Genomic DNA, 143,082 nt, shown 5'->3' on the forward strand with positions numbered 1-143,082 from the left:
GTTCATGAGTTCCATCGCACGTGCCTCAGCAAGTGATTGGAGCAGAGCCACTTCTGCCCTTTGTGCCGCTTCCCCATGCCAAATGAGGACGCATGAGTTGCTCATATGTTGTGTTTGCGTAGGTTTTAGTGATTCATGTTAGATTTGATGCATTGCGGTCTAATTGATTGATCCTACTTCGCCTATTAGCCTTTGGTTGAGTTTTGATGATGTAAAGATGTATTAATTCTCAACATTATCTGTACTGTATCTATTCTGCTTTTCAATAGTGTCGAATTTTGATTATCTCCGACAGAATTGTTTATGGTGTCCTATATTTATATTCTTTCTGTCCTCTTATTAACTTATAGTTCGTTAAAGTTATTACATTGAGCCATATATATATATATACACACACACATATATGTATTAAATTTATACCAAATAATTGTTTAATATAACAGTTTTACGGATCAAAATAAACTTCAATTCCAAATACCTCACTTTTGACATGGTAATGCGCATTACTATAGAATGAGAAATCCTAATGGTCACCAACGGCTTCCAGCTGTGAAAAACATCTTCTCATCAACCTGATTGTCATACACCTTCCCCCCTCTCAAATAACCTTCATTGTTTGAAGCATCGTAGAACCACCAGCCAATGTAGTCGAGGTGGAAATGGTTATGCGCACGTTGGTGAGGGGAAGGAGGTGTGGGTGTCTGTGAAGCCCAACCTCACGTTGAATATATGGGCCAGCCTCTTGGCCCGACCCGGCACTAAATAGAAGGCCCGATGGTCCAATCCCATTGTCCAAACAGGGCAAGCCCTGCTCGAACACAAAGGAAGGAGGATGAGTCCTCCTCCTCCTCCTCCTCCAACTTTGCCGGAGGCTAAGAAAGCCTAGCCTCTATTCCTATTTAAAGGCCCCAACCCCAGTTCTTCCTCACTAGAAAATTGCCATAGCCTACCGCGCTTTTCGCTCTCTTCCCCTATTGGAAAACCGTGAATCAGGCTCACTGTGCTCGCTGAAGATTGCAGCCGAGCCCTCGTCGGAACCAAGGTAAGGCCTTTGGATCTTTTTCCCTTCCCTTCTTTGATCATAAGCCTCACCACCGGCCGAGATTTCACCAGAATAATCCAAGGATAAGAGGCATTGTTTATCCTCTGTTTTCGTATCCAAAAGCTATTAGAACTCCGAAGCCTATCCTACCGAGTCTATCTTACCGTTACCCAGAATTTGAACGCCTCTCCCTCCCCGAATCCTAATTCTTTTAGGACGTTGCTGAACCAACGATAAATAGGACACCGTTCTTCCTCAACCCTCAGAACATTGATCCCCACTGCCATACGCTCTCTCTGTCTCTCTCTCACGCACACCCATGGCCATGGAGTGGTCGAACGGCAACACAACGTTGAACCTGAGGGCCTTCTCCTTCTTCTCCCAAGGTGGAGGCCAAGCTATAGGAGAGCGCATGGTGGAAGTACGGATCCAAGTCTCGAGGTCCCGCGTCCACCATGGGAGCCAAATCTTGCCAGTCCAGAACCGAGTGGATGTCTTTGGGTTCCTCTTCCCCCTCCCTCGCCTCTTCTCCCACCAGCTCCGGCAGGCCCAAGTGGGGTACATGCTCTCCTTCGTCAGCCATCCCTATCACCACGACGTCGAGTTCTGGAGTCGCCAGATATCTTCGTTCGCCTTGCATGCCGCCAGAGCCGCAGTTCTTGAAGGCCGTAGTGGGTTCTTGATGGACGTCGGCATTAGAATCCGCATGGTCGATCGGTTTCCGTGGTCGATCTTCTACCGGGGCGCCGAGTTGGTGGACGAATCCTTGATTCTTTCTTCCGACGGGGGCTTTGGAGAGGCTGATGAGCCGGCGAACGAGATCTTGATGATTCCTTCGGAGGAGAGTGCAGGCGGCCGAGGGGAGTTCGGCGGCGTTCCAGCATCGAAGTCTTCGATCAACGCGCTGGAGACGAGAAGCTTTCAAGAACATGAGTCGGCATCGGCATGCGTCATTTGCCTGGAGGATTGGGAGGCTGGGGTGGAGGTCACGGCGATGCCATGCTCCCACGAGTTCCATCGGACGTGCCTCGGCAAATGGTTGGAGAAGAGCCACCTCTGCCCTTTGTGCCGCTTTCCCATGCCGACTGTGGGCTCACAAGTTCCTCATCGAGTCACTGGAGTTGGACAATAGACACATATGTTGTTCGTGATTCAAGTTTGATTTGGTGCGTTGTGGGTGTAATTGATGCATCCTACTTTGTATATTGAGTTTTGATGCTGTAAAGATGTATTATTTCTTTCATTTAATTGATTGGAAATCAACATTATCTATATTGTATCAATTCCGCTCTTCAATAGTGTTGAATTTTGATAATCTTGGACAAGTTTGTTTATGATGCCCAATATTTATACTCTCTATTCTACAAACGAGTCCCACAGTAAGGTCTAATGTCGATGCTGGCCTCCCGCTCATGAGATAGCATGAGGGAGGTTGTACGTGAAAATTAGAAATCTTCCAGGCGAGCAAGATTGGGGGATTGCCAAGAAGTGGAGGAGACTCCGAATGGACAGGGTCGGCCCAACCTTTAGACGACTAAGACGGTTGCTTAAGGTTCCGGCCCAAAGAAGGCCCACCGCAGAGAAAGTCTTAAAGACAAAATAGAAAGAAGAAAAAAAAGGCTCCCCTTAGTGAGTTCGCCTTAGGCCGGCCTACTGCAGGGAATGTCTCAAAGATAAAAGAGAAAGAAAAAAAATCTCTCTTAGTGAGTTCGCCTTAAGCCCCCAAATGCATTGAGCCGCTCTTGCGAATGAGATTACTAGAGGCTTTCGAACAATATTCTGGGCAAAGGAGATGAAAGGATAGTCGGATAGGGGAGAAGAATCTGGACGGAGCTTATTGGAAGGAAAGCTTACAAAGTAAACATAACGTAAAATACATTTGCAAATCATTCAATAAGTAGTTTTACTAATTATTATATCTAGCCAAGTTTCATATGAAGTAAATAATAAAAATTATTCAGCTACATGGTTCCATTGTTTATTTGGTATTAGAGATGTGCTAACTACTCATTTGATTGGTCACCGTTTTCAAACTATCTGAGACTAGGCACATCCTGTGGCTTCGAAAAATGCAACAGTTAACGGCCTAGGAAGAAACCCCAAAACATCAATATAAATAAAAAAATTATAGATAGAGATTAGCCCAAAACATCAATATAAATAAAAAATTATAGATAGAGATTAGCAAATAAATAATATGGGAATGACGATAAAAATCATGAATTCTTATGTCCGCCATCTTGCACAGCTCAAATAAATTTAAATATACATATAAATATACATCATCAATCATGAAATACCTATTTTATTCGAAAGTGATATATCATATATCATTAAATAGAATTTTTTATTTAATGGTGATTTTATATATCTTATCTTCTATTTCTCGTTAATCCAAGTTCGACAACGGTTAACATTCTGAATTTTTTGGACTAGTCACGGCAAATATGCTCATGGCGGTTCATCTCTTTAAGTGCGCATGGAAAGTTAGGCACTCTTTGTTTGGATGCACTCATAGTAATTTCTTAATTGGCAAAGATTATTTAATCTTTTGGCCTGAATCTCTGCCTCTTCCTGTCGGAAAGTTGGCATTTTGCACACGACAACGTGATATATATCTGAATATATACTCGTAGCTCATAGGTATAATAACAAGTTAACATGCAAATAACTTTACATATACATTATCACTGTCCTTGACATAGATGGTCGATTCCGACGAAGCTTTATTAGGAAAATCGTGGTGAAGAATTTCGGTATAGGTGTAAGGATCCATACGGGTGTGTGTTTAATCCTACGTCGATTATTTGCTAAATAAATTTTGGGTACTTATATAGGATCAAAAAATCTAACTAATACTTTCCAACTAGCTATTTTAGATATTGTCTTGAGTCGTGACAAATAGCATAAGAATGGATCCGATCCATAACCTATATAGAGTAGGGCACATTGCAGCATGGATCAATTGAGGCTAGCCACGGATGGAATGTAATGCTTATGATTAGATTTAAATGAATTTGAATTTTTAGTGTGCCGGATTAAAAAAAAATTAAATAATAATTTTTGGCTAGCTATTTTGTCACCGGCTAATTTAATTATGAGTGGAGACTGCCCTCGCTCTTTCTTAATGGGGATTTAGATTATGGAATTCATCTCTCATTTCAGGTTTTTGGTGAGCCCGGCCTCTATTTCCACGGTGGACCAAGCAATTCCCCGGCATCCCGAGTATCAAGAGACATCTGGGATTCTCAAGATGTCCGTTATATAATTTAAACCTATGAAGCCTCGTTGTTCTCAGCGAACGCTACGACTCTGTGCCCCGCTGTCCACAACTCCACCCCCATTATCCCTAAAATAAGAAGAGAATAACGCCTCGTATTTGTGTAAGAAGAGGAGGAGGAGGAGGAGGAGGAGGAAGAGGCCTGGGGCTAGAAAGAAGGGGATGTCTCCGTTGTTCCTCCCTCCAGGTGTTGGGTTTCCCATCCTTCGTCGGAGCCCCATCCGGAACCCAGCCCGAAAAAGATGGGGACTCATCAGAATCCCCTTCCTCCCTCGTTGCAATCTCCATCTGGAGAAAACAACATCTCGAACAAAAACAAAGCAAACGACAGGATCCAAAAGAAGAACACCAAATCTAAAGTACCTGGATATATCGATCCGCATTCTCCTCCTCCCCATTTGCCGGGCTCTCAGAAATGATACACCGAGCATTGGTGTTGGTGAAAGAAAGACGTTAAAAAATTGCACCGTTAAGCCGGAAGCGGAGGAAGAAAAGAAGGGAGAGTAGAATGTTCAAAGATATCCAACGCATCAAGGCGTGGGAGTCCACCGTCCGGAGGACGCACCAGAAGCATCAGCCGTCGGCGAGGCGGCGCAGCCTCGTCCTCCCCCCCGTGTCGGCCTCCCCCACCGCCGCCGACGTCGACGACGCCGATGATCTCGATGACCCCACCCTCCACCACGCCGAGCGCCTCCTCCCCAACGGGGACTTCTACACCGGCCAGTGGCACAACAACCTCCCCCACGGCACCGGCAAGTACCTATGGACGGACGGCTGCATGTACGAAGGCGAATGGCGCCACGGCAAGACCATGGGGAAAGGCAAGTTCAGCTGGCCCTCCGGCGCCACCTACGAAGGCGAGTTCAAGTCCGGCTTCATGGATGGCTTCGGCACCTACACCGGCTCCCTTGGGGACACCTACCGCGGCTCCTGGTCCATGAATCTCAAGCACGGCCAGGGCAAGAAGTCCTACGCCAACGGCGACTACTACGACGGCGAGTGGCGCTCCGGCCTCCAGGACGGCCACGGTCGCTATACTTGGAAGAATGGCAACGAGTACGTCGGCGAGTGGCGCGCCGGCGTCATCCACGGCCGCGGCACCCTCGTCTGGGTCAACGGCAACCGCTACGACGGCGGGTGGGAGGACGGCTTCCCGAAAGGCAACGGAAGCTTCCGCTGGGCCGACGGCAGCCTCTACGTTGGGTACTGGAGTGAGGAGAACGACGGCATCCAGCAGAAGGGCGTTTACTATCCGCCGCGCGCCGCCACTTCGCCGACGGCTCGGGATCCTCATGCTGCGTTTGCGGCCGACCTCGGCGATTGCAAGGTTTGCCCGGGCGAGACGGTGTCGATTCTCCCGTCGCAGAAGACGCCGAACTGGTTGGGAATGGAGGAGAATTTCCTACAGAAGCAGGCCGTATGGAGGCAGTCCAAGTCGAACGACGGCCGGCCGAGAAGGCGGGCGTCGGCCGACACGGCCGGGACCGGTGAGACGCCCAAGAGGACTAATGGGCACAACAATAGCATCATCGGCGCTGCCGGCAGTTGGGAGGCGGATGGGGATTATAATTGTGATGCAGAGGAAGGTAGTGTGGCCAGGGGGAGAGGGGCGTCCAGCGACGGGGCTAATGACTTGATGGGAGGGCTTAGCCTGGAGGAAACGGAGTCGACGGGAACGGGGAGGTGGTTGCCAATAAAGTGGCCGCCACCGGAGGTGAAGAAGCAGGGGGAGACTATCTCCAAGGGGCCCAAGAATTATGACCTCATGCTCAATCTCCAGCTTGGGATCAGGTATCCTGCTTTCTCTGCTGTAATCTCTGGCTTCTATGGAGGTTTTGGTTGTGGCCCCAGCAAATGATGCATGGAAAGAGAAATATAAATGCTGTGCCAACTAATTACCTCCTATTGATCTCTAGTTTTGTTTATATTGTGAAATTATCTTTTTGCAAAATGGTGGCTTACGCCACCAATTGTTTCATTAGGTATAAAATGATTGCATGGAAAAACAGGGTAGGGCCCCCTCAACACACCACAATGATGGATGACTTCATGGTTGCAGGCCTCATTCAGCCCTAAACCCACAAATAAGACACAGAAAATGAGACAGCTAAACAATATAGAACAAGGCAGTCCTAGATAACACTTCTTCGTTTCATTGTGAATTTTTGAAAAATATGATATATCTTTACCATTTTCATATTTTTGTCATCCTTTCCTTTAGTCTGCATCTAGTTTTAGGTTATGTCTTTTTATAGACAACAACTGATTTTTTAGTTTGTGTGATCTGGGAAGAATGGATCTGACAGTTGTTCAAGTTATGAATCCACAAAACTGGAAAACAAAAATCATGTATCAAGAGTTGGATTATGGCTTTATAGACCCACTGTTTTACAACCATGGTAAAGTCTATGGTACTCGGATTCCATAGACTCCTATGTCCATGTCCATGCAACAACAGATCCATGCATCCGGCATCTACACTTGGATTCCTTTTTTTTTTTTTTGAGAAAAACATTGGGACAGATCACCACACATTTTATAAGAGTAACGCTTGGAGTCTTATGTAAATGTGGATTGGTCTTCCATGTGATATTCTTCATGCACATAATGATTTTAAAAATATAAAAAGAATATAAACTTGCAATGTAGTGGGTAGTGGGAAGGTTCAGTAAGCATGCCATGCATTACTATACCTATCTGTCATGTTTAGTATTTGCAAAAATAATAGATTTTCTTCCCTTCAATTTCTTCTCTTTAACTGAGAACTCCTCTGCATAATCTATGTTAAGAGTCCTTTCTTTTGGTGTTGAGCTGATTATGTGGTGTCATTCAGCAATGGTTTAGTTATCAAGAACTATTTGAAATATTAGCTATGTGAATGTTTATGCTCTTCTAAGTCTGATCATCTTAGCTAGTATTTTACTTTGTCTTGGCATTTTAGACATGCAGTAGGAAGGCCAGCTCAACCTACATCACTTGATCTGAAAGCATCAGCCTTTGACCCAAAGGAAAAGGTATGGACAAGGTTTCCTCCTGAAGGAACAAAACAGACTCCTCCGCACCAGTCTTGTGATTTTAAGTGGAAGGATTACTGCCCATTGGTTTTCAGGTTTGCCCAAGAATATGTTTGCTCAACTTGTATCCAATATCCAGCTTATTTCATGCAGGCTTGATAACCCCATTTTCTGCATTGGATCTTCAGGACGCTGCGCAAACTTTTTAAGGTTGATCCGGGTGATTATATGATCTCTATCTGCGGAAATGATGCCCTTCGGGAACTATCATCTCCTGGGAAAAGTGGAAGCTTCTTTTACCTAACCAATGATGATAAGTACATGATAAAGACCATGAAGAAATCTGTAGTAAAAGTGAGATTTTGCCCCTATATGTCACTCTGAATCGAAGAAAGACTACCATTTCCTGATCTGTCTCGATGCATCCTGTTTTATGATACAGGTGCTTCTGAGGATGCTCCCAGCCTACTATAATCATGTCCGGGCTTTTGAAAGTACTCTAGTTACCAAGTTTTTTGGCTTGCACTGTGTCAAATTAACTGGGGCTACCCAAAGGAAGGTTAGATCATCGTGTTGAAGTCAAAGATTAGTAAGGGTAAGTCTCATAGTAAATTATGTTTCATAGCCTTTAACTTCTTTGGTAAAAATGAATCAGGTACGCTTTGTAATTATGGGAAATCTCTTCTGCACTGAGTATGCAATTCATAGGCGCTTCGATCTCAAAGGGTCTTCCCATGGCCGTACAACTGATAAGCCTGAGGAAGAAATTGATGCAAACACTACTTTGAAAGACCTTGACCTTAATTTTATATTCTGACTGCAAAAATCTTGGTTTCAGGATTTCCACAGGTAATTATGCTGTTCCATTTCTATATGTTCCAGTCTTGGAACGACAAATACTTTGCCTTATTTAACAATTTTTTTAAACTCAGTCAGTTTGGAATTGCATTCTCATTTAATGCATACTTCTTTCGCAGGCAAGTAGATAGAGACCTCGAGCTTCTCGAGCAGGAAAGGATTATGGATTATAGTCTTTTGGTGGGTGTTCCTTTTAGAGAAGTATCCAAAGACATGCTCCCTACTGAAGGTCAATTTGAAATGAAGCAATCCTTTCAAATTTCCTTGTGATTTTTCAGCTCTGTGGCTCAGGAGTTCCATTTATTTCGGTTCCAGGTAGTGGTGATAATGACAACACAAGTGAAGCAACTCCCCGCCTTTCAAGAGCAGACATGGATCAGTTTCTTTGTGATCCAACCAGCTATGACGCAAAAAAATGTTGACTTTGTTAACTTTGTTCTTTATGCATGGATTCGATTCTTAGTGAAAGTATTCAGAATTCATAGAGTGATAAACCATTCACAGACTTCACTCATTCAAAAATTTGTTGAAGGTCACAGGATAGTATCACATGGAGTCTGAACAGATAGATGGAGGTCATGTGGACAGATGCATCAGAAGTGCTTCTAATCTACTTGATCTAACTATAAGCAACTAACCTCGACTTGATCTAATTTTATGTGGACAAATGCAACGTGTACTTGTGTCACAATACACTCAATAAAGTTTAATTCAGTACAGTTATGTTACTTGTTTTTGTTGATTTTCTTGGTCAAAGTGACCATCTTCAACTTATTCATTGTTGCTTTTTGTAGGATATTTTCATTGGTACATTTAACTATGATTAGCTCATATACATCTTGCTTAACTAAACACTCGGTATAGATGATAGTCTGTTACCATGGGTCCTCACGGTTTATGAACTTGAGAGGTTTCATCATGACAAGTTAAATCTTTCTTTGAGAACCTCTTAAGGCTCTTATTGCTCCTTCTTTGAAGATGCTAGTTGGAGCTGTGCTCGGTTTAGTCATACAGATCATATTTAGCTTGATGAAGCTTGTGGTAGAATAATAACATGTGACCATGGCCCCGGTGATTAATTACTGTACATAGTTAGCCCGTGCCATGAATCTCAAGTTGTGGTTTATAGATGTAGTTCCGTGTTATAAGAAGTAAATCAAAAATCAAATGGGGTTTGAATATGGGATTAGGGTTCTGAGGGTTGTTTCCTGATTAATTTGTTTTTGATGATCTGGTGTGAATTTTTGATTTCTATTTGTTATTATAGGTTGATACACATGATTTGATATGGTTCTTTATTGTTGAAGGCTAAACCCATTTGGTTCAGATGCCAGTCATGGGATGAGGATTTTGAGGGATTGTCTACTAATTTCTTCATGTTCTTCTGTCTATCGGATTATTTTGTCATAGATATATATTTTTTCTGTAGACTATAAAAGAAGTGCGATGTGAGAATCTTCTTTTACTTGGGTGAGGCTGACGTGGGCACACTATCGGAACCATACGTGTATGAGGAAATTGAATAGTTAAAGCTTAAATAAATAGTATTACTGTTTCAACTAAATGATGGGTGGGACGAAAGGCTTCGATTTTTAGGAGAATGATGGGGCATAGTAAGTAGAGTTATTTGGTGAATACACATGCTGTATCTGGTTTGCTGTGGATCGAACATTCATGGTGCCGTTTGAATGTTATGTTTCATTCTTAGTGCTCCTTGGTTAGTATGAACTTGAAGCTGTTTAGCAGATTATTAGCTATTGTTTGCAAAGGACTAAATTTTCATGTTTGGAAAACCTTTAATGATTCTATTGTTTAATTACCTATAAGCTGGCTTTAGCTCCACATTTTTATGCCAAAAGGCTTTCTTGTATATTTATGCCACATTTTTATATTCTAAGCTTCTGCCAGCTCAAAGCCTGGTATGAACATGGCCCAGCTTGATGGTTTTCTATCCAAGGCCCATTACCAACCCCTTCTAGGATTTAATACTCACTACATCAATTGATTACCATAATAATGGATAATTTATGTATGTGACTAGATTTTGTGGTAATTTATCACATAAGCGACAAGTAATCTTCTAATTTACTTTGAAGAGCATGGTTAAAATTTTCACCTGTAACTCTAAAACCAAAACTGAGATTTCAGTCTTGACCAAAATCAATCCAAAATGAAGCCAGTTTTGGAATTTTTACTGAAAATAACTGAGGGTCAAATCGATTGTGTATGTGAATTCATGCTTGATTTCATATCATTTTGTCATTTCTGTCAATGCTGAAAATGGTACTCTAAATTAAACTTAGGATTCTGCAGATTGTTATGACTTGAAAGCATTGAATACTAGACGAAGACTTTTGACAAAGATTTGGCTATCCTAAAATGCAAGTCTCATAGATATTTACATGCTAATTTGTCATCAAAAAATGGAACAATATATTAATCTAAATATGATTTTAACATTTTTTTTGAAAAGAGTAATTTTTATTGTTTTAGTGCAAACCACTTAATTATACATCTAAATATCCAAAATAATATAATATTTCTAAAATAATGTCTAATCTTTCTTAGTTAATTTTTATTGGTATTTTATGATTTTTCTTAATTCGGATTCTTTTAATAATTTCCAAATTGCCTAAACTGGAGCTGAAACCATTTGAGGCTACTGAATATGAAACCTACTTGGCCTTGGTGTTTGGCCAAAACTGAGAACTGAGACCGAGTTTTACTTTCTTGAAGACATACCGAATGACTGATTTGATTTTCTTTGTTCTATCATTCTAGTCTGCTCTTTGTCTGATTTATATCACGTTGAATCTCAATTTAAAATCTTCTTTCAGTAAGGTATATTGGACAGTAGAATACTGAAGTTCCAAATAAAATGACTCTCACTTTGTTTCTTTTGAAATATTGTATGTGGACAATGCAGGTGGGCTACAATCAAACTTGGTGTAAACATGCCTGCTAGGGTTGAACGGATAGTGAGGACTGATGTTGAATCCCTGCTGATCGGGGAGCCCACAAGGGAATTTTATGATGTGATATTGTTCTTTGGCATCATGTATATCCTTCTCACTAATTGAATGAAGGTCCCACCATCTAGTAGAACTTGGATAGAATTCTGGAGCCCTTTCCATTTTAATTCAAAACATTCCACAAAGTTCTTTAGTTCCTTCTGCTTCTATTGATATTATAACTTTTCTTACAATCAATAGAGCGAGCCACTTTCTTCTTTCCCCATGTATTGGTGCTTGTGTACATGGCATGCGCAAGATGGCACATCATTACAATATTTCCCACCAATTCACTATTTTAGATGCATGTGCTCATCATGAGCAAAATTCTTCCTTGATCCGAAGCTCATCCCTTCTTGCACCTGAGCACAAACTTTTCCACGGTTCCGCACAAAACAAAGGTCACCAATGTGGTTGAATACCAACATTAATAAACAAAGGTCACCAATGTTCTTACAGCACTCTTGCAAGCTCCCCTATGGACAAGTCAGCTTTACCACTTCTTGCACTCAGAGTTCTTTAGAAATTAAGCATAAGAGAAGAAAACACTAAAGAGCACAAGAGAGAGAAGAAAGCTTCTAACAAAATTCTATTTCTTGGGAACTGGGTACATACAAAATGAGGGGCCCATGATACCAACTACTTACCTGCCCTGAAAGTTTAAATTATTTTGATATATAGATTGAATTATATGCAAGATTCTTTTCAAATACACTATAACCATATGACATAGAAGAAAGTTTATGCCAATGAATGACATGAAAAAAGAGAACCTGCAGAGATCCAGGATACAAGATAATAAAGGAGCATCAAGCTCATTAGCCAGACACAAGGATGACCAGCAATATTTATTTGAACTTTTTCAGATACTCGATAAAACAAAGATCTGGAATAAAGGATTTTGTTTAGATTCTTTAGAAAGAGTAAAATGCTGTCAGAAGTTGCCAAATGTTGACCTTCTTATTTAAATAGTGAAAGAAAAATTTAATAATGTAAATGCTCAAGAGGTATACATACCTAAGGTTACTGGACACTGCCATATAGACACCATAGGCAACACTAGTTGATAATATAGGGACATCCTCTGCTTCACCAGCAAAATTCTTATCCAATGCCTTTCTTGCATTAATCAAGGCATTCGTTGTACCAACACCAATCTGCAAAAAGACTGAATTCAGCTGATAGCTGAAAATTTTGCTTATAATTATTTTGGTTACTTGTTGATATGCTTAATGAATTAACCAAAATGATAATAAATGAATACAGGATTTACTGATTGGCTTGCTGTGCAGCCATTTCAACTGTTATATTCTGTACAAACCTCCCAAGCCTTGGGAATACACATGCATCAATTAATTCATATAGATATCCAGAATGCTCATGAATAAAAGCATAAATACAATGATGAGGAAATAATTAATCTCTTAGCAGTGGATAATTTAATTATATCATTTAATGTTTTCTTTATTTATACATTAATAAACTGAGTCTTTTAAAAAAAGATAACTTCCAGAAGAAATTGTCCAAATAAACAAATCCATGAAGATATTATGCCAGTAAAACAAGAAGTTGCAATACTAACATAATTAAGGGGAAAATTAGAACATAGACACTGCCAGGGAATCAGTAGAATCAATTTTCCAATCCATACCATGAAGCTTGGTCATTAACCCAGGGGAAAGCAAAACATGAATGATACATACAGTAGTGAAATGCAATTCCCAAAAGCAAAATATGCTTTTAGGTTTGATTGTGTAAAGTTGATCATTAACCAGGCAACCCAGGCTTCTTTACTCCAAAAAAAAATTAACATCTAAAAGTTCTACGGGAGTGGATAGTGGTTGGAAGAAAAGCAGGTAATCACAAAGTTAAAAGCAAGCTGACACAATTGCGAAGGGATGGACTTGACTGAAGGGCAGGGCCACTATCAAACACAATTGCGAAGGGCAATCAGGCATGGCTTAATACCATGCAGCAAGAATTACAAAACATTTCTATTTCTCAACCTTCTAGAACATATAAGAATCTTGAAGATAGACATTGCAACAATGCATCTATGGGTATGATTGAAATACCACAGAAGAATATGACCTCCGAAAAATTAGAAGTATCATAAGCTACCCCCACTTTGCCAAGAAGAAAATGAAGATGTGAATGATATCATGGTAAAAGTTTTAAGAAAATGCTGGAATTTGTCACAGAAACCCCCTAATTGGTGAAAGAATCTAGCCTACTAGAGATGCACCAGTCCCAACAGCAAATAGCTTTGACCCATTTCTCTGCACATAAAAAAGGAAAAAGAAGGAAAATTACCATATGAATATGAAGTAGTAACTAAATTAGTTATTTAGTTTTTTACAGATAGCTGATCACAACAGATCAATGGAGCATTTTTGTAGATTTACCACTATTGCACCAACTCTCTATGTTGAATCTATCGGTTCCTCATTTCATGGAAGTCATCGTCATCCCCTCCCCGATCGGCAATAGCAGTCCTTATTCCATCACAACGAATAACAAACTCTGTTTTTCCTTCTTATTTGAACACAGTTCAGTAACTTATTTAATTCATGTACTGTGGACGAAACGGCGCAACGGGAAAAACAATTCTCTTATTGAAACGTTTGATTCTCTCTCTGAAACGTTTCAAAGTCTCCTTCGTTCTCCTCGGAAACACCTTCTCCTTTCGAATCTTTATACTCTGCAATAATGAGTATGATGTTCCAGCCAAAGTAACCTGGAAAAAAAAAGTTCCAGCATTATCGATAAGAGTTACACAATTATCTCAAATAATTTTTTGGACTCATAGAATAGTAGCATTCACCTGAAAAGCATTATCAGGGCAGCTGTAAAAGAATTTGACAATAGGTCCAGCACTGAATACTAGAGGTGGTTGAAGAGAAACAGTTGGTGCAGGAAGCCAGACAAGCATAAAATCAGCAACTATGGCCATCGCCTAAAACAAAAGGTTGATTAGCATGCAAATAAACCATGTAGTAAGAAGCAGGGAATGGTTCAGCTAATGAAAAACAAATTATCTAAGAAAAACCTTTTTTCTATCAGGCCAACTAGCCTTTTAGTTTTCATGGCAGGCCCTTTACCAAAAGCTTGTTTACCCAGAAAATGGGAACCAATTGGCATCAAGGTCAAAGCAAGTCATGAAAAATAATCAAACTTTAACTAGCCTTATAGTTTTCATGGCAGGCCCCTTTATTACAGAAAGTTGCTTAGTCATACATAAGGACATACATACATACACACATACATATATACGCACATACATACATATGGAAGTGGGGACACAGTGCACTCCGGAAAAACTAGAGAGCAAGTTCCTAAATATTTTTTTCATTAATTTTTTTTTTTGAAAGAAGTAACCATCCTAAATTGTTGCACTACTTCACTTAATGGTAAGATTTTTTTTTCCTTTATAAAGTTATTCATGCTGATATCTTAATTAAAATATAATGATGGTTCATATAACCAAGGATTAGAAACTGATGTGCTGGTCCATGCCATATTGCACAAGCAGTAGCAATGTTGGATGAGCATGTGGCAAACCCAACCCCCCTGCAAGCAAAGGGGTTCCAGTACTCATGCATGTTGCACATAATGCTTGTTTGAGTGGTTATTCACTGGGGCACATTCCTTAAAATCTTATCTACAATGACAAAAGAAATAAAAAGCGCCATCTTTATGGTCGTTTTCTGCTGAAGTTAAAATTTGGTAGATTGTTAAGGGGGTTGAAACATCAAAAGCATGAGGGGGTCAAGATTTTGAAGTGGGCATCGCTCTTTCAGTATAGGATTACAAATACTATGTGTTAATTCATACAACATTATGAGTAATGCTGCCATCTTGTAAAATTCCTTAAGTCTTAAAATCATGCATCAATCTCTGAGCACCCTAGATGCACTTTTTGCTTGATAGGTTTATCATTAAGACCCATTAACACTTCCTTGAAATTTTCCCTGCATAGTTCCAATTTACCATTCAACTTAAAACCACATATTACTAGTTAGCACTAGAACCAAGATATGTTGTACCGGCCCGTACCGGCCGGTACGAACCAGTCCGGGCAAGGACCGGTACTGGATCAGCGTGAGATCCGGTACCGGAAGCTTTTCATTGAAAAACCAGCCGGTACGACTGCCGTACCGGTATGGAATCGGCACGGACCGGTCCGGGCCACCACCATTACGCCGACCGGTACCGGTATGGCGAACCTTGACTAGAACATTTGATCATTTGAAACAAGTGTGAGACCTTCGGAATAGGCTAGAAAGCTACTAGTTTCTCCATTACTATTGTCAGTGTTTCGCACTGTTTTATCGTAAATATCCTTAATAATTTCAGTTCATATTTTAAGTCCTCTTTTCATCTTTAATGCCACTAAACTACCTCTCTTGATGCTCTATGTATGATTTCATCATTTGCCACCAAACTTCAATTCTCTCTTCTATTTAATCTTTTTGTTAGTTCCAAAGCAAGCCAAAGAAAATGTATTACTTTCTTAGAACACATCCATATTGGTTCCTCCATATTGTGATTGATGTTCTTGGTCCTTGTCCCCTGCTCCCCAACCCCTCTCTCTTTCTCATAACTTCACAGTGCATGTCATAAATTTATTTTTATGATAGTTAGTTCAATTGTTGCATCACTTAGACATGTGCATCTCTATACATTTTCTCTAATGATATAGTGTGCAAACCTTAATTTCTATATATAATGAGTAAGCCTGGCTGCCAATAGCCAAGTACATATGTTTTCTCTCATAACTTCCTGAACTCTATTCATTCAGCCCAAAAGTTCACCTTAATCCAAACATCTGGTTCAAATATTTTGTTGAATAATGGTATTCATACCAAATGCCTGATTATGTGTTTGCTGAATAGTTTCTAACTTACAAAAGCAATGGTCCCATCCTTCTTTAATCTTACCATCTCTCATTAAAATTATATTATCCTCTCTCTCTCTCTCTCTGCATGTGTGCATGCACACGTCTGTGTGTTGTGCTTCTGATTTAGCTTATTGATAACTCTGTGCTTACCTTCTTCAAAGCCCAGCCTATCATATAAACTATCATAAGACGTAGACCATATTTCTTTTTTCAAAGGTAACCATTAGATTTATATTTGGCATCATAAATTTCTCCTTATGCGCCTTAACGATGGATATAGTAATAATATGTTTTAAAAAATGCACATTGTCATACTTCCCATTTTGCCAACCTATTTTATGTAAAGTGTTGTTCCAGCTTGCTTGCACAATAAACAGGGCATTTGGTTTTCATGTTTGTTTCATAAAAGCGGCTAGGCAAAAGCTATTACTTGAGGCCTCCTAGTCTCAATGCCATTCGAGCAATTTAGTTTCTTGTTTAAGTAAGACAACTTGCATTAAGATCGCATAGCCTCGTGTTCTAATAGATTGGAACTACACAAGTTCTGAAGTCAAGTTCATTTTTATTATTAGTGAGAAAAAGGTGATTCTAGATGATAGTGTAAGCTCAATTATTTAGAATCAATGACTGCCATAGTCTAATGGAAAGTTTTATTTATTATTCTCGACATGATGATTTTATATTGATGTATATAATCAGAAAAGCAATTTCTCAGTATATGACAGATCGAGAAGAATAAAGAAAGAGAAGAAAGTGAAACTTTTTTTGTGCAACCCCACGGTAAGATACAGGAAATGCTTCTAGCAAAACTCATACCACATCTGCGAAAACGAAATCCAGTTCCTTGACAAAATTCTCTCTGCGACGTTCCCACTCAGCAGCAGTCTGGAAAATGTAAGCCCAACAGATCAGCATTATCATGTCAGTCATAAATTCTTCCAGAAAACAAATTAATGAAAATTATATGAGATGAAATGAATGCAAGGAAACTCAAAAGGCATTCATTTCAGCAAATAAATGAATTGTAATTTGCTAGGAAACTCAAAAGGCATTATCACGTACAACCTGTTCTCCAAGTCCAGGTCTATATCAGGCAAAACTGTAATTTGAAGTTATTTCCCAACCTGGAACTAACCCATACACAGTTTTTTTTGCCATCCATGCGATTAGATATCTAGATCAAGAAGTTGTTCGGAATCCTACCGTTACCCGGAGAAGCAGCCAGCTGGAAATCCGAAGCCTATTAGAACTCGAATACCCAGTATTTGAATGTCCCTCCCCAAGTCCTAATTTTTTTAACGTCTCTCAATCCTCAGAACATTGATCCCCACTGCCATACTCTCTCTCTCTGTCTCTCTCTCAAGCACACCCATGGCCATGGCGTGGTCGAACGGCAACACAGCGTTGAACCTGAGGGCGTTCTTCTCCCAAGGTGGAGGCCAAGCCATAGGAGAGCGCATGGTGGAAGTACGGATCCAAGTCTCGAGGTCCCGCGTCCACCAGGGGAGCCAAATCTTGCCAGTCCAGAACCGAGTGGATGTCTTTGGGTTCCTCTTCCCCCTCCCTCGCCTCTTCTGCCACCAGCTCCGGCAGGCCCAAGTGGGGTACATGCTCTCCTTCGTCAGCCATCCCTATCACCACGACGTCGAGTTCTGGAGTCGCCAGATATCTTCGTTCGCCTTGCATGCCGCCAGAGCCGCAGTTCTTGAAGGCCGTAGTGGGTTCTTGATGGACGTCGGCATTAGTATCCGCATGGTCGCTCGGTTTCCGTGGTCGATCTTCTACCGGGGCGCCGAGTTGGTGGACGAATCCTTGATTCTTTCTTCCGACGGGGGCTTTGGAGAGGCTGATGAGCCGGCGAACGAGATCTTGATGATTCCTTCGGAGGAGAGTGCAGACAGCCGAGGGGAGTTCGGCGGCGTTCCAGCGTCGAAGTCTTCGATCAACGCGCTGGAGACGAGAAGCTTTCAAGAAGATCAGTCGGCATCGGCATGCGTCATTTGCCTGGAGGATTTGGAGGCTGGGGTGGAGGTCACGGCGATGCCATGCTCCCACGAGTTCCATCGGACGTGCCTCAGCAAATGGTTGGAGAAGAGCCACCTCTGCCCTTTGTGCCGCTTTCCCATGCCGACTGTGGGCTCACAAGTTCCTCATCGAGTGACTGGAGTTGGACAATAGACACATATGTTGTTCGTGATTCAAGTTTGATTTGGTGCGTTGTGGGTGTAATTGATGCATCCTACTTTGTATATTGAGTTTTGATGCTGTAAAGATGTATTATTTCTTTCATTTAATTGATTGGAAATCAACATTATCTATATTGTATCAATTCTGCTCTTCAATAGTGTTGAATCTTGATAATCTTGGACAAGTTTGTTTATGATGCCCAATATTTATACTCTCTGTTCTACAAACGAGTCCCACAGTAAGGTCTAATGTCGATGCTGGCCTCCCGCTCATGAGATAGCATGAGGGAGGTTGTACGTGAAAATTAGAAATCTTCCACGCGAGCAAGATTGGGGGATTGCCAAGGAGCGGAGGAGACTCCGAATGGACAGGGCCGGCCCAACCTTTAGACGGCTAAGACGGTTGCTTAAGGCAAATACATTTGCAAATCATTCAATAAGTAGTTTTACAAATTATTATATCTAGCCAAGTTTCATATGAAGTAAATAATAAAAATTATTCAGCTACATGGTTCCATTGTTTATTTGGTATTAGAGATGTGCTAACTACTCATTTGATTGGTCACCGTTTTCAGACTATCTGAGACTAAGCACATCCTGTGGCTTCGAAAAATACAACAGTTAACGGCCTAGGAAGAAACCCCAAAACATCAATATAAATACAAAAATTATAGATAGAGATTAGCCCCGAAACATCAATATAGATAAAAAAAATTGTAGATAGAGATTAGCAAATAAATAATATCGAAATGAGGATAAAAAACATGAATTCTTATGTCCGCCATCTCGCACAGCTCAAATAAATTGATATATACATATAAATATGCATCATCAATCATGAAATACCTGTTTTATTCGAAAGTGATATATCCTATATCATTAAATAGAATTTTTTATTCAATAGTGATTTTATATATGTTATCTTCTATTTCTCGTTAATCCAAGTTCGACAACGGTTAACATTCTGAATTTTTTGGACTAGTCACGGCAAATATGCTCATGGCGGTTCATCTCTTTAAGTGCGCATGGAAAGTTAGGCACTCTTTGTTTGGATGCACTCACAGTAATTTCTTAATTGGCAAAGATTATTTAATCTTTTGGCCTGAATCTCTGCCTCTTCCTGCCGGGGAGTGGGCATTTTGCACACGACAACGTGATATATATATGAATCTATACTCGTAGCTCATAGGTATAATAACAAGTTAACATGCAAATAACTTTACATATACATTATCACTGTCCTTGACATAGATGGTCGATTCCGACGAAGCTTTATTAGGAAAATCGTGGTGAAGAATTTCGGTATCGGTGTAAGGATCCATACGGGTGTGTGTTTAATCCTACGTCGATTATTTGCTAAATAGATTTTGGGTACTTATATAGGATCAAAAAATCTAACTAATACTTTCCAACTAGCTATTTTGGATATTGTCTTGAGTCGTAACAAATAGCATAAGAATGGATCCGATCCATAACCTATATAGAGTAGGGCACATTGCAGCATGGATCAATTGAGGCTAGCCACGGATGGATTATAATGCTTATGGTTAGATTTGAATGGATTTGAATTTTTAGTGTGCCGGATTAAAAAAAAATTAAATAATAATTTTTGGCTAGCTATTTTGTCACCGGCTAATTTAATTATGAGTGGAGACTGCCCTCGCTCTTTCTTAATGGGAATTTAGATTATGGAATTCATCTCTCATTTCAGGTTTTTGGTGAGCCCGGCCTCTATTTCCACGGTGGACCAAGCAATTCCCCGGCATCCCGAGTATCAAGAGACATCTGGGATTCTCAAGATGTCCGTTATATAATTTAAACCTATGAAGCCTCGTTGTTCTCAGCGAACGCTACGACTCTGTGCCCCGCTGTCCACAACTCCACCCCCATTATCCCTAAAATAAGAAGAGAATAACGCCTCGTATTTGTGTAAGAAGAGGAGGAGGAGGAGGAGGAGGAAGAGGCCTGGGGCTAGAAAGAAGGGGATGTCTCCGTTGTTCCTCCCTCCAGGTGTTGGGTTTCCCATCCTTCGTCGGAGCCCCATCCGGAACCCAGCCCGAAAAAGATGGGGACTCATCAGAATCCCCTTCCTCCCTCGTTGCAATCTCCATCTGGAGAAAACAACATCTCGAACAAAAACAAAGCAAACGACAGGATCCAAAAGAAGAACACCAAATCTAAAGTACCTGGATATATCGATCCGCATTCTCCTCCTCCCCATTTGCCGGGCTCTCAGAAATGATACGCCGAGCATTGGTGTTGGTGAAAGAAAGACGTGGGAAGAAAAGAAGGGAGAGTAGAATGTTCAAAGATATCCAACGCATCAAGGCGTGGGAGTCCACCGTCCGGAGGACGCACCAGAAGCATCAGCCGTCGGCGCGGCGGCGCAGCCTCGTCCTCCCCCCCGTGTCGGCCTCCCCCACCGCCGCCGACGTCGACGACGCCGATGATCTCGATGACGCCACCCTCCACCACGCCGAGCGCCTCCTCCCCAACGGGGACTTCTACACCGGCCAGTGGCACAACAACCTCCCCCACGGCACCGGCAAGTACCTATGGACCGACGGCTGCATGTACGAAGGCGAATGGCGCCACGGCAAGACCATGGGGAAAGGCAAGTTCAGCTGGCCCTCCGGCGCCACCTACGAAGGCGAGTTCAAGTCCGGCTTCATGGATGGCTTCGGCACCTACACCGGCTCCCTTGGGGACACCTACCGCGGCTCCTGGTCCATGAATCTCAAGCACGGCCAGGGCAAGAAGTCCTACGCCAACGGCGACTACTACGACGGCGAGTGGCGCTCCGGCCTCCAGGACGGCCACGGTCGCTATACTTGGAAGAATGGCAACGAGTACGTCGGCGAGTGGCGCGCCGGCGTCATCCACGGCCGCGGCACCCTCGTCTGGGTCAACGGCAACCGCTACGACGGCGGGTGGGAGGACGGCTTCCCGAAAGGCAACGGAAGCTTCCGCTGGGCCGACGGCAGCCTCTACGTTGGGTACTGGAGTGAGGAGAACGACGGCATCCAGCAGAAGGGCGTTTACTACCCGTCGCCCGCCGCCACTTCGCCGACGGCTCGGGATCCTCATGCTGCGTTTGCGGCCGACCTCGGCGATTGCAAGGTTTGCCCGGGCGAGACGGTGTCGATTCTCCCGTCGCAGAAGACGCCGAACTGGTTGGGAATGGAGGAGAATTTCCTACAGAAGCAGGCCGTATGGAGGCAGTCCAAGTCGAACGACGGCCGGCCGAGAAGGCGGGCGTCGGCCGACACGGCCGGGACCGGTGAGACGCCCAAGAGGACTAATGGGCACAACAATAGCATCATCGGCGCTGCCGGCAGTTGGGAGGCGGATGGGGATTACAATTGTGATGCAGAGGAAGGTAGTGTGGCCAGGGGGAGAGGGGCGTCCAGCGACGGGGCTAATGACTTCATGGGAGGGCTTAGCCTGGAGGAAACGGAGTCGACGGGAACGGGGAGGTGGTTGCCAATAAAGTGGCCGCCACCGGAGGTGAAGAAGCAGGGGGAGACTATCTCCAAGGGGCCCAAGAATTATGACCTCATGCTCAATCTCCAGCTTGGGATCAGGTATCCTGCTTTCTCTGCTGTAATCTCTGGCTTCTATGGAGGTTTTGGTTGTGGCCCCAGCAAATGATGCATGGAAAGAGAAATATAAATGCTCTGCTAACTAATTAACTCCTATTGATCTCTAGTTTTGTTTATATTGGGAAATTATCTTTTTGCAAAATGGTGGCTTACGCCACCAATTGTTTCATTAGGTATAAAATGATTGCATGGAAAAACAGGGTAGGGCCCCCTCAACACACCACAATGATGGATGACTTCATGGTTGCAGGCCTCATTCAGCCCTAAACCCACAAATAAGACACAGAAAATGAGACAGCTAAACAATATAGAACAAGACAGTCCTAGATAACACTTCTTCGTTTCATTGTGAATTTTTGAAAAATATGATATATCTTTACCATTTTCATATTTTTGTCATCCTTTCCTTTAGTCTGCATCTAGTTTTAGGTTATGTCTTTTTATAGACAACGACTGATTTTTTAGTTTGTGTGATCTGGGAAGAATGGATCTGACGGTTGTTCAAGTTATGAATCCACAAAACTGGAAAACAAAAATCATGTATCAAGAGTTGGATTATGGCTTTATAGACCCACTGTTTTACAACCATGGTAAAGTCTATGGTACTCGGATTCCATAGACTCCTATGTCCATGTCCATGCAACAACAGATCCATGCATCCGGCATCTACACTTGGATTCCTTTTTTTTTTTTTTGAGAAAAACATTGGGACAGATCACCACACATTTTATAAGAGTAACGCTTGGAGTCTTATGTAAATGTGGATTGGTCTTCCATGTGATATTCTTCATGCACATAATGATTTTAAAAATATAAAAAGAATATAAACTTGCAATGTTAGTGGGTAGTGGGAAGGTTCAGTAAGCATGCCATGCATTACTATACCTATCTGTCATGTTTAGTATTTGCAAAAATAATAGATTTTCTTCCCTTCAATTTCTTCTCTTTAACTGAGAACTCCTCTGCATAATCTATGTTAAGAGTCCTTTCTTTTGGTGAGGATTTGGAGGTTGGGGTGGAGGTCACGGCGATGCCATGCTCCCACGAGTTCCATCGGACGTGCCTCGGCAAATGGTTGGAGAAGAGCCACCTCTGCCCTTTGTGCCGCTTTCCCATGCCGACTGTGGGCTCACGAGTTCCTCATCGAGCGACTGGAGTTGGACAATAGACACATATGTTGTTCATGATTCATGTTTGATTTGGTGCGTTATGGGTGTAATTGATGCATCCTGCTTTGTATATTGAGTTTTGATACTGTAAAGATGTATTATTTTTCTCATTTAATTGATTGGAAATCAACATTATCTATACTGTGTCTATTCTGCTCTTCAATAGTGTTGAATTTTGATAATCTTGGATAGGTTTGTTTATGATGCCCAATATTTATACTCTTTCTGTTCTATTATTTACTTATAATTCATTGAAGTGATTAATATATATTAAATTCATGCCAAATTAGACGGCTCTGTCGCCCCTGCTGGGAGTGTTATTTTGAAAATCAAGTGATAATTTCCATGGAAGAGATGCCTATCTTGCAAGAGATATATAGGTTCATCCCAGGCTCCTCCGTAGCTTTATAAATAGCGGCAAAGTCCTTGGTCATGTTCCTTTTCTTATAAATCTTTGAAGAAAAAAAGTAAAAGGTTAAATTTACTAGAACTTTAGAAAGAAACCGAGAGCGTTCATCCTTGCTAAGATATCATATATCTAACACTTATCCCGAGTTTCTAGGAAAATTACTATTTATCCATTGAAAAAGGTAAAAAAAAGCTATTGTTATTGTACATTGAATTAATTAATTATTTTAACCTGTTCCTCAAATTGCTTATGAGTATGTCTTGGCAATGGATCTCGCATGAAGAGTTACGTGGGTCTTAATGTGTAAACTACCTGGAAGATGCTTTTGTATACATTTTTTTTTGATTCTTGATCCCTGTCAGTCCTTCTTCTAGTTCTGCAAATGCTAAAACTGACTGCTCGGATGATTCTATAAGTTCTTTTACAATAAACTAACTTGTATCTCGACAAATGCTTGATTTCCTAGTGTACTTGCTTCAATTGTTTGTTGAATGATCCACTGTTCAAAATCAAACAGTGATTTATGAAAAAAAATTAGAGCTAATATATAGTTGATTCCACACCTCTTAGTTTGAATGCCCAAATTTCTGCATGTCCTTTTCTTGGGTCTACTAATTCCAATAAAAATTTCCAATTCCTTCTTTTCAAGCATCAGCCAAACACTCTTTATGACAAACTTCAGTTTAGAGAGATTAAGACATTATTGGTTGTTATGATTCTTAAAGTCTTTAGATGGCTAACATCTCCAGCAAGGGAGTTGCCTCCTACCATGCATATCTCTCCAGTCCATGTTCGCACTACTTCGAGAGTGTTGTCACGATAAGGAAAAAAGACTGTTAGCTGTTAGTAGTTATGTGCTTGTTGATTGTCAAGAGTATAGTCATTGTCATACATGTCCAAATATACATAAGTCAAGAAACGAGCATCATAACATGAACTGAAGGTATTAATCGGTACTTCATAATTTTCCATCCTTTTCATTTCTTTAGTCCATTGCCTTTTCAGGTTACCAACCGGGAAACAACTAATGTACTCACGCTTAACAAACAATATTCAATTTTCATGCATTGGTATTGTGGAAAAAGAATAATGGTTATAATTAATCAACCATGACATTATGAAATTTTATGAAACAAACCTAGATGTTTTCGTCACTAATTGGATTGAGATCAGGTGGGTTTGGCGGACAAAGTTGACACAATTGTAGGTGCACTTTCTGGGGGAATGAAGAGGAAATTATCCCTTGGTATTGCTCTTATTGGAAATAGCAAGGTGCAGTAAAGATAAAATAATTGCTTTCCATATTGTTCTTCATGTTACTTCATAAATGTAAAATTTGTTCTCAATTCACAGGTTATCATCCTTGATGAACCAACCAGTGGTATGGATCCATACTCAATGCATTCAACATGGCAGTTGATAAAGAAGATCAAGAAGGGAAGGATAATATTATTGACAACACATTCCATGGATGAAGCCAACGTTCTAGGTGATCGAATAGCTATCATGGCAAATGGTCATTTGAGATGCTGTGGAAGGTCTCACCTGTTCAAACTTTTGATGTTTAATCAGCATATATATTTATATAATTGCAATAAGATATGCTCTTCATCTAATATTCTAATTATTATATAATTGATTTTTTTTTGGCCTTTCGGTAAATAAATTCATGGAATATTGACTTATGGGGAAGTTTTTTTATATATGTTTTTATTCTCAAATAGACATCTGACAGTTGCATCTAGGTTCAATTTCATCATGATTCCTTTTGTTTTGATAGTTGAAAAGCCTCAAAAGATTGCTGATCCACGTTATATGGAACTTACTATATCTCTGCCAGATATTTGTAATTTTGTATCTGTCAATGGGTACTCAAATTCTTACTGAAAGATTATGTAGTAAGTTACTGTCAACAACTTTATCAAGAACTACTAAGCTTTTCCTTTAAAGAAGATAGCATTGAGGTATTATATTCAACCAGTTTGGTAGATACCTAGAATCTTGGAAAAAAATTAAAATGGAGATGGTCAGAAGCAGATGGTTTTGCTGGAGATTTTGTGCAAGGCTAAGGAAGAAGAACTAATGGATGGCTTTGATGAGGATGTTCTTGGTTGTACCCTGAGTTATTACAATATAGTGCATCCTAATTATCTACATCCGCTGTCTATTCATTCACCTCTTTATGCTTGAGATCAAAGAGAGATTAATGGATTTAGAATAGTTAGGCTAAAGAAAAAGTGAACTCACTAAGACATACTTAATGTACTCTGTAATAGATATTCTGTTATTTTTCTGGTTTGCCTGCACAAAGTTACTAGCATGACTGCACACTTAGTATGCTGGGACCTTGTTTCTTGGGGTTTAGACTGAGGTTCCTCTTCTTCCATTCATTTATACTGAGAGCCTGATCCTATTGTAGGCAAAGCATCTTCACATTGTTGTGGACCACCACGATCTAAGTAGTCTTTGAGTTACTCCTGTTTGTTATGTCGATGATGTGTCATCCTATGCAGTATGCACCAATGTTTGCTTCCTCCATTGTATATGACCAGACCATCATAGTAATACACATCCCAAAGTCTTATTCTTAACCCAATTTACTTTAACTTATCCATTGGACTCTAATTTTAACTTTAGTATCTGAACTACATCTTCTCCTTAGCATCCTTATCATATTTTACTTACCATGTATTGTCCACTTCTTTATTTCTCAACATTGTGATCCATTCAGCATGAAAGGTCTAATTCCCTCAACTATCCCATAGTTTTGCCTTCCCACCATATAGAACCTATATTGAGTTATCCAGTGATACTGATTTCGATGGTGTATCTTTATCTTGGTTGCATCCTTCCAACTTACTCTTATCCGTGTGTTGAATGTAGTTAATGTCTTTATTTTGTAATTTGGTGGGTGTACCACCTTATGTGAACAAGGATCTAGGTCAAATCTTACTTTCAAGAGGTAATGCAAGCAATAACATTCAGAAATTTTAATACATAGCAATTACCAAGCTCCTTATATTCTACACAACATTTTTTTGGGTTTGTGCCTTTAACTACCTTCTTAGCTGTATAATTTCTTTTTCTTGGCAGCTCCCTTTACTTAAAGCATAAATACGGGGTTGGTTACACCCTTACAATGGTGAAGGTTTGTTTCTTAGCTTATCTTTCAGTTTTTTAATATAAATTTAACTCTTGTTTACTATCTAATATTCATAATATTCTATTTAGGCTGCACATGGTGTCTCTGTGGCTGCGGACATTGTTCATCGTCATGTTCCAACTGCTACATGCTTATCTGATGTACTTCTCTTTCACTGATCCGTTTTTGGTCTTTAGCAGATATCTCTTGCCGATCTTCTTCTTGCTTTTACGAAATAACTATGGACATTAGGAGCATCTTGATTGAAACTGTTGTTTCCAACTTTCCATGATTCATAGAGTATCAATGATTTATTTCTTTTATTTGGATTGCTCTTGTTGTGGCTATATATTTATTTTAGAATGTAAAAAATTTGTTCCTAGTATGCTTTAGAATTATCCATGTTTCACTGTATGTGTTGTGAACAGAAATACGGATCACTATGTACATGCTCTTATGAAACTAAAATATCAATTAAATGACAGCATCCATGCAGTACTACAACTTTCTCTAATTTGAATGGTTCATGCATTATCTTTTGCCTAGTTGATGACTTGAAACAACTGCATATTCTTTATCATAATGCTGCAGTTGTTTTGCATGGTTTATTGCCACTTGAAGTGTAACAGAATGTTGTATGTTTTTCGGACATGCTCTGGAGCTTTAGAGGATATTCAAAATCCAAATATTGAGTCTGAAGCTGCACTGATACTTTAAAATACTTAATTAAGTAATTCAATTCTCTTTTTCAAGGAGAGTTGGTCAGAAATAGTGACAGTGGACACCGTAGGGAACCTCAAAATGCCACTGCTGATATCCGGAATCAACTGCAGCAAAAATATGAAATATGAATTTCGATTGTGTTCTGTTGTTTGCAAAGTAATGTTTGAGGATCACTCTTCATGAAAATAAAACTCACAACCAGGGTATGCCGTACCGGCCCGTACCGGCCACGGGCCGATACGAACCGGTCCGGACAGGGACCGGTACCGGATCAGCGTGGGATCCGGTACTGGGAGCTTGTCATTGAAAAACTGGCCGGTACAACTGCCGTACCGGTACATGACCGGTACGGACCGATACGGGACCGGTACGTACCGGTCCGAGCCGGTACCGGTACGCCAACCGGTACCGGTATGCCAACCTTGTTCATAATAAATATCTAAGTGACACTCCTTTATAAACGTTTTGACAAGTGGTTTTTTCTAATCAACTGTGAACACTATTTGCGAACTGCTTAAAATAACTTTAACACGCCAAATAGTTGTGACTGATATTTGCAAGCTCACCTTTAACACTCATGATTGAAGGGCCCAAACATTGTTATCAAGATTGGGATTGAGTGATAAACCCTAAAGGGGGCTAGATTGGATGGGATCATAACTCCTAAGAGTTTTTCGATTTCTTTCAGATTTTTTTTTTAAATATAAGGAAATATGAGATCTGAGTCAACTGTAAATAGATGAATGGTGAACAGAAACCCTTACATTTCAAAAAGTCTAGTTTCGACTAATATAGGCGCATAGCATGTCTTATGGAACAATACTTTGTTTGGTTATTCAAGAAATTTATATATTATCAATCAATTTAACAATAGTTTTACATAGAATGTTTTAGAAAAACAAGGACGAGACTTTAATGTGTGGCTGTAAAAATACAAAAAAAATCTTTTTTTTTATCAACTCTATGAGCTTCAATAATAGACTTTCTAATTTTATCACCCAAGACTTATTGTTGGCAAATAGTTTGAGAGCCCCAAAGTTATGGTAATTACTGAAAACTGATCCATTCTTGATTTTAATTAGCATAATCAAGTTAGATCCTCTGATCCAAAGAGGATCATATAGTACGTCATATGGATCTAAATCTTGTGTTCCTACATTGATCCTGATCCAAGGATGGGATCGGATCATCTAGGGGCATTTTGGTCCAGATCGTAAGATCTGGATCATGAATTGTAAGATTTTAACAACAATGGGACCAAATAGAAAAGGATTCTTCAAACAAATTCTTCTCGTTGAGGCATCACATGAAAAGACTGAAACCCTGTTATACCACTTGATGCATTCATTTTCTTAATAATAATAACTTGATGAAAACAAGAAAACCTCTCTGGTTGCAGTTATTCATCTTGATGAAGCACCATTGGTCATGACAACCTTTTACCTTTAGCATCCTCTGCATAAAGGCATTGGTCCTGCATATCCTCTATTATGTGTTTGATAGGCTCTTAAACAATAATAACTAATGTTGAAGCTGGTTCCTGTCAGTCCTTCTGAAGTTGCTTGAAGTCTTAAGTTATTGTGGCTTGAAGAATTGATAGAGGGAACTTGTTAACCTGATCAAGCTTTTGAGCAATCTCCCTGTCCAGTTTGCTTCAAACTCAGCCCTCCTTTGCAACTCTGGTTTGATAGTTGGCTTGTTAAGAAAAACTCCTATAACCATGGCATACAAATTGAAGTCTATGATTTAAACTTTTCATTTTGATTGCATGTGACGGTTATGCACTAAGGACACTTGATGTCAAGATGACCACACCCAAAGCCCTTATCAATTGTATTTTGAGCAGAAACAGATGAAACAGAAAATGAGAAAGAGGTAAAAGATGGGATATTTACTTTAGACAGTTTGAAACCTTCAAAAACATTTAGAGTTTAGGTCAATTTTATTAAATCGGTCAATTGAATATATGTTCTTTAGGCACTATAAATACATTGACTCCATGGATAATTGTCCTACAAGAATAAGGAAAATCAATATAGAAAAGATACTCACAATTTCCAAAGCCACCGAGGACGAGAAAAATAGGAAGCATGAGGTAGCCAATTCCCATTGGATCTGGACTCCTTATACTAAAATAAATTCCCTAATTCGATTTAAGTCTTCTAACAATATGATAATTTAAAAAACCTAAAGAAAGGAACCAAAGAAGGAAAAGATGAGGAGCAAAGGGACTAGTTAGAGGGATGAAAGAGACCAAAGCTGGCCAAGATGTTTCTTTGAAACAAAATAACTCCAAATTCTTCACAGAATCACAGTTCATCTTTCTAGATAGACCATTGACTCAAGACTTTCAAACATGATTTCAAAAAGCATTCTTAATCAATCTGCAGTTCTGCTACATCCAAAGTTTTTCAAATAACAACCAAATAAAAGGAAAGGAGAGATACATGAGTTATGACTCCTCTCATTTAATACTAGGAGATCAAAGAATCTCTTTTGCTGGACTATGTCTCAGTCATTAAGTATATCAAATGCTCCAATAATATTCCATGATGCTTGCAGCAGTTGAACTAGGTGCTCAAAAGAGCTCCAATATCGTATGTCATGTGAGATGTATTTGGGCACCATATATAGTTTGCAAAATGTAATTAAATAAGGCCTATCACTAAAGGAGGTTTTTAATTATATTTCCATTACTTCAACAGTTGTGCTAATTGATACTAATAAAGGGATTATTTTTAGGTCAGTATGTAGCAAGGCGCCATTCTTTGTTTTCCTCACAAACCTTTCTCTCTTCTGTTTCATTTTCTTCTGATTTCAGTTATTGAGGTTTCATTTATTGTACCTGCAATGATCAAGAAGAATAACCTGTAAGGCATGATGAATGATTTGAAGTTGAAGACAAGATTATCTGCATCTTTTTTTTGGGTTAGAGAAAAGCACACACTTCGCTGACCTAGGTGTAGATAAAGACATGAAATACAAGGAAAAAGATAACCAAGGTTTTACATTTATGGCCAATTTATTTACTTGACATGAAATTAATTCCACGAGTACTAAAGCAACTTTGCTGTCCTTGCATCTAAATCATGTTTATTTCAATGATCTATGTGGGGAATATGGTTTTAGATAGTTTTTAATCTTTTTAATAATCTGCCTTTCATTGCAGGCTTGTTGTTCATTTTATCTTGTAAAGCCTGGATAACCACTTTTACTAAAGTTAACCTACTATTTTCTTGCTCCTATTTTTCTGTTGTTCATTCAATTATTCTTTATTGCTGAAACTTTTTGCATTTCATTTTCTGCTTCTTTAGGTAGGTACAGAAATTTCCTTCAGACTTCCTCTTACATCATCTTCTTCCTTTGAGAACATGTTTCGAGAAATTGACAGTTGCATAAGACGACCACATCTAAGCTCTGAAAAATGTCACTCCAGTTACAGTGAGGGAAATTTTGGCATTGAGAGTTATGGTATCTCTGTCACAACCTTGGAAGAGGTGTTCTTGAGAGTTTCAGGGCAGAACTTTGATGAAAATGATAAAAGTGTATATTATGCATCTCATACTGGATCTGATACAGTGGTTTCTGAAGCTTCCCACGGTACACTGATAAAACCAACAAACTCAAAACTACCTTTTAGGTTCAAATGTTCTTCATATGGATTTGTTATACTCTGGGAAGCACCTGCAGATTAATATTTTCCACAGTTTGTAGTTTCATAGCATTTGTTACAGTTAAGTTTTGTAGCTGTGGTTTGGTTACGAGGTCTACATTTTGGGAACATTGCAAGGCTCTTTTCATAAAAAGGGCAATATCTGCTCGGAGAGATCGAAGGACAATTGTTTTCCAGCTGTATTTTTGCTGTTTGGTTTGCTGTTTTTGAAACTTAAGTCACATCCTGATCAGTATTCTATGACTTTGACAACAACATAGTTCAATCCTTTGCTACGAGGAGGTGGTGGAGGACCTATTCCGTTCATGAGTTCCATCGCACGTGCCTCAGCAAGTGATTGGAGCAGAGCCACTTCTGCCCTTTGTGCCGCTTCCCCATGCCAAATGAGGACGCATGAGTTGCTCATATGTTGTGTTTGCGTAGGTTCTAGTGATTCATGTTAGATTTGATGCATTGCGGTCTAATTGATTGATCCTACTTCGCCTATTAGCCTTTGGTTGAGTTTTGATGATGTAAAGATGTATTAATTCTCAACATTATCTGTATTGTATCTATTCTGCTTTTCAATAGTGTCGAATTTTGATTATCTCCGACAGAATTGTTTATGGTGTCCTATATTTATATTCTTTCTGTCCTCTTATTAACTTATAGTTCGTTAAAGTTATTACATTGAGCCATATATATATATATACACACACACATATATGTATTAAATTTATACCAAATAATTGTTTAATATAACAGTTTTACGGATCAAAATAAACTTCAATTCCAAATACCTCACTTTTGACATGGTAATGCGCATTACTATAGAATGAGAAATCCTAATGGTCACCAACGGCTTCCAGCTGTGAAAAACATCTTCTCATCAACCTGATTGTCATACACCTTCCCCCCTCTCAAATAACCTTCATTGTTTGAAGCATCGTAGAACCACCAGCCAATGTAGTCGAGGTGGAAATGGTTATGCGCACGTTGGTGAGGGGAAGGAGGTGTGGGTGTCTGTGAAGCCCAACCTCACGTTGAATATATGGGCCAGCCTCTTGGCCCGACCCGGCACTAAATAGAAGGCCCGATGGTCCAATCCCATTGTCCAAACAGGGCAAGCCCTGCTCGAACACAAAGGAAGGAGGATGAGTCCTCCTCCTCCTCCTCCTCCAACTTTGCCGGAGGCTAAGAAAGCCTAGCCTCTATTCCTATTTAAAGGCCCCAACCCCAGTTCTTCCTCACTAGAAAATTGCCATAGCCTACCGCGCTTTTCGCTCTCTTCCCCTATTGGAAAACCGTGAATCAGGCTCACTGTGCTCGCTGAAGATTGCAGCCGAGCCCTCGTCGGAACCAAGGTAAGGCCTTTGGATCTTTTTCCCTTCCCTTCTTTGATCATAAGCCTCACCACCGGCCGAGATTTCACCAGAATAATCCAAGGATAAGAGGCATTGTTTATCCTCTGTTTTCGTATCCAAAAACACTTTTTTATTTTCTTTTTTCTGGCCTTCTCTACTACCGGTGCTTGTCGCCGAAGATGCGGGCCTGTCTCCAGTGCTACTCTCAGTCGTCACTAGAGCTTCACTGCTAGGGATCATGAAAATAAGCATGAAAGGGTCGAAACCCTTGTATTTTTGACTGTTGCTTTTTCTTACTTCTCTTTTTCCATCGCTGATTTCCCCTGTCTTCGTCTTCCAAATTTTATCTCTCTTTCTCTCTCCTCTCTCTACTTTTCTTTCTCTTTCTAGATTTTTTTTTCTGCTAGCAGATGACCCTAAGGGATTATACGTTGGTCCTCTCGACTTATAATCTAAAAAACTAGTTTTAACGCCGAAACACAAGTGATTAAGATAGTGGTATATGTTATCCGTCACTTTGTGCATATTGTATCTATTATCTGACTCATGCTACTGGTTACATGGCTATAGCCTAATATTGGATCTACTATCAATTTATTAGAAATAAATTTTGATTTCTTACCGATCAATATCATGCTATTTGATTTTATTTTATTTTTTTGCTTGCTTAGACCCCACTTTAATGTATTATGTTGTATATTGGGCTAGAGTAGCTCATCATTGTTTTCTTATATTTTTAGATCCTGAATCATGATCGCTCGAAACTTGAAGGAGAGCGCTAAATTGCTTGAAGATGCTTGAGTCATCTAGACTTTAAATTTTTTGGATATTTTATTTTGTTTGAACAATAATAATTCGTTGGAACATCATGCCTCTTGGTACTTTGGGAAATTTGCTTGTGAGAATGATTTGATTGAATCTTTATTAAATTGATTTTATGAGGATCGAAAAATTAATATTATTGCTCTTTGATCGATAGCCTTGAATGCTTATGATCCGTCTTGCAGATATGCGGCATCTGTTATGCACCGGATTCGAGGCGTGACGCTATCATAGTAGGCAACGCTTTAGGGAGTTCAACTAGATCTTTCGTATAAAAACTTTTTGTTTTATTAATCACATGTTCTAACTTTTTTAAATGATGTTCATCGATCTAGTGCATAAGACTCCTACAATCGAATGATCTAGGGAGGGTTTGATATATACAGTCTTACCTCCACGTATGAAGAGACTTTTTTGTACTTCAAACCCATGATCTCCAAGCCATAATGGAGCTTCCCCGCCATCATCCGAAGATTCATCCCCTTGATTATTTTCCAGGTAGAAAATATTATTTAATGCATCTTTTCTAAATAATTTTGCAGAATAATGTCAAGCAGATCATGTTTTTGCATATAATTCTTGATGCCATTGCTTCTTCCTCTTGCATACTCATTGATACGTTGACAATTCCATACCTGGACGACTAACAATCATTGAGAAATAGTACTCCTGTCCCTGTAAAGCATGTGAAATCCTTTAGACTAAAACCTGTTTTGGTGAACATGCAGCTCCTCTGAAAAATGCTACAGACTAGGCTTCTAGACCTCCAAATGTTTGGGCAGACAAGCCACCTGCAATAATAAGTGTATCTTGTGATTCTACGAGAAAACAATCGCAGTACCATCTGCATCAGATCCGAGTCTTTTTTGATAGGAAGAAGTCCTATTAGCATGGCAGCCTCCCAGAAAGTTTGATAGTGATGGGAATTTGATACGTCCTCAAACTAAGAGCTAGAACAAGCCCTATTATCATAAAGGCTTTTTTACATAGACTCAACCAAGATTCCTTTAGCAATGTTTGGTAGTGATCAAGAGACTACTAGCTTCATGGAGCGCTGCTCCAAGATGCGATCAATGAGGACACTAGATGGATGGATTATATAGGGGCCCCATAACGATTTGTTCATAATTTCACTAGTGATCAAGAGACTGCAGACTTCATGGTGGACTGCTCCAAGATGTTATCAATGAGGACATTAGATGGATGGATGACATAGTGGCACCACGACAACTACCTGTTGATGGTTTTATTAGCTATCAAGATACTCCTGACTCCAAAGATTAATATTATTATGAATGAGGACACCAGACAGATGGATGATACAATAGGACCAAAACATCTATTTTTGTTTCATCAGTAATCAAGAGACTCCAGACTCCATGGATCAGTATTATCCTGGACTAGTCCGAGGTTCTATCAATAAGGACTCTAGATCATCAATGATCAAGAGACTCCTCACTTCATAGATTAATATTATATCGAACTGCTCCAATATGGTATTAATGAGAACACCAGAGAGCTTGATGATATCCATTTCTCTTGTAATTAGAAATACTTTATGTCATAATAGATGTATCTAACTTGTTCTTAAGCACTGAACACTCTCAATGAAAGATTACCGATGATGTATAGCCTTATTCTTGACATGTTTCTTCATCTAAGATATGAGCTATGTCACTTTGTTCATATGATTACTCAATAATCTCTGTGACTAGGTTTGAACCTGCAATTTTTTGGTATCAAACATGGCAAGTTGGTAGATTGTTAGCAGTGGAAATGCCAACTCTGCACTTGATGGTTCAGAAAAGCATTTTCAAAAATTATTCAGAACATATTGAAAACAAAGACAAAAAGCTTTTAGGTTTTCAAAATAATTTTTTTCTATTAAAAAGTTAAAAGATATCAAATTTCAAATATAAAAGTGCACTTCATATTTTTAATTTCCTTAAGCCATAGAAATAATACTCGAGAGGACACCTTTTTCTTTTTCCTCCTTTTTTTCTGTCAGTAATGAGGGGCTAATCCCCTCCAATATCAGCTAGAATTAGGGGGCTTTGTTACCGATAATGTATAACCTTATTCTTGACATGTTTTTTCATCTAAGATATAAGCTATGTCACTTTGTTCATATGATTACTCAATAATCTCTGCGAACTGGTTCGAACCTGCATTTTTTTGGTACCAAACATGGCAAGTTGGTAGATTGTTAGCAGCTGAAATGCCAACTTCGCCCTTGATGGTTCAGGAAAGCATTTTCAAAAATTATTTGGAACATATTGAAAACAAAGACAATAAGCTTTTAGGTTTTCAAAACAATTTTTTTTATTAAAAATTTGAAAGATATCAAATTTCAAATATAAAAGTGCACTTCATATTTTTAATTTCTTTAAGCCATGGAAATAATACTTGAAAGGGCACCTTTTCCTTTTTCCTCCTTTTTTCTGTCAGTAATGAGGGGCTAAGCCTCTTCAATATCAGCTAGAATTAGGGGGCTTTGTTCTGTCAGTTTTTCATAATCATTAGATGACTCAGAAAAATTGGATGGTCAAGCACATAAAAGACTACTCATGGAAGATCTGACCCGAACCACTGAAATTTACCATTAGGCAGCTAATCTAGTCTCAATATTGGGTTCTCATATACAAACAATTCAGCTCATTGAGATTGACATGATGAGGAAGTCATTTTATTGTACCCTGTAGTAGTAAGTCTTGCTTCTTGTAACATAAATACATTTTAAAAAAAATTGTAACTTGTTTTTCCTGAAAAAGACAATTGAAACCCCCAAACAAACCTGATTTAACTTGCAATTCACGTGACTGATGCTATTCTAATGAAATACATTATTTGTAGGCTGTCAACAAATATTAAATTATGAGATTCAATTTACCACCTCAAAACTTTAAACTTTTTCTCATGCAGGAGGCTAATGTAACTTGGATCATAGGAAGTTGCATGATGACATTTACTAATCATGTTCCTTATTCTATGTTGTATCAGCAATTTTTTTAAAAAAATTTCAATTATAACTTTGCATGTGTAATACAATATTATCACCAAACATGTTAGATATTGGAATATGTTTTCTCAGTTTAAACATTGAGATATTTGAATATATTGGATTCACAACATTGAGCAACATGATACGACGAATTCTCCTGCACCATCCAACGATTTCGATTTCCATTAGTGTTTCAAGGATGTTAAAAAATATCTTGGGTTGCTTGATTAATCAGCAAAGTGGGTCATGCCCAAATAGAACTGCCTAATCTATGAATCCAGAAAGAAATTAAATTCAATCATGCAGGATTATTCATGCACTTAATTTTTGTCCTTTTTAGAGTTGATAGAGGTTGTATACCAGTTTCTGTATATTTGTTTTAGTTACTAATTTAAGCACAATAAGACACCTGTATAGTTCATAACCATAACTTCAAATTCAAAAGTAGTCAACACAATCTTCATTGATTATTTTTCTAGAGGAAACGTAATATTGAAACATGTACATGCAACATTTCTTCAGGAAGCCACCATTGGTTTCTCCACATAGTAGGAAAAGACAAAAAAAGAAACAACTTGTAGTTGCAATTTAGCCAGTTTAAATAAAACAAATTTCATAGTTGATGACAATTTCTTCGATCGAAAAGGTTTAACAGTGCACTTGAACGAACTCTAAAATTACAAAATCTTGTGAAATTGCAATTTTTTAATATGAGTTATGGTTTTTTACAGTATTTTTTTCTTTTTGGTAAGATGTTTTTATTGGCAGGTGCTTGGTTGTCTAATGAAAATTCCTAAACCTATAAATCATGAAATTTTAAGCGCAATTTTAGAGTTAGGATTGATCTCTCCTTTACACTTTTCTATATTAGAGCTTTGCCCTCTTAACAACCCACCTTATAAAATTTTGCAACTAACAACAGGTGCAAAACAAGGAGAAGGATAGAATTATGAAGTTTGAAGACCCCCCAAACACGGCATAAAGTGCAAGTAAGTTGACTAACTTGTATACAATTGAAGACTTGATCTAGATTTGGTGCTTATAAAATAAACATAGTATGAAGTTCTGCAAACCATAAAAAAATTGTGTTGCGATGAATCACCAAAATCAACCATCTGGTTCAAAAATAATATCAACACTTTCCACTGTTGCAAAGACAAGGGAAAACAATATGAAAAATAATTTATAAATTAATATTGGCAGCCACAAATGGCCTTTCATATTGATCATCAAGAGTGGTGGACTTCATAGAACAACATGGCTAAGGCACCCACCTCTGATTGAACTTTCGCCACATGGTTATGCAGAAAGAAAACAGACTAGCAGTATTCACTATGTGCTATGAACTACTCCCGGATCTTTTGGATTCCTATCCAGCGGGCATAGTCAACCCACCTGCTCAATAGAAGATGAGTATCAATCTAAAGATATATAGAAACTTCAAGCAAATTATAGTTATAAAATTTCCAAAATAACCCTAAAGAAATCTCACATTAGAGATCCCAAAAATGTGTTTCCTGTACGAACTGCAAAGCACGATGCACTTAAAATGAGTTTGTGGCTGTGTAGCAGTGGCTCCAGGATTCGCTGTTCTATTACACCCGCCAGTATCTGGTACCTATTGAGTACAGGAAATGACTGATTCATCAATAAAATTAACAAGAAATGACTGATTCATGCCTTTTTTTGTTCACTCCTGATTCACTAGCTACAGCTAGAAGAAAGGTGCTAGACAACATATGAATTTAAAGTTAAGGAATCATAAACCAGATAATGGTTCATGTGAAAGCTGTTCAAATAAAATCAATCTTAAATGCTCTTAGAATTCTTATTTAATTTTCCAAAAGTGCATGTGAATGCATATTCCTATACTACCATACAGACAAACAAGGTGATGAATTTGGGTAGTTATTAGGGGGATGAGTTGATCATTGAAATAGAAACTACATTCTATGAGAGATAATTTAGTGATATATTATACAATATTTGTATTTATATAAAATAAGGTCAATCTTACATATGTTTTCATTCCACAGAAAAAAAAAAACAACAACCATTCCAATAAACCCTACACCATGTTAAAGGATGCTTTTTCATAGCTTTATCATCTATTTCTAATATGTGCCCTTTGAGGCTTTGACATCAGGTCAATTTTATAGATCAACATATAATTCCTTGAGAGGGCGGTGCTTGGTGTATGATAAGGTTGTACCATTGTGACCTAAGTATTATGAATTCAAAATATGAAAATACCCTCTCTGCATGTGGGGTACGGCTGCATATATCTAACCCTCCTTAGACCTCGTAGTGGCGAGAGTCTCATGCATTGGGATGCCTTTTTCAACATATAATTCTTTAAAGTTTAAGAGTTTCAATAATCATATAGCAACTTGATATCATTATTTTATTTATTAATCTCAAAAATTTTGAATTGCTTTTCATTTAGCTCTTTGGCTTATTTTTACCTTTGAGACCAAACTAGCTTATGAAATCAAAAGCCATCATCCCCCCCGCCCCGTCTAGACTATTTTTCCTAATTTCTTCCAGAGGAGGCAGGGGTTAAACCAAAAAAAGATGCATTATATGAGAGAAAAGGCAATCACAAGCATTGGACATATCTAGACTCTTTCCAGCAAGGTTACAAATATTATTGGGATCATGGGGCATTCCACTTTCTCGAATGTAGGGAAAGGGTACTTCCCGAGTGTCGGAAAGGGATGAGGCGAGTAATGGACCATACGAGATGGGGCACGCATCTTCCTAAGTGTCTAGATGCAAGAAATCTCAGATTTTTTCTATTTTGAATGTTGGGATGGGTTAAGTTGAGAAAATGACCGGGACAAAACAAAACACTCATCCTCCAAAGTGTCGGGACGTGGGATGTCCCATTCTACGGAATAATCGGGATACCCCCACCTCACAATATTTAAAATCTTGCTTCCAAGCCTATAAAATATTGGACGATTGGTCCTTTGTAGCTTCACTTAAACTCTACCTTAAAGGAAGAGAGAGGTCGGAGAGAGGGCTCGAAAGCCCTCATATCATCAGCAAAGGGTTCCTCTATTTCATTTCGAAACATGGGATGCCCTATAAATTTTTTTTTGTCATTTTCGAACTGAAGTCGGCAAATGGTTTGCCGACTTCAATTCAAAATTGAAAGAAAAAAAAAGGTACATCACAAAATGGCAGGGTACAAACCAGTACCATACTGCCTGCTAATCATGCTATATATGATGTTGTGATTTGAGGTACTTCGGGCAAATGAATGCTCCTTCATTATATTTAGCTTAATGGGCTCTGTCATCTAGCTCTAAGGTCTTAAGTTCACTGGATAGTCTCTTATTGGTTCTGCAGCCTTGGTTCTCTCTCCCTTTTGATATCCTTCTCACTAATTGAACGAAAGTCCCACCATCTAGTAGAACTTGGATAGAATTCTAGCGCCTTTTCCATTTTAATTCAAAATATCCTATAGAGTCCTTTAGTTCCTTCTGCTTCTATTGATATTATAACTTTTCATACAATCAATGGAGCGAGCCGTTTTCTCCTTTCCCCGTGTATTGGTGCTAGTGTACATGGCATAAGCAAGATGGCACATCATTACAATATTTCCCACCAATTCACTTATTTTAGATGCATGAGCAAAATTCTTCCTTGATCCGGAGCTCATCCCTTCTTGCACCAGAACACAAACTTTTCCATGGTTCCACCCAAAACAAAGGTCACCAATGTGGTTGAATACCAACATTAATAAACAAAAGTTACCAATGTTCTTACAGCACTCTTGCAAGCTCCTCTATGGACAAGTCAGCTTTAACACTTCTTGCACTTAAAGAGTTCTTTAGAAATTAAGCATAAGAGAAGAAAACACTAAAGAGCACAAGAGAAAGCAGAAAGCTTCTAACAAAATTCTATTTCTTGGGAACTGGGTATACAAAATGAGGGGCCCATGATACCAACTACTTACCTGCCCTGAAAGTTTAAATTATTTTGAAATATAGATTAAATTATATGCAAGATTCTTTTCAAATGCACTATAACTATATGACATGGAAGAAAGTTTATGCCAATGAATGACATGAAAAAAGAGAACCTGCAGAGATCCAGGATACAAGATACTAAAGGAGCATCAAGCTCATTAGCCAGACACAAGGATGAACAGCAATATTTATTTGAACTTTTTCAGATACTCAATAAAAAAAAGGTATGGAATAAAGGATTTTGTTTAGAAAGAGAAAATAGCTGTCAGAAGTTGCCAAATGTTGACCTTGTTATATAAATAGTGGAAGAACAATTTAATAATGTAAATGCCCAAGAGGTATACATACCTAAGGTTACTGGACACTGCCATATAGACACCATAGGCAACACTAGTTGATAATATAGGGACATCCTCTGCTTCACCAGCAAAATTCTTATCCAATGTCTTTCTTGCATTAATCAAGGCATTCGTTGTACCAACACCAATCTGCAAAAAGACTGAATTCAGCTGACGGCTGAAAATTTTGCTTATAATTATTTTGGTTACTTGTTGATATGCTTAATGAATTAACCAAAATGATAATATATGAATACAGGATTTACTGATTGGCTTGCTGAGCAGCCATTTCAACTGTTATATTCTGAACAAACCTCCCAAGCCTTGGGAATACACATGCATCGATTACTTCATATAGATATCCAGAATGCTCATGAGTAAAAACATAAATACAATGCTGAGGAAATAATTAATCTCTTAGCAGTGGATAATTTAATTATATCATTTAACGTTTTCTTTATTTATACATTAACTAAACTGAGTCTTTTAAAAAAAGACAACTTCCAGAAGAAATTGTCCAAATAAACAAATCCATGAAGATATTATTCCAGTAAAACAAGAAGTTGCAATACTAACATAATTAAGGGTGAAAATGAGAACATAGACACTGCCAGGGAATCAGTAGAATCAATTTCCCAATCCATACCATGATGCTTAATCATTGACCCATGGGAAACCAAAACAAGAATGATACATACAGTAGGGAAATGCAATTCCCAAAAGCAAAATATGCTTTTAGGTTTGATTGTGCAATGTTGATCATTAACCAGGCAACCCAGGCTTCTTTACTCCAAAAAAAATTAACATCTACAAATTCTACGGGAGTGGATAGTAGTTGGAAGAAAAGCAGCTAATCAAAAGTTAAAACCAAGCTGACAGAAACTCTTGGCACCTTTTAGACATCATCGGCATGGACTTGACTGAAGGGCAGGGCCACTACCAAACACACTTATGAAGGGCAATCAGGCATGGCTTAATACCATGCAGCAAGAATTACAAAACATTTCTATTTCTCAACCTTCTAGAACATAAAAGAATCTCGAAGATAGACATTGCAACAATGCATCTATGGGTATGATTGAAATACCACAGAAGAATATGACCTCCGAAAAATTAGAAGTATCATAAGCTACCCCCACTTTGCCAAAAAGAAAATGAAGATGTGAATGATATCATGGTAAAAGTTTTAAGAAAATACTGGAATTTGTCACAGAAACCCCCTAATTGGTGAAAGAATCTAGCCTACCAGAGATGCACCAGTCCCAACGGCAAATAGCTTTGACCCATTTCTCTGCACATAAAAAAGGAAAAAGAAGGAAATTACCATATGAATATGAATTAATAACTCAATTAGTTATTTAGTTTTTCGCAGATAGTTGATCACAACAGATCAATGAAGCATTTTTGTAGATTTACCACTATTGCACCAACTCTCTGCAATAATGAGTATGATGTTCCAGCCAAAGCAACCTGGAAAAAAAAAAGTTCCAACATTATCGATAAGAGTTACACAATTATCTCAAATAATTTCTTGGACTCGTAGCATTCACCTGAAAAGCATTATCAGGGCAGCTGTAAAAGAATTTGGCAATAGGTCCAGCACTGAATGCCAGAGGTGGTCGAAGAGAAACAGTTGGTGCAGGAAGCCAGACAAGCATAAAATCAGCAACTATGGCCATCGCCTAAAACAAAAGGTTGTGTAGCATGCAAATAAACGATGTAGTAAGAAGCAGGGAATGGTTCAGCTAATGAAAAACAAATTATCTAAGAAAAACATTTTTTCTATCAGGCCAACTAGCCTTTTAAGTTTTCATGGCAGGCTCCTTTCTTACCAAAAGTTTGTTTACCCAGAAAATGGGAACCAATTGGCATCAAGGTCAAAGCAAGTCATGAAAAATAATCAAACTTTAACAAGCTTTATAGTTTTCATGGCAGGCCCCTTTATTACCGAAAGTTGCTTAGTCATACATAAGGATATACATACATACACACACACACATACATACATACATACATACATACATACATACATATGGAAGTGGGGACACAGTGCACTCCGGAAAAACTAGAGAAAAAGTTCCTAAATATTTTTTTCATTAAAAATTTATTTTTGAAAGAAGTGACCATCCTAAATTGTTACACTACTACTCTTAATGGTAAGATTTTTTTTTTCTTTATAAAGTTATTCATGCTGATATCTTAATTAAAATATAATAATGGTTCATATAACCAAGGATTAGGAACTGATGTGCTGGTCCATGCCATATTGCACAAGCAGTACCAATGTTGGATGAGCATGTGGCAGAGCCCAACCCCCCTGCAAGCAAAGGGGTTCCAGTACTCATGCATGTTGCACATAATGCTTGTTTGAATGGTTATTCACTGGGCCACATTCCTTAAAATCTAATCTACAATGACAAAAGAAATAAAAAGCGCCATCTTTATGGTCGTTTTCTGCTGAAGTTAAAATTTGGTAGATTGTTAAGGGGGTTGAAACATCAAAAGCATGAGGGGGTCAAGATTTTGAAGTGGGTATCGCTCTTTCAGTATAGGATTACAAATACTATGTATTAATTCATCCAACATTATGAGTAATATTGCCATCTTGTAAAATTCCTTGAGTCTTAAAATCATGTATCAATCTCTGATCACCCTAGATGCACCTTTGCTTGATAGGTTTATCATTAAGACCCATTAACACTTGATTTTCCCTGCATAGTTCCAATTTACCATTCAACTTAAACCACATATCACTAGTTACCACTAGAACATTTCTATACAACATTAAGATCATTTGAAACAAGCGTGAGACCTTTGGAACAGCCTGGAAAGCTACTAGTTTCTCCATTACTATTGTCAGTGTTTGGCACTGTTTTATCGTAAATATCCTTAATAATTTCAGTTCATATTTTAAGTCCTCTTTTCATCTTTAATGCCACTAAACTACCTCTCTTGATGCTCTATGTATGGTTTCATCATTTGCCACTAAACTTCAATTCTCTCTTCTATTTAATCTTTTTGTTAGTTCGAAAGCAAGCCAAAGAAAATGTATTACTTTCTTAGCACACATCCGTATTGGTTCCTCCATATTGTGATTGCTGTTCTTGGTCCTTGTCCCCTGCTCCCCAACCCCTCTCTCTTTCTCATAACTTCACAGTGCACTTCATAAATTTATTTTTATGATAGTTAGTTCAATTGTTGCGTCACTTAGAAATGTGCATCTCTATACATTTTCTCTAATGATATAGTGCAAACCTTAATTTCTATATATAATGAGTGAGCCAGGCTGCCAATTAGCCAAGTACATATGTTTTCTCTCATAACTTCCTGAACTCTATTCATTCAGCCCAAAAGTTCACCTTAATCCAAACAACTGGTTCAAATATTTTGTTGAATAATGGTATCCATGCCAAATGCCTGATTGTGTGTTTGCTGAATAGTTTCTAACTCACAAAAGCAATGGTCCAATCCTTCTTTAATCTTACCATCTCTCATTAAAATTATATTATCCTCTCTCTCTCTCTCTGTGCATGTGTGCATGCACACGTCTGTGTGTTGTGCTTCTGATTTAGCTTATCGATAACTCTGTGCTTACCTTCTTCAAAGCCCAGCCTATCATATAAACTATCATAAGACGTAGACCATATTTCTTTTTTCAAAGGTAACCATTAGATTTATATTTGGCGTCATAAATTTCTCCATATGTGCCTTAACGATAGATCTAGTAATAATATGTTTTAAAAAACGCACATTGTCATGCTTCCCATTTTGCCAACCTATTTTATGTAAAGTGTTGTTCCAGCTTGCTTGCACAATAAACAGGGCATTTGATTTTCATGTTTGTTTCATAAAAGCGGCTAGGCAAAAGCTATTACTTGAGGCTTCCTAGTCTCAATGCCATTCGAGCAATTTAGCTTCTTGTTTAAGTAAGACAACTTGCATTAAGATCGCATAGCCTCGTGTTCTAATAGATTGGAACTATACAAGTTCTGAAGTCAAGTCCATTTTTATTATTAGTGAGAAAAAGGTGATTCTAGAAGATAGTGTAAGCTCAATTATTTAGAATCATTTACTACCATAGTCTAATGGAAAGTTTTATTTATTATTCTTGACATGATGATTTTATATTGATGTATATAATCAGAAAAGCAATTTCTCAGCATATGACAGATCAAGAAGAATAAAGAAAGAGAAGAAAGTGAAACTTTTCTTGTGCAACCCCACGATAAGATACAGGAAATGCTTCTAGCAAAACTCATACCACATCTGCGAAAACAAAATCCAGTTCCTTGACAAAATTCTCTCTGCGACGTTCCCACTCAGCAGCAGTCTGAAAAATGAAAGCCCAACAGATCAGCATTGGCAGTCATAAATTCTTTCAGAAAACAAATCACTGAAAATTATATAAGATGAAATGAATGCAAGGAAACTCAAAAGGTATCATTTCAGCAAATAAAGAACACTTCATCCTGATAGATTTCACAACAAAAAAAAAGAAAAGAAAATGTTTGAGTTAAAATTTGAACAATCTGGGTTCTTATTATAAAGCTTCAAAACTAAGTCAAATAGTAAGATTGCTCAAATTGCAACTAAACCAGGAAAAAAAAAGCCAATTTGTTCTATAATTTTGACCAAATTAAAATTGGATGCCATTTCAAAGATATAATGTTCTCCAAGTTCAGGTCTATATCAAACAAAATTGTAATTTGAAGTTATTTCCCAACCTGGAACTAACCCATACACAGTTTTTTTGCCTCCTTAGACTAAGAAATTCTTGATAATATAAAAAATATTATAATTAGCAACACATAAATATAGAAAAGTAAAGGTCGTGATTTGAGTATGCAAGACAAATTGTTTCTTATCCTTAAAAAAAAGGATACTCAATGCCAGGGTCGCCAAAACCATCCCGAACCGGACAGTTCCGGCCGTTCTGAGCCGTCCTGACGGTTGACCAGCACGGTTCCAGCAACGGAAACGAAATTTGTTGCTAGAGAGGGAGAAGGAGAAGGAAAGAGAGAAAAAGAGAGAATGAGCGGTAGAGGGAGGAAGAGAGAGTGGAAGGAAGAGAGAAGGAGGTGGAGGCCGACAGGCGGAGGGCCGACGGAGGCCGGCGAGCCATGCGGAGGACGATCCTCTGGGCTCCACAGCCGGAAAACAGGGCAGGTCCCCTGTTTCGAACAAATCAGGTCCGGCCCTTTTTTTACTTTGTAATTTTTAAATGAAGTAGGCAAATCAGGGGACCCACCCTGTTTTCCAACCGTGGAGGTTTCCTCCGCTCCTGCCTAGGTTGTCGGCCTTCGACAGCCCTCCACCGGCCTCCGCCACCTTCTGCCGGCCTCCCTCCCTCTCTTCCCCTTCTCTCTCTTTTTTCCTCTCTCCTCCACCTCCTCTACTGTGTCGGAACTAGCTCAGCACGACATGGCGCGAGCCCGTTCCAACTCGTCTCGCCGGACACCCGATACGGTGCCCGGTACTGGTTCCGCCGATATTGTTCAACGTATCGAGGGTTAATGGCAAAGAATATGGAGGGTCAAGCTTTGTTGTGGGGGGTGGGCGAGAGCATGGTTTTACCGATGCAAACATGTTTGTTACTGTTAGTCTTCCCTTAAGTTATTGCTTAGCTTCGATTGGCATTAAGATCTTGCAACATAGTTGAATTTAAAAAGAAACTGTAGGCTATGTACTGAACTGAACCAAAACTTAAAACTGCAAGACAGCTTTAATCCACAAAAACAAAGTTATACTTTGGTTGTCCACAAATATCAGGGGTTACATATATTATTATCATTCTACCAATTCAAAATGATATGATTAAATTATTAAATTGGATTTTTAAATAGCTTGTGGAGTAATCTCTAAGTAGGATATCTAATCAGCTTCTAAAACTGTAAACACTACCTTGCCAGCTTTTTTTTGGTAGAACCTCACCAGCATTTCATCTCCTAATTTGAATTATTTTAAGTTTCCAATGCATCAACTTTTTCAAACAATTAGGGAGAATAAATGTGACATAAGCACCTATCTGTTGATAGCCAGAAATTTAGGAAAAGAACGTGGCATCTATCAGTCATTAATGGTTTTCAATGTTCACGTACCCACATCAGCTTTCTTGAACATGTCAATTTACCGAGACTTTATGTACTCAAAATTCATAATGAAAAAAATATAGCAGTCTCAAACCCACTTTCTTCCCTTATTAGCATTTTGGTTTATAGATGTGGCCTGATCTGCAATGACAATGCATCAAGAATTTCCAACGCCAGCAACATCAAACCATGCAAGGTAAACAAATGATGTTCATAAAAAAGTATATAAGAAATCAGTATGAAGCCATGGTTTGAAATACCACACTATGAGGGTGTACCAGTCATGTATGTGTACAGTACATACCACTAGTATTTACTCATACCAACTCATGGTCTGCCAATGCAAGGTGGAATCACACCGTATGTACCATAGTGTGGGGCTCAATATAGGGCATTACATACAATAGTATTATTGGTTTTTCAAATCTTGCATAAATCAAAATATAAAGTACCAATGTCACTCCTAGTCTTTGGAAAATGAACAACAATCACTATTAAGTAGACCTGCTCAAAACCCGAGCCCCGACCATTTTAGACAGGTATGGATCTAATTTTTAAGCCTAAAGGGCCCTGCCGGCCCTGAAATTTAAGCTCACCGAGTAAACAGGCCTCGACTTGAGCCCAATATTTATATAATATATTAATCTATAATATATAATATAATATAACATAAAATATATATTATATAATATAAAATATCTTTTATCTTCTTCCACATCTCATCCTTTCCATCTCTCTCCCCCCACCTCCTCCTCCCCCTCCCACAATCCCGGCCGCCCCTCGTCCCCCCACCCCCGATTGCCCCCCATCCCACCTCCCCACCAGTTCGGTCTCCCCTTGTCCCGCTACCACCTCCTCTTCCCACCGCCCTGGCCGCCCCTCATCCCACCTCCCCCTTCCCTCGGCCTCCTCCTCCTCCTCCTCTTCCCACTAGTCCAACCACCCCCTACCTCCCTCCCCTCCCCAAGAGCTTTTTTTAAGAGAGAGATTCTTTGGCAAAGCCCGTGACTTGGTCCGAACCCAAAGCCCGATAAGTAGCGGACTCGAGCCTGGGAAGTAAGCCTGAACGCTAAGCCAGACCAGAACCTAGCCTGAAAAAATTAACGGATACCATAGGTTGAGCCTGGCTCGGCCCGCCCATTAAGCTAGTCTACAATCAAATTGTAGAATAAAAATATTTGATGCTTTCAAAATTCGACATTAATATTAGAAGAGTCATAGCATATATGAGGTGCTTTAAAAATTCAACATAAATCAATAGTTTAAAATTAACACAAAGGAGTAAGGAATAAGTTGTCTTCACGAACCTACTTCTTACTGTAAAGCATTGTTCTCCCATGTATTTCATGAAAGAAAATACTTCGAAGTTTTAATATTGTGTGTGGAAACACCAAAGTCGATCTTTTGAGTGGATTTAGGAACATAACTGTTTTGAATATTATGATTAGGGAATCAGTCTCTCTTCAAGCCACATTTTATACTCAATGCAAACTTTTTTCTTTTAGTATCTTATTAACCACAAAAGAAGTTCCTGATGTAACATCTATTGTTAGCAGGATTTTAAGCCATGGCTGGGCATTTATCTATATTACCAGCATGACTACATGGTTTGTATTTTATCGTAACTCATTCTGAACTCTTTTATCATTCTACGAACAAGGTAAAATGATGATTAAAAAAATATGCATATTGTAAGATATTTTGCATGGCTCGTATGTGATTGGCAGCGGGTTGACAAAGAAAATGGACAAGAAGACTACAAGACTGTCTAGGATAGCTATTTCAGTCACATTTCCAAAGGTGCCGGACCCTCATTGCCATTATCTTCTCACATGTAAGCCCTTATTATTATTTTTAAACAACAATTTGCAACCAGAGTGTTGCTTGAATTGGAGGAAATCAAGTTTTGATACATTTTTCATATCATAATGAACTTATATAAATGCAAGGGCTGAACTAGTGATGCTTATTACTTTGTGTGCTTACGCAAATGACAAGCTTAAGCAACTAAAACATATCTAGGACAATAAATCCCAATACACACATCATATTCAAAATATATGATTATTGTGCAAATAAATATTAGAATTTAGAAAGACTGTCACCAAAGCAGCAGCAAAAGAATCGCTTGCAATTGCTACGATTACACAGATTTCCCTCAATCATTAGGTCAAATAAAACCATAAACCAAAACAAAATAATCACTCTTCTACATAGAGCACAGATGCATCATTTCTGTTATTGCAGTAGAACACAAGAGACAACACAAAGATGCTGCAATATGCTTCAATCGAGCACTGACACCAAGGTGCATTGACCTACAAAAATATCTCAAAATGCCTTTCTTCCAGACTTCCATTCAGGTAAAGTTCAAAGGAAAATAAGCTACAGCTATCAAGAACTAAACCAAGCCAAAATTGGCAAAAGATATAAGTAAAATCATGGAAAATATCCAATTAATGTAACCACAACATAAGAAATCGAGTCAAAAACTAGCAAAAAAGGTGTGGGGGGGGACCTTGGTAAAGATGCCGACGCCGCACTCCATGACGACCTTGGCCAAGAAGAGGTCGTCAGCCAGAAGCCTTTCCTTGAACCCCCCAAACTGGAGAAGCCACCGGAAGAACGGAGACTTCTCAAGCTCGGCGAAGCGGTGCACGATCGCCCCGGGAATCCTCCCGGCCTCGACGGCTGCCGCAAGGTCTTTGGGGAGGCTGTCCAGCGTCCGGCCGAGCTCCGTCAGGGCCAGGAGAGCCTCCGTCCGGTTCTTCCGGCCGGAGTCCCCATCTTCCCCTCCACCACGGCCGCCTCCGCCGCCGCCGCCGCCGCCGCCGTTCCCGATCCCGCCGTCGCCGGATCCGGCGACGAGGGGACGCCGGGCGGGGCAGGGAGGAAATATCCGGAGGTGGGGAGGGCGGACGGAGGCGAGGAATCGAACGGCGGAGAATGGGCGGCGGCCGCCAGACGAAGGGCTGGAGATGGACGGGAACCGGAGGTTAGAGAAGGATGCGGCGGCGGAGGCAGCAGCCGCCATTGGTGGGAGGCGGGTGATTTGGTTTCGAAGTCTGCTTGGCGGACTTCTCAATTTATATATATATATATATATATATATATATATATATATATATATGTATGTATGTATATTCTGGTGATAATTACAAGGAGGAGGGGGAAGAGTTGACGATGGATTCAAAGGCGGGCTCAAAGGTGATTATATAAAAAAATTTGATTAAGTTAAATCAAAAAATCGATTAAATAATTAATTAAATTTAAATTAAAAAATTAGATAGCGGACGATTGTCGCCCAAGATAGTAATCCTAATATTAATATTCGATTCGAATAAAATCTTTCGAATCATCCTACACGCCTGAAAGGCTCAAACCTCTTGTTCATTCATTTTATCTATCTTTTCTCTTTATCCTTTTCAAGCAAGCAGGTTTCGAATATTCCGTCAATTTTCTAGTTTCCATTCAGCGTAGCCGTAAGATATCTTGAAGGCGCCATAAATCATGCCTTTATTGCTAATTTTTATCATTAAATTTTGCCCAAATTTGGTTAATATCTAAAAAAGTATTCGATTTATATTCATATTGAAATAAAAAAAAATATAGATATGTTTAATATATGATTCATATCTATATTCATTTATAGTAAATATGGATATGCTTAATATTCTATTCTTATTCGTTTAAAATATATTTGAATATTAATTTTAATATTTGTTTAATATCTATATCTATATTATTAAAAAATATAAATATAAATATAAATTTATCATTATTGGTTGATTCGGAGAAAATTACGGATTTGGCCGGGTACGATGGGTTGCCAGCAAACAGGAAAAAAATGAATGCAGCATCTTGGATGAAATGTAGGATGACAGGCGTTGCATTCAGGTTGGATTTTCCCGAGCCTAGCTTCAGGAGATTTGTCAAATCTGCATTTATTACCCTCGTACCTAATCGAATTTAGTTTGGATATTTATAGTCATTATTTTAGTATTTTCCTTTGCTCAGATTTGTGCATCATAAAATGAGTTTATAACGAGATATCTATTAACTTTCATGTCAATGTAATAAATAAATAAAGAAAACTATTAGTTCAATGATTTAAAAGTATGCAGTTTTAATGTTTATCTTAATTGAGACCATGTATTCCTGCCTCATAGGGAAGAAGTATGATTCTTTGATTCTAATTATCATGAAAAGACACTTGATAAGTGCGACTAGTGGGTGAACATGAAAAATTTAAAAATGATCCAAAATATATAATTAGTATGGCTAGTATCCAAGTATATAGAAAAATAAATGCTTAAATCATGACAAAGAGTCAACTGCAATCTTAATTTTCTTTAAGAAAATAATGAAAGGGAGCTTGAGTAGACACCATACTAGATGTTTTTTTTTAACAAGCCACAGCTTGAAGAAAAAAAGTCTAGTAATTAGAAAGACATAAGCAAAGACAAATAAACATACATTTCAAAGTTTTATTATAAAAATCTACAATATAGTAATAGATAAACATCATGCTAAATTCTCTCTAAATTAAAAAATGATAATTATTATTAATTAGAATATAGCATTGCAACACACTTCATTTTGAGATATAAAAAGTAATGATTAAATAGTTTCAATTTCTGTGAAGAAGTGAAATAAAATATTCGGCTACATTATATTATCATTTCCAATGATAAGTATATATAGGTTGTACAAGCCATGCAGTTGCAAAGCATTCTGTTCGATACTTACGCTACAAAATTATGTAGTTTCTAAGATAGAAAAATGTTATGATCATATTGGTTACATCCATATAACAAACGATGGATATTGTGTTCTAATGTTGTAGTTACGACCGAGAGATATGTTGTTCTTAATTAATACTTGATGAACGTCCAGATAATGACCAAGACGCCTCCCTCAAGTTGGAGCCTGGAGATCACAAATCAACTAGATAATTAAATATTGGAACTGCTCTTGGCGAATAAATGTGCAATCTGCTGATTGGATCGAAAATGAGCAGTCTTGATGAGATGATGTTAGATCTTCTCATGGATAAAATGGCAATCAAGTTCGATGTGCTTGGTGGGCTCATAAAAGACAGAATTGCATGCAACATGTAAAGCCGATTTGATGGCACAAAAAAAGAGTGGTTGTATGTCGAGGGACTTGCAAATCATCAACCAAGTAATTTAACTATTGAATTTCACATGCAGCAGATGTCATAGCTCAATATTCTACTTTAGCAGATGAGCAAGAAACAGTATCTTGTTTCTTGGATTCTATGATGTAGGATTGGTGCCAAGGAAATATCCTATAATTGATCTTTGAGAAGTTGGACAACGAACCCAATCTAAGTCTGAATAAGCAAAAGGAAATAATGAGCTAGAAGAAGAGAAGAAATGACCTGCTTTTGGTGATGATTTGATGTAGCCAACCACTAAAGTGCAGCTTCCTAGTGAGACTAACATGAGGCATGCATTAATTGGTTGAGAATATTGGCAAGATGAAGAATGTCAGAATGTCTGGTCTTATGGTGGAAAGATAAAGTAAGCAGCCTACAAGTCCTCGGTAACAAGAAGGATCATCAAAAACAGTGTTATCATCTAGAAGTAGTATGAGATTGGGCTCCATAGGTGAATCACATGGATGGCAACTAAGAGCACCCACATTAGCTAAAATTTCCAATGCATATTTGCATTGGGAGAGATAAATACCTTGAGCAAATCGGGCAACTTCGATCCCAAGAAAATATTTTAAAGGTCCTAAGTCCTTTATATGAAATTTAGAATCAATGAGCCTTTTAACAAAAATAATGACAAGGGAATCATCACCGATTATGATACTATTGTCCACATATACAAGAACATCAGCAAAGAGGGTATTCATTGTAGAAGTGAAGAGTAAGTAGTCAACCATGGATTGGAAAAAACCAGGAGTGAGAAGCACAGATGAGAATTTGGCACCAGTTGCGAGAGGCCTACTTGAGCCCATAAAATGACTTATGAAGGCGGTAAACTCGTGAATCATCTTGTTTGGCAAATCTAAAAAAAATTCTCATATAAACTTCCTCATCTAGATCCCCATGAAGGAAAGCATTATTAACGTTCAACACATGTAAAGCCAGCCTTTAACTGAAGCAATCATTAGTAAGCAACAAACTAGGATAAATTTGGCAACAGGTGCGAAAGTCTCAATATTATCAAGGCCCTCAGTTTGTGTGAAATCCTTTGCAACAAAGCTAGCTTTGTATCTCTCAATATTGCCAACAGAGCGATATTTGATCTTGTAGATCTATTTGCAGCCAATGGTTTTTTTGCCAGGGTTAAATTAGTCATTGTTCATGTATTATTGGCCTCTAGAGCTTAGATTTATGCTACCATGGCTTCCCTCCATTTGGATTGTTTATTGGCTTGGGTGAAACAAGTTGGCTCGGTCTCACTAGATATAGAGGTAAGGAAAGCTTTGTGTTTGCTGGAAAAGTGGTCATAAGTAAAGTGATAGGAGATAAGGTGATGGGTGATGGAAGTAAATAAGGTGAAAGACTATTACTTGGCTAAAACCGCATCATAATAAAAATCGTTGAGATCAACAAGCATTTTCTTGGGCCTATCAGAGCGACATAATGGAGGTCGAGAAGATGTGGGAGCTGAGTTATCTAAAGAGATAGTATTGAGGTTAGTGGTTGCTGATATGAGTGCAGGGTTAGATGGTGAACATACAGAACCTATGTTCAGTTTTGGTATATTGGAGGTAGAAGGTATAACATACGTTTGTATAGTCCTATCATCATGAGGTTCCTCTTGTGCTGCATTAGGGGTTGAGAAATTAGGAATAGGACGGGGAAGTACATGTGAAGAGGAAAATGGTGGGGCTGGAAGAGAAAGAAAAAAAATAAAATTTATGAAAGATAACATCCATGTTGGTAAAGTAAGTTTAGTGCTCTCAAGATCATAAAGATGATAACCCTTTGGGCCATTAGGATTTTCTAAAAAAAATGTACTTCTTGGCTCTTGGAGCAAATTTATTGGTGACTAAACGACCAATAGAAGCAAAACAAAGGCATCCAAATATCCGGATATGTTCATAGGAAGGTGGACAATTATGAAGTAGTTCAAAGGGGTACGGCCTTGAAGAAGGTATAAGCAAGCAATAAAATAAATAAGCAACATCAAGAATGTAGTCACCCTAAAGGAGAGAGAGAGACATACTTGAAAGCGAAGACCATGCACAACATCAAGTAAATACCGATGTTTGCATTCAACGACCCTATTTTGCTGTGGTATCGTTATGCAATAATGGTTAAGAAAAAAATGAGTGCCATTAGTTGACACAGTGGAATAACTATACCAATGATCATAGTGTAGCAATTCAAAAGGATCTATTAGAGAACGGCGAACAAGTTTGTTTAGCTTTTGGACAATTATGACAAATAATATTATCATTATTGGAAGAAAAGGAAAGAGCGGTGCACTTTATGTAGCCGCTCATGAGAGGTTTATCTAAGATGCCAATGCCATAAATCAAACGATGTAGATGCTAGAAAGGATGCATGTGCATAGTCGCTATCAAGGACATATAAACCACCACGTTCACGGCCCTGGTCAATCACCTTCCCAGTCAAGTGGTCCTAAAAAAATACAATGGTTAGAGAAAAAAAGACAGAACAATGCAACTTATGTATAAGCTTGTGAACGAATAAAAAATTATAGTGAAAGCTAAGAACACAAAAACCATCTTTTAGGGTAAAATGAGCGGTGAAATGTGCTGTTTTGGTGCATTAAGCCGGTACAATATTGCCATTAGGGAGGGTGATATGTGAGGTGGTGGAAGATATTTCAATGGAGGGCAAGAGGTGGGGGTTGGAGACCATATGATCAGTTGCAACTGTATCGATAATCCAAGAGGACGATCATGTAGAGGAAATAAAACATAAAGAGTTACTTGCAAAATTGGCCTAGAGTGGAGATGGTTTGTTAACCTCATTAAGAAGACACAGAAGCTGTTGGTATTGTACTAGAGTTAATGTTTGAGAATAAATATGGTTCGTTGAGTGCTGACGATCAATAGACTTAGGCTTCTGCTAGACATTTGGGCTTGTAGTTGGGTGGGAAGCTGTAGAGTCGGTAGCATACGTCCTTGGAGTGACTAAGGATATTACAATGTGTGCAACACTCCCTACTATGTCCCTTCTGAATATTTGACTGAGAGCTACCAGCACTTGCAGCAGAAGAAGGATCGGGGTGGGCCAAACCCATTGGTGTAGAAATGGCTGGAAAAGTAGCAGTATCAGTAGGTGATCATGTCACTTGAATGACATATTGGGTTTCATCTTGTAGCATAAGAGAATAGGAACGGTCTAAAGAAAGAAGAGGGTCCATGAGAAGTATTTGGTTGTGGATATTGGCATATGTGTCATTCAAGCCCATCAAAATTGCATCAATTGTTGTTGATTCAGGTGATTGGAAATCCACTTGGAAGAATTGCATTGACATATAGGAAGGGGGTTTAGGTGGCCAACTTGTCCCAATAACTTCTGAGTAAGTTGTAGTATTTTGAGACAACCAGAATTTTGTTGATGGATGGCAATAGCACATTCGAGCATGAAGATATGAGGGCCATTGCTAGGTAAGTACCTAGCATGCAGTTCCTTCCGGACATCAGCTGCGGAGTCAGCATAAAGTACTGATGCAACAAGATTCTTGTGAACTATGTTGAGAAGCGATAAAAGGACCATATTATTGGCATGTTCAGCATGCAATAGAGGATCGACAAACACAAACTTGGAAAGAGAACCATCAACAAAGCCTGTTTTATTCTTGGCTTTTGGCCATCTCCATTGTATGACACTAAGTCGGAAAATTATCAACATTGAGGAGATTGCCGACCAAAATTGTTCCTCGGTTGTTAAAGGAGTGTAGGAAAAATGGAACGTCGGCTTGGTCGGTAGGAGATTTGTTGTAAGAGAGGTTGGCCATATTGAAATAAAGCCAAACCTAAAAAAGATGGCACCTTTTTTTTGGCATGGGCAACAATGTCAAGCCCTATCAAGTTGTTGTATGACTCAAAAGGTAGGCCCGTTAACGAGCCGAGCTGAGCCTATATTGGGCTCAGAGCTCGGCTCGTTTCACAAAAGCTTGAGCTCGGGTCAGTACCGAGCTCTATATTGGGCTCGAGCTCGAGCTTGCTTGCCAAGCAAAAGCTCGGGCTCGAGCTCGTAAAGCTTATTTCAATTACGGCTCGGGCTCGATAACAGGATCCAATATTATCTTTGTGCACGAGCAACTCAGCATCATATATGGCTTTCCAAAAGATTATATATGCATGTATCTGCATCCCTAGCAGCATGAATGAATCCATTCAGAATTAATTTCTTCAGAAAACAATTGAAATCATTTATTGTTTATTGTCTAAATGCAAAGATAGATATATTTTCACACAAATCACTACAAGGACGCAAAGCACAAGTCACCAAGTTTCGATATAATGAAGTGTTTTGCACAAACCCCAGGAATCATCCCACTCATAACACCTCAATACCCATAGAAAATAAGAAAAATCTAGCACCACAAGGCTATATCCTCAGTTTTTGGATTTCGAGTGCTTCACAAGCCAATCTATTACAGATCAATGTTGGTTGAGTTCTTGCATGAGATCATGAAACACCAAACTTCTATGTCAGTGATAGACTTTAGGCCCCTGCAATGCAGAAAATGTTGATTAACAAACACAGCAGCTTGTATTGATCAATTTGTTTTATATCATCCTTAGGAAAAACCATATTATTGGGTTAGTAAATTTTAGTTACTTACATCTCCTCAGTCAAACCTTACTTAGACAGAGCTTCAGGCTTATCAATTTTATTTCCAAGGACCAGCAATGGAATCCCGCTCAGTGATGGCTTGCTTAGAAGGTCATGAAGTTCACTCTTTGAGATTGGCGAGTAATCGTGATCCCAAATATTCTCTGGTGCTCTTCTCTCCTATTACCCCTTTCAAGAGGCGGTGTGGCAGTCGTCGCCCCCGCCGGAAAGGAAGGGGAGAGCGAAAGCTAGGGCAGAAGGAGAAGGAGGTGGGGACTGGGGAAGAAGAAGCTAGGGCAGCACCGCAGCAAGTCGAGGGAGGACTGAGGAGGACGGTTGGAGAGGAGGGCGTTGGGCCAACCGTCGGATGCAGGGTTTGGGAGTGATCTCAGCCGTCGGATCCCGAACTCATTTGGTTTTGCTAGGTCATGGGCTCTGCTTAGGCTCGTGAGCTATTCAAGCTCGAACTTGGGCTTCAGCTCGAATTTAAACGGGCCTCATTTTGGGCTCGGACTCGGACTCGTTGACTAACGAGCCAAGCCCAAGCCGAGCCCGAGCAGCTCGGCTCGTTAACAGGCCTATCAAGAGGGGACGGGACAACGTGTCTTAGTGTTAGTGCTGTGTTGATGAAGGGCTCCAGTTGTGCCTTGAAACAGGAGAGAACCGCATGGTAATACAGATAAGGAAAGTGCAGGAGATCATGTCATCTTGTTTGGGGTTGGTTCGTGATCATGCAGAAGATCGGAAAGTGCAGAAGATGGGGACGCTTCTATGATCAAGTGATCTCGAGTGAGCACACAAAAGAAGAGAGTGATATCATGGAGGGCGCTAGCGTCCGCAGATCTTGGTGCTCGATTTCAAGATGGATAGTGATGATGGAGCCGCCGTGATGCTAGGAGAAGTAACTACCATCGTGACTTGCAGCAAAAAAGGAATGGAAAAAAGTGGAGAAAGCCAAGCGAGGAGGAAGGCGGAAGTGGGCGTAAGCAAGGAGATGCTGTGGTTGGAGGTAGTGGGTGATAGGGGGAAAAGTGGATCACCCAATGCATAGGGTTAAAACATCCAAATCCGACAGTAAGCCTAGCCTCGGCAAACGTGATCTCGGTAAGCATGGTCTCCGCGGGCGTAATCTTGGTCTCGGCTAAGCAAAGTTTGATTGACCTCGAGGCCAAGGAAGACCTAGTCAGAAGCTGAGACCAACTCCAACTCTAGCGAAAGTCAAGTCGGTCTCTAAATCGGAGCGTCTGCCTAAAGGAGTCACCAAATCCTCCATATCCGGGATCAAATCCCGTAGTCTCCGCCACAACAGCTGTCAAATTTGAATCTTTGCAATCTCAACTGATTGCCAGCTAGCCTGAAATTCCATGCTATCTAAGGTAATTTATTTAACCCAAGATTTGTGCAATCACATCCGATTATGAATAACCGCCACACCCCCTCCTATAAAGAGGGGAGAACTCTGGGGAGAGAGGGACTTCTCTCCCTCGACAAAAAGATTTCTCTATTAAAATATCTACAAATCCTCTCTGACTTAAGCATCGGAGGGTCTTTGCCGGATCCTCCGGCCTGGACTTTTTGCAGGTCTGCCGAAGACAGCCGTCCGCTACCGCTTGTGGTAGAAGCTCCTTCTTCTGGTTTGTGATCACCTCCGGTCCGATTTCCAGCAACAATAGTGGGGAGGGGTGAGGAGGTCATGGGTGTGACCGAGGGAGAAGAATTGATGCACGGGGATAGAAGCATTTGGCAAGAAAGGGGGTGAGAGGTGGGATGGCATGGGCATAAGGGACAATGATAGAGGAGAAAGAAGGTAGGAGGTTGGTTGGGTGGGCAGTGGGGAGGGGTGAGGAGGTTATAGGTGTGAGCAAGGAAGAATGATAGAGGAGAAGGATTGACGCACGAGGATGGAAGTGTTTGGCAAGAAAGAAAGTGAGAAGTGGGATGGCATTGATGTGAGCAAGAGAGAATGATAGAGGAGAAAGAAGGTGGGAGGTGGGCTGGGTGGTTTGCTCTAATACTATGTGAAGAAGTGAAATAAATTATTTGGCTATTTTACATTATCATTTCTAATGACAAATATATAAGGTGTACAAGCCATATAGTTACAGCTATAGGAGCATTCTGTTTGATGGCTACACTCACAAAATCATTCTATTTCTAAAATAAAAAGAAAATACTATGATCATATTGGTTACGACCATATAACAAATAATGGGTATGCTGTTTTGATCCAGTAGCTAGAACCAAAAGATATGTTGTTCTTATCCAATACTTGATGAACGACCGGATAATGGCCAAGAGTTTCTTGAAGAAAATTTTTTCTGTCATGCTAATAAAAAAAATTTCAAGAAAAAAGGATTTTATTCAAATTTAAAATGCCGTTTTTACCAAACCCAGTCATAATGAAAAAAGAAGAACAAAAGAAACAACAAGCTCGAATCATATTTGTGCAAACTTGAATACAAAACTCTTCCATAGTGAAGAACTTACCATAAATCCACTAATTTCTGCCATGAAGCACATGCATATCATGAAATTGATTTCTTTGATATATAAAATATGATTTAATAAATGATATATATTTATATATTTTTCCTATATTATAATATCAATTTTTATTCGGACACTGCTTTCAAGTGCAACCAAATACAAAGTAAATCAAATAAGTTTACCGAGTCTAGTTTCAAGATTCGTACTTGAATATATTTTAACAATCACATCATGTTAAACATATTCATAATGTAATGCTATAAATAAATTAGAGTTATTTACAATTGAATATATAACACTTTGCATATTTTGGACTAAAAAAACTCATACAAAAGCATTCAATTTGAGAATCTTGAGATATCATATTGAGTCATATATTACTTTGTCTGCAACAACCTAGGATCTCACCCAAAAGGTTGATCATAACATATTATTTGGATTCCTTGACTATATATAAGTATCTAAAATCTATTGTATGTAACTAACACATACCCATCGTCTTCACATATTCTTTCCCATTTAATATATGACATCTTCTCCGGGCCAAAGGTCTAAATCTATTTAAATCCAATGACAAACGTCATGTTTAGCCTGTGGTCAGTCCTAACAAACTCATGTTGCAGTACCTCTAGACCATTTATATCCTAAGCTAGGTCCGCTCTGATATTATTATAATAACCCAGGATATCATCCAAAAAGGCTAACTAGAAAGTCTTATTTAGGCTTCTTAGCTATGTGTAAGTACCCAATATTTTTTCAGTATATAGCTAATGTGGGACTAAATAAGTGAATTTTGTATGTGTTGATTTGACTCTCAAGCTTACTACATTTTGGACTATGCCAATAAGGGTTATAAATTGACTCTGCTGGCTGCGCGCATGCCAAAGTAGCGCGAGCAGTCGTTGTACCAAAAAAAAAAAAATAAGGATTATAAATTGGCAGTTTCGAAACCTTAGTAGCTTGTACCTACCTACCAGAGGTTAAACACGTTACGTTGGACCTGCTCTATTGAGGTTAAATATGATACTTTAGATCTACTTTGCAAGAGTTAAGTGCAATAATTTGGACCCGGTCACGTGGATGATATGTGGCGAGAGTCAAAAAATTATTTTAGACAATAAAGGCAAGATATTTATTGATAATATTGGAATAAGTAACTTTGGCTTTGATATTGGCTTTTGAAATACTTTTTGGAATCATATTTGAATTATTGATTTAAAAAAATGATATATTTGTATTGCTTTGGAATTAACAATTTTGATTATTGAAATACTATATTGTTAGATAAGCTATTTTGCATAATGCACTCAATATAGATTTATATTTGCTAGATCTTATTGGGCTATCAGCTCACTCTTTTGATTTCTATATTTTTACACAGCCCAAGGCATATGAGGGAATATGTAGAAATTAGATTGTAAGATTAGAGTGAGACTTTAGATTTACTTGTATGAAGCCAACCTATATAATTTTGTTTGAAATAGTTTGATATTGTTATATATATATATGAACCTCTTAAAATTATGCAAGTGATTATATTGGTTGAGATATAGTTTCAATTGGATATGTAAATTGATGTTTTGAAATTTGGCCTAATAAGTCTTGTAAATTATGTGAGCTTTAGAAATTTCAATTATTAATTATTTATTTGATAGGTTGCGGCCATCGATGTGCGTGGGCCGAGCCCAACATGTGTGTGGCAGGTTGTCATGTTCTTGGCATGTGCTTAGGTCGGTGTGTGACCTTAACCTACCAAAACATTGAATCGAATAACTAAAAACAAAAATTGACCTGCCTTTGCAACTTTCAACCGAGATATAATTTAGATTGAGTCGAGTTAGCTTCCATTGAAAGTCCTGCTATACATGCACACTATGATTGGAAGTTTTAACATAGAAATTGGTTTTGGATTTATATCTACAGGGAGATTTCCCGCCTTCAAAGTGTCAACCCATGTTGAACCCACCCTAATTGCGCCCTATGAGATCAACCAGGTCCATTATTTATATAGATTTCTTTAATGGGAACCGCACAGCAACAGCGGAACGCGGAATATATTCGGATATTCCCAAAGATCGCCCGAAGAACCTCTGTATTGGCGCGTTCGCGCCTCTTCTCTTCCTCCACTCTTCCAAACCCTAGGTTCCCCCGCTTCGCTGCAGTGCTTGCCGCTGAAGCTCCGTCCATTAGGGCTTTCCTCGGAGGAGGAGGAGGAGGCCGCCGCTTCTTCTCCGGCGCCGGCAATGGCCTCTCGTGCCGCCAAACGCCCCAAGCTCAACCTGCGGTACTCCTCACCCTCCAATCTCTCTCCCTCTCTTCTCTCGTTGAATGGATTCTCTTGTGATTAATCTGAGGAAAAACTTGTTTTTTAGAGGGGAAGATGATTATCTGGCGGGGAATATAGTGGAGATTGAGATCCACAACTTCATGACCTATGATCACCTCAAATGCAAGCCCGGCTCCCGCCTTAATCTCGTCATCGGTCCCAACGGCTCCGGGAAGAGCTCGCTTGTTTGCGCCATTGCCCTAGGTCTTGCCGGAGAGCCGCAGGTTGGAACTTTCTTTTGGTGTTGCGGTGATTGTTTGTTTGTTTGTTTTTTTGAGTTGCCGAGGCTTTTCACTGATTGGGTTTGTGCTGCAGCTTCTTGGAAGGGCTTCGAGTATTGGGGCCTTTGTGAAGCGAGGCGAGGAGTCTGGATATATAAAGATATCTCTAAGAGGCGAAGTTGTGGAGGAGAAGATTACCATCACGAGGAAGATTGACACTCAGAACAGGTCCGAGTGGATTCTCAATGGTATGATTTTGCACCAGTCGGAAGAAATTTTCTTTACATGTCTCTCTGGGTCGTAATATGGTGAAAAGCTAGTATCTTGAGAAATCTTCTTTCAATATGGGTTGTCATAGTGCACCAAATATTGGTAATTAGATGAACCGTTATTACTATTTGAAGTAATATACCATCCATCTGTCTATGTTTTTCCTTTATGACCTTTCAGTTCTGAATAGAGAGACAAGTGTGCCTGCAATATTATTTTAGAGAGCATAGTTGAAAAACCTCCTATCACACTAAAAAAAGACCTCCAACCATGTTGATGAAGCAAGGAATAGATTTGTTATATATATATCATATGCATGACATGGTGAATATGTCTTTGCAAAAGAGGAAAAATCTCCAAGTTATGTTTGCCATATAATTATTTAATCAGGTGATTGTTGGGGATGGATCTCTAGTTTTTTCAGATGTGAGGCTTGGGACCAAGAAGAATGCAAAAGCCAAATAAATACAATTGAGTTAAAATTAGGCTTTTGATGATTTTGTATCCATTTCCTAGACTTTACACACAACGTGCGTGAGTGCACGCTTAAGGGTCTTTCTTATTTTCCTTCTTCCAGTCGTCATTGGAAAATGTTTCAACAGAGTTAGGACAGGGCTTGATAATTGTGATATGGCAAATCTGGAAGAATATATTCAGGATTTATTACACCATTTAAACTTTGTGGTGTTTGAACTAGTGTAAATTTGATGTGAATGCTTAGGTGAATTCTTGTTTCAGTCTTCATTGGAAAATGTTTGGACAGCGTTAGGACAAGGCTTGATAATTGTGATATGACATTCTGGAAGAAGATATTCAGGATTTATTACACCATTTAAATTTTGTGGTGTGTGAACTTGTGTAAATTTGATGTGAATGCTTAGGTGAATTCTTGTTACCATTAGTAGGGACAATGTGAAAAATGAGTGAAGTCTCAAAATTGTGTCAGTTGAGGACTGACTAGTTGTTGGGGATAGAACTCTAGTTTTTTCAGTGGCGAGGCTCATAACTGAGAAGAATACAAAAGCCAAATAAGGACTCTTGAGTTAAAATTAGGCTTTTGATGTTATTGTGTCGATTTCCTAGACTTAATACACATACACACATACATATATGTGCATGTTCATGTGAGTGTGAGCCAAATAAGGATTATTGAGTTAAAATTAGGCTTTTGATGTTATTGTATCCATTTTTTAGACTTTACATACATACATATGTGTGTGCATGCATGCATGCATGCTTAAGGCTCCTTTCTTATTTTCCTTCTTCCAGTCTTCATTGGAAAATGTTTTGACAGAGTTAGGACAAATCTTGATAATTGTGGTATGGCAAAATCTGGAGGAAGATATTCAGGATTTATTACACCATTTAAACTTTGTGGTGTCTGAACTAGTGTAAATTTGATGCGAATGCTTAGGTGAATTCTTGTTTCCATTAGTAGGGACAATTTGAAAAATGAGTGCAGTGAAGTTAGTCTCAAGATTGTGTCAGTTGGGGACTGACTAGTTGAGAACTAAGATAGTGGAGGTGTTTCTAAGATAGATTTAGGGCTGCTGGGGATTAGTTTCTTTTTTTTTTTAAATAATTTTAAATAGATTTTATATATCTTGGGTATAGATCTGGAAATGGTCTCAGAAGAGCTTTTAGTGATAGTAAATAGTCTGCATGTGGCCACACTGCATCATCAAGGCTCGATGACTTTCTAGTTTGGAGGTCTAGTTAGTTCTGTACCTTGTGCACCAGCTGAAGGGAGTACTCTTATTGGATTGTAGTGGGAGATGATTACTCTTACTGGATTGTATTGGGAGATGATCTGGGATTCTGTCTTTAATTCTAAGGTCCTTGCTAATAGGAGGTTTTAAGTATAGAGATTGTCTGATTTTTTTTTGATAAAGCGACTGATCCTTTGTCATAAATAAAAGAAAAAAAAATATTCTTTTTAATCTCATAAGCCTCGTGCCATTAAAGGTAACCGCATACTCTATTTCTTGCTTTTAACTAGCATTAATTTATTCTTGATTCTGATACTATGTAAACTAGTTCTATTTTAGGGTGCATAGCAATAAAAAGTTCAATGCAGTTGAAGAAGCGCTTTAATTAGAAAGGGACATCGAAAATTAAAGCTTTTATCCTTGATGGTGCTATCCTCTTGTCGGATATAGTTCATTCAATAATTTAACCTTTTCTTTTTCATTTTTTGTCATATAAAAGACTATCATATTTCTCAATATCTTCGGCAATTTGTTGAGGCATCCTCTTGTTCTTGTTCTGTCTTTGTAGATACCCATTTATGGTAGCTCTCTTGTGTGAAATTAGATATCTAGTGGATGCATTCAACAAATGTTTAAAGTCTAAAATATAAAATGAATTTTTGCATGCTTAAGTGTTTCAGTGTTTTACTAACTCAAATCCATTCTAAACAGTTTTTCACTTTTTTGTTAATTGCTCATCATCTTGATCGTAGGATGTTCCACTCAAGGTAGAATCTTGCTTTTACTTAGGTCCAAGGTATCACCAAAATGGTTCTGACTGATGTCAAGCTTGATCTGTACTTGATCTATTCTAAAGAAGGCAAGAGACTTTTGGCATAGTTCAAATCTTACTGGAAATGAATCTATCAGGTTCGACAGCTGGTTTTCTATATTTCAGTTGTGTTTGGTTGGAATGATTTGGTCATTGTCAGGTATTATTCTGTTAGTTCTGGTTGTTCAGATTTGTGAGATTGGTATTAATTACTAATCTACAAATGGGACTGTTATTGGCCCTCTATCTGATTGGTAACTCCATGTTCAGCATGTACCCTGATCCTACCCAGCTGGTTTTGGTTCAGAGTATGGGAACTCCTGCCAATTTGCACTTATGAACACCTTTATTTTCCATTGTACATTGAACAATTTCATTTCACCTCTTTGTTATACGAAGACCAACATAGTGAGTAAATTAATAAAATATTAAAATTCCTTGGTATATTAGTTTTATGGACCCATGTATGGCATAATGCTTGAGATTAACTTCTAATGTATGAAACCGTATTACGTGAATGAATTTGGGTATTGCTATCTACCAATTTATAATAATTTAGAGAATGCTTCTTTGCTTCTTCTATTTCTAAGTTCTTCCATTCACTATTCAAATTCTTTGTACTAGAATGTGGCACATGCGATGCACGTGTTTTTTGTTAAAAATAAATTAATAAATACCACTACTATGAGCATAATGAAATAAGAACGTATTTTTAATTTTTTTAATAAACAATATTTAAACAAAAAATGATGATAAATGTTAAAGGAAGGACATGAAACTTTGAGGTTATAGTGAAAGCCGCATGCTCTAGTTACCATGGGAAAGGAGAATTGCAATGTGAGGAAACTTGGAAGAGGGGTGCTATGTGAGGACATGCGGAAGAGAGAAAGATGGGGTAGGGAAACATGGATGACATGCCTCACACCCAAGCACATCATGGGAATTGCTATTGTATAGTAGAATAAATACATATCCATGATTTTATGGATGTTTTAGCTACTTATGTTCATCTTTTTTGCAAATATATTATACTAATAGTAAATAACCATGGGTTAATATTATCTTTATTATTGTTTGGATGGTAGATATCATGCATTAGGAGCAAGGTACGCATACCGGCCCGTATTGAGTGGTATGGAAAATACCGTACCATACCGATTCGGTACCGGTACTCGGTACAGATGGCGTACTGACACTCGATACGCAAAAAAATTTCATACCGTACCGTACTGACACCGTGCTAGTATGCCACTGGGACAAGTCTGGTATCGAGATGGGGAACCTTGATTTGGAGAGAGATTGTATTTAATTTGTATTCTCTTAAAAGGATAGTATGCAATCCATGATGTGCTAAGCCTTGAAATCTTCAACTTTCAAGAGAGAGACTGGAAGAGTAAGAGATCCCTTTAAGGATACATAAATGAATAAAAGAAAGAGATAAAAGAAGGAGCTTGAAGAGACACAGAGTATGGGAAGGTAGAGAGTGGAGGTGGATGTGGGAAAGAAGTGAAGGTTAAGATATTGAATGGTTCATTTAAAGCATGATGACAATTAGGATGGTTGAATGACCAAAAGGACAAAATATGCATTTATTACATCTACAAGCTAGAAATCCTTGGCATTACTCCTATAGTTGATGCTTATAAGTGTCTCTCGACTCTCTCATGTCTCATCGAAACACATAATTTGGAACTTTTATCTCCCAAGGGTCCTTATAGGGGTGTTGATGGGTTGTTCTTTGGATTCTAGATTCCATCTAAGGGGTTAGTAGGGCATATTATTAAGCATCTTTATTGTGTTTATTTTTGAGGTAAATTGTCAATTGCTTAAAATTTGCAGCTTGACTATTATTAAGCATCTTCATTGTGTTGCATATTAAAAATCATTATTTTTATCCCCCAAAAAAGTGTTGTTTGGATTTTTTTCATCTTAATTTTTTGACATCACTAGCGAATTAAGTTCTACGTGTAAGCAGCATGGATTGTGTATCTCAAGCAGGGTTCGCCAGACCATCCCGAACTATGTGGTTCGGGTTGTACCGAGCTGAACCAGCCAAGAATCGTGATGGTTCTGCTAGTTGGGATGGTTTGCTCTCTCCCCCCGACCCCTTCGCTCTCTTTGTCTCCCCCCTCTTTCCCTTCTTCCGCCATGATTGGAGCTTCGAAGCCCCACCATGCAAATGCCGGAGGCTCCATCGGCACACAATGATGATGCCACCACCACCGATCGGCGCCAACTCTGACGCCTTCGATTGGTGCCGATGCTTCATAGGCCTCTCTCTCTTTCTCCCTCCCTCTCTCCCCTCCCTTTCCCTTTTCTCCCTGTCATCTTTTCTCTCCACCTCCGATTCTCCTTCTAGGACTAGGGTTAGTGTTTTCTCCCTCTCTTTCCTCCTCTTCTCTCGATTTGTCATCTTCATCTCATGTTGGCTCGGTACGATATGTATTAATATTGTACTGTACTGGTAGCCTAGTACAGCTCCGGTACTGGTCCAATAAACCTTGGTTTGAAGTACAAGCCTTTTTGTTATATTTCATTTTTTCTTCGTGAAGTACAATCTCTTGTAAAGATTGTTAGATATTTCATTGCCCAAGACAGGTAAGCAAGGTATGCTGTCTCGGTAGTAGGCTTTGTACCGGCACCACACTATCACTATATCGATACGGTCCGATACAGGGGTAGTTCGGTATACTGAATGTCGATACGCCCCCTCGTACTGTGTATTGGTACCGAATTGGTACGGTATGGTATGCTTCATACCTCTTGTTCGGTATAGGAAAACCTTACACATAGGAATTAAATTTGGCAGATTTTTTCTTTACATATTCTAATAACATAGGAAAGCCATCAAAATATACATTTATGGCCTATTTTCTTGCCACTATTGAAAAATTTAAATGTATCGAAAATTTGAATATGTTTAACATATCAACTTGTGGTAAAGCCCAAAATTATCCTCCTTCGACTTAATTTATAATTTAACAGTGTTTTGATGATTGAGATCCCTTCTTTCTTCTTGGATGATGTTCTAGTAACCATCTTTAGCATCCACATAATGCCAAATCATCAGTCTTTGTAGGCTTTTCAGTTGGGCTCTGACACGGAAGTCAGAGAAGACAGATAGGGGTACGCTTAAGGAGCTGCATTAGTATAAAATCGTTAGTAATTCAAGAGAAAGAAATAGAATTTTTAGTGGTGCTGTGAAAGGCTATGTTGATCTTTAGCAATTTCAACCGCTCATGGGATTTCATATCGTCTACTAAACGGATCTCTTCACTGCGTGAGACTGAACTCCTTTTATAAACTTTAAAAAGCAATGTTTTTTCTTACTACTAGACCCCGACATTATACCATGTATAATGTCCCTATCCTAATGCATGGTATGCTTCTGGAGTCAGTATAACCATTATATCATGTATGAATGTGGGATTGTACCGAACCCCCATACTGTATTGGTACTATATTAGGTTGTACAATACCCTTCATATCGGGTTGGTATGGTATATCTGGTGCCAGCTTGCACTAATCGGTACTTGAAACCTTGTTAAGAAGAATATTTCTTTTCACACTAACTCAGCTGTATTATGTAGAACCCATCTAGAAATAGCTACTAGTTATAAGTTCATTAATCCCTAACTTGTTTCTACTATGATTTTTTTTCAAATTTCTTTGACCACTTTTGAGTATATGATTCTTCTGGCTCCTTTCCTCGGAGGTACGTAATTGTTCAATTGACTGGCTGGTTTAAATTATATTTGACTTCTCAGATTGTATGTTTGAATTTATCCATTATATAAATGATAGTTATCCATGGATAACTCTAACTTATTAATAGTTTTGTAGTATAAGTCACTGTTGGCTGGAAATTGCAGGTAGACCATGTTTGAAGTTATTGAATTGGAGGCAATGAATAATTTATGGGTGCCAATTTGATTACATTTTGTTTGAACCTTTTTGTAGAACTAGAAATTGCTGACAAGATTGCTCCTTTAGTTGGCAAGGTGTGGTTTGATTATTCACTATTTTTTCATTTTTATGATTGTACATATTTTGAATGTTTTATATTGTTTAGCAACTTTATTTAACTTCATCTGATTGATTTTTGCTAGTGTTCTTAATTCATGTTTTCACAATGTTTGGTTGTTTTTTGTTTTATTGAACCTTGAACAATGTTTTGATTACCTCATGATTAGAGAGCTCCATGTTTTAAAACTGAATAATCAATGAGATAGTTCTCTTTGCAGGTGTAGCGGTGCCGAAACGAACTGTTATTGAGATCATTCAAAGGTTTAATATCCAAGTTAACAATTTGACTCAAGTGAGTTTTTTAACATGTTCTATACACAATTAGTTTGCAGTTATAAGGAGCATCACTAGTTTGTATATGCATACAAGGTATTGGTTGGTAGGAATGTGTTTATATCAAATCTTTGGCATGTAGCTGCTTAGGACTATTGTGTATGTGAAGGGCATGCTAATAGCTCAAAGGCAACATTCCATCTATACATAGAGAGTCTATCTACTTATTCCGAAATAGTGGTGAAAGTCAAGGTCTGAGAGTGATCACATTTATGCATAATCTAAGCCTATACATATGGGGCCTGGTTCAAAATTTTTCAATCTAGACCTGAAGTGTTAGATTCATTGTATTCTTTCTTGATTCATTGGACTTTTGGCTTGCTTGGATTTTGGAAATTCCAAACCAATCCTCAATAAACTGATCTTCATTGTCTTAATTATCATTACATAAAATAGGCGGATAAAAATCGTTGTTTTAAGTGCTGCTGCATATCGGTGTTTATGGGTTGATATGTTTCGTGCCTGTAGGCTAGACAGAAAAAGCTGTTATGCTGTTTGTCATCATTTGTGTTTGACGAATTGGGTAGCATGGATTGATGGAAGGACATACAAGCCCATCCCAGTTTCATTGTATTATTTTAGCCATTTGAGCTTGTTTTGGTTTCCTTAAATGTGTAAATTATCCCCTTTTCAGGTTTTAAGAAACACTTTTAGATGACACATCAGATTAAAGAATAGTAAATGTTGTTTTATTCTTTAACCAAAAAATGTTGTGATCATTTGCTTTAGGGCTTCATTGCTTATTGAATACTCAACACGGCTAAGGTCTAATGCATGGTTTTAGATCTTAAATATACCAGCCTTACTAGTTGTGAATCGACATAATACCAAAATTTGAAATCTTGTAATAAGCAAGAAGGCACCGTAAGATTATCAAAATATGTTTTACATTAATCTCAATTTCTCACATAGTTTGACGTTTTCTTACAAAGGTTCACCTATACCCTTGAGGTCACTCATATCCTTATTGCTAATTCATTTGAGGTCACTTATATCCTCATTGGTAATTCGGATGAGGCCACTTATTATCTTCGTTACTCATGCAAATGATATCATTCATATCCCTGTGGTCCATTGATACCATTTAGCAAAGGGTCTGTGTATACTCCGGTAAAAGGTTCCTCATTGAGAATTTTAAGGTAGACCCATCTACTACCTAGCTGGGGGGTCCATTATATCCCCATTAGTAATTCAAACAAGGCCACAAATACCACCTAGTTGAAGGTTCCTTGATGGTTATTCAAGTGAAGCCCCTCATATACCTCCTGGCTAGGATTCCACTTGTGATTTATAATTGAGGAGTTCTTGTTTACGATATATATCTGGTGATATGTGCCAAATAGGGGTGGCAATCGATTGGGTTTGGCTCAGGTCAAGTAAGGACAACACCATACAAAAACCTTGACCCATATCTGATCCACCCAACCCAACATTGGGTCAATATCTCTTGACCCTACCCACCCAAGGGTCATTTCGGATCATCCATTTGACCCTAATCTAATCTATTTTGTAAGACTCAATTTCTAATAAATCTATGCTAACCTATCAGATCCAACATTTACAATTAGAGATGGGCACTGGGCCGGGCCGCCCACGGCCCGGCACGGCACGGCACGAAGCGGGCCGTGCCTGGCACGGCCCGCCAGCTACAGTGACGGGCCGTGCCTGGCACGGCCCCTTTGAGAGGGCCGTGCTGGGCTAGAGGGTCCTGGCCAGCGGGCCGTGCCTGGCACGGCCCGGTCTAGGCCCGCGGGCCAAGCACGGCACGGCCCGCGGGCCAGCACGGCACGGCCCATAAGGGCCTGGGCCGGGCTGGCACGCGGGCCTGGCACGGTCCGGGCCTGGGCCCGGCTCGGCCCGATAAAAATTAATGCTTCATAAATTTTTTTAATAAATTAATAAATATTGAACACTAAGAATTTATGATTTATGAATATAAAGCCACCTTAATGGTGGGGGGTTTGGCATAGACTCCTACCAGTTTATTAATTTAAATCAAAATGGTACATGAAGGGAGGTTTGGATCTTGGTCTGACCTCTAGAATACAATAAGAAACTAAGAAAGGGCCGAGGTTTGGACCTTGGTATGACCTCCAGAATACAATAAAAATGTACAATTATAAAAAATTAAGAAATCTTACTAATCATCAGTGATTCAGTGAATCAGTATTCACTCTTCAGTCTTCAGTCTTCAGTCTTCAGTAGTGTTTGTATCATCATCATCAGAGGATGTTGTATTATGTCCACCTTTATCTTGAAGTCTTGCCTCAGCATCCAGCCAATCCTTGAAGCAGAGAAGCATCTCCACCGTTTCGCCCGTCATCCTACTTCTCTTTTCGTCAAGAACACGCCGACCTGCACTAAAAGCGGATTCCGATGCTACCGTGGACATCGGCACAGCTAAAATATCGCGTGCAATTGCAGACATAACAGGATATTGATTTCTAACACTCTTCCACCAAGATAATACATCTAGATTCTCTATTTGATTTTCATCATATGCAGAATGAAGATCATTTCGTAAATAAAATTCTAGTTCACTACTTAAAGATGAAGAAGATGAAGAGGAACTTGAAGCATGTGTGTGTCTTCTCTGTGCAATGAATGAAAAAATAGATGACGAACGAGAACTACTAGAAGGAGAAATAGAGGTTTGTATTTGTGTTCTAGATCCACGAATTTTTTCATCATATATAGCATAAATATCATAAAGAAGTTTTTTTACCTCATCTTTAGCAGATTCAGCATCTTGATTCATATTTTCAGAGTATGCATCAAGTAAAATTAGCACGCCATTTAATTTAACTCTAGGATCAAATACAGCAGCTAAGTTATGCATAGGACATATCCTGTCCCAATACTCATTCCATTTAGATTCCATTAGGTCAATAATAGGCATTAAAACATCATCATATCTATGTTCTGCAAATTTTTGACTAATTATATATGCTTGTTGTAAAAATGAACATGAAGTAGGGTAATAAATACCAGAAAGAACATTAGTAGCATTATAAAAACTAAGCAAAAAATCTTCCAAAATTTTTCCTTTATTCCAATCAGTTTCAGTCAATGTAAATCCTAATCCACGATCATTAATATATGCACTTAATAAATTTTTATATGGGTATGCATCATGTATCATGCTATATGTGGAGTTCCAACGAGTAATTACATCAAGTTTAAATTTTTTAAAACGTTTACCATGATTTATGCATAATTCCTTAAATTCTTGAAGTCTTGATCTAGAAGCATGAATAAAAGAAACTGCATTTCTAATTTTTGAAATCACATCTTGAATCATGCCCATGCCAGCTTGAACAGAAAGATTTAAGATATGACATGCACATCTAATATGCAGTAAATTTCCATCTAATATGGGATGCAATGAGTCTTTTAATAATACAACAGCAGAATTATTATTAGATGCATTATCAAAAGTAATAGACATAATTTTATCATTAATATTATATGAACATGCAGTTTGATAAATTATATTTGAAATTTGTTGCCCAGAATGTGGAAAATCAAAAGCACGAAAAGCAAGAATACGTTTATTTAATTGCCAATCATTATCAATATAATGAGCAGTAATGGCAATAAAACAATTACTACCTACAGATGCTGACCAAATATCAGAAGTTAATAAAATTTTTACATTTAAAGTAGAAAGTGTTTCAATTAAATTTTGTTTCATTGCTAAAAAATTGGTCATAGCTACTCTTCTAAATGTACGCCTACTAGTTCTTTTGTAAGCAGGTTGTAGGTTTAATTGAACATATTCTTCAAAATTAAAAGATTCACATAAACTAAAAGGTAATTCATCCTTAACTATCCATTTTACAAGTGCTTTTCTTTGATTTTCATGATTATATGCAAAATTACCTACAAGTAATCCCCCTTGTATATTAAGGGTACTTTGAGTTTGAGCATGAGAATCATGCATCCTATGACTCTCTTGATGTCTTTTTAAATGCCCTGTTCCCCCACTACTACTACAACTATAAAGTTTGGCACATTTTTTACATTTAGCTTTCCAGACTCCCTCAACCATAACTCTATCAAATTCATTCCATACAGTACTAGTCCTCTTACGAGAAGAGGTTTGACCTTCACTCGGTTCACCAGTTCTAGAGGAACTAGGAACAGGGAGTTGGGGATTAGTTTCTTCTCCCTCAGAAACAGGAATGCCAAACTGACTTTCCTCAAAAGATGACATATCTATGATTAATTCAAAAAATAAAAACTAACCGCAAGGAGGAATTGAGTAGAGGGTTGGAGGGCAGAGGCAGAGCCGAGATTCCGAGCTTCCTCTTGTGCTCTCAACAGAAGCGACCTTCTCTTCTCAACAGGAACCTCCTCTTGTGTAGCACTTGAACAAACTAAAAATTAAATTGCTAGAAGAGCACTTTGAAGAGAGAAATAATAGCAGTAGAGAAGGAGAGAATGAGAGGTTTGGTGTGGTGAGAATGAGGGAGGAATGGGCTATTTATAGAAGCCCAAAAATTTTTTTTCCCAAAATACCCCTCAATTCAGCCGTTATTGGACTGTTGGGAGGGGTAAAAGGGTCATTTTCACGAAAATAGCCGTTGGAAACGGCTATTTTCCTCCCCCCCTCCCCGTTACGGGCCGTGCCTGGACCGGCCCGTGCCAGGCACGGCCCGCAACGTCTCCAAACGGGCCGTGCCTGGCACGGCCCGGCACGGCCCGTTGCCCACCTCTATTTACAATTCTTACTGTTTAATTTCCAAAATGATTTAAACAACTCGTATTAAGAAAAAAAGTAATTACCCAAAAAAATGTTTGGGTTGGAATATGTGACCATACCTAAGCCTAACAAAAAAACTCTCGACCCAAATCCAATCTAAATAGGGTTGGGTCGGGTCAAGTTTTAGAGTCGGTTCAAGTTTTGCATCCCCTCGTACATAACCACTTGGTATTTTAAAACGCAGTCATTATTTTCAAATTTAGCTGAGATTCGCTAGTAACAAAGAGCACATTCACAAAATGCTCCAATTAAAATACAAACTTCATTTCAACATTGATGTTTAGAAGATTCTGATAGAAATATGTTTTCAAGTTGGAGGATATAAGTTAGCAATTTAAAAATCCACATGATCTTTAAATTCTCAAATAGAAGTTGAAAAATAATTTAAAAATTGACCAACTCTAGATTCTTATGGAAATAAAACACAGGAGGATTTGGCTACTGTAAAATTCAGAGCAACTTTACAATTGCTGCCGTATATTAGAGTCCATTTGAACAAACATAAACTTCAGAAGTGACCGCAAGGTTTAGAACTTCAATTTGACATGAACTTGATATTGAATACAAGTTTCTAGAGAAAAATATAAAGAAACTTAGTTCTAAACACATGAAAAAATACTTGCAAAAGGGAGCCAGACATTTTTGAGAAGCTTTAGGTTTTAGGTTTCCAATCAATGTTAAACTTGAGAGTAATTAAGAGACTCAAAAATGGAAATGAATCTTATGATCTTGATTTCTAAAATCATGGAGGAGTGACTTACAAGGTAAATTTTGGGAAAAACCTATGGCTTAGAGTATTAAAATGTGTAAGCTTGAATTGCTACCAGATTCAATAATACATAAACTTTGGGCCTGTTTGTCATTGGTTTTGTTTCTTGTTTTCTACTTTTAAAAGCAGATGCAAAAACTGTTACAAAAAAACAGGTTTACTTGCTTTTGAAGCTTCAAAACATGGCACTACACTTTAAAGGGTTCCCCCCTCCAAGCATGTCCGTTTACTTACTTTTGAAGCTTCAAAGCATTCAGTTCTCTTGTTTTATTCTTTTTCTGTTCTTATATTTGCTTATTTGATTGAAATCAATGTTTGTCAACTTCTTCCTAAAATGCCTCTTTGAGGAATACCTTCATTTTTGTTTTGGTTTTATCAGTAACTTGTTGGTTGATGATATGGTACATCTTTTCAGTGATAAATTTAGTTGGCTCTATTTTGACTTTTGTGGTGTTGTTTTGTAGTTCTTGCCACAAGATCGCGTCTGTGAGTTTGCTAAGCTAACTCCAGTACAACTGTTAGAAGAAACCGAAAAATCTGTCGGTAATCCCGAACTACCAGTTCAGCATCGAGCACTCATTGAGAAAAGTCGCCAGTTGAATAAACTTAAAACTGTATATTTTCGACATTCTTTTTATCCCTGTACTTTTCTACTTTAGATGCTTCAGTAACCTTCTTGTCCAATACATTAGCCTGCTGTCTGTGTCTCATCCTCTCTGTAGATAGTACGTGATGAAAGCCCTGTATGAAGTAATAAAGTTGCCTACTAGTTGTAGATATTGAAAACAATCATGACAAGTCATTGTAACAAGCTTTTTTGATATTTCTGTGGTTGCAGTCTGTGGAGAAAATTGGAGATACTTTGAATCAACTTAAGGCTCTCAATGCTGAGCAAGAAAAAGATGTAAAACGTGTTCGGCAGAGAGAGAAACTGTTGGCAAAGGTTAGCATGCTGCTATGGATCTATCAATTTTGCTGATTTTTCTATCCTATTTCAATCTCTGATGCCTTTGTTCTGCCATTATAGGTTGAGTCTATGAAAAAGAAACTACCATGGCTTAAATATGATATGAAGAAAATGGAATACAAGGAAGCACAGAAACAAATGAATGAAGCCAAGAGAAAGCTGGATGAAACTGCTAAAATTTTGAATGATCTTAAAGGACCAATCGAGTATGTTCACTAAGCAACAACTGGTTAAATATAACTTATTTAATGCAGTTTATTTGGGCTTACTGGATGGGGCAAACAATTTCAAACTGTATATTTAAGTTAGGATAATCTAACATCGATTTTCCAATTAGTTTGAACACATTTTCCTCCAGTGGTTGGTTCTGGATTTCTCTGCTCATTATAAATATATATTGATAACCTAAGATGTAGAAGATTATAGAGGAATTTCTTTGGATTGGTTGTAGTTGTAGATTCGTCATTTTTAATTCATGGGATATGGGGTATTTGAGGTAATTATGATCATGAATCATGCTTTGGAGAATAACGTGGTTATCCATCAGGACATTTAATTGCCACTTGCCAAAAAAAAGAGAGAGACATTTACTTGGATTTTTATCCTCACTAGGAGCAGTAACACAACTGATCTCTTGTTGGTAGTTTTAACTTAAAATAATAATTATGGTAATTTTAACTTAAATTCTGAGCTGTGCAAGGAGAAATTACTGTGTCCCTGTGCAGTGTTGCGTGGTGCTAAAAAGAATTCAAAAAATAATGCCCAGCAGTTCTTTTACAATTGACCTGGAAGTTTGTTATATAAATTGTTAGCAATCATTCTTGACCTGTAATTATGTGTTATAGGATTCTTTTCAATTTAAATCCAATCAAGAAAGAATGAATTTCAAGGTGGCCTAAACCTTTGTATGGTCAACTTGCCGATCTGACAAAATTGTAGTATTTTGCAATAAAGAGCTGCATGGATTATCTAATTTTGACTTGACTTGATCAACTCAAATAATATTCATGACAGCATATGGCGAAAGTAATCAGTTGAGATCATGATTTGCTGTACCATCCCGAATTAGGCGGTACGGAACATACGTACCATACTAGTTTGGTACCGATACTCGGTACGGATGGCATACCGACACTCGGTATGCAAAAAAAAAAAAAAAACTCCATACCGTATTGACATTGTGCTAGTGTGGCACTAGTACAGGGTACGGTACCGCGATTGTGAACCTTGGTTTAGATGGCTTGGTCGTGTGTTACCAAAAGCTAGTTTTGATCATGTTCTGAAGTATGCATTTTAAATTTTGGGAGTTTGAGGAGAGATAGATCTTTATAAGATGTGAGTGGTTAGGAGATTGGGAGAGGAAATGAGGCCATTATGGCAGGAACCTGAGAAGATGAGAAGGTTGATTGATTTTGGGATTGTTGCTATCACAAAGAGGCAATATGATTGGTAAAAAGTGGTGCTCAAGAATGAGCTCAGCACCATAATTTGATGATTCTGTCTCTAATAAGTTGTAGAAAAAACTATAGGTTGCTAGCTGTAATGGATGGTGGAAGTGGTGAAACAGAAATAAATATACAAATGTAATTACTGAAGCCCAAATCAGATAACTATTGTCAGTTTTTTTACTATAATAATATTCATGGTGGTTTAAGCCACCAATTAATTACTACTATCCGAGCATCATAATTATTTGCAGGGAACAGAAGAAAGTGAAATTAAAGCAAGAGTCAACTTGCAAGAAAATAAACAACCAAATAGCCCACAATGCTGAAAAGCGCAAGGAAGTTACTGAGAAGGAAACCCAGATGGTGTGCCTTTCATCCTTTTCTTTCTTTGTAATTTAGTGCTCTAACTTCAAAGATTTTTGTTAATATTTAGTGCCACTATTGCTGGCTAATTCATATTTGTTTTCTACATTAGGGGGTGCAAGTACGGGGAAAATATGCTGAAATGGAAGATTTAAAAAGACAGGAGGAAACTCGTCAGCAGAGGATCATGAAAGCTAAGGAGGAACTTATGGTTGCTGAAAGGGAGCTTGCAGATCTTCCAGTCCGTGAACCTCCAAAAGATGAAATTGTATGCCGGTTCCTTTGTGCTATGAAGTTTATACTTCAAAGTTTAAATTATTTGTTGCTTTAAGTTGTTTGACTCACATTTTGATTCAGTCAAAAATTCACATTTGATGCTAGTCAATCTTAATGCTTGTATTAGATATAATTCCTTCTAGTGAACCATGTCTTGAAGCATTAAGTTGCATTTCTAAAGTCATCATGCAAGGTTATAATAAAGGAGTGGGTCTAATACATGCTAAGGGATTGGGGATATTTGGAAGTGCATAAAATTCTGTAGATGGATTGGATTCGAAATAGAAGACTATGGGCCAGAGAAACATATACAAAAAGGCTCTACCCTTGAGGTGTGGTTAATAGGAACGTATGATTTTTCAGTGGAGTGCATAAAATTTCTCTGAAAATGTGTATAAAGAAGTGTTTCTTGAGGTCATGTAAGCTAGATTTTAAGGTTTATATTTCATCTAATAACTGAAATTGCTTAATTTAATGTTCAGATATCTGGGAAGAAATATGGAACAAAAGGGAAAGGGTTTAAAGAGGATATATTCTAGTGCTATAATGTTAATTATTATGAGATAGGATTGAAAGTTTCACTTCTGATCTAAACTAGTTTATTTTGGATGGTACTGCATGAGGGGCCATATGTATGTAGAGATCTGATTGTGCAGAGGTTCTTGTCTGACTGGATAATCGGTCAGAGAGAATAAAGAGTAGGTTGGGAGGGAAGGGGCATGACCGGTTTGGGGAGGGTGAGAGAGAGAACCAAAGAGTTTTTATAAAATACTAAGTAACTTCTGTACCTCCTCAGCTTTCATTGATCACATTATCCCTTTATAATAAAACCAGCTAACTCATTTATGTCTTCATGTCTTGATCATATCATAGTAAGCAAGAAATTATATCCATTACTTGCTACTTGCTGCACTAGTTTTCTTTTAAAATCAAATAACTTTCACATGGTGCTAAGCTATCCTGCTGCTGCAATGCCAAGCTGCAGGTATACATGGTTCTCTTGGGGTCTAGTTAAGCCCAAGTAAGACCGAAGCAAAGAATGAGACTCATGTCTTCTCTTATAGTTAGTTGCACCAATTTTGTACATGAGCCAGTTTCGGTGAGAGAGAGAGAGAGAGAGAGAGAGAGAGAGAGAGAGAGAGAGAGAGAGAGAGAGAGTTATCCGATTCCTGTTTTTGTAAAAAAGAGCTCATGCAACAATACTTGGTGTTGTATTGGCAGTGGCTGGTAAGGATCAGGGTTTTAACTGCCAGCCAGCATGTAGGGTGCCTGGCTTACTGGCCCCTGGCCTGAGTCAACATGGCACCTGATAATTTATTTATTCTTTAAGTATTTATTTAAAACAGGCTTTAAATATTTTCTCTTTGATTTCTTTTAAAATATGCATGGTGTGGCACATCTGCCGGCTCAGCATACCATGTCATGACACATGCTGTGCCAGCCAATGGTCGGCACAGCCACTGTGCCAACACTTGGAACCTTGTTAAGGATATAATAGTAATATTGGAGGACATCTAGCAAGTACATTGTAAACAAGATATTTTTGTTTTGGATGAGTAAACTATTTAAAATAAATGAAAAAAGGATGCATGAATCAGTTTGAAGTTATATATTTTTTTAAATAATGACATATTGCTTATGATATTTGATCTTACTGCTACTTTAATAGTAATTCTTAATCATTTTCTACAATAATGGCAATGTATTAGAAATTTGTGTTTTTTTATGTGAGAACTAATCTATACATATTAATTAGCAGGATAGCTGGATGCATGTTGGGATGGACGAATATATCTATTGATGGACCATGTACTTAGTTCTATACATCATATGGATGTACATGTGCATGCATGCAAGTAGGATTTCGTGTGCATGATTATGAGGGATTTCTGCCCAAATATATAATTCTGCTAAGGCCCTTCATATTGCTGGCTTATTTGGAAATCATGAATTTTACTTGACAAGAAGTAAAATGAAAAACACAGTCTGAAATTTTGAAAAGTATAGATGCATAGGTTCAATAGATCTCATGTGTGCTCATATATGTGATTCAAGTGTTAATCCTTGAGATAAATTGTTGTCATATTTTCATGTGATTTGTTTTAGCCAGTAACAATTTATTGTTTCATGTTAATATAAAAGGTGAGTGCTAACTTACAAAATCAAATGTAAATCTTGTTTCCATTTGTTTTATTTCTTCCCTTTTTCCCCCTTCTCTCTCCATCATGTGTATGTTCCTAACTTGTCAAAATACAAATAGTGTTCTCCTTTTGGCTTCTATTGAATTGGCCTGAAATTGAAAAGAAACTTCTTCCACAGACCTGTAAGGATCTTATATGCCAAAATCGTATTGACAAGAGAAAGAGTTGGGGATCTTAACGTATTAGACTTTTTTCCCCAGCAAAATCCCAACAGTTCTCTTGTCTATAAAAAGAAATTTAAGACCTAACTTATTTATAAATAGGACAAAATAATGCCCATTATCCAGTTAGTAACAAATTTTATTAATTGTTTATATTTAAATGTTAATTATAACCTTAACCTATTCTACCATTATAATCCGAAACAAGAAGAGTGGAGACATGGATCATTAGAGGAGTTTGTATTTTTACAACAGAAAAAGCTTAGCATTATCTTTAATATTTAACATAAATATATGAAGGCAGTTAATCATTCATTGCACAACAAGGACTATGTTGTCCGATTTATAATAAACTCTGTTCCTAATTGGTCTTCCCTGAGAAAAGAGGATCATTATGTAGTTGGGTTGAAGAAAAGGGACTAATCCATCAAAATCACTTGGCTGGTGATTTTCATCCATGATCCATTAAATCTAAATCTTTAATTGCAGGGTGTCAAAGCTATTTATGATCCCTATAGAAGCATCATTGTATGAGGCTAGATTGCATATCCATGTGGACCTGAATCTGGAACAATTTCAAGTTGGTGAATGTGAGGCTGGACAGTGATGCTTGCTTATCAAACTCTGACAAAATAGTTGAGTTTGATTGTGATGCATCATGCGTTGATCTTGAGAATGGCCTGAGTTATGAAAACACACTTGAGATATTTTTTACGAGAAAATGAACTAAGTTTGACTAATACATTCTAGGCATGCCATTGTTCTACCACTAGTCAGGTGTTAAAACATTAGTCTCGCTATATAATGTGATTGTTCATTATTCATTCTTTGACACACTAAATATATAAACTGAACTAAACTGGACTCGTGGCCTTCTGAGTTGCTTACCTTGCACAGGTTTATTTTAACCTTGAAGAATGTAGTATTTGATATTAGTAATTGCTGATGCATTTAGTAGATGAGTTGACATGCTATCTTGAATGTCAAGCCGTTATCAGAGGAGTTTTCTTTTCTTTTGGCATTTTCTGTTCTTTTCTTTTTTTTTTAAAAAGCTAATCTTTCTCATGGTGATAATTGCGCAAAGCATTTAAACAAGATTATTAATTTCTAACTTTGCAAATTATGAGTAAGTTTCAAAGCATGTAGTGTTGATGTGCAATATACCAAAAGAAACTCAAGCTTCTAAGATCTGTTGATATTGTCTTAGGTTTGTAACCTTGCTTACATTTATTAGATTTTACATGTTCGCTGAAATTAACAGATTTTGATGTCTATGTATGTTAGAATTTTATTCCAATATGAATGTGTTTATGTGGTGTATAAGTTTTTCACCGAATGAAATAAATTATAATTTTAACTTGGCATCTGATCTTTTTTCTCTAATTTGTATTATTTTGCTAATTTTCTATTCTAGCTTCTCGTTTTGTTGTCTTTACAATTTTTACCAGATTTTAGTAATTTGTAAATCAATATGTGTAATGCATCCAAGGGTTCCAAACAGAATATATATCTAAATTTTGTATGATATACTTTCTAAATTATTATTTTTATTTTAATTATAGTTTCTTTAAAAATATTGTTTGAACTCTGAAATTGAAAATGCTGAAACACCATAAGGGCGCGAAGCCAAAACTCCATTCGCCCTAGATGAAATAGAAATCAAAGCTGAGTTGTTGAACCTTTAGATGAAAGCAACCTGAAAGATTGAAATAGATTGTCTGGATCTTATTTATTAGCTAACTAAATTGCATATATGAATAAAAGGTTAGAACTTCCTCAGATCCATCTGAAATAATACAACAATACTTCTAGTGTATTTTATTCTGGAAAGTAAATTGTTAGTATTACATAATGAAGAACATGCAACAAGCAAACATGTATAAATAATTCCATAGAGTGAGTTATAATACATAATAGATTGCAAATGTAACTTTTATATCAAAATAGTTATTGTAACGATATTTCCATATATAGATCTTGAGTCTTATCCCTGCTATCAACTATTATCTTTTTTAAATATTCATGATTTTATTAGGAGAGACTACGATCTCAAATATCGGAGCTACAATGTGATGTGCATGAAATGACATCTCAGAGGAAAGAAAAGGAACAACTCTTAGTTCAGAAGAAGTTGACCTTGAGGCAGTTTGTTGATAGGTACCATTTTTTTTTTTTGGTGAGATTTTATTGCAAAAATGCCTTTTGGTAACTTACTTTTGACTGATTGCACACTATAGGTTGAAGGAGATGGAAAATAAGAACAACAAACTTCTTCAAGCACTACGAAATTCTGGTGCAGATAAAATCTTTGAAGCTTATAAGTGGATACAAGAACATCGTAGTGAGTTAAGCAAAGAAGTATATGGTCCTGTTCTTCTTGAGGCATGTACTTGACTTTTAGTGTTGCCTTTCCAAATTTGGCATTTTTTTCCGTGAGATGTGTCAGACAGTTTAATTATTTGGTGGCTATATTTGCAGGTAAATATTCAAAATCAGAGTCATGCAACCTATTTGGAAAACCATGTGCCAAACTATATATGGAAGGTAAAATATTTTCCTGTTTATGTATTTCTGGGTACAGCAGCATTCTTATGCTGCATTGTTCATGCCAGTCCTAAAAGCAAAATGGCTACGATCTCTTAACTCTTTTATCTGTCAGATGCAGATGAAGTTTCAATATCCTTTTATACTGATACTGAGGACAAAAAGCTTCATGTTTATCTGTATATTAAACAAATAATGTCTCAGTTTCATCTTTCATGTATCATTTAGATGTTTGCATGCTTCTGAGGTTTGAGTGTTCAAATCCCAACAAGATGGTTGCTGTTTTCAAGTCTACTTAAAATCCTTTAGTATCCTTCATTTGCTTGCGCAAGGACCACAAACAAATGGCTGCTGCAGCTGCTGAAAATTGAAATTTTAGCCAAGAACAGATAGACAAATCTTCTTCCACTTTTCGATCAGTAAATCAAATTACGCTAAAATTTGACAGTCAAAAGTACTGGGTATTGCTTTAAACTATTTTGAGCTCTTACCATAGGGTTAATTATGATGTTAGTAGGACAAACAAATAGTAAGTATCGAGATTTTAAATACCAGTACAATACCCCATACCATATTTTGATTGGAATGGTATAGTACTGGTATCGTACTAGTACTGATGGTATGTACCATAACTGATAGCTTCAAAAAAAATGAAAAGCCATCAATACTGACTAGTATGGTTGGTAAAGTATTACTGGTAGGCATTGGTATAGACTCCAATACACATTGGTATAAACTCCAATACATATTGGTGTAGACCGGTACGGCTAGCATGTCTGGATATGGCAAGTTTCAGCGTCCTGGCACCTGGTACTGGTTTTGCATCAGAATGGTACATAACCAATCGTGTCAACCCATTCTAGTTGTTTTGAAACCATGATAAGCATTTAGGGACGAAAGTGGATCAGATAATATCCATTTGAATCTATTTTCGTATTTGAAACTATCCGGATATGAATAAAAATTTGAGCATTCGACGAATATCCGTATTTGTATCCATATCCATCAAAAAAAACTGAATATGGATATGGATAGACAACTATCCAATCCAAATCCAAATATCCGATTCCATTTGTAACCCTATTTAATTTTATATAGTACTCATGAATTTTTAATGAAAATAAATGACCATATTAACATGCTGTTAATTTGATCTATTATCCACTTTGTAACATCTTTGATTCTGTGGTCATAAAGTTTAATTATCCGATTTATATCCGTATTTATATTCATACTTTCGTTATCCGATTTGTATCCGTATCTATTTAAAATAAATAAGATTATAAATTTTTGCATCCGACTAACATCCGCATCCGTATTTGTATTCATCAAAGTAGGTTCGGCGGAATCGTTACCGGGCATCATACCGGTTATTCGGCAGCACGAGTTGGTATGGGCCCACGCCGTGTAGTGCCGGGTCTGTACCGACGCAGTAGAAGAGGCGGGGAAGAGGGAGAGGGAGAGGGAGAGGGGGAGAGAGAGAGAGAAGGGGGAGGCCGAGGGAGGGCGGTGGAGAGCCAACGGATGGTTGGGGAGCCGCCGAGCAGAGGTGGAGGCCGGAGAGCCGTCGCGCGGAGGAGGCGGAGGCCGGAGAGCTGCATGGAACTGTCCCTCCTCTGCGCGGCAGCTCTTTGGCCTTTGCCGGCCGGCCTCAACCTTTCTCTCCCTCTACCTCTCTCTTCCACTCTCTTTTCCTCTTTTTCCTTCTTCTTCCCCTCTGACACCAGTTTTGTTCTCGTCGCATGAGCTGTCCCGTTCTGTGGCCGGTACGGCTCGGGACAACCCGAACCGGGCGGTTGGGAACAGTTCTACCGACCTTGTGCCAAACAAAACAAATATGGATATGGATATACTAGTATATGATCTGATTTCAGCCTTATAAGCATTGTTTCTTAATTCTTAAAATGTCTCCATTCAAAAGTGATCATCTGATTTCTTTTATAGTTCATGATCATGTCCTAGCATTTTTTGTTCACAAGTGCATACCTTGTCGTATGCAGATGCAGTACTATTGGCAACTGAAGGATAATCACCTAGTTATATGAAATGTAAATACTTTATATGCGCATAGACTTTGAAATTTATTTTTATCTAGATAAAAGGGGCTTTCAGCTGGCATAAGAAAGCTACTTAAAAAGAAAAGATTGATTGAGATCTTTTTTTAGCATGCATGCTCCTAGCTGCTAATAGGTCTGTACACAGGCCTTGCTTTTACTATGACTACATCAAGATCAATGGGCACTTATATGCCATGGTTGAATTGCTCCCAATATAAAGTTCAGATTCAAGTCTATTGTCCAAATTTTCATTATCATTGTTTTTTATTTTCTAGTGCTTCTGCACTGCCTGTGTTTCTTTTATTTTTCTCCTTGTACTACACTCTCCCATCAAAATTGGACCTCATGCCTTTAGTCAGTAGAAACCTGTTGCCTCTCAATTCCTCCTGCATTCATGTTTGTTTCAGATACTGTTTCCTTTTTTCACTCATGAAGGAATTTATTTCATCTCTTTCAGATTTAATGGGGTGCTTGAAGCTTGTAAACCATTCAATGAGCTGAGGTGAATATGTGGTGAATTGGAGAAATATAAGTTTAGAAGTGTGTTAACATTGGACTAGGCATGCAAACTACACCTATCTTGATGAATCCTAAGGACTTGAAAAAAGTGTATAAGCCTCTGCAACAGAGGCATAAGGAAGCCCAGGTGTGAATGTGGCTTGGGTTTATGTTGAAGAGTAGGAAGGGCGTTAAGTAAATCATTTTTAAAAGTTGGCGGCTTGACATTGTTAATTGATATCTCCTTTGGTAAAAATAAATACAAAGAAAGATTTATAAAGCTAACCTCATAATATTCATGCCATGATTTGTTGATTATGTTGTTTAGGAATACCTAATTATTTATTCTCATTTTTTGTTTGGACTTTGCTTGATTTTGAAACTTTTTGTTATCAAGATCAAACTGTCTTTTAAGCATGGCCTTATCAAATTTAGTTTATGGTGCTTCACAATTTTTTTGGAACATTTAAATCTGTTACTAGCTGATAAAACACATTTTGTTTTAATTGCAGTCCTTCATTACTCAGGATTCTACTGACAGAGATTTCTTGGTGAGAAATCTAAAGTCGTATGATGTTCCCATTCTAAACTATGTAGGAGACAGAGACACTAATAGAGTGCCATTCCAACTTTCTCATGAGGTGATCAACATTGAGTGACCTAGCTAATGATTAATGATTACAGACATTTATGGGTTTTTAATATAATTTTTGCTATATAAATATTTTCTTTGTTGGGCAGATGCGTGAGCTTGGTATCTACTCCCGGCTTGATCAAGTTTTTGATGCTCCAGTTGCTGTTAAAAATGTCTTGATTAGCCAAGCTGCCTTAGAACATTCTGTAAGTTTATTCTGCTATTCCATCTTCTCATTTTGTCTTTTAATTTCTGATCTCGAACCTTCTGATTAAGCTATTTCTCTTTTTAATATTCTCATGCACTTGTTCCTTCTCTAATTATTTTATTATTTAGTACATTGGCTCCCGCGAAACTGATCAAAGGGCAGATGAAGTGTCACATTTAGGTATATTAGATCTCTGGACTCCAGAAAGTCATTATCGATGGTCCATTTCAAGATATGGTGGCCACATGTCAGCAAGTGTTGACCCAGTGCATCCATCCCGCCTTTTTTTGTGCAGTATGTTTCCGAAGTTCTGTGGTATTAGAATTCTATCCTATGCATATTTCACCCATCTGTTTTGCTGATCATTGTGATTGCTACAGGTGTGGATGCTGGTGAAGTAGAAAGGCTGAGGTCTAGAAAGATGGAACTGGAAGGTACAATTGCAGAAATGGAGGAAAACCTAAAAGGGCTTCATAGGAAACAGAGACAATTGGAAGATGAAGAATCTAAGTTCCGTAAGCAGCTTGTATGTTGTTCGAATATCAATAATAATCTAGGGAAGTTATTCCTGAATGATAATTTAGTGAAGTTTTGATCGAATTTCTCTTGCCATTTTTTCTCAGGATGCAATTGTTTCAACTGCAACTCAGGAGAAGCGGAGGCGTCAGGAAATGAAAAACCGTGTTGGTATGTGCTGAACTGATTCCCTAACACCTATCTGCTTCTGCACATCTCTTCTTTTTCTAAGTTGTATGTAAATTTTTTGCCTCTTGGACAGATCAAAGGAGAAGGAAACTTGACTCGTTGGATAATGAGGATGATTTGGAGTCAAATACAGAAAAGCTTATTGACCAAGTTGTCCAATTGAATGAGCAACGCTTCCAAATGGCAAGTAAAATTAAGGTCAGGTTGCATCTATATGCAGATTTCTGCTTCTTGTTGACCTGCAACTGCACGTGCATGTAATCTATGTCTGCAGCTTTTTGTAGAACTATAAATTAAATAGTCATTTACAACATTTTAAATGTATTTGTTTCTTCAACTCATCGTCTGCTCAAAGTGGTAGTGCTTTTCCTTCAGAGTTTTCTTGTTGAAGCTGTTGCTCTCAGATGGAGCTTTGCAGAAAAGCATATGTCTTCTATCGAGCTTGATGCAAAGGTATACATTTTCAAAAATAGTTAAAAGTTGTGGATCTAATGATCATTTTGTGATGTTCTTGTTGCCTTTTTTGGGTGCAAGTGATGTACTGTCAAACTCATAATACATAACTACTTGCAGAAACTTTGGCATTGAGATAAGAAAGTTATTTTGCAAAAGATCTGGTCACAAAGGAAACACATTTCTTTCTCCATATCTTCTATGATTTCATATTTTTATATGTCTGCAAGTTCAGCCTCCATCATGGTGCCAATTGTAGCTATCACTTCCAAGATTGTTTAGTATTGTTGCCCATAATTGCAGGTTACCAGCAGGTATAGGACATGCCATGCCATGCTGCTCTGGCATGCTTGCATGCTATGCCGAATCAAAAGTAAAGAATTTAAAATTCCCTTTCGAAATAAAAGTATTAGAAAAAATGTTTAATTGGTATCATGCTAACTTCTTTCAGTGCTTGGTGCACAGAATCACTCAGCCGACACATGAAAAAATGATCACATTAGAATGGTTGGAACAAATGTCCACCAATATTATTTCATATATTTAAGAAATATTTTAATTTGCATTCTTGTTGACAATGCATTGTAAACAACTAGGTATGTAGCCTCTAATCTGTTTGTAGACTTAAGAATCCTGATTTTAATATTACTCAAGAGTCCTGATTTAATAGAGTTTTAGAAAGGAATAAGTGGTGTACATTTCTATAATATTATTTCTTGTGTTAGCTGAATTTTGCTTTCTTGTATGTAATGGACATACTGATGTGCCCAAGGATGAATAAACAACCATTTTATTGCAAGACCTCCGAACATTCAAAGACAGCAGGTTGTCCAAACTGCTGGTACTCAACATTGGAAGCCGAGCCTATAAAGATGCATGGGTTGCAGAATAGCGGCAAGCACTGTCTTTTGTCGACTCCAGTGCCCTTATTCGCTACCAAAAGTGTCAGGGAAGTGCTAGTGCCTAGTGGCAACAGTAGTGCCCACTAATCGGGAGTATTAATACCAGGTTGAACACTGAAGTAGGGTTTTCGAAAATGCTGTGAGACAAGCTTCTTCTTTAACCTTTAACCAAAAAACATTTTCTCTGTTTTCTCATTAAATATCAAGTTGTAGAGGAACAACCAGTCATGTAGCATTGATCTGTTTGTTCCACACTAGTTGTTCCATAGCTATTAATTGGCCTGGGAAATTATGCATTATCTTTCTTGATGCATACAATAATGTTCCAATATAATAAAATTTATCAGATCTTAAAATCCGATACATACTTTGGCATTTAAATGCTGGAACTGTGACCCAATGCCAAAATCTTGAACTTGAGCTAATTTTGGGAAATCAACTTTTTATTCTTGAGAAAATTGTTTTTTTTGAGTATTTTTATTGAACTCAAATGGGGGAAGGCTTGTTTCTTATTTACATGCAATGCTATTTTTTTGATTTGTAAATGAAAATAGAAAGAAGAATAGAACAATTACTCAAATGATATTCATGCAAATTTGCCCAAAAAAATTCATGCAGATAAGTCTGTCCTTAGTAGCAGTCTACCTGACTGCCTGTCTTTATTAGCTTCTTGCTGGGTCTGAAGACTGATTAATCAATGTAGTACTCATACCTTCTCTATGATTGATTTTGGAAACAGCCAAAGCCTAGTGTTTGTGCCTCCTAATAATGACGCAAAATAAGGTGAAAGATAACCTCACGTGGGTCTCTTGGTATGCTTCATATGCACCACTTAATGAGCCTCTAAGTTGTGTCCTTTTGGATGCGTTCTTCTAGTTCTTTCTCGAGACATGAGGCGAGACAAGCTGCAGTAGACCTTTTAAGCTTTGTACATATAGTAAGAAAAAAGTCCTTATAGGCCCTGCATGTTCTCCTTGTGTGCTTCTTTAAACTTACAACATTCATCTAGCTGATCAAAAAAAGATGTTTCCGCTATCTCCCTTATGATGCAGTTTAAGGAATTTATGCTTTTGAAGTCTTTGAAAGATTTTTGTTTTTTTTATAAAATCATGATATGATATACCGTACCGGACGGTACCAGGCGTATCGTATCGGCACTGATGGGGTACCGATACTCGGTGCGCCAGGCGTACCGCATACCATACTGTACCAACACTATGATAGTGTGGCACTGGTACAGGGTCTAGTACCGGTGCGGCGAATCTTGCATAGAATAGTCAATTATATGTCATCAACAATTTGTAATTAACTTTTTTCTTACTGCATCTTATTTGATCATGCTTTAGATTAGGGAAATGGAAGTGGATCTCAAGCAAAATGAGAAGTTTGCTCTCCAAGCAGCCACACACTTCGCCAATTGTGAGTTAATTTTGACACCTCATAAAGCACTCTCTTTTATAACTTTTTTTGGTATGTTGTTGTTGAATAATATCTCTAAGTTCAATGATCAAACATGTTTTTCTAATTTGCCTCCAAATAGATGGCAGTTTACCTATATCGATGACTCTTGGAAGAAGGGATGAGTTCAATTTGTATAGGTGATATACATTCACAAGGACTATACTGTTGCAAACTGCATGATTTTCCACTACCCAACGGCTGTCAAGGATTATTTTCAAAGATCTTCATGGTCTTATAGCCTGTTAACTCTCAAATGTGTCTGAAGCAGATTAGAGAGCATGGTTTGTTGAATAGATGGTGCTGATGCAAATGAAGTTGACTATCATGCATGTATTACTTAATTAACAGGAACCCTTTGATCATAGACTTATAGCTGTTGTGGATGGTCACATGGCACCTGGCCAACTGCCTGGGTGATAGATAGGGCTTAGGATGCCTAGGCAAGCCTTTCCCGGATCTTCATGCATATGAAAATGCAAAAGTGTATATGATATTCTAAATGTGCACATAAATGTAAAACATACGTATGCGCACGCACTAGCACATAAAGACTTATATACCGTGCATATTATTACATGAATATACATGCGCAAGTATATATATGTGTGTATACATATATAAGTAGGTATGCATGCCTATGTACATATATATGCACTAACTACATAGTATTATTTCATATTTTTCCTTTTATAAATGCAACATCAATGCTTATAATGGAGTGACATAAATTAGATAAGTTCCCAATGCGAAAATCATATTTTATAAATAAAATAAGAAATAATTTAAGCTGAAGTATCAAAAATGACTATAAAAGGTTTTTCATTTAAAATCTTAGATCCAAAGCTCTGGCCCATATGCTATAGAAAGATGGATGACTAAATAAGATTGGCAATTTCTACAACTTCAGCTAAGGTAACAATGATATAGGTTATGTCTTCTACGATGTTTTATTTATATCTTTAATTAGAATATATTTTTCGAGTGTATCTAATTGTTTGTCATATATGTCTCAAGGTTTCCTAAAATGTTAAGTTATTGAAATAGAAAAAAACAGCTTAATATATGGAGGAGTTTAATTGAAGAACGATCAAGTGACTTTCTACCAAGTCCGCCATCTAGGAAACCACCTAGGCTGTTGGCTCAGTAAATCATCTAGGGTCAGCTGGGCTATGTGACAGCTGTAGCTGTGATGCATTAATTTATCTTGGTCCTACTAAATGTCAGATATGTTTTACTCTTCTTTGAAAGAAGAGACCAAAATACCTAGAAGATTTCCTAATTTGATCGTGAATCTTTTTCCCCCTTGATTGATGAACAATTAAACAAGAGAATGACCACTTGGAATCCCTTAGAATTAATATCTGTTTACCATTGATAGAAAAGAGAACTGTCTTATAACATGAAAGCCAAATTTATGCAAATCTGTTGTATTGTTGGAATCAGAATCAAGATGCAATAACTTATTTGAGCATTGTTTATTGTGAAAGGATGTCCTTTTTTACTGAAACACCAATAACAAGACTTATTCATAAGGTTCCAAGCACGACTTGAAATGCCTGAATGGGATGGTGCAACCGATGCCGTACTGTTTTGGCATGAAACAGGCATTAGTAGGGGTTCTAAGATGCCAACACAGCTGTACCAGTTCATACCAGCTGTATTAGTCTGTGCCGGTCTATACCGGCTGTGCTGTGTACTGACTGTACCCGTTGGTAATAATGGTTTTTTTAATTTTTTAAAAGCTGTTAGTTTGATACATACCTTTGGTACCAGTATCATATCTATACCATGGTCTGCCGTACCGGTCGGTATGGGCCGGTACATACCAGTACTGGACCCTACCGATATGTTACAGCTACATATTTCGGTACCGAACCGTACCGGTCCATACCGACTAGTACCGATGTGTACCGGCCCGTACCGACCGGTACCGACCCATACCGAGTCGGTACCGGCCCGTACCGAACCGGTACCGGCCTGAACCGACCAGTCCGTACCGGCTCCAAATTTTTTTTTTTGGTTTTTAGCCCCATCGGTACAATACCGGTTCGGCTTTGTTTGGTTCGGCACCGTACCGGTACCGATGCCCACCGGTACGTCAGTGCAGTCGGTACTGCGTACCTTGATCTATACCATACCATTTTGATGGAAAAACGATAAACAGTTCCGTATTGGTATTTAAAACCTTGGTTCCAAGCTGAAGATACCTGGTTTCAACCACTTTTAGAAAGTGATCAACCAGATAACGAATGGCCGAAAATTGAAAGTTAAGACCATCCTACTTCTGTTTAATTGTAAAGAGCTTCTACAGAACCAATCATTAAAGAGCTATGCCTTTTTTCCTTAAGAAGTAACTTTACTTATATTTTAATTTATTTATTTCAAAATTATGAAACTATAGTGTTTTTGACAACTTATTTTTAGGCTTACCACTTTCAAAATAAGCTAGCTAATTGCATTTACTCTTTTCTTGTTTGTCAAAATTGTGTTCACTTTGATCTCCATGACATGCCATGATTGCTTTGTTCCATCATATTCTTCACATGGCATCTCCATTCCATGCTAAAGAGTGCAATTAGATTAAGAAAGTTATATCTTTCATTGTTTGATTTATTTTAGTGTCTTAATAAACTTATTCTGATGCATATGTGATTAATATTTTTGCCTTTGCAAAAATTATATGACTTAATGGAAGATTGACTTCTATCATTCTTACTGTGACAGGTGAAAGAGAAACTGAGAAGGGTAAGCAACAGCTCCTAGCAGCAAAACATCATGCAGAATCAATTGCCATAATCACTGAAGATCTTGCAAAAGAATTTGTCGAGGTTTGTTTTTGAAGGGTTATAAAATTTCTATTGATAAGATTTTCAAATTTATGCCTGAAAGTTGCAACTTTTTTTTCCAAATACTTCCAAAATCATCAAAAATAAAACAACAAATAAATAAAAGTTGACAGTTAAATTACTTGCTTAGTCACTTTTGTGCCTAACTGTTGGATCATCTCTTGATGAGGTTGCCTTTGCAAAAACTCTGATAAATAGATCTTGATAAAACAACTTCAAGGAGATTTTGTTGCAATGCCTCTGCATGCTGTGTTTATCCTTGGCAGTTATATTTCTTCACTCAATCTGGCTATTCATTTGTCTTCAAAAACTGATTATTAAACAATGTTTTAAAAGGCTTATCGTAAGCTAGCCACAGCTCTCGCCTTGGGGGAAGGCACTTAGTACATATTCTAAGGTTCATTTCATCTGTCAGTTTACATGACAAAAAACCTATGCATAACAAAATATTTGTGTGAGTAGCCTTATATCTCCAATGCGTATGATAGAATGCATGATATTGTGCCTTGATTAGAATTGTAATAAAGCTATGAGTTGTTAATTCCTCATGATACATTGGTGCTGTTCGGTGGTCTTTGATTTCCTTTTTCTTTTTTGTTTTTGAGAATTAGAGTGGCAAATTTGCCATCACTTGTGATTGAACCTGATACCTCTTCAAAAGAGGAGAGGGTGACAACCAGCAAAACCATGTTCTGTTGGCAGATGGTCACTGATTTCAACCTTTGGCGGACGCATATCGAAACATTCTGAGACTGAACCACCAGTGACTATCTTAATCTTTTGATATGTTCTCTTAAATAATTATGCATTTGTGGAATATGAATTGCTAAATCCTCTCTATGGAGTTCGGCATGGTGCATAGGTCTGAACACATGTTATTCTTGAAGATTTGTTCTGTCAAAACGAATACACAAAATGTATATCTGATGCTCTGAGGCTTTTTCTTTGCCTCATTGGTGGTCATACAAGCTTTTTTTCAACCTAAATGTAATTTCTCTCATGAAACTATTTTTTGGTGACTTAATCCTGCTTGTGCTACATTTTCAGATGCCTGATACAATAGAGGAACTAGAAGCTGCGATTCAAGATGCCATATCTGAAGCAAATTCCATTTTATTTCTTAATCAGAACATTCTTCAAGAGTATGAAAGTCGTCAGTGCAAGGTAAATCCAAACAATATTTTTATTGCAATTCGAGGATGCTATCTTAAGCAATGCCATCTCTGTCCCACAGGTAGATGCACTAGCAGCTAAACTCGAAGAAGATAATAGAGAATTTAAGGGATGTTTATCTGAAATTGAAACCTTAAAGGTGTGAATTTTTTTTTAGATAAGAAAAGAATATGCCCAAGGGGCTTCCTTTCTGAATTTGTTCTAATTACGAGTATCATGTAGGAGAATTGGCTTCCAATGCTGCGAAATCTTGTTGCCAAGATAAATGAGACATTCAGTCGTAACTTTCAAGAGATGGCTGTTGCTGGAGAAGTTTCACTTGGTATTAGTTTATTATCTTCTGGATGGATTGTGTTTCTTAAGAAAATCAGATCTAATTCATGTTCTGTTTTGGTCATAGATGAGCACGGAATGGAGTTTGATAAATACGGAATACTTATAAAAGTAAAGTTCAGGTTTGCTTTCGGCCTAAGGAAGTTACTCTATAAAGCATATTTATTGACAAATATTTAATCACTTACATCTTATCTTGCAAGAATTATATCTCTACCTTTGGTGATTGCTTCTGAAGTAACCCTTATGATGCAAGACTACAGAAATTGTCATTGTAGCCCTGTAGATGAAACTGAAAATGGAATTGCTTCATCCTGTATGGTGACTAGCATAAGAGGATTGGTTAACCGTTACCATTAGAATTTTGAGCTATAGAATTCTGAAATATTATAAAATATATTTGGACTTCAGCTGCTTTTCTAAAATGGGAAATCTTAGGAGCAAATAACATGCTTATATCTACTCTTTACTGGGCAATTAAATGAAAATGTTTATAATGATGCATACTAATCAGGTTCAGCACGTATTCTCATCCTCATTTCCATTTGCTTTCTTTGTTGTGTTTGTCCTGTTTGATCCATATGATAGGCATCAGTTTATATCTGTGTAAATTTTGCAGAAAGCTTCTGCATTTTCTCTTACTGCATAAAACACCTATAAATTTCAATTCCAGAATATGATATTCTTTTTGAGAGAGGAAGGGAAACCCATCTGCCAGAATATGATCCATTCATTTTAGAGATTTCGTGCAGATATTTCTTACCATGACATCCTACAATTCAGGAATCTAACTTGAACTCTATTTCATCTGGTATTATTAAAAAAGAAATCGTTAGTACCTTTTTGTGCTTTTGAAATAATCAAACTGTTCTGTTAAATCGTACTTAAAGTTTCCAATATTTCTTCACTTTTCAGCAAATCCATCTTTCCCTGCTATGTGTGACAATCCAGACAATGTCGTCACCCTTGTCCCCATGTAAGTTGGAAGTATGCATGTTGATGGGTTTTCTTAAGAAGTAAGATTTAAGAGTTGCAATAGTAAAATCTAGACATTATTGGAGATTTTGGTTCTTTATTATGGCTCCATTTGACATTAGTTTTGGAGGTCCAAAAAGTGTTTCTTGGATGGCCAAAATCTGTTTTGGATGATTTTGAGGTTTGGTAAATACTTTGAAACGGCTTTATATTTGCTCCCAAAACTAAAAAAAGTCTACTAAGGAAAGCTCCAATTTAGATCTTTTTGGTATAAAAAAAGCTCTACATCAGATGTGTTACTGAGCCGTTTTCATTTTAAAAAACATTCCGCATACAAAAATACCATGATAATTTGCTATAATATGGTATAATATAATATATATATAATGTATTATAGTGTAACATTGTACAATGTTATGTTAAGATATTATTATATTACAGTAATATAATATTATTATATAACTATAATAAGTTCATATAATATAATATAATATAATATATTACAATTTATTATATTGTTATAATATCATATGATAATATTATTGTAACATATTATAATATAATATAATAATAATTGTCATATTAGCTTATGTTGATATTATGTGAAAATATTTTTATAGTTTATTATATTGTTATTTTTATAATTTGTGAAAGTTTGATAGCATGTGCACATTACAAGTAAAAACATGCAAATAATTTTTTTCCATATTTTATATATTTATTTTTGAAAATTATTTTTTGAGAATTAATTTCAGAAATAAATAATAGAGGAGGAAATGGTTGTAGAGTAACTTGGACCCTACATTCTATAAGAAAAACAATCTGCACAAAGACATTTTGATCGAATTAATTTTGGGTGTAGTTTTTGAGTTAGCTACAAAACCTCCAAATCCAGACCTCCAAAGTCCAGAGATTTGAGCTTATATTCATACTCTAGAGCATGAATCCAAGTATTGCATCATGTTTCCATGAAATTTTGGATGGAATTTCCTTTAAATTTTGCAATTATTTCTGGATTTTATGTCGTATTCTTCAAAAAAATTTAGAAAAAGAGGGAAAAAGCATCTTACCTTGAGTTCTTTAATTTAGAGGGCTCAAAATCTTTGATTTGAGGTAAAAAACACCTAGATCCTGAGCCTTACTCCTTTCTTTCTCACCCTCACTGCTGTAGAAGCCTAGAAAGAGGGAATTATAAGGGGTCCCGAGCAGTAATACTCAGTCCTTCCCATTAACTGGGTCATTTAGAGGTGAAATTGAGGCCGAATTGACTGAACAGCTCGTGCGGTTTGGTCAGTTTGGAGTGCGGTTCGCATGGCACCACCCAGAACCAAGTCTCACGCAACCAAGAACCCCTTGGTTCAATACGAACTGAGTAGTTTTGGTTTGGTTTGTGCAGTTCTTGAATCCTTGTGTAGGATAAACTAAGGTCCACTCCCTGGATTGATTGTCATTTTGCATTCAATCCCTGCTGTAAATTTTATACCAGGTCCTTTGTTTTGATGACGATTTCATGTTTTCTCCCTGCCTATGCATGTGTAGGAAAAACAAGATAGCCGTGTCAGAAACAGACATACCTTTGTTCAAAAATTGGCCAAACTGTGTGCAAAGGACTAAGCATAAAATGACTCACTGTGAAAGGGCTAATTATCAGCAGTCAAAAAAAAGATCTGTTAAGTCTCCCAACTATTTAATGGCTAATTCAAGGATTAAAAACAAACCAACAAAGAGAGAATTCCTAAGCCATTAATCTGAGCTTGGTTTCTTCAACATTTAAGATGAAAACAAATAAAAGAGAAAATGGAGATTTGTTCACAGAAAGCAGCATCATCTTGTAAAATCTACTAATGATGGAGAATGCTGATGGTTGAAAATACTTGAAAAGTCAGCAAGATAATGGAGAGGATAATGGTCAATTGCCTGCAGATGTAGCAGCCGGTCATCAATGTGAGTTTTACAGTCTTTCTGAACTGATGATTAGGCTCAAAACTAGAAGAAATTCAAACATCTACTTGGGAATTTATTGCCTGAAACTGTTTGGATTCTCACTGGATTAATTTATATGGTTGCTAAGTTCATAGTAGGGGTTGGTCTTTTTTTTTTGAATCTCAAACCTAAACTCTAAAGAAAAAACTAATGAGTCACACACTAAGCATAGCAATTATACTAAATGGTCAATCAAAGTCTTGGGATAATTGGAATTGATATAGCCCGAAGAACTGATTTTTTTTTTAAATTTTCAACATTCCTATTTATTGCAATGAAGAATAAAACTATTACTATATTTTTTTTTTCTTTTTCTACTTCTTCCAAGCGCAGGATAACCCCAAGGGGTTGTGGGTTTTTTTTACCAATTGGGGCTCTTCCTTCACCGCCCCCATGGGGATGGTCTATAGGGTTCATAACTACTCTTACTACAGGATGTTTACCTAGCTGACATTTAGATCTAGCTCTACCGAAACTTTTTTGGTTCACCCCAATATTATCCACTTGTCTGACTGTTGCTAAGCATTTTTTGGATATCAAACGGACCTCCCCATATGGTAATCTTAATGTGGCCGATTTTCCCTCAGATCCGCAAGAGAGTACTTGAGTTCTCCTAATAAATAAAAAGTGTATCATGCCTGAATTTAATTGGAGTTCGCGGTGGTGGAGGAACCAAATTGAAAAATAAGAGGGGTTCTAGTTGTAAGATATCTAATGAAACCATAGCTGAAATTGAGATCTTAGTTGTTTGTTGCCAGGGATGCGAGATGTGTATAGCATAGAAAGGGAAACAAAATGGAATGGGGGTAAAAAATCCTAGAAAATTCTCGTATTATATAAGGAAGTAACTTATCAGCTGAGAAATGATAAATTCATTCCAAATAGTGTTTGCCATTATCCACAATAAGATGACGACTCAGGGGACCTATATGTAAAAATATTTATATCTGTTTTGTTTCCTAAAAATCTCAATATTCCTTTTGTTTTCATCATTTTGATCAAATTGGAGGATTTATTTACTATGTGGAAGAAAATTGCCAACTCTTGTTTTTATTCAAATCTATCTTGTTATGCTTCACATGCATATATAACGTAAAAATCAAATGCATACATGATGTAACTTGGTATTTGGGTTATTTTGTTTATTGTTTCCAATGCATTTTGACATTTAGTTTAAAGTTGGAAATTGTGGGGATGTTCTCCACTAGTGTTAGTTAAATTACCTAAAATAAGGAAGTTGAATTTTTGTTGGTTTTTATTAGGAAGGCAAAAATTATTTTGTCATTCAAGTCCTATTTCAAGTACATTTATGTCGCATAAGTCTTAGTAGTTGATAGGATGGATTACAATGTCTTAGATGTCTTAGGTTCTTATTTTAGATTCATTTAGATCTCCTTAGGCCTAGCTTGAGACTTTAGTTATGATGATGAGCCTTGGCACAATGATAAGTTTGCTCCATTGTGACTTTGTGAGGCTGTACATCTTACCCCTCTAGATGCTGCAATATTGAGAGCCTCGTGCAGAGGGCCGCCCTTTTTGAACATTCTATGCATTTTTCATGACTTTCTTGAATAAGAAATCTTCTGTTGAATAAGAAATCTTTCAAGCTACCTTGCATGAGTTAGTGTAAGTTTTGTGTCATAATCAGTCTTTAACATAATAACTATCCATGTCAGGGATACCCAAAATAGAGTAGGCTGCTATAAGATCATTTCTAGAGAGATCCACAGTCATAAAGCATATAGTTCAAGCCTTAAAGAAGAGTTGCTAGGTTGTAGCCAATGTCATTGATCCACATTGACTAATCAGAGAGGTGCCGCATGGATTTATTAGTTTGGGCCGGTCCTCCCAATAGCTTAAGCTTTTGGGCCGTGAGTCTGTGACAAATGGTGTTAGAGCTAGGCCGTTCTATGTCCCAATCCTTTTTAGTCATGTGGGCCCCTCATGAGAGATACCAGGGTCGAGGAGGACCCGGTAGGGTCGAGTTTCTCGAGTAGGAGCCAACCGTGACGAGGTTGGGTGGGAGAGATTTCCATGGACCCACATTGACTAATCAAAGGGGTGCCACATGGGTTTATTAGCCTGGGCTGGTTCTCCTCCCAACAGCTTAAGCTTTTGGGTTGAGTTTGTGTCACCGAGTTGACCTAGCAGGTTGCTTCTGTGGTACTGTTTGTTGATAGATTTTCATTTATGTTAGCTTATATATTAAAGAGAACCATGTGAAGTTTCACTATGGTTTTTCAGCTAGAACTACTGTTGTTTCTTGGTACTAGAGATGGGCACTGGGCCGGGCCGCCCACGGCCCGGCACGGCACGGCACGAAGCGGGCCGTGCCAGGTACTAGAGATGGGCACTGGGCCGGGCCGCCCACGGCCCGGCACGGCACGGCACGAAGCGGGCCGTGCCTGGCACGGCCCGCCAGCTACAGTGCCGGGCCGTGCTGGGCTAGAGGGTCCTGGCCAGCGGGCCGTGCCTGGCACGGCCCGCTTCGGGCCTGGGCCGGCACGGCCCGGTCTAGGCCCGCGGGCCAAGCACGGCACGGCCCGCGGGCCAGCACGGCACAGCCCATAAGGGCCTGGGCCGGGCTGGCACGCGGGCCTGGCACGGTCCGGGCCTGGGCCCGGCTCGGCCCGATAAAAATTAATGCTTCATAAATTTTTTTAATAAATTAATAAATATTGAACACTAAGAATTTATGATTTATGAATATAAAGCCACCTTAATGGTGGGGGGTTTGGCATAGACCCCTACCAGTTTATTAATTTAAATCAAAATGGTACATGAAGGGAGGTTTGGACCTTGGTCTGACCTCTAGAATACAATAAGAAACTAAGAAAGGGCCGAGGTTTGGACCTTGGTCTGACCTCCAGAATACAATAAAAATGTACAATTATAAAAAATTAAGAAATCTTACTAATCATCAGTGATTCAGTGAATCAGTATTCACTCTTCAGTCTTCAGTCTTCAGTAGTGTTTGTATCATCATCATCAGAGGATGTTGTATTATGTCCACCTTTATCTTGAAGTCTTGCCTCAGCATCCAGCCAATCCTTGAAGCAGAGAAGCATCTCCACCGTTTCGCCCGTCATCCTACTTCTCTTTTCGTCAAGAACACGCCGACCTGCACTAAAAGCGGATTCCGATGCTACCGTGGACATCGGCACAGCTAAAATATCGCGTGCAATTGCAGACATAACAGGATATTGATTTCTAACACTCTTCCACCAGGACATCGGCACAGCTATTTTCCTCCCCCCTCTCCAGACGGGCCGTGCCTGGCACGGCCCGTCTGGAGCCGTTACGGGCCGTGCCTGGCACGGCCCGTCTGGAGCCGTTACGGGCCGTGCCAGGCACGGCCCGTTTGGAGACGTTGCGGGCCGTGCCTGGCACGGCCCGTTTGCGCCCGTTACGGGCCGTGCCTGGCACGGCCCGTGGCGTGTCGTGCCCGGCCCGGCCCACCAATAGAGGGGCCTGGGGCCGGGCCGGGCTGGCCTTCCGTGCTGGGCGGGCCGTGCCAGGCACGGCCCGTTTAGTCTTTGGGCCCGGGGGGCCTGGGCCGGGCCGGCCCGGCACGGCCCGTTGCCCACCTCTACTTGGTACTTCAGTTGCCATTCTATGCAGCTTAAGTGAAAATTCTAATATCCAAGCCGAGTGAATCCCATACGTTTAAATGGCTTGAAACTTCAATTTCGCAATGCCGATCTTGACCGTCTGCAATAGTTCAAATCATCATAAAAACAATTTTTTAAGTAATTGCACTTTGAGTCTTAAAAGTTGGTAGAAATGCATTTCATTCTTGAGGCAACGGATATGTAGGGGCATCTATATCTTGGTATACATAGCTCTCCAAACATGCAATTGAAGATTCATTCTTCTTCGTTGTCATGACGATCACATTTTCTGTCATAGAAGATGCTTCTTGGCTCATTAATCTTTTTCTTTTTTCGGGGGGGGGGGGGGGGGTGGGATACAAGTTGCATTTTATTCCCAGCTTTGTGTTTGCATTTGGTTGTAAATGTTTCGTTCAGTCTTCCTGGTCTGTCTGATCTAAACCTTATGTTGGCAGTTATTTTATATGTTGTAATTATTCCTACCAGTTAGTGGGTGCTCTTTTTGACAGGCAAACAGGACAACTTCAAGTGCTGAGTGCCCACCACCAATCTGGAGGGGTATCTGTCAAAGCTTAAGCTGTTCTTGCTATGACATGTTGTGACAACAAACTTATATATTGAATTTTAATTTTCTTAGGAACGTTCGGTTTCAACAATTCTATATCTAGTTTCTCTTCAAGATCTCACAAACTGCCCGTTCCGTGTTGTAGATGAGATAAATCAAGGTATGTTCCACTGCACTATGTTCACATTTCCCCCTTTTTTTGTTGACCTTTATTTGTTTGACCTCACAAAACACAGGGATGGACCCTATCAACGAAAGGAAAATGTTCCAACAACTTGTGAGAGCAGCAAGCCAGCCAAATACACCTCAGTAAGAAATACATATTAGTACTTGGACTATCTTATCTTTGATTACTTTTCATGAAACACTTAACAATAATTTCTACTGCCATATGCCAAATCTGATGTCTGCAGATGTTTCCTGCTGACACCGAAGTTGCTACCTGATCTAGAGTATAGTGATGCTTGTAGCATTCTGAATATAATGAACGGTCCGTGGATTGAGAAACCTGCCAAAGGTAATATGCAGGGGAGATTCAAGTTCTTATTCTGTTCCTTTTGGTTGACCTATAATTCCCAGTGTCTAAACTTATAATGACGATTGATGCAGTGTGGAGCAGTGGGGAATGTTGGGGAGTGGTGACGAGTTTGGCCAACACGAGTTTGAGTTGAGCATTGAGTAGCCTTTGAACCAGGTTGCTGCATTTACTCTTCATATGCGTGGCTATCCATCCCAAGATTTTTGGATGGTCTTTTGTGATATTTTTCATCTTGAGGATTATGCTTCTGAGCTGATATCTGTATAGTTCATGCTAGGGTTTGATGTTGATATTTATAAAACGGATGGTAGGGCATGGTAGTGCTATGGAAAATGTAAAGGAAACAATGTATCATCTTTTATATTGTGTGCAATGCCAGCTGAATGTTGGCTTTGTACCATAGCAATTCTAGCATATCCTCCTCCTCTCTCTCTCTCTCTCCCTCTCTCTCTCCTCTTTGTGATGCTGTTGATAAATTTTTTGTTGCGACTAATTTGTATGGTCAGTGTCTTAAAAGAAAGCAAATACTGTGAGACGTCTGAAATGATTATTGGTCTAATGATCATGTAATTAGCATGTTATGACGCAAATTCAGCAGGTTCTGTGATGAAATGCTGCTATTTGAAAATTCTCAAGTCTACGCCATTGTGTCATTCTATCTAATCCTTTGCAAATTCCAAACCCTTTACTCGTTTTTCGCTTAACCCCTTAGTTTTGCCAGCATTGTCACGTAAGGAGTTGAATCAGTTTATCGTACATGCAAGCAGACATATATAACCGCATGAGAATTATAAATAGGGCTGGAAACAAATTTGAATATTAGAACATGGATGTACAAATTGCTTAGAAATATACAAACGGCTATGGAAATCAGTTGGACGCTAAAATTTGTATACATATACGGGCAAATTTGGATATCCAAATGGACTTTGATGGGTATTGTCTGTTCTTTTTCCTCCCTGCATTTATTGCTTGCATGATGCCATCACTTTTCATGGATGTTTCTAACAAAAAGTCCATATTCCAAATTCTATGTTCGATCTTAACTTTCGTGAATATTCCAATAAGTTATGTCAATGAATTGCTAAGCTAACCATAGTTATCTAGAATCTTTTTGTGGAATATATTGAATGCGTATACTGTTCATAAAATTATTTTTTTTGTAATTTCTTGGCTTAAAAAATTTTATTGTAATTTCAGATGGTACTATAATAAATCCTTTTATAGCACTAAATCCTTCAAATCTATGTTATTGTTATATCTATTTTTTGGCACTGATCTTGACTCCATTCATATGCAAAATTAACTCATTATTGATGAATTATAATAAATGTTAACCGATACTTGATTAGATAAAACTTGGGCAAATTGAGTTTCGCTATTTGCAATCAGCATATAAAGGCATTGCAAGAAGCTAGGAGTTTTACGTATAATTGCCATATGAAATTCTCACGGATGAAGCTGTTAACAATAGCCAAAGAAGAAGTTACTGATATAAAACCATCAAAAAAGGGTTATTGATATATAAAAGTAGTTATTGTTGTAAAAAGGAAAAAAAAAACACTTTCTTCATTATAAGAAGGCTAGCTGACTTCATTTACTTTGGTACTCTTTATAGCAATTGGTATCGATGCCAAGGTAGGCTAGCTGACTTCATTTACTTTGGTACTCTTTATAGCAATTGGTATTGATGCCAAGGTTTGAAATATGAGAATCAATATGGTACTGATCAAGGGCAAGTATGGCATGCACTGTATCCAGAATCGTGCATTGATATATTATGTTTCCTTGTTTAAATGTATAATTTTGTAAGAGATAAGGTGGAAATATTGAGTTAATGACACTAGTCAAGGTTTTTGGTAATATTATAAAGTCATTAACATGACTGAACTCTAGTTAAGATTAAGCAAGGTTGCAGAAGAATAAAAATGCCCTTGGCTTAATATCAAATAAGACCCGAGACTAGGCTTCTTCACTTTGCCCTCTTGTTTACTTTGTCCTCTTCTTGCTACTTGGTTGGTAAGGGACCAACAGTGGAGGGATATGGGTAAAAGGGTTGGTCAAGTGTGAGGGCCAGGAGTAAAAAGATCTAGAAGATATGAAATTAAAACCGTTAGGAGAGTAAAAGAAAATATTCTGATTTTTTTTTTTTTTTTTTTAATATGGGAAGCAGAAAAGTCTGTTATCATCTAGTCGGCTTAATCTAAGAGATATGTAAGCAAATGGTTACAAGATTTCAGGAATTAAAATACTAATATAGAAAAGACAGGAATTGTTACATAAATATCAAAAAAAATGAGGAATAATCTGAAAATCTTATTTTTCAAAATTTTTACATATGGAATTAAATACAAATTATTCTGCACGTTTCCTTTGAAGCATTCACTCTGTTTCTTTTAGTGCCTTAATTTATCTTCTCTTGTCTAGGTGATTTAACCATAATTTTCTAGTGCACCCATTCAAATGGTCAAAAACAAGAGAGAATTACCCTTTGACCGACTTTCCTCAACGGTATTAAGCATACTGCTCGATACACCAGTGTTTTTTTTTTTCGCGCTAAGGCGGGTGGATCATATCAGACGAGTACGGATGCATCCAATAAAATTAAAAAACAAAATACCTCCAAGTGCCGAGGGCAACTCCCCATCTCCAGTCCACAGGGTACTACCCGAGTGACTGGCTATATAAGCAGCATCCCAGTCCGCGGCTCCATTAGCTTCACGGAAGACATGCTTGGCCTGGAGGCCCCTCCATCCCTCACCATTGCCTAGATATCTCGGAGCAAAGGGTGGACGCAACCGTTACCCTTGGACCCCCCCGGATCTAGCTGATGATTGTGGCCGAGTTCTCCCCCAGAATGATGGAACTGGCTCATAAAACATACCGGGCATGACGAAGGCCCGCCCAAGCAGCCCTCAGCTCTGCATCCGGAACTGCTTGATAAACCCTCAGTTTGGTTTGGATGATTTCTTCTGAAGCAACTCTGCACCAAGACAGCCTCAGTATGATATACATGAAGAGATGTGATATGTTGAATCGCCTAGCATTTCAAAACTTTGCTGATGCCAAGCATCTCCAAGGTTGAAATTCGTATGCTATAGTAGGAATTCTGTGTTTGGTGAGGAGGTTTGATCTATCCTAGAGCATTTGGGAAAAGAAATTTTGCAAAAATAGTGGTTGCACATTTTTTGTATTTACAAGATCTGCATTTTTCAGACTTGCAGAATTGGTCCTTTTTTTTTCTTCAATTTTCTGACTTAAGTACCTCTAATCCCATCATACATACATCGAGTAATCAAATCTTGCATTCTAGATACATGCATTAGTTAATAAAAATGTGTGCATCCTCAAGATACACATACTGATCCACAATGTACGTATATCAATGAATTAATACAATAATTAGTAAAAATATACACATTAGCAATTATAATGCACCTAGTTATCTAATGCGTGTACTGCAGAAAGTTTACCTTTTCATCCATGCGCATCAGATGGTCTACATCTTGGCAACTAATTATTTTAGATGTAATCAACTTATTGAACATATATAGTCTATATATATATATATGCACTCTATAATATAAACACAAGTCCAATTGAATCTAAATATCATTTAGTAAGAGTCTAGGACAAATTGGTCAGAAAAATCAAAAAAGGCCAATCCTGCGAAACTTAAAAAAAAAAAGGAGCTTATCCTGCAAATCCAAAAATATAGGCAGATGTTTTTGCAACATACCCTGTCACGCCCCAAATTCGGAGCATGACATGGCCATGCTAGCGAGGGGTACGATCCACGATAACATGAAGCCAACAATATATTTAGCTTCTAAATTCATGTCAAACAAAATATAATAACTAAAAGTCTAATTTCATCATCTATTAAATAAAACCAACATCAGTTCAGAGCATCTAAATTTATACATAAATACCAAATCAAAAATTCTTATTATTCAGAAAATCACTAACTATAAATTCATAATCAACTGAAGATTTAAAGTTCTGCTTTGTTATGTAGATCGCTAAGCTTGGACTATCCTTCATTACTATCGACTCTATTTGTCTGGAGAGAGAAAAAAATAAAGGTATATGAACGACACAGCTCAGTAAGTAAACTTTTCATTACCTTACCAAATTAAGTATAAGTTTTTCTATGTCAATGCATCATTTAAGAAAAATAGCAGATATTTCAAAATAAGCATTTCATAATACAGTATAATAAAACAAGTCATAAAGCAAAACATGTGTGCATAAATTATTCATATTTCATAGCTCCAAAGTTTATTTTGTTAATAAATATATAAATTATTATTCTGCCATTTAGCTATATCATAGTTCAAAAATTGCTTATAGATATTCATGTTACGATCAATTTATACCCGTGATAGGGCCGTGTTCGTAATTGACATTGATTCATATTTCGTATCCTAACTTTATACCTATTGACTGGGCGATATCTCACTCGCATATATTGAATTGGTCTTAACTCAATGACTTCCTCCATATCTCGATTCGTGAAATCCTACTTGGGCATCCACATATTTGGTAATTTGCGAACCAAATATGGGGTATGGCTTTGTAATTGATGTCTTCGACTCTATCTTGAACAATATATACCAATATCTCTCAAGATATTAGTCAACACAAAGCCATATATTTAATAATTTGATGTCAACAAGTAGATCATAAGGACCCAATTGAGAAGAGGAGACTGAGAAATAGATTACTTTGTTTTTTTGTGGGGCTTAAGTGCAATTTAATATAGTTCTTCCAAAGGATTCCAGCCAATTTCTGGCACCGAAAAGTTGCACGTGACGCATGCATGACAGTTTTTTTATTGCTCGCACCAATGTTATTATGTGGATGATGATGTGGCATAGTAATTGGAAATTTTTATTTTGACGATGTGGTACATGAGTGATGATGTGAAACAATGATATAAGAACAGAATATTTTAATATTTTCTTTCAGCACATTGTTTGCCACTTGCCCCTTCTCCGGGGAAAAATGATAGGGGAATCAGATTCATTTTATGAGCTTTTTGGTTGCGGCAACAGCTTCCATTTGTCATCTTATATTTGTAGAAGATATCTGAGAACATGTCACTACAAGCCCTTTTTTTTTTTTAAGCTTGATAAATAATGGTCTAGTTTTATAATTGCCACAAGGTAATGTGGTTTTGGCTGACTATAAATGCCATATTCCTCCTCTGTGTGTATTGAATGACGTTATCCTCGATTTTAACTTTTTTTGTGTCTTCAGTAACCTTAAAGCAATTTGAGTGGGATCCTTCTGCCATTTCTTATTGTTGCTAGATTGGTAATATATTCCTTCTCTGTTGGAGAGCTTCTTTATTTATGTGGAGGTTGGAAATTGCTTCCTTCATAAAAAAAGTTGGTCCCTGATCATAAATCATGATCTTTTGTTGTTCCATGCTTCGTCTATGGCCTCGTATCTGCTTTGTCTCATTCTTCATATGCTTTGTTGCCTAAAATTACTCAGCCTCCAGTCCGTGAAAGGTAATGAGTTAGGTGAAAATAGGTAATGCGGTTAAATGCTACAGGAACAGATATCATCAGGGACTGAGTCATCTTATTGCTTGCTTCTGATTCAAGCATAATTGTGGGAGAAAGTCCACAATATCTTGATCCTATGCATGGGTTACTAAATTATATTGGATACATTCAATTCAAACCCCTCCTAATTTTCAAGGACTGGATGTAGAATGTCAGGCAACATGAAGACCAAGGCTTAAGTTTCATTAATTATAACATTATCTGAACTTCTGAATTCAACCGTTGTTATTCTGTATGTGATATATGCATGGTTTCAATAATTGAATTCTATGTCCAATCCATTATTTTTCTCTTTAGGCATGGTTCAAGTCAAGCCTTGTCTTAATGAGTGACATCCAAATATTAAACTAATTCGTTGCCGTGAAATATATATCGATCTATTTGTATTTTGTTTTGTCAGGTTCATTATACTAAATTTGCACACGTCGAAGCAAGGTTTGGCGTTTCATCTGATACCTTTAGCAATATCAACATCTAAAACATTTTATAATGTGTTCTGAAAAGAGTTCTAAAACTTTTAACCGGCTTCAAAGGGACGAGTAGAGAGCATAGTAACAGACTCACTCCTTCACTTCTCCTTTGTATGATCACTTGAAACAAGGGAAGTTGTTTCTCAGGGTGCTCACACCTCTGGCACAGCCACAGACCCAGACGAGTGTTCCCAACTTGCTTTCAGAAGAAAGGCCGTTGCACTTCACAGCATGCAATCTTTCTGCATGGGTGTCCATCCAAAGCACAGTAAACGCATGACTACAGAAATAACACTCGCAGATTCATCCAACTTCTTATATATACCCATGCATCACCCAGCAACCATCCACCTCATACACAATTACGTTGCTACAGGCTAAGTGAAAGGCATTTGGAGAAGAATGGCAAAGAACAGCATGTTAGGCTTGGTGCTGGCCTTCGCCATCGCCGGATCCCTACTCTCTGGTGCCGGTGCACAGGGCGGGTGCCCAGGCGATTTCGATGCATTGGTTAAGCAGTGCAAAGAATACGTTGGGAAGTCGGGGCCTCTGGTCCCGCCCTCAGTGCAGTGCTGCTCCGTCGTCAAGAGTGCAGACATTCCATGCATCTGCAAGTACGTCACACCAGAAGTGGAGAAGGTTATCAGCATGGAGAAGGTGGTCTACGTCGCGAAACAATGCAGTCGGCCTCTGAAGCATGGAAGCAAATGTGGAAGTAGGAGCTTCTTATCATCTCTGTTATACAATATAATTAATTACTTCCTATATATATTTTATTTCGTCAACAACAACCGCCATGGCTGAGTCTTATCATATCAACCTTTTTTCACTATAAAACATGTGAAAGTCCATAGAGAGTTCTACTAGCTTAGGCCCCATTTGGAAGAGCGGTTGACAGTAGAATTTTTGAAAGTAAAATTTTTATAAAAAGTTGTTTGCTGTTTGATAACTACATTTCTAAAGTGCTGTGACAGTTTAACATATGTTTGATAAACAGGTTGAGAAAGTATTTTTGGTATGACAAAATGATTATAAAGGACATTGCATAGTATTATACAATAGAGAATAATAAAATATAATATGTATTAATACATAAATATATGATATAGTATAATATTACTATAATATAATATTGTATATTATAGCATAATAATTTAATATAATATTAAATTATGTAACATAACATATCAATTTATTATGATATAATGTAATATAATATTATATTTATAGTATAATATAATAACAAAGGTATAAAATATTATAATTATTAGCATAAATTAATTTTTCATAATATAACATAATATTAAATTATTTAACATAACACTATAATATAGTGTTATAATATTATATTTATAGTATAATACAATAATAAAGGTATAAAATATTATAATTATTAGTATAAATTAATTTTTTACCCTCTTGCAGATTTTCAGAATTATAAAGGAATATTTTGTGTAATTATTATATTTTATCATGGGTATTTTAGTTAAAAAAAAAGGCTTCCTGATAGGGCCTAAAAGTGTTATTCCGAAAAGTTCCAAAATGGAGCTTTTTCCCAAAATCTGTTTTTAGCTTTGTGAAAAAGATAAAACAGCTTTGCGAAATTTTTACCAAATACTCCTATTTCATCTAAAAGCGCTTTTTCATCAAGCATCTTATAACTTTTGCCAATCATGCTACTCTCAAAAAAAAAATAAAAAAAAAGGAAGTATTCTGTTGATTGAGGAAGAAACGTTTGGATGCCAATGTGTAGTCAAAATTTTGAGGTGCATTGAATTGCAGCAGATTGCCTAAAATCTCTCATAATATTATCTTTTAATTGCCGGATCTTCTTGGTTTAGCTGATCTGTCATATTCTGATGGCATTTCTAATAATCTCTTTTTGACATGGATTTCAGGTTACACAGTCCCAATGGCATGATCTTCAAGGGAAGTGGGAGGATACTGCTCTGTTAGACAATAAATTGCATTTGTTTGAAAGGATTATATGGATCAAATGTAGCAGCAGATGTTCTCTTGCTACCCTTGTATTGAAACCTAAGTCTATATAATACGACATAGTACTTTATTATATATCTTCATTTTTTTGTGGTCGACATATTTATCATGGATGAATATGCTTAGTTCATTTATCCAAAGAATGATGCTATGCAGCAGCATCATTCTATTCACCTCACTAAATAAGTTCTATGTGGCTCGCATGAGAAGATATCAAACCACTGGCTCAAGTTGGGTTTTGGGCTGATTTGGTCCAATTGCAGTTCTGACGGAGCCCAGTAATGTGGAGTGGGTTATTTGACTAATCAATCCATTGTTTAAAAAAAAAGAGACATGGCCAACACATAAGTATTAACCATTTTAATAGATCAAAAAAATCTACAATATGAATGCACACAGGCTAGCCTGCAGATTAATTGTCATTTTGACTTTAAGCTCATTCCATTAAAATTTTGGCATGCTCTCACCTATAGACACACCAAGGCTAAACAGAATTATTTGCAATCTGAGTACATTCAAGATAGAGAAATTTTTGAAATCTTTTTTTTAATTATTTCTTCAAGTTATACACAGATTACGCATTAGCATAGCTGCTAGTTTTTATCATATAATTTTAAATTTTTCATTCATGTAATTTTCTTATGTATAACATACAACTTTTCATACTTTGTAAAACAAAATTGTACATATATATATATATATATTTATATATATATTTTTTGGTAGGATAAGAGGCAAGAACTCGAACAAAAATTTGATTATTTGATAGAATAATGGATGTAAAGTTTTTTTTTTGGGTACATCGGCGGCTCACACTAATCTCATATGAGCACTGCCATAAAAGTTGAGAGAGAGAGAATACACCGCAAAGGTGGGGAAACAGATACATGGATGGATGTAAAGTTTTGATAGGATGATTATAATATTATGAAACCAGAGTGTTGGAATGCTAGCTTATCCTAAATAGTATCACAGGTGATGGTTGTTGGTTGTGGTATGCCTGAGATGCGTGAACCGTTCACATGTCTGGTGTTAGAATATTTATGGAATACGTTATGCCAGACCGACCGGACAACGTGAACACGTGTCGGCCCTGCCCAGCACATTAACAGCCGAAGGCCCAAGTCGAGCATTGAAGCCATCAGACTAGCGGCGTGAAGCAGCAACGAAGGTGGATATCTAATTCAAATTCAAATGGAACAACTGGTTTATACACCCTTGACAGGACAGGAATAGTTATTCCATTCACATAAAGTTTTATTTATTTATTTTGGATGATGGGATAAAGTTTTATTCACATAGGTTGCAGTTGGGTGTTTGCTTGCAGAAGAGAGCCAGTCACGGTCTAGATTTTGTTTTTATATGTATGGGACAAATTTATGAATGGAATTATCCGTCTCACAGGGGATGACTCATTGTTCGAATAGTTCCAGCTTCCGTGTCCATTTTTGGCTGTTTGGACTTTGGAGGATATCCCGTGAAGTGGGAGGGATCCCACGCCTATCCCTACATATCATCATCATAAGAGAAAAAAAAAAAAAAAGAGAGGGGAAGGAGGGGGAAAAAAAAACTAGGAAGGGAGAATTTGCCAAGTAGAAATTAAATGAATGATGTCCCCTAGATATTATATGGATGATGCCATCTGTTAGAAAATATGAAAGAAACGAAATGCTCGATTTTTTTTAAAAAAAATCAAGTTCTACCTATTATATTTTGTGAAAAATTTCATCAACCTTCTTCAGCTGGAAGCATCTATGTTCAGAAAAGCTGCTTGATCCTCATCTCAAACTTTGAAATAACTTTACAACATTCGCATCGCGCGTTGAAAGACGTTGATATATCTTTTTAGAAAAATGCTGAATCACATCAATTTACAAAGCTTATATAGTTGCATATTGAAGATATAAAATTCTTTAAATCACTTATGAGATTGTTCAACTTGTTGAATAATTTAACAGGTCTGGTGACAGACCACTATTTTTTATAAAGTTTTTTATTGCTCTTTTGTATTTTTCTTTCTTGCAAACCCTTTATAACTAGTTTTTGTAAATTTTCTTTTTCTAATAAAGGTCGGGTGGCTTCGCCTCCCTCTTCATAAAAAAAAAAAAAAAAAAAAAACGAAGACATTACTCTTGACATATTTTAAGCAAGATACATCATCGTATACTGATTTGTCCCTTGAATTAAAAGCCTTCCCACTCCAATATCTCCGTCGTACTATTTGGAATAAGCTACATACAACTGGAGTCCGCCGCTGGCTATGGCCTTTTTCTCTACCTTCCGCGTGGACAGCTCTGAAGCTTTTGTCTGCTCTTCCGTCCATCATCTCACTGAAGCTAGGCAAATCCTCACCTAATGACAAATCCTTCTCTTGTATCGTATCTTAAATTGGAGCTCTCCCACTTGGGAACATGAAGGACCGTGCATTAACTTGATCTGTTGATTGTGTGGGGAGGAAGAGGACAGGCCATGCATGAGTCCGAACGACTTGTAGCTGGACATAGCTCAAAAAAGTTTGGTGGAGTGCATTTTGAAGTAAAAAAGAAAGTTCATCTTGTCTATATTGGATGACTCATATGTGGAATTTTCGTGGACATGATATAGAAGATTATAATATTAAAAAAATATAAAAAAATTTAAAAAAATTGAAGTGTATCTTGAGAGTTACCCTAGTATCCTACAGAAAAAAAAAGGGATAAAAATAGAATAGTTTTTCTTCTCCTTTTTTATACTTGTCTCCTCAATAAAATTGATTGCTTCCTATGAATGCAGAAACTTTGATACCCTAGAGTTTGTCTATAGACAAATATATAGAAAAGTCGAGGAAGAATCTAGTCCAATTAGTAATGCTAATAGGTCCACTTATTACAGACTCTATTAACCAAAACAGGTATATACTAATACTTGCCATACCATATGACTAAGGTAATAGAGTTCAAAATAATCATATAATTATAAACTAATTATGGACTACTTAAATATTCACTTAGATAATAATTTTGTCCGTATCACATAATAAATTTAAATAAAATCAGTTCATAATTAATAAAAAATCATCTTACGAGAAATTTCAATACCTTGTGCACTTCTTGCTTAAATTGAAAATTTTAGGTTTAGGTGGGCAAGCGTATCAAAAAAAAAAAGGTACCAAGAAAAGACCAGTGTGATGCGCAGGTGAGGGTGGAGTTGGGTGTGGGTAGGTGGGATGTGATTTTAAGATATTGAAGTGGAGAAGTTTTTTTTTGACAAATGCAAAATTCTAATTTTGAGAAATTTTAACATTAGGTGTGATCCACCGAAAGAAAGAAGCATATCATTTTTAGAGCTAAGAAATGATTTTCTGTTTCTCGTCTTGGCTTGTTAACAAAATTGAAAGGAATAATTACCCTGAAGTACAAAAATTCTTTAATATAAAATAGTAATCAAAATAAAATATTATATGTAAATATTATTATTTATTTATTTTGGGTTTAATCAAGATGAATTCATTTTTTTTAATGTTTTCACTAGTTGATTCAGTCAAACTAGAGCAGCTCATCAATGGCCTGCTTGTTTTGGCAGTTCTACTTGAGAGTAGGAGAAACTTAACATTCAATTCTTTGTTGGTCATCCTTTATCTTTTTATTTTGGAACATTTTGTTGATGGCCACTTAACAACTAGTCTTTGCACAGCTAACCATTACATATTTAGTCTTTTACCAATATAACTAGACATGTTTACACAGTTTCACTGGCTTCTATATACAAGGTTGCACATATAACAGTGACGTAATGCAAAATGATTAGATCAAGGGTCAAAAATAAAACATCCCTACAATAGGAACTACTGGCTGATCCATGAGCAAGCCCTCAATTTCCTCTGTTTAGATTTTTTTTTTTAATTTTTTTGACTTCTAAATTGTATTGATCTACAAATCTCAGATCAACCTTTCCACAAACTTCTAATTTGAAGAACACTGAAAAACAAAATAGAGTGACACTGAAAAACAAATAATGGCCATTCATAAGCACATCAAAGAGGACCCAAATAAGACAATCCAAAAGATCAAAATGACAAAATTCACTAAGAAAGGATACACATAAAACATGGTCGCATGCTGCCAAGCTACAGAAAAGAAGGCACCATCGCATACCCAATACAACACCAATAAAATGCAATCCTAGAGAAATTATTGGTTGCATTAGATCTATCAGCTCAACAGTGAATCAATCCGATCATAAGCCAAAAAAGAAGAAAAACAGAGCAATACAACTAGGTTTGTGTATGTTGGTTTGTGGTTGGGCTGATCCACCACACCAGATAGATCTAGTCTGAGCAATAATTTTTTTTAGATTTGGGAGATATTTTTTTCTTCAGATATATTTATGTTGGATAAAGTGTAGTATTGTGGCTTTAGCCATCTCTTTAATCCCCCCCCCCCCAAAAAAAAAAAACAAAACAGAGAGAGAGAGAGAGAGAGAGAGAGAGAGAGAGAGAGAGAGAGAAAACAACACCAATATATTAGAATTCCACACCTGACTATTGTACTGAACTTGAGAGTGCCTCCACCAGCTCCACTCCACCTTGTTTCCAGTGCTCTCCAATTCACCTCCAAGGTGTTGCCCACTCACACCTACAGACATTTCTATGCTTATATTCCACCTGTTCAGGCTGCACCGAACACGACACGGGCAACTTCCAACGCCAAAGCTGTTTTGTATGAATTTGTACGCGTAATTCACAAATGTCCAGCTCTTCCATTTGTCTCTACTAGAAGAATCTATTGGATCCTTTGACATCTGGGATAGGACGAAAATATAGAAAGCTTTGTGAATAATTTTACTCAGAAATTTCGAAGATAGTCAACAGTGAAACATTTGAATGTGTTCAAATAAACGATAACGCTGCAGGTAGCATTGAGAACGCTAGTAAAAGGGGAAACAGTTCTCAGATGGCAACTTTGATTTTACAGGTTGAAAACATGCATAAGTCACAATGAACACCTTGTTTTAAGATTTGTTTTCTTACATACATGGATCTATGTAAGCGTGTGTTTAGTCCCACATCGATTATTTGTGGGAAAGATCTTGGATACTTATACAAGACTAAATAGAAAGTCAAAAAATTACTTTTAGCGGCTTTTTTACGTGGAATCCTGAGTTATGACAAATGGTATGATAGCAGATTCGGTATATAGTTTATATGGACTAGGAAATACTGCAACACAGGCTCATTAAGGCTGATCACGTGCCAATTGTGATGCTTATGGTTAGATTTAAATGAATATGAACCCTTAGCCTAATGAGAATATATCTTTATTAGAAAGAATGATATTTATATTGCTTAATGGAACTAACCTGACCATGTTCTAATCTCATATAAGAGAATTAGACTAAAACATTACTCCGTGGGTGTGATGCATTTGCATCAATAAACAGGAACCATTACTTACCACATGCAATCGAAATAACCATAGTTACCGTGTTTGTTGGTACATTTGCTTCAGTTCCGAGTTTGTAATAGGAAATTAAATTTTTACTAATAACTTGAGCTAGCTTGGGCTGCAATGAGAAAATTTATTTTCGTCCTGACTTGACGTCAGAGCTTATTGTCATTATGTAAATATATAATAACATGTCAAGACTAAAATGAGGAAAATAGACTCTCATGGGAATGTAATATGATGAACACGTTGAACATCTTGCTTATTTTATGCGCATCATCAAACTATTTATAAACTTGCAGTTTAGGTAATTGTATTAAGGATCCCTTCTGTTTTGTTTGAAGTATTTCATCTCTTTATTAGAGCATATGGAGAAATTATGAATTTAGAAATACTTTAAATTACTCTGTTTTATGGCCTGATGAACGAACTCCCAAAAAGTATAAGATGCACTTCTTTGGACCCTCCACTTTAAGCATAGTATATAAATAACTCTGCACAATAGGAGGAGTGCATTTTTCACTGGCAATAATTTATTCAGCTCACATTTTGAAAAGAGTAATTTCAAAATATATCAGTATTTATTGTTGTGGACATGCATTTAGTTTTTGTTCGAGTACTTATGAAACATTTTGTGAAGTATGCTTCCCTTCCATAGCTGCAGAATTTTCATAAAGATACAGAGATATCTATACACCTGTTTCTAAAATACAATTCATGTTCATCTAATTCATCTAACAAAAAATTTTGTATTTATAAAATCACATAAAAAATTAATATGAAATAGTCCCCTGTCAAAATAACCTTTCTCTGTTTTTTCCCTTTTTTTTTGGGTACAATCCAGCCATAAATACTGCATCTCCCAGTCACAAAACTCTCGTGTGTCATGTATTGACTTTGAGAACAGATGACAGCGAGGGCGTGGATCCCTATAAAAAATTATTATACGGAGCAAACGTACGGTGGATAACCGAGACCTCTGATTCGATCTTGGAGTGCTTAAATACGAAAGGGTTCTTGCGCAAAAAGCCGTCCTCGTCCCACCGGAGTAAAGAGAGCATGACTGACCACGTGATTGACACATGCGACCTCGCTCCTCCTCGCCATCCGCCCTAAAAGCCCAGCGTAAAACGTCATCTCCCCCTTCTTCCACCTAGCACTGTAAAAAAACCCAAGCACAGCTATGGAGAGACCCTCGAAGCTACGGCCCCTTCACCTTGTCACGCCTCTGTCTCCGCAAAGCACGTGTGCGAAGTTGAATTTGGAGATACTCGCCTTATATACCTAGATCCTGAAATAAGTCTTTCAGATGTGGAACTATTAGGCTTTATATTTTTCTCACCATCGAATAAAAACCGTCTTCGATTTTGATAACAAATGTCACGCTCACTATAGGGCCTCACATTACCTGAATGTAATCCCACGCGTCCCCAGACCTATCGCAAAGTGAAACAGAAGGCAAAGGAGGTTACTCCAAACAAGGGGTGTGTCGTCACCCCACCCTCGTCCTTTCCCACAAGCTCTCTGTCCCTCGTCGTTGACACCGGAGGCTGAAGGGAACGCTTGGACGAGATAGCCGAGCCCAGCCGGGCACAAGATGACAAACGAACCGGCCTTGGAGGCAGCAGCCCTCAGCACGCGTTACGTCTCCCGAACCGGGTTTTTTTGGGGTTATCAGGGGTAAAATGGGTAAATGAAGCCACCACATGCATGAGTTAGCTGCATGAAAAGCCGGTTTGGGCTGCGGTGGCGGTACGGCGATGGGTATGCGAACAACGTAAGGGCCTCGAGAAGCTGGCCGCTTGCCAAAACTAAACCAAAACGCCCATGAGGGCTGATGCGCTTGGTCCCTGGTAAGGAGTGGATGGAGTCTAGTGCGGATGTGGAATAAAACCCAGGCCTGCCATTATTCTCTTTCTCCACACGCCACGACAAGAGACTTAGCTGATTAAAATAAGAGCAAAGGGAGCGCTGGCTGTCCGGAATGGAAACAGAGATAGGGTAGAAAAAACGGGCTCTCCCTCTCATAAATTCCATATTCCTTTGGGCGTTCCCATACCGACACCGGACCACTGTAATCCGTCCAAAAAACGCTTCGCACTTGTCGCTAGCCCGTCCAAAACTCCCCCTCCTTTCCAACCCATTTCACTTATCTAATACTAAAAGATAATTTGACCCCCCATCACAGACCCAGAAGCGCTCTCTCCCTCTCTATTTCTCTCTCTCTCTCTCTCTCTCTCTCTCTCTCTCTGACTTGGTAGAAAAATTCATCGAATGTAGAGTAATATTATTGATGGGGGGGATGGTGCAGGACGAGGGATCATCGTCGGTGACATCATCGCCGCTGCAGAGTTTCTCGCTGATGTCCCTCTCGCCGGCAGCGCAGCTGATGTCGCCGCCGGTGACGTGGCTACGAGAGCTGAAGTCCGACGAACGGGGGCTGTATCTGATACATCTCCTCCTCAACTGCGCCAACCACGTGGCCGCCGGCAAGCTCGAGCACGCCAACGCGTGTCTCGAGCATATCTCGCTTCTTGCTGCTCCCGACGGCGACACCATGCAGCGCATCGCGTCCCACTTCACGGACGCCCTCGCCCGCCGGGTGCTCCGCTCCTGGCCCGGCCTGTACCGGGCACTCCACCCTCCGTCGGCGGCGGCGGCGTCCCGGCTGCCGCCCGAGGCCCTCCTCGCCCGCCGCCATTTCTTCGACCTCTGCCCCTTCGTCCGCCTTGCCTTCCTCGTGTCCAACCAGGCCATCCTCGAGGCGATGGAGGGGGAGCGGGTGGTCCACGTCGTCGACCTCGGGGGCGCCGCCTCCGACGCCGCCCAGTGGGCAGCCCTCCTCCAGGCCCTCCGCGCTCGCCCGGAGGGCCCGCCCCACCTCCGCCTCACCGTCGTCCACGACCAGAAGGAGTTCCTCGACGTCGCCGCCATGCGCCTCTCCGAGGAGGCCGAGCGCCTCGATATCCCCTTCCAATTCCACCCCGTCCTCGCCCGCCTCGAGAACGTCGACGTCGAGATGCTCCGCGTCAAGACCGGCGAGGCGTTGGCCATCAGCTCCGTGCTTCAGCTTCACACCATTCTCGCCGCCGACGACGATCCCGCCGTCGCCGGCCACCAAAGGAAAACCCCGTCACCCTTCACCAAGAATTCAAACAATGTCCAGCTTCACAGAATTGCCCAGATGAGCCACCGGGGCACGCTGGGGGAGCTACTGGAGAAGGACCCTGTCAACGGGTACAGCCCCAGCCCGGACTCTGCAACCTCGTCGCCGCTTGCATCGGCCCCGTCGCCAAAAACGGAGAGCTTCTTGGCATCACTGTGGGGGCTGTCGCCGAAGATCATGACGGTGGCGGAGCAGGAGTCGAACCACAACGGGCCAATGCTGACGGAGCGGTTCACGGAGGCGCTCAACTTCTATGCTGCATTGTTTGATTGCCTGGAGTCGACGGCGCCGAGGATGTCGGTCGAGCGGGCGAGGGTGGAGAAGATGCTGTTCGGCGAGGAGATCAAGAATATCATCACCTGCGAGGGCGCCGAGAGGAGGGAGCGGCATGAGAAGCTGGAGAAATGGGTGCAGAGGCTGGAGCTCGCCGGATTCGGAAGGGTGCCGCTGAGCTACTTCGCAACGCTGCAGGCCAGGAGGCTGCTGCAGGGCTACGGATGTGAGGGTTACAAGGTGAGGGAGGAGAAGGGGTGTTTGTTTATTTGCTGGCAGGATAGGCCCCTCTTCTCTGTTTCAGCTTGGAGGTTCAAGAGATTTGAGTGAGTTGTGGAGGCTGCTTAAATTTTCCTCAACATAACACCTCGTGTAAAGGGTTTAATTCTATTTCTTAAGCTTACTTTCTTGAAATGCATAACATTTTTGACTGGAATGTGCTATGTGGATCATTTCATTGCTCAACTCCATTTTGGAAATATGTTCTTGTTGTGTATGGAGGGGATGCCAGCAATTTCTCTGGGAACATTGGACTGCGAGGACTTAATTCTCATTGAAGGGCTTTGGACCTACTTGGGCTTGTGCAAATGATGCTGTCGTCAGACTACCCTTTTTTGATCACCATGAGCTCTCTTATTTTTGGGTTCTGCGATAGATCTTCTGAAAGATTTGAAATCTATGTTCTCCACATTTGTTCATCTTTTTCCTCCTTCCCAGGTAGGAGCTCTGTCAGTGAACTACGCCATTTTTGCAGACAGTCCTTTTCTTTGGGTTGAGGAGCCTTTTGTTTTGCTGTTTCTAATTCCATGTGATGCCATTGTTTTGTAGACTTATTGATGGCTTTTGAAAAGCTCTCCTCTATATTCTCCTGCTATTCTCAGCCAGCACATGGCTGCCTTGGGGAACCAGCTCCCTAATATTGTTAGCCTGTGGCTCTCATGGATGCTGGAGGGTAGTCTCTTCACTGGGCATCAGAACTCTGGTTCGCACTACTGGTATTCGTTACTGCCGTACCAATCCCTTGATAACAAATTATTAGAGGGAATGAGAGTTTTCTGAAAATTGGCAAACATATGAGACGCCCTTCTGGAAATTCTTGTGATTGTGAGATGCCAATGAGAATTCTTAAGAAATTGGTAGACAGTAATTGAACTGCTCAGAGTTTGTAAAGGTGATGATATTAGAAGTTGAAACTGGTATATGCTCCTAAAATCGGTGTGCATAGATGAGGCTTTTGCATTAGTTGTTGAAGAGAGATTGGCAACCAATAGGATCATTGGATCTCTGACCACCAGTAAAATTTAGGAGATCCATCATTTCTGAAAATGCTTTCTCTAGCCTTTAATCTGAAATTGTGCAAAACGGAGGAAAGAAAGTTGATGCAGCCTGAGTTTGAAATTGCGAACTTTTGGATCAGCGTTAAGGCTTCTTCTTTGTCCCTTTGTTCCTTGGCTTGTCGGGTTATTGTTAGTCATCTCTATCCATGGTGGTCATAGTTCCGATCTCCATTAGCTTTCTCTCCTCTTGTTTTTGGTGTTTTGGCTTGTGGGATTGTTGATAGGCATCTCTATCCATAGTAGTCCTAGTTTTGATCTCCATAAGCTTTCACCCCTCTTGTTTTCTGTGTGGTTTCTGCGTTGTAAAATGACAAGATATTGAATAGGGTTGGAATCTATGTTTCTCTCCTCTTGTTTTTGGTGTTTTGGCTTGTGGGATTGTTGATAGGCATCTCTATCCATAGTAGTCCTAGTTTTGATCTCCATAAGCTTTCACCCCTCTTGTTTTCTGTGTGGTTTCTGCGTTGCAAAATGACAAGATATTGAATAGGGTTGGAATCTCTGCTTTCCACCTTTGTTGTTGTTTTCTTATTTCCATATAGTACTCTCTAGCTTGTTTGGTATTTTGTCATTGAACTTGTCGTATTTGAATGCGTGCCCTTTGGTTTTGGTCTGAATGGTGCTGTTTTATTCTTTGCATATGGTATTGATACTCAGCAAATTCATGGATGGCTTGAAACTAATACCACCATGCTCTCCTATTCTTGGCTAAAGCATCACTTGTCGCATTTCTGAGGAAGATCTCCCCCTTATTGGACACTTTGATTTTGTTTCCTTCTTGTTTTCTTCTTTGGACAATAACTTCAGTGTTATTCCTCTGTGGACCTGCAATTACCTAGGCATGTACATGTGGCTTCGCCAATGCCTCTAGTTTCTTTCCACACACAAGATTGGAGTCTTGTAAGGCAAATGAGGGTTAAAGGTGGACTTTGTTTCAGGTTCCGTTACGGATTGCTAGCTGTGTGACTATACCATGCTATGGGACTAAAGATTCTGAATGAACCAAGGAGAGGAAATGTAGGACAGTGATGAAACAGGCTAGAATTCATGCACTAATGTTCGCTATAATTCTATGCTATTTGCATTAACAATTTACTAGAACTTGGCATGTGCAATGCATGTGTCTAAAATAATAGCAAAGAGTAATAAATGAATGGATTTGGTTCCATAGAAGAGTAGCCTAAAAGTAAAGGGATGAAAAAAAAATAGGAGGAAATTCTAAATTTAAGAAATAGAACGAGACATTAAAGTACAAGGAGTTTGGATTTTCACCAATCTATATGTGTCTCTTCTAGAATGATCTTGCCAGATACAATGAGAACCTCACAAACAGGTCCCAAGTTTCAGAAGGATTCCACAACAAAGATCGACGCTCTCTCCAAGCGCACATTGCCTATCCTTTCTTGAAGAGTTCATAGACATATCATTTTTGGGGCATTGGGAGTTTTGAGTTACATATTAGTAACTATAATAAGACGACTATAAAAATTTTCTAATTCTCAGAGAAAGACCTCTCCTCTTGTTTCATATGTCCTTGGGCATGTGCTGTTGTTTCACTTTTCAATGAAATTTGTGGGGGTTATCCCACTATTTTGCTCAGAAAAAGAGATTCTCAGAAAAAATGACAAAACCCCAACAAAAGCTATCATAGAGTAAATGAAAAGTTCAAGAAAGCCAACTCAAAAAGAAAAAAAAAGGCCCCCATAGCCCTTGGCTTGCTAGAGGGGGTCTCCACTCTTGTATTTTTTTAGGATTCTTATTGCTTTCTATTCTCTTTTTAGTGCACTATGTTATGTCTTTAATTCGAAGTTGATGTCTCCCCAATACTTGTCACCTTGACTATAGAGCTTAGAACTTTATGCACATCTAGCGTTTTCAAGTAGCCCACATGTATTTATTCTGTAACAATAAGTACTTCAGAGAAATTGTCCCTACAAATGATATTTACTGCTAGTGTTTACTATGATGAGTAAGAATAATTGGGAACTTGGGATCTTCTGTTTGAGCCAAATTTTCCTAAACAATACCTTTTGTCACTGAACTCTGGACCTGTTCTAATATACTGAAATGTTAGAACTTCTGCCAACATTTCTGGATACTGTAACGAGTAAGAATTTATAGATTTTCTACTTAAGACATAGATTGTGCGCATTTCCTAATTATGTAGCATTTTGTAGCTTAATGGCATTACATGTTTAGTTTTTTTCTTTTTTTTCTTTTTTTCTTCTGAGTTCAAGCATTATATGTTTAGTGTTGCTTCAATAAATGTCCCTTGTAGCCAAAGATTTAATAGTTTTAGCATAACTATTTATGTTCCATAATGCTGAAAGTTTGCATGCAGCATGTAATGTTAAGGTTGAGAATTGTCATCCCTCTTACTTAAGGACATCTTTCTCTTGAAGTCATCAGTTTGTTGACATTTCAAGAGTGGCATTATGAACTTCTGCTGATATTGCTGAATTGGTAAGTATTAGCTGTTTGCTCACATATTCAAAGTCTCATAATGTCAAATTCCTGATGCTGCTTGCTTCAAAGTTGTTTTTAACTGATCTGAAATCACTTTAAAAGTGAACCGTGTAAAAGATGAGGCTTTCACAATCTTCTCTGAAGTAGAAATTTCTTATCATACTCATATATTGCTGGAATATAAAATATACTACCAGGTATCAGTTTTTAAAGATGTCAACAGCCATAGGAATTCATAACTTCATATAATTGATAAAATAAAATCAATTGTCTGGACTTCCATGGTACCTTTACAATGACAGACGATAGAGAAACCAAATACAAAACTTTGTTAATCACAAACAACAGACCTTATTAATTTCACACATGCAAAGTAGGAGAACAAAAAAAAGGGTAAAACTTGAGCACGGTACCGCCCCGATGATGACATTCTTCTGCTGCCTTAATGCTACCTGCATTATGAATAACTTAATTACTGAACTTGCTTCCTTGGAGTATAATGCAGTAACTTCCCAATTGTATACTTTTAATCTTTCTTTAACTGCAAGACAAGAACTGAAAGGAAAACAAAAAATAACAATATAGGAATCACTAAGAACAAAGCCATTCAAATTTAGCTACGTAGCAGTAGTTTTGTCAATGCTCTTACCTCGAACTTGATTAGCTGCAAGCTTGTATAGCAAAGGCTGATGTCGGACTCTGCAAGGGTGATTCACACATTGGCAGTGGCATAACAGTCTCAAAAGCCTCAACGAGCAGTGCTACCTTCCTCTTCCGAGCAGGAGCGAGTCTGGTGACTAGCTGTTGGAGTGCAGAATCTATCATCCATGACTCTGCATTTTTCCTCTCGTCCATCATTTGATGCCTGAGATCAACTTTTTCAGCTTCTGGGTCCGGTCCTATTGGAAGAAACCGTGGTGCCCGTGGATTAAATTGTTTCATTGCTTCCAAATCCTTCGATGTTCTCCTTCTCATGGGGCTGTATCTGTATCTATCTTTCCGCTTCCTGCTGGCCTCAGGAAATGGTTGGTTAGAGCTCTCTGTTTCAGGGCTATTATCATCTACATCAAATCTGACTGCATCCTTAATTTGCAATACATCATGGATGCAATTTTCCTCTTGCCATCGTTCTTCTTGCTCCTCGGTCCCCCTCAAATTGCTCTCATCTGATTGATCTTTAAAGATAAAGCTTTCACCAATCTTAGGAGGAACACTTGAATCTTCAGTTGCATCAAGAAGTCTGGATTCTTTGATCTCCAATTCTGATTGGACACGATCAGTTTCCATGCTATGCTGATCTGTCACACTAACTCCCTGAAGATTATCAAAACACTGCATTTCATTTCCATTTCTCTCTTCTTTGATGTCTGTGTTGAGAAAATCCTCTTGTTCAGATGTGTCACAGCCAAGAATAGGGATAACATCTATGTTCTGCGCATGAAGGGGCTGGCCTTGGAAAATCTCTGAATCTTGAATGCTGCATTCTTCTGAGTCACAAATGTTGTTATTGCTCATAAGCAAGCCATCACCCAAACAATTTTCTTCTGATGACTCTTGTTGCTCTAAAAGATCAGCGAGTTCATTATTGATTGGATTATGAGGCATGTTCCATGTTTCATCATCGAAATTACCTTCTAAAGCACCACCTTCAGATGCTGCAGCATCACATTTCTCAGCAACTTTTCCTTCTTCACTTGTGATTGAAGTATCTGCTGGCTCCATCAAAAACTCATCATCTTTATTCTCATTCCTTGTTAAGGGGCCAAATCCATCACAGAGATACTCAGGTTTATCGGTCTTATTGTCAGGGAATTTTCCTCCTTCCTCTTCAGAACCCATACCAGTACTTTTGGTTGTCGAAATATTTTCACCACTCCCTGTAAGGCCTCCATTTCTGTTTTCAAAATCATTAACCATGCAGCATTCAAAACCCCATTCTTCATAATCTTCCAACAGAAAACGGGACGAGGTTTCTTCCTTGGCTTCTGCTTGCTGATTACATTCCGCAGAATCAATGAAACTCATAATAGCATCCATTTCCTCGACCGATTCACCATCCTGATCTAGACCACCTCCAAAGCTAATCTCCGAATATATCTCAGGTATTTGATTTGTTCTGATTCTTACATCACCTTCTTCAGCTTCGAGTTCAGTGCTCTCCCGGTCCCAGTCATCTTCGATCGATGATAAATTATTGAGAATTTCAGCAATCTCTTTGCTAAAGTCATCCTGAATTCTTCTTTCATCACAATACAACAGCACTTCTCTGATTGGTTCTTTAGGTCTAGCATAGATATCGACAAAGAAATCATTGCCAGCCTCTTCTATTAGTGGAGTGATCTTTAACTCTGATGGAGCGCTACTAACATTGATTCTCTCTGCCCCTCTGCCCTTCCTTAAACTTCTTTTTCTAAATGAAGAGCGCCCTTTCAGCTTCATGCTCTTCTGGGTCTTAAGCAATCGCCTCCTTGCCGACAAGAAATGCTTCAGCGGAGGCAAAGACTTGTGCATATGACCGTTCAGAGAGCAGTAGGTGTAAGGGCAGACCTTCATGATTGAAGTCCCTTCCGATTCGGTACCTCCGGGATTGAGGTTCAAAACCTTTGGAAACTTTGAATCCTTCAAAGTTGACGAGCAGGTGGCCCTGCTCACAGTTTTCTTGGGATAGAGAACCATCCCTGAGCTCTTCTTCATTGAAGGCCTTTTCGGTCTCAGACTAGATTTCCTTGCTAAGGTCTTTGCAGGTTTGGTACCAGTATTAACAGGAGGAGGAGATGGCGGTTTTGAGTAATTCGACTTGTTTGAGTTCTCTGGGCTTTTGCTCTTATCATTCACAGCTGGGGAATGGATAGTTACCTGCAACCGCTCCTTCCTCGCATCTGAACTGCTTGTAGGCTTCATATAATTTGGTGATCCATTTGATGTTTTCATGGCAGACGGCTTCAGGCGCGGCGGAGGCTTATTTAGTTGAATCTTTCTGCTTCCAAATGGAGATGCTGTGAGGCTCTCCAATTCTGAGGCTTTGATGGATCTGGACTTCTTCATTATCTTCTTGAGATCACCTCCTGCCTTGTTCCTTGTATCATGTTGGTGATGAGAGGACAGGCGCTTCTCTGATAGAACATGGTTCTTCTTTGGTTCTGTTACAGACTCGAGCTTGTTTGGTGCTTTTCTTTGCACCATGATAGAAGAAAGAGGAAAGCCAGAAAGGACTGAGACTTTGGATGAAGGCTTGGTTTGGTTTGAATTTGAAAGGATGGTGAAGCTTCTCTGCAAGGAAGTCTTGTTGTGGGGATTGAAGGTTGTGAATGGAAGAAAGGTCCGGAGACCCAACCACTACAGAGATTCTTCAAAAGTTTGAATTCCTGTGGGAGTGGGTGGACCTTTTCTAAAGGCGAATATTTTTCACTAATTGGATTTTTTGAGGTTGCGACGGCCATGTTTGATATGTCTCGGATATAAAATAGCTGGGAGGGACCCATTTCTTTTGTGCATGAGGCTGTTAGCTACTATTTGAATCCTTCTTCTAAATAATCATTGAGCGTGGACTGGCAACTTATATGGTCGGCTGATTATGATTATTTCTTATTTTTTAGGACATGATTGATTCATATTTTTTTCAAAAAGCTAATGCCTGGATATATGATATATGGAAAAACAGATTTTGGATATTTGGTTGACCATAGAAAAGTAACATATTTTTGAATGGCTTATGTTTTGACCAGTGGTTGAGCATATATTTTTTTAAAAAAATTTACAAAATACATATTATATTCTTAATAAAAAGAAAGAACTTATCTCATTCTATCTAAAACATGAAGGGCATATTTAGACTTTTTTATATCCCACATGAATTTTTTTTCATAAAATATAGATTTTTTCCCCATAGAAATGCTACTTTTCTTTCTTTTTTTTTTTTTTTTGAAAACTCTAATTAAACATAAGGTCTTCCTTTGTTTTTTTGTTGACCACACTTTTTTCTCTATTCCTACCAACAAAATGGATCCTTAAAGTTAGGAGGCTTTCTAGATGGAAGGGGTGCCGCCGTTTTCTCTTTTTAGAACCTTTTTTTAGTAATGAATCTCGGAAGCTCACTTTGGCTTTACATCTTCTTTACTCTCCTAGGGTTGGGTGGATTGAAATATTTTTTTTACTTTCACAAAGGAAGATAATCCAAAGTCGTTGTCATGTAACTGGTGGATGCGATGCAGTCCCATGGTGGCAAATACACTACCATCAAACTAAAATATTTTTGAGGCAAGCATAGACTTGGTCTGGTTGAACTTGTGACAACCTTGCTAAGCTCTAGGTGAAGCCTAGCTCAACGTAGGAAGGCTTTAAGCCCTTAATTGTTATATATGTGGCTAAGATATTGAATTTTGAATCTAAAATCCAATTTATTAAGCCCGGTTATTAAGCATATGTGAATTTTAAGATTAGATAGTTATATGCAATATTCATCATCTCGGTACCCAAGGGTCTCGGCAAACCCTCGGATCTAACAATTAATTATATATCAAATTGTTATAGCATGGTACATTCTTTCAGTTCGGATCGGTATGGTATATTTTGATTATATATTTTAAGAGAAAAAAAAAAGTCATCGACCATGGCCGTGTTAAATTCTCGGGGGTGAATTTCTCAGCAATTGAACCTTTGTTCCAACAAGCAGCAGCAACTGGCTAGAAGTAGTACTGGTTCGTTGGGCAAAAAGGTGCGAGTTCATAAATGATGCTGGATTGAAATCACCCTAGACAAAGATTCTATGGAGGGCTGCCTCTCCCGAGAAGGCCAAAAATTTTATGCGGTTGGCTCTCAATGACAAGCTGAGGACCAAGAAAAATCTGATCGACGAAGTGTTTAAGGTCACTTGCGTTTAAAGCTAAAGCTATTAACCATGTTTTTCTATATTGCTTTTCTCTTCTTTTTTTTTATTTTTTTTAATAAAATAGATAAAATTAAACTAAACAATATAAATACACCCATAGAAATCAGTAAACAAAATAGTTCGCAATGGATCAGGTAAATTTGTCGTAGAATTTTCTCCTTCGAATGTATGGAAACCATTTCTTCAAAAGCTCTTCGTACCGGCTAATGGTTCGTATTCTACATGGTTGTCTAGGTGATAAGAAGGTTTGTATTTTGCTTGATGTTTGCACTTTAGCTGACGGTTATCCATTATAATGGCCAATAAACCTTGGGCACTCAACCATTTTGTTGATATCTTCGTCTCTTATCACGCTTCGTTTTCACCATTGAAGTCGATACTTCTTCTCACAAAGTTGGTGAAGTTGCTACTAAGCTCAAGTCAGCGGTATTCAAAGCCAACCAGCTGGAAAAGGCTCAAAAGAGCGGTGGCAAAAGGTGGTGGAGGGATACAGGCCGCGGAATCCCTGAGACACGGCATGCAGGTTGGGTTCCACACGGCGCCGGAGAGAAGAAGGCAAATATGAGATGGATGGGACCAATGGAGACGTTAGTGGCGTCGAGGAGGCGCTGGGGTCCGTCCTCGTCACGCGGCCATGCCCGTCCTTTCTCCCCTCCAAAAAGGAGACTTGACTTGGTCGTCACATCCTTTTCATTGCTTTCAGCCTATGGCCCGGCTTCTTCGTTTCTAGAAGTTGACACCTCTCTTTGGATCCTTAATTCAATGTAGTTGATCAACTTGGTTATCAGATGGTGTTGCTGCATTTGCTCTTTGATGAAAAGGATGCATATGGCTGGGACTTAAAAAAAAAAAAAAAAAAAAAAGTAAGGAAGGATTACTCCACCCATTTTATTAAACCAATACATTTGAATTCTACTTGACAAGCATTAAGGCTCCTTTGGAAAATCCAATAGAATTGGACTCGATTTTCTATAGGACTCAGACTTGTTGGTCTAACTAGCACGTATTCTTCTCAAGGCCCATATTTATCTTATGTTAAATCTAATGTGTAAGCTTGTTGGTTAACAGGAAGAGATCTATGGAGATTTTTTTTTCCCCCACATGATTTAGGTTGGAAGGTTATTAGGTTGACGTGGGCTCTACCCAAATTGAGTGCCCACTTTATTAATCCAACAGAAAATCCAAAACAATCCTGCTAGATTTCTCTATCCTTAATACCTCTTTTAACTAGTAATTTTTTTCCAAATTATCCCTTTTTTTAGCAAAAGTAACTGCAAAAATAATGATGTCTTTGCCCTTTCATCCAAAGACAACAAGCTATGCTGTTAGTGCAATACAATCATGAGATGGAAGTTTTAAAACAAAAAAAAAAAAAAAATCAAACACAAAAATCATTTATCCCACTTTATCCCATTTGATCCCGGAATTAAATATACCTACTGGGGATACTAGCTAATGACATATCTTGGAATTGGCCATCCCGTTTTTAAATTAGGTCTAAGATGCCATGTCTAAAGGTGGGAGTGCCTTTATTAGATCGGAATACCACGTTAAAGTGATCCCAGCTATCCATGTTCCCCCTCACGCGTGTGGCACGTGGTCGGCACCCATCCATAGCCAAGCGTTGCACCCTTGTGGCTTTGGAGGCAACCATGTCTTTAAGGATGGCTATGGTCATGGCTCATCAATATGGCTTTGCGCTGGTGCAAGGTTGATTTATGCCGAATTTTCAGGTAAATTAGCTTGATACAGCCCAAATTTGGCTCGCAGTTTGGCCCTTGTGCTTGATGGCTCTTGCACATTTGATTCGTTATAGTAGTTTTTTGTAATGAATTTAGCAACGACCAGGTCATCATAAGAAAATACTGAAATTTTTTTTCGAAGTGGTCAGTTTCGAAAAGCAGTGAAGGAAGCAGAGATAGAATTGAAAAATGCAGTGATGCAGGACGGAGGTAGGGAAGGAGAGGAAGAGGAGAAGAGGGAAGAGGAAGAAGAAAGAAGATTAATGTTTATTCATTGTTCATTAATTCTAAACAAATGCGTGCCCCATATATATATAGGGCCACAAAATAACAAATAGGTCTCTATGAAGAAAACAATTCGAAAAAGGTCCTCAAATGACAATATGCAAATTAATCCTACCCACATAAAATAAAAAATAACATAAATCAATCCAGCCACAATGAAAGTGGCTGGACCGTCCTCCTGCGACGACCGTGATCCCTCAAATAATCAGTCCAGTACTCATGTCCGCACCAACTCCCTCCGGATAAGAAGAAGTCGACCCCGATGAATGACTCTAGTAGTACTCCAAGAGATCTGGGTTAATGCGCTGGAACTCCGCACGTGTAATCCATGTAGCATCAGACTCCGAGCGTCCTCGCCAGCGAACCAAGAAATGCTGAACACCCCCATCACTGGAAGAAACAGTCTGCTCATCTAAAATGGCATCAATATGTTCTTTTTGTGCTAGTGGTAAGGGTAGATGGGTCGGAGATGGTATGGAATCAAGAATAGGAGTATCATCAAGCTCAAGGGATGGCTCAGTGAAAGGATTAGTAGGAATGGAAGGGGGTCCCTTGTAAGCAACCAAATCCTCAATATTAAAAGTGGAGCTAATACCAAAATCAGAGGGAAGATCAAGGACATAAGCATTAGTGCCCACTCGTTGCAATACCCGAAAGGGCCCAGCACTACGAGCCTGCAGTTTCTTGACGGTTCCAGATGGAAACCGCTCAGGTCGAATACGTATCATAACATAATCCCCAGTTTGAAATTGTTTATCTCGCTTATGAGAATCAGCCTGTAGCTTATATTGAGCATTACTCATATGAATGCGCTTGCTAATTTCTTGATGCAGAGTATGAATGTGTTGTGCAAATGCATGTGCAGACTCAGAAATGCGAATATGGGGGGACATAGGTAGGAGATCTATAGGTTTGCGAGCTTTATAACTATGGACTATCTCAAATGGACTCATCCCGATAGATCTAGTGACCGACGAATTATATGCAAATTGGGCGACAGGCAGAATAGAATCCCAGTTACGATTGTGTTCCCCTACTAGACTTCGCAAAAGGTTACCTAGACTTCGGTTGACGATTTCGGTTTGGCCATCAGTTTGAGGATGATAAGCAGTAAAAAATTTAAGTTTGGTGCCAACCATATACCACAAGGTTTTCTAAAAATAGCTCATGAAGTGGACATCCCTATCGGATACAATGGTTTTTGGTAAACCGTATAACTTAACAATCTTATCAAAGAAAATCTTGGCTACTCGAGAGGCATCAGAAGTTTTGGAACAATGAAAGAAGTGGGCCATTTTAGAAAAACGATCCACAACCACAAAAATGGAATCATGTTTCCGAAAAGTATGAGGAAGGCCAAGCACGAAGTCGATACTAAGGTCAAGCCAAGGACGATCTGGGACAGGTAACGGAGTGTAGAGGCCAGTATTTTGTTTTTTGTGCTTAGCTAGTTGACACGTGCGACACTGTCCCACAATTTTAGCAACATCCTGTTTCAAACTTGGCCAAAAAAATTGACGTTCAACTTCTTCTATGGTCTTATCACGCTCAAAATGTCCAGCGAGACCACCGGCATGCACTTTCCATATCAAGAAATCGCATACAGAAGTTCGCGGAATACAGAGCTTGGAAGCTTTGAACAAGTACCGTCTTAAAGATAAACACCATCAATCAAAGGTCCTTGTCCATCAGCAAGGGCATTATAGAGTTGGCCAAAATCGGGGCCAGACAAGTAATCGTGCTTAAGTCTGTCAAAACCGGTGATGGAAACAGACACGGCGGACAACAAAGTTACTCGTCGACTTAGCGCATCAGCAGCTTTGTTCGCTGCACCTGACATATGCTTGAGGACAAAAGTGTAATTCTGGAGGAATTGAACCCACTTAGCATGGCGATGATTAAGTTTTTTCTGGGAATTAAGAAAACGAAGTGCTTCATGGTCAGAATAGAGAACAAATTCATTTGGAAGGAGATAATGTCGCTAATACTGTAGGGCCTGGATTATTGCATAAAATTCTTTGTCATAGGTGGAATATCTCTGTATAGCCTCATTCAGCTTTTCACTAAAATAGGCTATAGGATGACATTCTTGACTAAGCACACCACCTATACCTAAGCCAGATGCATCACATTCCACCGTAAAAACTTTGTTAAAATCAGGAAGTCGCATAACTGGTGCTTCCGTCATTCTTTTCTTAATGTCACTAAATGCTTTAGCAGCAATGCGTGTCTACTGAAAGTCACCTTGTTTAAGGCAATCAGTGATATGTGACATAAGTGTACTGAACCTCTTTATGAAACGACAGTAAAATATGGCCAGGCCGTAAAAATTACGGATGTCAGTAATATTCTTAGGTTTAGGCCATTCAACAATTGCAGTGATTTTCGCAGGGTCAGCAGATAAACCCTCAGAGGAGACTATATACCCTAAGAAGTTTATGTGAGGAGTGAAAAATGAACACTTCTTAAGGTTAGCATACAGGCTCTCGTTGCGTAAGTCGTACAAACTTGCCTTAAATGGATTAAATGTTGCTCCTTAGATTGGCTATAAATAAGGATATCGTCAAAGTACACGACTAAAAATTTTTCCATGAAAGGTCGTAATACTTGAGTCATCACTCGCATAAATATACTAGGAGCATTTGAGAGGCCAAAAGGCATTACCAGCCATTCATAGAGACCATCTTTTGTCTTAAAGGCTGTCTTCCATTCATCTTCTGGGCGAATCCGAATTTGATGGTAGCCACTTTTTAAGTCAATCTTGGACAAAATCGTGGTACCTGCCATCATATCCAACATGTCATCGAGCTGGGGAATAGGAAAATGGTACTTGACTGTGACTTTGTTAATAGCCCGACTGTCTATACACATTCTCCAAGTCCCGTCTTTCTTTGGAGTAAGAAGGACAGGTATGGCATAAGGACTTAGACTCTCCCGAATAAATCCCTTTTGTAGGAGCTCTTTAATTTGCCTTAGGAGCTCTGCATGCTCAGAAGGGTTCATCCGATTATGGGGCAAGTTAGGAAGAGTAGCTCCCGGGACTAGATCAATGGCGTGCTGAATATCACGCAAAGGGGGCAAATGATCCGGAAGATCCTCAGGAAAAAACTTTTTTGAACTCCTCAAGGATAGCGAGGGCTTCAGCCGGTAATGTGCTTTGAAGATGTGGGTGAAGTTCTTTAACTAGCAGGGCAAACACCGGAGAGTCTATGGAGTTCCTTCTCTTTTGATTTACTCTTGTTCGTACTCTTATCTAGTGTTTTGGGCCGTAAAGGATTAAGCTTAATCTTTTTATCCTAGAATACAAAAGAGCAAGAGTTAGTTCGACCGTAGATGGTGACATCGAGGTCGAACAACCAAGGTCTTCCTAATATCAGATGACCTACGTCCATTGGAAGTACGTCACACCAGACAGTGTCTTTATAAGAAAGGATTTGAATAGGTACAAGACACCTTTCCTTAATGTGAATAGATGACGTGTCAATCCAGAAGACCTTATATGGTTGAGGTTGGGACAGACCCAAGCGGGAGACAATGCTGGAAGATATCGCATTAATGCAGCTCCTACTATCAATGATAACTTTACAATCTTTTTCTCCGCACTTAATGTAAGTGTGGAAAATTGAGGTTTGTCTCCAGTCATCAGTCTCCTTAGGCTAGGTAATTGCACACCGTACAACATTCATAGTGGATTGGTCAGATTCGTGGGCAATTATCTGGGGAGTAGTTCGAATACAGCCTAAAGTGTGTGATTCTTCCTCAGATTTGTCTTCGACATCTTGAATATCCTCTAAACTGGGCTCATAAATTTGTTCCTCCAAATTATCTATATCATCCTCCTGTTCTTGTGTATCAATACCAAGGGTCTGATTTACACATTTGGAGGCAACATGACCAAACCCTTAGCATTTAAAACAATGAATTCTTGAGCTTGTCTTTGGAGGTTCACCTAAAACTCCTTTGCCTTTAATATCTCGGTTTTGGATAGGTGGAGAAGAAAAGGGTTTAGGTGGGACAGAACCGACTGGGGGTCTGGGTCCAGATGGTTGGGCACTAGTGGGAACCCGTCTGGTGTCAGGGCACCTAGCAAACATGGATTTGGAGAATTGCTCATAGTTTTGCACAAATGTATAGGCTTGGTCTAAGGTGGCCACTTTACGAAGGATAAGTTCTTTCCTAAGCTCATCATTAGGCTTTGTCGAAACCGGCTCAAGATCATACATTCATCTTCAGCTACATTACTTCGCATCATAAATTCGTCAAATTGAGCGATGTAATCAGTAGCTGTGCGGCTACCTTGTCTTAAATTGTTCCATCGATCTAGGAGGTCAGCTTGATAGCTTAATGGAAGGTATTTTTCTTTTAATTTTTCTTTCATTTCTACCCAATCTGTAATAGCAGGTTAATGTCTCCTAGCTAACAGTTGTTCAGTGTTTTGCCAAAACAGTTTAGCTCAACCAAGGAGTTTCATTCTAGCGAATCGGACTTTTTTTCCTCAGACAGATTGTATCACTCAAAGAAGTGGTCCATTTTGCGTAACCAATAGGAGAAGACTTTCGGGTCAAGACGACCGTCAAAAGTGGGGGCTTCAACCCTAATGCCTCGCATTACATCTTCATCAGGGTCACGAGGTTCTCTGGGTTCTACGTTATGTTGGTAACCTCTATCAACATGAGGAATGGGATCAGGTCCTCTAGGGCGAGGGTAGGCATGATGGTGACCTGGAACAGACCTATTATCAAAGTTGTCCTGCCGAACCGAGCCTTGTTGTTTTAGGATTTGTTCTAGGGTGTCATCCTCTTCAAGACCCGGTAAATGGAGGGTTCTAGCTTTCTGGAATTCAATAATCCTCTGAAGTGAAGCCTCAATTAAATCGAGTCGGGCATTAACCTGGGTGGACATTGTGGTTAGGTCATGAATTTGGGCATTGTTTGCTTGGACTTGGGCATTGGTATTTTGGACTTGAGCATTAGTGTTTTGGACTTGGGCATTAGTGTTTTGGACTTGGGCATTAGTGTCTTGGATAGCTTTTAATAGAGCTTCGATTTTGGAATCCATGTCTAGGTGGGACTCAGAATGAGATGAGACACGACCACTGCGTAGATGCATAAAATGAATACAATATGTATGTTCCTACCAATTATAGAGGTTCCTAAGTAGACCTAATGCATGAAAGTAATTCAAAATTGCAAAGCATATGCCCAATATAAGCTAAAACTACTTCCTGGCAAATAAATATTGCAAACTGAAAATTAATATGAAGCGCAGACCAACAAGTAGTGCAGTCAAGTAGTACTAAGTTCTTGGACTTTGCAAGATGTCATGGAGCCACGTAGGTCTTCCAGATATGTTCTAGCTCTACAATTAATATTAAAGAAGTGCTATTACTAGGGTTTTTGCTTGTCTTGTGAATGTGTTTGATCGCATGTATTTTGGATTTGTGGAACGTATTACCACGCACAAAATATAAAATTTAATGCCAAATTAAATGAACAAATTGAATCTGCAGGGAAGGGGAAAACATCATTAACCTTCTGGAGATAGACTTTTGCATGCGGAAGATGATCAGACTGAGATAGGACCGGGTGGGTGGTCAACGACGTCGTAAGATCGTCACTATGATAGCTTCCATGGATGCAGTCAGAGCAGCTGATGGCGGCTGCGGTTGGAGCGGTCTGCGGTGGGGGCTGTCAGAGATGACAGTGGTGGCACGGCAATTGACGATGGCGAATACAACGTGGCGGCGCGGCAGCGACTAGCGGCAACAAGGAAGAGCGGGGACGGCGCAGTGGTGCAGCAGCAGCCGTGGTAGCGACGGTGGGGAAAGAGCGGGGGCGCTTATAGCAGTGGAAGGCAGAGGGGAATGGCGGTGGTGGGAGGGCGTGGGAGGTGGTGGCGGGTACAAAATGGCCGGCGACGTTCGGCGGAGCAGCAGCAGCTGCGACAGAGGGGAAGAGACGGGGTGGCGCGGTGGTGCGAAGAGAAAATGGTGGTGGCAGCGATAATCGTGGGCGGAAGCGGTGACGGCGGAGAGGAGACGGTGTGGGGTGGTGGAAGGCGGTGATCGGAGAGACGAGGAAGAGGATCGGAAGAATAAAGAAGAAGAGGGAAGGGGAGGAAGAACACCGCTGCATGTGCGTGACTTACGCATCACGTGCATCGACTTAAATTCTGTTTTTTGTTTTTGTTTTTTTTAACCCAAATGGACTCGGGTTATCGGGTTAACAGACCCAACCCGTTAAGATAGTCCGATCCGTAATATTGAATTTTGAATTTTGATTTTTTTTTTTTTGGAATTGGTTCGGGTTAATGGGTAATGGGCTAACGGGTCTAGACCTTACCCGCACAGTAGATCGTCTTCAACCTTCGACGATTCTGAGGGATCATGCCTGATTTCACGGCGGTGGTTGCGGGGAGGTGTTCGCTGGTGGAGGAGTGTGCTGGGGCGGTAGTGAGTGGGGCGGTGGCGTCCTTCTCCTGGATCCGGCCACGGACGGTGGCGGCCGAAGCTTCCGGGGAGGCACGGTGGTGTCCGATGGCGAATCGGTGGCGCAACGAAGTGGCGGCAGCGGTGGGTGCAAGCGCTGTGACGGTTGGAGAGGAACACGACGCAGAGGCCGGCTTATTTGCCTCCCGAGCCGCTGTGGGGATCACCGGCGATGGGGCTTTCCCTTTCTGTGCGGGAACCGAGAGAGAGGGGAAGAGGTAGGCAGACGGAGGCGGTGGTGGTGGGAGACAGAGGCGACGACGGCGTGTGGTGGGGGAAACCGGTGGAGTGGCTTTGGGTGGGAAGCGACCGACGGGAGAGTTTTGCCCCTTTTTTCTGCATGGGAGATGAGATGAGGGAAAGGAAAGAAAACAAGGAAGAAAGGAAACCCCCCTTCTTCTTCAAAATGTGTGCCGTGCAGCGATCCTCCGTACGATCCGGCGTCTGCGGTGCAATTACTCCAGCAAAATGCAGATGAGGAAAAGGCTGAAAAGGAATTGGCGGGGGTCCGTCCATAAATTGGATCCCTTGACTTCAACAACAGAGGCAAAGTTGGGCCTGCTTTGATACCAATGCTGATGCAGGACGGAGCTAGGGAAGGAGAGGCAGAGGGGAAGAGGAGAAGAGGAGAAGAGAGAAGAGGAAGAAGAAATAAGATTAATATTTATTCATCGTTCATTAATTCTAAACAAATGCATGCCCTATATATATAGGGCCACAAAATAACAAATAGGTCCCTACGAAGAAAACAATTCGAAAAAAGGTCCTCAAATGACAATATGCAAATTAATCCTACCCACATAAAATAAAAAAATAACATAAATCAATCCAGCCACAACGAAAGTGGCTGGACCGTCCTCCTGCGACGACCGTGATCCCGCAAAATAATCAGTCCAGTACTCGTGTCCGCACCATGCAGTCACTGAATTTGGCTCGCCATATACTTATCAACCCTCTAGCGTGGGTCCTCAAGCTCGCCCTAATTACCTCACCAGACTATAGCCATCAACAGACATAATAGTCTCTAGTTGGGTTAACTGTTTGGTGAGCATCTTGGCGTCAAGATCGTTAGTTTAATCATTCTTTAACAAGAATAACACAATGTATCAATGTCCATTAGACCTAATGGAGTGAATCATGGTCTAGCCCATGGTTTGGAGTAGAGGTCAAAACGGCCGACCTAATGGTGTGGACCAGAGCACTAAATGATTGTCCTAGTGTCATTTTCACTGTTTTTTCCGCCCATAGTTTCGTTTTATTGTCCTTGGGATCATAACCATTGTTGCCATAACACCCAGCTGAAGCATAATTCGAGATTATTCAACTAATATGAACCTTTTCCACACACACACACACAAATATATAGTCAGTTTATGAAGATTTATCCTGCTCTATATTTCTTTTTAAATGTAGATAAGAACAATTATTTTGAGAAAAGGGCACAAAACAATTCATTTTTGCCTCTTTTTTTTCTCTTTTCATAGGGGCAATTAGTTTTTGTTTAAGGTTAAAAATTTGATAAATAAATCAGCTGAATCTCGAAGAGACTGGATCCAGAACGAACACAACATTGTTGATATGCCATGCATCCCATTTCAAATCTAACCCTATCAATTTTAATTATTCTACTAAGTAATTAGTGAGTGGAGCGCTAAACCTGCGCTAACTCCAACAACTACTAAATCACAAACAACAACATTTAGTTTTCTAGAGAAAAGGAAATCTTGTATTTGTATTTTCAATTGAAAACAAGTGTAACTCTCAAGATTTCAAATCTTGGGTGTTGCACAAAAGGAAAAAAAGTGTAACTCATTAAAGTAGTTAGTTTATGTTTTGCCATGTAACTATTTAGAATTTGTCATAAATTTCTAGCAACTACTTTAATTATTTGTTCTGAAATTCTGAAGTTATAAATACTAATTTTAAATTAATTAACTAATGATTTATTATTCTATGAAGTTTTTTTTTTTTTTTTTGAGATAGAGAAAAACTTGAAGAAAACAAAAGAACCCAACAATAGGTGAGGATTATATTTATTTTTGCATGGCGTGGTTGAGCCATTGACCTTGCTCAATTTTATGAATACCCTGACCACACCAATCACCAAAGGTTATAGACATTAAATTAAAAATTTGTAATAAATTCAAGTTAGATAAAAGCAAGAGTTTGTCAAACATCTTAGACCAACATGGGTTTGGGATTGATTTTGAATCGAAGTCCAACTCAAACCCAATTGAGACCAAATCTCTCCACCTCAACTGAAATCATTCGATCAAATTATTACCTCACCATTCAACAACGAGAATCAGAAAAACACCAAATATAAAGATGCTTGGGGTTGTATCTTTGACTCAAAAGAAGAATTCGTCTTCCTTCATGCAAATCCACTATTGGATCACCCACTAGTCAGCTCTGAGATCTATTTAAACAGATGAATGATAGTGTTTGGAGTGCTTTAATATTTGTGTGTTGAGTGATCTAATGGTGGATTCTCCTGAAGGAGGGTGAATTGTTTAAGATACAGCCCCTTGGAGAAGAACCAACATTGGCATAAAAAGAAAAACCGAATATTTTTCTACAGATTCCTTCTCGTTTCCACCGCTAATAGGGTGGTATCTTTAGCTTCACCCTCTGGTAAATCACACTTAAAAAAAGAAACTAACCGTTACCACCTCGGGCAAATAGCCAGATGCTAAAAATTCCAACCCCAAAGCTTAACGGAAACCAGTTGTTTGTTTTCCCAATCAGATTCAGCGGCGGAGTACGGAATCCTCGCCCCCCCACCCTATATAACCACTCCAAACTTGGCAAGATTCCCACACACCACAAGATCCTCCCAATTCTTGTTCCCACTTATTTCTGGAGCTCTCTCTTCTCTCCTCTCGTCTTACCACCCCAAAACCATCCAATTCCTTCTCCCCATGTTCCCCAAATTCATTTCAGTACTTAGCTCCCTTTCTTCTTCCTTCAATCTTGAGACAAATTTCAGATGGGTTTCATGAGATCCATCCTCCCTCGCCGGAACAAATCCAAGCCGCCACCGCCGATGCCAACATTGGCCGCCGAGACATCAACCAAGCAACTCGAGAGGGTCTTCAACAAATTCGACTCCAATGGCGATGGCAGGATATCTTCCTCCGAGCTCGCCGCCATCTTCCGATGCCTCGGCCACCCCGCCACCGACGAGGAGCTCGAGATCATGATGGGGGAGGCTGACTTCAACGGGGATGGCTACATTAGCCTCGAAGAGTTCTTGGAGCTCAACACCAAGACAGTCGATGCTAAGGCTGCTCTTGAGGACCTCCGGCATGCGTTCTCGGTGTTCGACATAGATCGCAATGGCTCGATATCGGTCGACGAGCTCGAGAAGGTGCTGCGGAGCATCGGCGAGGAGGAGACGCTTGCGCAGTGCAAGAAGATGATCGATGGAGTTGATCAGGATGGGGATGGGCTCATTAGTTTTGAGGAGTTCAAGGACATGATGATGGCTCCCTCCTTTGCCGTTGCTTCGACGGATAAGGTGGGGTGAATTGAAGCCTTCTAATTCTATGTGGACATGAACGATGTGTTATTTTTTGAATCTGCTTCTCTTGAAAACAATTAACTCATATTAGATTATGAATAGTTTGTACAAAAACTCACTGACTATAGTGGATTTGATAGACATAATTTTACAGTGTTAGTTTGTGTGTTCTTGTTCTTCCTCTTTCTGAATCAATTATCAAAGGATATAGCAACCATTCTGTTAGATTTTTGTGTTAAATGTATTAGATTTTCTGAGGTCTTTAACATGCATCATTTGTATTTGTTTTTTATAATTAATCCATAAGTGATATGCTCATCTTGTCATGATGGTTCACAATTTGGATTTTAAGACGGTGATCATCAGATTACATTGGCAATTTGGTTCACAATTTGGATTTCCACTTGATTCGAGCTGCGTTGCTTCCGGCTTCCAGTGTTTTCTGACTCAGAGCCAGTTTAAGTCCACTTTTGTTGGGTAACTCAGCCAATATGACATAATCCTTGAAATAAATCTTAGAGGAATCCAAGAATCAGCACCAATTATAATTATTCATAATGTACTGCCATCCCACGAACGAGTCTCACAGCCAAGGTGCAGTGAATTGGGTCCCTCCTGTGAACATATGACCACTTGCTTTTCTTTTCTTGGCTTCTTTTTTCTCTTCAATACAGTTAACAAGTAAATAATTTGTACATTGTTTGATCATCTCCTCTTCATGCTAATGAAACCATTTTCTTTCCATTACTTAATAATTATAAATTTATTCTTCTATGTTTCATGTTTCTCTTCAATCTCCAAGATCGAGAGATTGAGATCAGTACCTGGTCAGTTAACAGAGTAGCAACCTACCAATGACTACCAATGAAGTTTATCAAAATGGAATGATCATCATTACGAGAATGTTAAATTCCAAGATAAGTTTGTGTCCTGTTTGGTTAAAGGTTATTGAATTGCAATCCTCTCTAATTCATAGTTAAATTGGAGAGTTCCGGTCCTTAATCACCAGCTTTCCTTGCATCACATTGATTCAACAAGTCAGTCCCATCTAAGGGTGCAAATGGGTCGGGTAGGACTGGATCATAAGTGACCTTGACTCAACCAGATTTTTTGTTCGGATCCTAATGTTGGACCAAGACTCAACCTAATAGACGATCGGACCGGGTCAGGTTGGGTCCATGGCTACAATTTTTGACTCAACAGAGTATTCGGGTTGGGTCAGATTCATGCATAATCCGGTTCCAACCCAAAAAATTTGAGTTCAGGATAGTCCGGGTCAGGTCCAGATTTCTGCTCTCTCTTCAAACTGCTCCCTCTTCTCTAAGCTAATAGTAGAACCCCAAGATGACTTGCTACTGTTATTGTGCATCTTCCTCTTCCAAATTACAATTGATGCTTCAATCCAGTTTTTAAGGTCAAGGATCTTGTGCTCCGTCGGCAAGTCCATTGATGCCAGAAACTCTTTAGGGTCAAGCACTTCAATAGTAATGCTCTTGTAGAATGCATCTCTAAGGCTTGACCTCCCATTATTTCATAAGGAGAAAAAAGCCCAACTCAGGAAATAGATATTATTAACAGATAATCAGAGTGAGCGTGCTTCTTTTTCTTCTAATAGTAATGAGGATCAGAAAAACTAAATAATACTATCTCATAGGCAGGTTCAAAATTGAACACATACTATCAGAAAGGAAAAAAGATTGATTTTTTACTAGTTAGATGTTTGATTATCTGGTATGTTGACTGATGGATCTCTAGAAAACTTCACCGAAAAAGATAGGGGGCCAACCATAGCATTGAAAGATGTAATTTGCTATCGAAATAATTTGCAAATCATTGAGCATGATAAGCAGAATAGTCTTTTTCATTATTTATATATGATTAAAGTGATAATTGGACTGAAATGTCGGAGTCAAAAGAACAGGCACAAGGATCACTCAGGGAAGAAGCATGTATCTGTAACAACCTAGGATCTCACTCAAAATGGCTAGCCGGAAGGTATTGTTTGGGTTCCTTGATCCTGTATAAATACCTAAGATCTATCCAGCGAATAACTGATGTGGGACTAAATACACGCCCACACGGGTCCTCACATACTCCTTCATTCAAGCCCTGACGTCCTCGTCAGGCTAGGGGTTCAAATCCGTGCTGCAGTGTCCCCTAGTCCACATAAGTTATGGGCCAGGTCTGCTCTGACACCATTTGTAACAACCTAGGATCTCACCCAGAATGGCTAGCCGGAAGGTATTGTTTGGGTTCCTTGATCCTGTATAAGTACCCAAGATCTACTCAGCGAATAACCGATGTGGGACTAAATACACGCTCGCACGGGTCCTCATAGTATCAATATCAGTTGCCACCCTAAAAGGTTGGGAGGGGAAATATATAAAATTCTCACAAAAAAATTCTTGCACAAACAAAATAAAAGGTTGTATTCAAACTTATAGTATATAAAATTAACCAAGGTAGCAGAAGAAAAATATAATTTCATAGTAAATTTTAATTACACAAATGGTTCGTGGGTCCAAATGGTTTACCGAGTTCAGATCAGGTCAAGTCGAGTCGAATCATAGGGTTGGAAACCCAAAATTGCTCAAATTTAAAAGAGATCGGGTCGGGTCAAGTTAGAATGCAGAAAACCCAAACACGGTCCCGAAAATAAAACTGGTCGAATTTTAGAACCCGACTCGACCCCACAGATCCTTCAAAATAGGTCAAATCGGATCTAAGCAGGTCGGATCAGGTCGGGTCATGGGTCAACCCGACCCATTTGCAGCCTTAGTCCTATCCTGTATAGGTTGGATTATACATTGATGGCTGGTGGTTGTGAATCAAGCCAATATTGGATTGACTTTTGCAAGCATACTGTTGTCTGGTTAATTTATGACGCTTTTGAGAGATGGGTGTCAATTATGTGCCGAGACAGGCTAGGATCAGGCTCAATCTAAGGCAAGCATTCACTGTTGAAATCTAAAGATCAAATCTTGCATACTAGAAGCTAAAGATCAAGTATAGGCTTCTTGTTGGTGGAGACGAACTAAGAATTGGGTTTTTTGAATTCATTTGGACTTTAATTTTTCAAGCATTCACTATTGGATTCAACTCGGTGTTTAGGGCAGGGATCATACTACTTACTCAGTATTCATGCTAGAAGAGTGTTACGCTAGTTGACTCGAAGATTTCAGCCTTACCCTAGGAGCCTATTTTTACCTAAGAGGAAAGATCAAAACCTGAAAGACATCTAATTAGTGAGACAACAAACTAAAATTGTGATGCTTGGACACATGGAGGATGAAAAAGTTTGCATGCATGCAACTGGTAATTCTAATTTCCATTGGCAGGATGATGGAGTTAAAGACCTAATCTTGAGGGTGCTCTATGGGCCTTCTCCATGAAGATCTATAGACAATCCAGCTCTTCGAGCTAGTGATCAGGGAAATGCTTTTCTTACTGATGCTCAGCTCTTTTATGGATAATGAGCCTTCAGTGATCTACTTGTTCTAGAAATTCTTAGGGAGTGATGCATTGTTGTGGTTTCACAGCCTCCAAAGACTATAAGCTCCATAGACACTTCTCTATTGCATATGCTTTCAAGAAACATTACAGCCATCAAATCCTTTACCGACCGTCCATGTCTGTTCTAACAAATGAGAAGACCAGGGAAAATGAGGACTTTGTTACCTCCATCAATTGGTAGTATCTCATGGCGGCACGGTCACACCTAAAGATTGATGAGTATGACCCGATTAAAATGATCATCAACAACTCCTACTTAGTCGTAGCCTAGAGTTGTACGCCCTGGCCGTTGAGGTAAAGGCATACGTAAGAGAAGACTGCCTATTGAACCTTTTTGAGTACGTGTGTCCAAATTATAGAAAATATAGGATTGGTGGAACCTCTACTATTACAATTGAGGTTCCAGATACTATATAAAATTAAATAAAATTACAAATATAATTAGATATTTACTAATATCTATAAATATATATATATATATATAAAATTAGATATTTATCTATATATATATATATATATATTTACTAATATCGGTAGGGATGTTAGTCGAATGCTCAAATTTCTATGTATATTTTAATAGTTTCGAATACGAAAATAGATTCATACTAATTTATTTTTACTTCTATGGCAGCAGAAGTTCAGGACAGCGTCAAGCACCTAAGATCTCCAATATATTCGTTTCTCGTTAGGACCGAAAACGGGCTCGAGCTGGCTCAAGGCTGGTCAGGTAGGCCGCGGCCTGGCCGCCGCCGAGAGCCGAAAGCTAAGTCGTCCATATCCTCTTTTTTTTGGTAAATACAACAGTTTATATAGCTCTAACTTGAGTACATCCTGCCCAGTCACGAGAAAGTAAAGAGTACAAAGGAGAGGGAATCTCTCCTGCAAATGTCCATAAGAAGTCTCCGATGTGCCTAGCGATGTAGGAGGCGACCCAGTCT

At 38.6% G+C, this 143,082-nt stretch overlaps 10 protein-coding genes and 3 long non-coding RNA genes across 20 annotated transcripts; 9 read left to right on the forward strand and 4 right to left on the reverse strand.

Annotated features, from left to right (window-relative positions):
• Positions 1-731: 731 nt before the first annotated feature.
• Positions 732-2,229, forward strand: LOC120110084. The gene has a single exon (XM_039124028.1). The coding sequence runs from the start codon at positions 1,362-1,364 to the stop codon at positions 2,172-2,174; it is 813 nt and encodes a 270-aa protein (XP_038979956.1). The 5' UTR covers positions 732-1,361; the 3' UTR covers positions 2,175-2,229.
• Positions 2,230-4,362: 2,133 nt separating this feature from the next.
• Positions 4,363-8,903, forward strand: LOC103700215 (phosphatidylinositol 4-phosphate 5-kinase 6-like). The gene is made up of 7 exons (XM_039124676.1): positions 4,363-6,113; positions 7,264-7,431; positions 7,525-7,690; positions 7,779-7,895; positions 7,992-8,185; positions 8,314-8,423; positions 8,510-8,903. Exons 1-5 carry the CDS (start codon positions 4,831-4,833, stop codon positions 8,151-8,153), a joined length of 1,896 nt encoding a protein of 631 aa, XP_038980604.1. The 5' UTR covers positions 4,363-4,830; the 3' UTR covers positions 8,154-8,185; positions 8,314-8,423; positions 8,510-8,903.
• A 4,496-nt stretch (positions 8,904-13,399) lies between these two features.
• LOC103719225 lies at positions 13,400-14,298 on the reverse strand. Its single transcript, XR_003387900.2, has 3 exons — positions 14,030-14,298; positions 13,611-13,942; positions 13,400-13,484 (listed from the first exon to the last, which is right to left on the reverse strand). It is a non-coding gene; the product is annotated as an uncharacterized LOC103719225 (long non-coding RNA).
• Positions 14,299-20,252: 5,954 nt separating this feature from the next.
• On the forward strand, positions 20,253-23,251 carry LOC120110243 (phosphatidylinositol 4-phosphate 5-kinase 6-like). Of its 3 annotated transcripts, none has more exons than XM_039124677.1 (2): positions 20,253-21,875; positions 22,875-23,251. In XM_039124677.1, exons 1-2 carry the CDS (start codon positions 20,530-20,532, stop codon positions 23,059-23,061), a joined length of 1,533 nt encoding a protein of 510 aa, XP_038980605.1. In that variant the 5' UTR covers positions 20,253-20,529; the 3' UTR covers positions 23,062-23,251. The 3 variants fall into 3 exon arrangements, with proteins under 3 accessions (XP_038980605.1, XP_038980606.1, XP_038980607.1); XM_039124678.1 differs by having other exon boundaries at positions 22,894-23,251; XM_039124679.1 differs by having other exon boundaries at positions 22,903-23,251.
• A 1,411-nt stretch (positions 23,252-24,662) lies between these two features.
• Positions 24,663-31,074, forward strand: LOC120110244 (ABC transporter A family member 1-like). The gene is made up of 5 exons (XM_039124680.1): positions 24,663-24,743; positions 24,825-25,009; positions 26,565-26,619; positions 26,703-26,774; positions 30,651-31,074. The coding sequence occupies exons 1-5, from the start codon at positions 24,696-24,698 to the stop codon at positions 31,029-31,031; spliced, it is 741 nt and encodes a 246-aa protein (XP_038980608.1). The 5' UTR covers positions 24,663-24,695; the 3' UTR covers positions 31,032-31,074.
• A 925-nt stretch (positions 31,075-31,999) lies between these two features.
• On the forward strand, positions 32,000-48,527 carry LOC120110245. 3 transcript variants are annotated; one of them, XR_005511033.1, is made up of 5 exons: positions 32,000-32,352; positions 33,360-33,407; positions 33,510-33,672; positions 37,098-37,164; positions 48,136-48,527. It is a non-coding gene; the product is annotated as an uncharacterized LOC120110245 (long non-coding RNA). The 3 variants fall into 3 exon arrangements; XR_005511034.1 differs by having other exon boundaries at positions 33,093-33,672; XR_005511032.1 differs by having other exon boundaries at positions 33,360-33,672.
• On the reverse strand, positions 37,214-49,654 carry LOC103697741 (protein RETICULATA-RELATED 4, chloroplastic-like). The gene is made up of 8 exons (XM_008779664.4): positions 49,098-49,654; positions 44,752-44,820; positions 42,041-42,172; positions 41,907-41,960; positions 41,737-41,781; positions 40,501-40,640; positions 37,668-37,793; positions 37,214-37,570 (listed from the first exon to the last, which is right to left on the reverse strand). Exons 1-8 carry the CDS (start codon positions 49,611-49,613, stop codon positions 37,522-37,524), a joined length of 1,131 nt encoding a protein of 376 aa, XP_008777886.2. The 5' UTR covers positions 49,614-49,654; the 3' UTR covers positions 37,214-37,521.
• A 6,292-nt stretch (positions 49,655-55,946) lies between these two features.
• LOC113461383 lies at positions 55,947-56,520 on the reverse strand. The gene is made up of 2 exons (XR_003383624.1): positions 56,389-56,520; positions 55,947-56,275 (listed from the first exon to the last, which is right to left on the reverse strand). It is a non-coding gene; the product is annotated as an uncharacterized LOC113461383 (long non-coding RNA).
• A 4,387-nt stretch (positions 56,521-60,907) lies between these two features.
• On the forward strand, positions 60,908-101,428 carry LOC103697742 (structural maintenance of chromosomes protein 5). 3 transcript variants are annotated; one of them, XR_005511035.1, is made up of 30 exons: positions 60,908-61,149; positions 61,238-61,415; positions 61,507-61,660; positions 68,447-68,520; positions 74,560-74,709; positions 74,934-75,038; positions 75,123-75,268; positions 76,762-76,873; positions 76,986-77,141; positions 81,547-81,668; positions 81,749-81,893; positions 81,990-82,055; positions 85,123-85,251; positions 85,352-85,450; positions 85,581-85,746; positions 85,833-85,978; positions 86,076-86,139; positions 86,231-86,355; positions 86,533-86,610; positions 88,859-88,931; positions 91,698-91,801; positions 92,867-92,983; positions 93,054-93,131; positions 93,215-93,314; positions 93,393-93,447; positions 100,404-100,452; positions 100,532-100,619; positions 100,718-100,768; positions 100,873-100,976; positions 101,069-101,428. XR_005511035.1 is itself a non-coding variant. In XM_039124681.1 (30 exons), exons 1-30 carry the CDS (start codon positions 61,109-61,111, stop codon positions 101,128-101,130), a joined length of 3,159 nt encoding a protein of 1,052 aa, XP_038980609.1. In that variant the 5' UTR covers positions 60,910-61,108; the 3' UTR covers positions 101,131-101,428. The 3 variants fall into 3 exon arrangements, 2 of the variants coding, with proteins under 2 accessions (XP_038980609.1, XP_038980610.1); XM_039124681.1 differs by having other exon boundaries at positions 60,910-61,149; positions 100,696-100,768; XM_039124682.1 differs by lacking the exons at positions 60,908-61,149; positions 61,238-61,415 and adding an exon at positions 64,181-64,300 and having other exon boundaries at positions 61,547-61,660; positions 100,696-100,768.
• Positions 101,429-107,445: 6,017 nt separating this feature from the next.
• Positions 107,446-108,964, forward strand: LOC103696715. Its single transcript, XM_008778418.1, has 2 exons — positions 107,446-107,758; positions 108,942-108,964. Exons 1-2 carry the CDS (start codon positions 107,446-107,448, stop codon positions 108,962-108,964), a joined length of 336 nt encoding a protein of 111 aa, XP_008776640.1.
• A 7,656-nt stretch (positions 108,965-116,620) lies between these two features.
• Positions 116,621-118,368, forward strand: LOC103696714 (scarecrow-like protein 3). Its single transcript, XM_008778417.3, has one exon. It carries the CDS (start codon positions 116,758-116,760, stop codon positions 118,231-118,233), a length of 1,476 nt encoding a protein of 491 aa, XP_008776639.1. The 5' UTR covers positions 116,621-116,757; the 3' UTR covers positions 118,234-118,368.
• A 3,560-nt stretch (positions 118,369-121,928) lies between these two features.
• Positions 121,929-125,064, reverse strand: LOC103696713. 2 transcript variants are annotated; one of them, XM_008778416.4, is made up of 2 exons: positions 122,356-125,064; positions 121,929-122,158 (listed from the first exon to the last, which is right to left on the reverse strand). In XM_008778416.4, the coding sequence occupies exon 1, from the start codon at positions 124,887-124,889 to the stop codon at positions 122,367-122,369; it is 2,523 nt and encodes an 840-aa protein (XP_008776638.2). In that variant the 5' UTR covers positions 124,890-125,064; the 3' UTR covers positions 121,929-122,158; positions 122,356-122,366. The 2 variants fall into 2 exon arrangements, with proteins under 2 accessions (XP_008776638.2, XP_008776637.2); XM_008778415.4 differs by having other exon boundaries at positions 121,929-122,261.
• A 12,570-nt stretch (positions 125,065-137,634) lies between these two features.
• Positions 137,635-138,852, forward strand: LOC103720727 (probable calcium-binding protein CML10). The gene has a single exon (XM_008810567.3). It carries the CDS (start codon positions 138,098-138,100, stop codon positions 138,635-138,637), a length of 540 nt encoding a protein of 179 aa, XP_008808789.2. The 5' UTR covers positions 137,635-138,097; the 3' UTR covers positions 138,638-138,852.
• The last annotated feature ends 4,230 nt before the right edge of the window (positions 138,853-143,082 follow it).

This window comes from Phoenix dactylifera, chromosome 3 (genome assembly GCF_009389715.1).
Source record: "Phoenix dactylifera cultivar Barhee BC4 chromosome 3, palm_55x_up_171113_PBpolish2nd_filt_p, whole genome shotgun sequence".
Lineage (NCBI taxonomy): Eukaryota > Viridiplantae > Streptophyta > Magnoliopsida > Arecales > Arecaceae > Phoenix > Phoenix dactylifera.

Excerpts from the sequence above, each read along its gene's own strand:
- LOC103696715 (XM_008778418.1), top strand. The coding sequence starts at position 107,446 with ATGGCAAAGAACAGCATGTTAGGCTTGGTGCTGGCCTTCGCCATCGCC. Across the intron at positions 107,759-108,941 it reads GCATGGAAGCAAATGTGGAA|GTTACACAGTCCCAATGGCA; the intron begins GTAGGAGCTTCT and ends CATGGATTTCAG.
- LOC120110084 (XM_039124028.1), top strand. The coding sequence starts at position 1,362 with ATGGCCATGGAGTGGTCGAACGGCAACACAACGTTGAACCTGAGGGCC.
- LOC103696713 (XM_008778416.4), bottom strand. The coding sequence starts at position 124,889 with ATGGTGCAAAGAAAAGCACCAAACAAGCTCGAGTCTGTAACAGAACCA.
- LOC103700215 (XM_039124676.1), top strand. The coding sequence starts at position 4,831 with ATGTTCAAAGATATCCAACGCATCAAGGCGTGGGAGTCCACCGTCCGG. Across the intron at positions 6,114-7,263 it reads AATCTCCAGCTTGGGATCAG|ACATGCAGTAGGAAGGCCAG; the intron begins GTATCCTGCTTT and ends TTGGCATTTTAG. Across the intron at positions 7,896-7,991 it reads CTGGGGCTACCCAAAGGAAG|GTACGCTTTGTAATTATGGG; the intron begins GTTAGATCATCG and ends AAAATGAATCAG.
- LOC103720727 (XM_008810567.3), top strand. The coding sequence starts at position 138,098 with ATGGGTTTCATGAGATCCATCCTCCCTCGCCGGAACAAATCCAAGCCG.
- LOC103697741 (XM_008779664.4), bottom strand. The coding sequence starts at position 49,613 with ATGGCGGCTGCTGCCTCCGCCGCCGCATCCTTCTCTAACCTCCGGTTC. Across the intron at positions 42,173-44,751 it reads ATTTTGTTTTCGCAGATGTG|GCGATGGCCATAGTTGCTGA; the intron begins GTATGAGTTTTG and ends CTTTTGTTTTAG. Across the intron at positions 41,961-42,040 it reads GCCCTGATAATGCTTTTCAG|GTTGCTTTGGCTGGAACATC; the intron begins GTGAATGCTACG and ends TTTTTTTTCCAG.
- LOC103696714 (XM_008778417.3), top strand. The coding sequence starts at position 116,758 with ATGGGGGGGATGGTGCAGGACGAGGGATCATCGTCGGTGACATCATCG.
- LOC120110243 (XM_039124677.1), top strand. The coding sequence starts at position 20,530 with ATGATACGCCGAGCATTGGTGTTGGTGAAAGAAAGACGTGGGAAGAAA. Across the intron at positions 21,876-22,874 it reads AATCTCCAGCTTGGGATCAG|AGTCCTTTCTTTTGGTGAGG; the intron begins GTATCCTGCTTT and ends ATCTATGTTAAG.
- LOC103697742 (XM_039124681.1), top strand. The coding sequence starts at position 61,109 with ATGGCCTCTCGTGCCGCCAAACGCCCCAAGCTCAACCTGCG. Across the intron at positions 75,039-75,122 it reads GAGAGAAACTGTTGGCAAAG|GTTGAGTCTATGAAAAAGAA; the intron begins GTTAGCATGCTG and ends CTGCCATTATAG. Across the intron at positions 100,620-100,695 it reads TGTAGATGAGATAAATCAAG|GGATGGACCCTATCAACGAA; the intron begins GTATGTTCCACT and ends CACAAAACACAG.
- LOC120110244 (XM_039124680.1), top strand. The coding sequence starts at position 24,696 with ATGAAGAGGAAATTATCCCTTGGTATTGCTCTTATTGGAAATAGCAAG. Across the intron at positions 26,620-26,702 it reads ACACCCTTACAATGGTGAAG|GCTGCACATGGTGTCTCTGT; the intron begins GTTTGTTTCTTA and ends TATTCTATTTAG. Across the intron at positions 26,775-30,650 it reads CTGCTACATGCTTATCTGAT|GTAGGTACAGAAATTTCCTT; the intron begins GTACTTCTCTTT and ends CTGCTTCTTTAG.